At 38.6% G+C, this 115,757-nt stretch overlaps 1 protein-coding gene across 1 annotated transcript; it reads right to left on the bottom strand.

Moving 5' to 3' along the window:
• Positions 1 to 51,005: 51,005 nt before the first annotated feature.
• Positions 51,006 to 114,760, bottom strand: LOC131438552 (protein sprouty). The gene is made up of 2 exons (XM_058608652.1): positions 113,207 to 114,760; positions 51,006 to 64,693 (listed from the first exon to the last, which is right to left on the bottom strand). The coding sequence occupies exon 2, from the start codon at positions 64,612 to 64,614 to the stop codon at positions 62,806 to 62,808; it is 1,809 nt and encodes a 602-aa protein (XP_058464635.1). The 5' UTR covers positions 64,615 to 64,693; positions 113,207 to 114,760; the 3' UTR covers positions 51,006 to 62,805.
• Positions 114,761 to 115,757: the final 997 nt, after the last annotated feature.

Below are 115,757 nucleotides of genomic sequence, written 5' to 3'. Positions count from 1 at the left end.
GTATGTACTCTTTCTTGATTCTTCGCACAACATACCGCTAAGGTCAACTTCGAGCCAATTCATCCCTATGTACGGTGTAATGTATTATCAGTTATAGTAGAGGAACAACCGCCCGTAGCACTGGGCTCTTACATTACCACTTGTTACAGCAGTACCCAGTAAGAATAATTAACGTGTTAGTATTGAATTACATTACGATTTTCCGAAAGTCTGTACAATTTTTTGGTTTTACAGACGACTCTGATATTGTGTCTCGTAACTTGGAGATGATGGTGGAAACATACACCAGACTAGCTCAAAGTCAAAGCTAGCCGGATCGGCAATAGATATGCCTATATATCTACGTGGACAGAAAAAATTGAATGGATACGATTATCTAGACATGCCACCCCAGGACTATGGTTGTTAGGTACATGCCGAGAATAAAATTGTGAAAATTATCAAATTTGGGTTTCACCAAATATACTGCAAGGAATGAAAAGGCCCAATACCAAATTTCATGACAATTTATCCACTAGTGTTTGAATAACTGCTGATCATGTCAGACGAGTTCTAGTTTTCATTAAGCTATGGAAAAAGACATTCATGCATAAAAGCAACGGTTAAATTGAATGATTTGCGGTACGGATTTGTCCACCATCCCCCGTATTCTCCAGACCTGGCCCCCAGTGACTATTATCTATTTCCAAACCTGAAAACGTTTCTTCAGGGGAAAAGTGTTTTTCGTCGAATGCTCGTTGTGGAATGGTCATTGTGGAAACGGTCAGGTGTATCGCTGTAGATGGATATTATACTGAAGAATAAAAATGTTTTCACGGTAAAAAATCGACTTTTTCTTTGTTAGGCCCGGGACTACTCATTCCATGTAATATTATGTATCAATAAGGATCACTCTTGCGATTCACGAGGGCCTTCACAGTAACACTTCGGTGGCAAAAAAGGTTACTAATATAGTATAAATTTTGTTGTGCACATATGACAGCTTTTTCAATTAGTACATTGAATCAAACAACCCTAGCTATATAAAACCTTTCATAATCCACCTAGTGGTGTAATGATGCCTTTCTTATATTACTTATGTTTTCAAAAATATCACTAGAAGATTCTGCTGAGAACTTCATTTTTCAATCTAGAATAAAATAAGAAACTTTCTTTGGGTATAAACTAACATAACCTTTTCAATTTGTGAACAACTATGTCAAGTTAATAAGAATTTTTCTTTATTTCGCATCGTCGCACTAAATGATTAAACACACTTTATCCTATAGATCTGGAACCGGAAGACGAGCCAGGATGAAACTACATTGCAACCTATAAGACTATAGAAACTTTTATTTGTGCCTGTTTGTAGAAATCGATCAAATCATCTCTGAGAAAATTGAGTGAGTCTCGTTTTAAACTTTTTGACCACTACTTCTGGAACCGGGAACTTGGAACCAGTATAGCCGAAGTCAGTTCGTTTAGTAAGTAACTAATATAGCTTACAAATTGAATAAGTTTTAAACCAAATCTAAAAGAATTTTACCTTTTTTTGAATCGTCGCTCTAAATGACGGTGTAAAATTCAATAGCAACCTGTGGGACTACGACATTTTTTATTTTATGAGTGACATACTCACACACATACACACAGACACATACATTGCTTAGCTCTATGAACTGTGTCGAATGATATAGAACATATAGAACCCTCTGGGCCAATTTTCACTAGTCAATTTTTCAAGTGATTGCATGAGCTTTCTATATGAGAAAGGTAACAAGTGTACTTTTATAGAAAAGCATCGTTATCTTGATCTTGTAATAAAACTAACAAGTGGATACAAAGTGAATAAAAGGATTAGAAATTTACATTTTTTTCACTTGATAATATCAATTTTAATGTGGCAACCCTGCACGCTATACGAAATTGAACAAAGCACACTGCGACTGGAGCAAAGCAGCACGTACCGCCGTGTACTAGTTTTGCATCGTCATTTTGAATGACGATTTGAATGTTTTGACACTCATAGCCCAATAATTTCGAAACCGAAAATCGGATCAGGATGAAATTGCACAGTATACTTTAAAACAATGAGAACTTTAATTTGAGTCATGATTCGTGAAAATCGGCTGAGAAATCGAAGTGAGTTCCGTTTTTGGAGATTTTCTTCACTATTATCGGTGCTTTAGGGAGCGAAAATCAGGGACTAGCAGTCCCAACGTAGTTTTATATGTTCACTAACTAACAAGATCTGCCAACTAGATGAATTTAGCAGTAAGCTTTATAAAAATGTGCACCTCTTTTCGCCATCGATTGTGAAAAAATACTTATGACATTGAAAATTCACTAATCACACTGTAATACCGGAACTGTAAATCGAATCTGGATCAACTTTTCAGGGACTTTTTAAATAATTTTATGATCTTTTATTTGCTTCCTAGTTTGTGAAAGTCAGTTGAGAAATATCCGAGACCTCCGGGCCTCGGTTGTAACGTCGGTTTTCACAGAGATTGCATAGCATTTCTTTATGAGAGAAAGGCAAAAAGGCGGATGGCTAATGCCACATGCATAACTGGAGGTCATGAATACGAATAAAACTGCCACGATTTTGATACGGTTCATTTAAATAAGTTCAATTTTGTCTTTGAACCAATGGGGTCATTGATAAAATGAACTGAATGTATTTTCAAAATATTATTAAAGCAGATTTTAATCAACATATAAATTATCAATAACATCAATTAAAATTAATGGAAAAAATTAAAATTTATGGAAAAAATTAAAATTCAAGAGTCTCCTTCTTGTAACGATATCATAAAAGTCAAATATAGTGCAAGCCTTTGTAACGTAAGGTAATTCCAATATCCACGAAATACTAACAGAAGCAAGTTAGAGATTCTACTCTTCCCATACAAATCGGTTTAGTCATATACCCTGACTTTTTATGCAAAGCAATACATATTTTCTATGAAAATATCTGACATCTCTGTGCAAAAATGCAATTTATAATGCCGATGACACACACACACACACACACACACACACACACACACATACACACACTTAACAGCGTTATGTTGACATATAGCGGAATGAAACCAGTGAAAAAGATGAAAAAAAATTGTTCTGTAACATTATGAGAAAACTTGGTAACTTTGCGACACTAGATGTCACGAAAACATGGATTCGCCTGTATTTTTAAAACCGAGTTTGTGTGTTGGTTTTCGTTTTCTTTACCGGTGCTTCGTTCGTAAAAGCGGTGTTATGTTTTCTTTTTCCTTACAACCGCATGTACGTACCGATGCGCTTCATAAGACGGTTAGAAATTTTTCACACTCATCACTAGGTAATTCTGGAACCGGAAGTCAGGTCTGGATGAAATTTGGGAGTTTCGTATGAAATCATAAGTCCTTTCATTTAAACCTAGGTTTGTGAAATCTGGCAAGCCAACGTTGAGAAAAGCGAGTTCGTTTTATTTTAAAGTTTGTGATCACTATTTCTTGTATTTTCTGAATCGGAAGCCGATTACCTGACAGGACCTATCGATCACTGCACTGTATAACTACTTGAAATGTTCAACACTCCTAATCCTGTAATTCATTTTAACCAGACCCTGGCACCTCGAAAAGAAATCAATCTTCAGTGCAGCAACGCCATCTCGCGGCATCACATTCAACATATCATGTCAATTGTATGGGTGCGCAGTGCTGCTATTTTGGCGCGCACGAATTTGACATTTCTCTTCTCTATTTCTAAGTACGAGATTCGATGCATACTCGCCTGAGGGCGCCATGCTCGCAAAAAAGGATGTTGCCAATGATTTGTTCGGGAAATGTGAGAGCTGGATATCTTGTTAATATGATATCTTTGTTTTAATCTAATTTTGTAAAAATCGGTCACGCCATCTCTGAGAAAAGTCAATAAGCAGTTTGAAATTGAAATTTTAGTCAAATCAAGCTGAAATTCATAAACTTTTTATGAGATCTTAAGACCTTTCAATTGAATCAGATTTTGTGGAAATCAGTTCAGCCATTTTCGAGAAAAATCGATACACATATTGTCAATTTTTGCATATTTTACCGCATAATTCCGGAACCTAAAGTCAGTTTCATTAAAAATTCTGGAATTTTGTACCGGGCCACAAGACCTTTCATATGATTCTGATCAGTCAGCGATTTTTTTTGTCGTTTTTTTTAACGATATCAAACTAACTAGAGATTGTAAGAGGAGAAAGAATTTGAAAATTGTGGAGCCATAGTACTCAAGGAAGAGCAAAGATGCGAAAAATGCGGAAAGTGAGCCGTGACATTTAAGCAAGCCGAAGGCTTTCTCGTATCTAAATTTTTATATTCTACCAGAGGAGTCGAATTAGACATCAGCGATGCGAATCATCCGAGTCTCTTATATGTCAGAAAGTAAAGACTGTCCCAGAAAGTATGGACGCACTTTGATTTCGCTGTAAATAATTCACAAGTGTTAGATATTCAAATTTTATTCGATATACTGATAATATTAGACTGCAACAACAGAATATTATTCTCAACATTTGCTACTTATCCATTGTAGACTAGCTGGCGCACCTTCTTGCGAACGTTCCTCATTAAATTCCGTACAGACTTCTTGGCGACAAGTTTTGACACTTTTTTCCGATCTTTTTCGAATTGTTGAATGGTTTCGGCTGCCGAGACATGTTTCCTGAGATGTGCCTTCGTTAATGTCCAAAATTCCTCAATTAGTCGAAGTTGTGGGCAATTTGGTGGATTCGTGTCTTTTGGGACGAAAATGACATTTTTGGTAGTATGTCATTCTTCCGTTGATTTCGAGTAGTGGCAAGAAGCAAGATCTGGTCAGAAGACAACAGGATCCTTGTGGCTTCGAATCATGGGTAGAAGTCGTTTTTGTAAACATTCCTTGATGTATATTTCGCTGTTAATTGAAGCAGTGGTGATGAAGGGTTTCGAAATCTTACCGCAGCTACAAATTGCTTGCCAGACCATAGCTTTCTTACCAAATTTTTCGACTTCAATCGATGTTTCGGACTGCTTCAACACTTGCCCTTCTTGCACCGTATAATATTGTGGTCCCGGCAAGGATTTGTAATCGAGTTTCACGTAGGTTTCGTCGTCCATGATTATGCAGTTCAAATTTCCAGCAAGAATCGCATTGTACAGCTTTCGAAACCTCCGCCTGATCGATGCTTCTTGTTTCGGACTACGTTTTGTTTGTTTCTGCTTCTTATAGGTTCGAAGATTCAAACGTTCTTTAGCACGAAGAACATTTGACTTTGAAGTGCCCACTTTTTTGGCCACATCCCGAACTGAAACCTCCTTCTTTTGCTCGAACGCCTTCAGTATACGTTTATCTAACTGAGGGTTAGCAGGACCTTTTTTTCGACCCGTTTTCGGTTTATCCTCAAAGGTGTTATCCTCAAAGGTGTTGATTGCATTTCGCTTTTTCATTTACTCCTTCCATTTTTGCTATCTTTCTCAGTGACAGTCCGCGTTCTGTGCACCATTTGTACACAATTTTTCGACGTTGTTCTGCTGAAAGTCCACGCATTTCGAAACAAACTAATGAAAAAGAAAAAACAACTGCACAAGTGGTTAGAGAAGAGTGTAAACAACAGGACGCAGCCATCAAAATTGACAGATTCTGAACCATTGAGAAATGGCAGCGGTTTTTGGTTGCGTCCATACTTTCTGGGACAGTCTTTAAAGGTAAAGGTCGTTTACTACTTACTATCCTAACCGGCATAGTTTGCACTACACACTTGGAAAAATTCACAGAATTCGCTAATTTTTTCATCGAATTTTCAACAGCTGAACGTTCTAACGGATCTAACGAATGGCTTGGTAATTTTTTGTGTTTGTTTTCTTTTGGTTAAAACTCTGTATTTGAATGGATTTTCGGATTTCAAAAAAAAAAACACCAAGAATATTCAACTTACGATTTGGCTTTTCACAGAAACGAAGATAATTCTAATCAGTTGAAATAAAAAATGTCCCGGTTGACTGGAATTATGGGCGCCTTCCAGAACACAATCTGTCGAGTCCATTAGAAATTGTCCTCGAACTATATGTATTGGCAGCAAGTGGACAAGTGATATGAATGTCTACTGTCTCAAATGTTCTAAAAATTCGTGCACTTGTACCTCAGTTCAATCAACGTACGCAAGATTTTTTTTTTCGTTTGGTCAATTAAAAGACACTTAATGAACATTTTTGTAACTGTTTGACAGTTAGTTTTCACGATCATCAGTATTTACAGAAGTTCGGTTATTGGAAGATAATTTTGCCATATAGACAGTATGCTTTTTACCGTACTCGGTGCCTATTCAGATTTATCGTATGATAATTTCTGTAAAATGAAATTCATGTACCGAAGTATTGGTTATTTCTATTGATTATCGAAAGTTTTCTTCAAAATAATTATCGAACAAAGGAATCAAATCTTAGTGTGTAAGATGTTCAATTTGAACTGCTCTGCACTGACGAGTCTAAGACGAAACGTAAAGATAGTGAAATTGGTTCTGTGCTCTAGCACAAAATAAGGTTAATTCCTAAATATTCCGAGCATCGAATTTGGACATTTAGATTAAATTATAGTCGATTGTTTCAAATTCAACTTTGAGTTGTCGTAAGATCTTTTATCCAATTAAATTGAATAATGTTGGATTTCAGTAAGGGTTTTTTGCATTTATATTTGTAAAATCAGAGCAGCTGAATTAATCATACGTGGAGCTATGCGTGCAAATGATTACAAAGTACTATTTACAACATTTTTGTGACAAACTTCTACAAGGCAGTTTTCGTACGTTTCAGCTATCCACAACAGCGCAATGCTGTATTTATCCGTACGGCAAATCTCTGTGCTAACACAGATACAGTAAGTGCATCCCAAAATAGAAATTACTCTGTTTCATTAATATTTTCAACACACTCCCTTCAACGGATCCGTGAAAATATATGAAAAATGAATTCTTCTATGATTTATTTTGTTTGTGTTTTCTTCAATCACAACAGTTTATTGGTTGAGCTCTTACCAATTACATGTAACAAAAAAAAATCTATAAGAGAAAGTTCTGTAGCAAATCAAACCTATTTATATGGTGTAAGCAGTTTGTATGCCAAACACCTTTAATGGACTATTCACACTATTCCGGTCCGGTTCAGTGCCGGCACAATTCCGTGCATGGATGGTAATATTCTTTCACACGTTTCAATGCGTGTATTTACATTTGGCCAGCTCAGTACCGACACGACACGGTGCCGGACAAGTATGAATACACGCATTGAAACCTGTCAAAGAATATTACCACCCGTGCACGGAATTGTGCCGGCACTGAACCGGACCGGAAAGGTTTAGGTAAACCTTAATCCGTACTGTTGTTATTAATACATGAAACTGATGATCGTATCATTCCTTAGTCACTCAGTCAATTGTTAGATGTAAGATGCTAAATCTGCACTTTCTTTTTTTATATTGTGTACAACGGATTTAAAAGCGGTTCAAAATAGAATTATGAATAATTATATAGTTATTAATACATTTTTATTCATAATGAAGTATACTTATTTGGTAGTGAATATCAATTTCAAGATTGTCGATGTACCTAGCAACGATTAATCCGTTGTCGAGTTCAGAGTTGCAAATTGTCAGTCATGTCAAATGACCTTGACAGACTGACTAAAATCATCGTCAACTGTAATCGGTACGGTCAAAGTGTCTGTCAAATGAGATACTCAATAGTTCTATGACCAAGTAGAAGTATACTCAGTCAAAGACAGACGACTTTATTGTTTTCTCTCTCATTCTCCTATTCCCTGTTGAAGCGAAAAAATTCCATGAGAGTACTAACATAAACATAAATTGATAAAGTTCATTGTTCTTTGCAAAAAGTCATCGGACTTCGGAGTTTATTTGTGTAAATAAATTTAATTCAATGATTATGCTGCTTGATTAATATTTAGTCACATCGTAATCAAGCAGTGACAGGAGAAATGAAGATAATATCAATCGCATTGGCAATCAATGTAATATCAGGAGAATTTAAGTTATGACAGATCGGCTCTCAGACACTCAATATATGATGATTGGTAGAGTCTGGTTGGCAGCAGTCCAGTTCTGGTCGAATTGTGGACTACCGATGTGGATTTTTTTCCTAAAACCCAATCATTAAATTAATCGACACTAAGAAAATAGTATTCTAACACATTTAATTTGCATTAAAATGGTCGATTGTATGGCTAGCACTTATTTATCTTTGCTTCTAGATGGGAAAAATACTGTACAATCTCTGCAATGGCTTCGGAAGTGTTATCCGAACCCTGCCTCATCGAAAAGAACCATTTGCCATTGGTTTGTTGGATTTAATCCGATGATGCTGAACTCGTCCATTTAAGGTCAACAAAAAAGTCCATAAATTGGTTATGAAGGGTGATTTTTAGGAGCTTTCTGATTTTAAATTTAAATAAAACTCATGCCAAACTATGAAATGATCCTCATTTTTTTCTATTCGGTAGATAATTTCTTGGCTTTAAAATTTAAATATGATTTCGGGTATATGGCTGCCATGACTATTTTTACAAAGCTCATTCTGGAAGTTCAATTTTCGACCACTTTTTCAAACATTTGAGGGCGTATTGCAGCAATGACACATTGATTATTGGTTTCCAAAGCATCAATCGTTGTTGGTTTATCCACATAAACAAATGACTTCACGTATTCTCACGAAAAAAAATCGAGTGGCGTCCAATCACACGAACGCGAAGGCCAATTCACCAGTCCATTTCTCGAAACAATGTTGCCGTTGAAATGTTCTTTCAATAAGTCAATTGTTTGCACCATCCTATAGAAACCACATTTCGTCCACATCCATATCTCTATGATTTGACAAAACAAATCATTGAACAGGTTCTGTATCGATTTCCATTCACTGAACATTTATCGGGACGCATCGGTAATACTTGAACGGCGTGTGAATTATCTTTATTCCAAACACGGCAATTCGGCTTGTTGACCTATCCATTCAACCTAACAAGCGCCTCATTACTGAAGAGAAGTCTACGCTTTAAACAGTTTTAATTAAACACTGATTTTGAAAATTAATTTCCACGATTTGGAAGCGTTGTTCTGGAGTTAACCTATTCATGATGATTTGCCAAACAATACTGAGTAGAGACGTCACTTTACTTTGTCAAAACAACTTTCAGACAATAGAGTAATTCCTATTAAAAAAAACATCCCACAAAACCGCCGTAATCTAATCGTAAATTAAAATTGCGTGAGATAGCCGAAGTCGTGACGATATCAGAAGGCAGTGTGTTCACAATTATGCATGAATATTGGACCATGAGAAAGCTCTTTTCAAAGTTTACTTCCAGCCGATCAAAAACAAGAACGTGTTGATGATTCAGAGTAGTGTTTGGTCATGTTTACAAATAATAAATCAGAATGTTTGCATTGATATGTGTCAATGGATGAAACATGGATCCATCACTCTGCTCCGGAATCAAATAATCAACAACATAGGTAGCGTCCAAGGGCACAACAATCAGCTGGAAAGGTTATGGCTTCAGTATTTTGAGAAGCATGTGGTATAATCTTCATCGACTGCCTTGAGGAAAAGAAAAATCAATAGCGTATATTACATAGCGTTTGAATCGCTTCCCCATTCACCGTATAGTCAAGATTTGGCTTATTTGGAAAATGCTCGCCGGTAAGAAATTCAACTCAAACAAAGAAACAATTGCTGAGACAAAAGACAAATCCTTCTACAAGCACGGCATCGAGAAGATAGAGAAAGGTTGGAATGATTGCGTTGCTTTTGAAGGAGATTACATTGATAAAGAGAATTGATTTTTAACAAAAAAAAGTGTTTTTTGCCTTTCTCACACATAATCACTGTGAAAACCGACTTTTTAACCGAAGGGCCGAGTGTCATACACCATTCGTATCAGCTCTACAAACTGAGCAAATGTCTGTGTATGTGTGACCGTCCGTGTGTGTATGTGTGTATGTATGTAACAAAAATATACACTCACTTTTCTTGGAGATGGTTGAACCGATTTTCACAAACTCAGATTCAAATGAAAGGTCTCGTGATTCTAAAACTTTCTATTGAATTTCATCCCGATCCAACTTCCGGTTCTGGAGATACAGGGTGATATGCACAAATAAATGGAAAAAACATGCACTCACTTTTCTTTGAGATGGCTAAACCGATTTTCACAATCTTAGATTCAAATGAAAGGTCTTATGGTCCCATAGCCTGCTATTGAATTTCATTCGGATACGACTTCCAGTTCCGGAGTTACAGGGTAATATGTGAAAATTAGATAAAAACAAGACGGGTGGGTAATGTCAGAGACATAACTGGATGTCGTGAATACGAAAACAATGTTCCTTAACACTTCCGAATATCGATTAGTAGATCAATTGTATAAATTATGCAAGCATTCCCCTTTTTCACATTTTTCGCAAAAACATAGAAGGCTTCACTTGATCTCGATTACTGTGATTTTCACACAGCGGAACGTGCACAAATCTAATCAAATTGTTCTAGATTTGCACTAAACTGAGGATATTTACCTTCGATTTGAGAGCAAGAAATCCTAATAGTTCTTTAGAAAACTTTTATAGCCATTAGAACGGCTGATTTTGTGTGATACACTCCACCGTTGTCCTCTTTTCGTTGTTTTTTCACCAATGCAAACGACTAGCAGCTGTGACGTAATCGCTTTTCTCGGAAGCGAAACTAGCTTTGCAAACGACACACAATACATCTGCTTGCAGTGGCGATAGAATCCAAACTGATCCAATTTTTGTTAAGAGGTTTCTTTTTACGTGATTTCGTTTGTAGCTATTTCACTAATGGGCGGTCCTAACGGCTAAAAAATAGCCGCATACAGAATTTTAATGTCGATTATTTCATTTCGGATTTGCATTTCATTGAAAGAAACTATCAGGATGCTGTACGGGATTCATTCCTGCCTTTCAGAATGACCAAATTGTGGAACTCACTACGATATTAAGCACTGTTCGGAACATTTTTCTCGAGCGCTTTGTTTTTAATAGTTTACTATTGATATATGCCAATGTTGTTGATATACACGTTTAAGTTGAAAAATTCGATTCTATTGGTAGTTAGATTATATAAATCCTGTCACAGATCACTGAGCTATGAGCTTTCAAAATACGAGAAAGGCAAACGCGCCTTATGAATTCATAGGGCAAACGCGCCTTATGATTCATAGCGTACAGGATCAGTCATGCAATGATTCTGTACGCTGTGAATCGGCTGCGAAGTCGAATTTGAAAATTCCACGGAAGGAATGTAATGCCAGGATTTTGCTTCCAGTACGTTCGATTTGTTTTTATCGTGAAGTTTTGTCAAGAAATTGTTCCTCAGGTTACTGTCTAATTATTTTTAATTACTGTAGAAACACTAGATTTAAGTAAAATGTGTTGGTACAGAAACGAGGAGGTTTTAATTCCTGCTGGACTGCAAGTTTGACAGAAACTAGCTCCATTAGGCTCCAACTTTGAAAATAAATAAAATGAAAAAAAAAAAATGTTGGATAACATGGAAGATTTTAGATAAATTCAACGATTTTTGCAAATGACAATGCTTGATTTGTCCTTAGGGACTACACTGTGTCACAGCAAGAACTACAACGGCTAGTGCATTTTTTGTTTGTGGCCCATACTTTTAGAACTACACATTGCTTACTTGTCTATTTATAACTGTTCCAGGTAGGTTCCAAGTCGTCCAAGAACTTCAGTGAAAACCGGTCATAAGATCTATACGAGCATTCAGCAGACCGGGAATGATAAGTTCGTTTATACACTTTGTTACAGTTTTCGGATGGATAATCGGTTACGTTGGTAAACCTTAAGGCCTTTTCCGAGGAGGTTTTGGATGAGCAAGTACTTTTACAGATCTAATCGCAGTATGTCAACTTTCTGTAAATAGTACTACGAGTACATACCGCACTCAATAGTTATATAAAAGCGATTAGATACAATATTTGTTTTTCAGATAATTCTTGGATGCCCACGCTCTTATTTAGATTCTTTGAAACTAAGCAATTCATTAATGCACATTTCAAAATATTCAATTCCCTGAAGGATGTTAGATTGTTGTATAATGTATATACATATACAATATACATTTACAATATACATTGTAATTTCCATCATTATATAAAAATCTTTTTATGCGCGTAAATTAAATAAAAAATGGCGCTATTTCGAACAAAACGCGTAAAAAAAGTCACGTCGAGGCTTTCTCGACAAGACCAGGTAATGATTCCGTGAATGACCGAGCATCCGGAAAATCTATTTTCTAACCTGTACTAAAGCTATACAGTGCCGTAGATTATTGCAAGTTGGACATGTATCGCGAATGCCTAGCAATAGTGGTGCTAATTCTACAACCAAAGGGTAACTGAGCCGCTTATTCTGAGAACATAGGTTGAAGACAGTTTTGACATTCCGAAAATAGAATGTGTCGGTCTGAGTGGAACATTTTCAACTAAGCTTTGCAACATTTAGCCGGCTCTACAATATTTGATAGATAGCGTATCGGTTTTACGATTTGGTTTTGAATGACGCCACCCCTTCACAGGCAGATCCGAGACAAACAAGCATCGAGTTCGCTGTTGACATCATTCAGAAAAAAAATTGACTTTAAATTTCCTTCTACTCGAGACAGACAATAAATCAAAGATGAAATCAAAAACTATCTGGGCTCCATCTTTTGCCATATAACATTTCAGCTGCTACATAAACAGCATATATACATACCGGGGGAGCCGGACGTGTACAATCTGTTCGCAACATACACTGCAAGTTTGACCGATAGTGTCCTTCACAAGGTTATACATTCTTTTATTTTTTATTTAGCGTCATTTCATTCAACATGCGCCCCTCCGTCCCCGCCGCTCCCTTCTACTTCGGGTTGGACCGGTCGCGGACCTACCGGGCCTATTCGTCGATGGTTGTTTTGCCTTTCTCGGCCTTAATCATCATCACGATCTTCGACAGTGGCCGACCATCCCGTCCCATTCCAGTCCAGGCCAGCAAAACTGTGCAGGGCACCGGTGGAGCCGTTATTTTTCAGCCTTTTTTTATAGTCCGCTTCCTTCTGTGAACGCGAAGATGATCGTTTTTTTTGCTTTTCCTTCTCACTGATGCCATTATTATGCCTTTCTCCATCCGGGGCAGACGCTCGCACCCAGTAATACGACCTGAAGGCATCATCATGATCAACAACAACAACAACAACAACATCAGCAACATCTTTTGCAGCATCTTCTCTGTCATGAAGAAACTGCGGGAATACGCGCATTCCTAAACAGCAGCGGCGTAAGCGAAAGAAGGAAACGGATATGTGTGTCGATCGCGCGAAGCTCTGCTCTGCTCTGCTTGGGTCATTACATATACCTCTCCGAAAGTTTCATCCTGAATGTAGTTAGATGGCTCTGGAATGCGTACCGCAATCGTGGCTGGGCCGATTCCAGCCCATTTTTGAAGAATGAAACGACAATGGTTTGTTTTTTTTTGTTGAGGTTGTTGGAATATGTTGGTCGAGATAGAGGAAAGTGGAAAATTTTTATGAGTATGTTGAAAACTAGAAGTAACAAACACTTTTACCTTATTAGAACATCATTTTTGTATAACGTTTGGGAAACTCAACGCTCTCTGTTTCAATAATATCATCTGGCAAGAAATTGTATAATGATGCTTTTGCTACTGTTTTGCAAAATTTCCACTGACTTTCATCGAATCCGCAAACGAAATTTTTTCGGCAAAAATGATCAACCAGCGAAAACAAGCAAACTTTCGGAGAAAGAGGATATGCCGAAATATAGTTCATTCGTGCATTTGGAGCTCCGTTTTTTTCTTCCCCGTACGTATGTTTAGCAGCATAAGTGTGACGTGAATGTAATGTGCAGTTTGCACCGTTCGCTCCTAGCTGGTTCTGTCAGTAGTATGTGGTTTGCCTGTATGGATCAGTACGTGTGTGTTTTCAACGCCTAATTATAAATAGGTGCGATTGAGGGAATTGAGGTTAGGTGGATGTTGTGAGAAATTCTAGTCTATAATTAATTATAAATAGTGAGCAGTACAGAAGGTTTGTTGTTTTTATCCGTTCATATTTTTCTTGCTTTTTTGCAACTTATTTGCGCGAAAAGTGATGTTCGAAATCACGATGCTAATGACGTTGTTTTTTTTCTCTAAGCACAAGTGGAAGCACTCTTGGCACTTGTTTTGCACCCACATCAATGGATATAGTTGTGGCATTCTACAACGTGTACCCGGTAATCGTCAAAATATAAAAAAAACAACACCAGTAAATAATTGTTCAACATTGTTCAACACTTCTAGAACAGCGACATTATAAATGTTGTCGGTAGCTACGACCTTTTAATATTCGTTGATTTCTAAACGGTCGACCCGTTTTAATGTTTCTGTTATTGACAAGACCGCTACTACGACACAGAAGTTCTGTTCGTTCAGGAATTGTATACATGCATTGAAAAAAAACAACATTCGAACATTACTGGGGATTTTCCAACAAACGTCATGGCCGCAACAGAGTGAATTGCGGACCAGGTTGAGTACGACAGCCGAGAACGAATCCCTTCGCGTGTACACTTCTAAAAATATTTCCTCTGAATTTTCACAACGTGAATCTTGATATTTTCCGATGCACATCTCGGCCACCCAAACGCCGCATGAAATAAAAAAAAACAAGTGCAAATGAGCATTAGTTTGCTTGTTACATGCGTTATACTTATACCTGTTGAAAACTGATGTTTATCTTTGTGGATTATCATTAGGCGTCATCGAATTCACTACTACCGTGCGTTTCCCGCACGAATATAGGTGTGCAATATTTATTTTCGTGCACGAAATACCACCCTTTCGCTTGTACGGAAGCTTATTGAGGAACTCATTTACTGACTTGTGTCGATTCCGTGAAGAGATTCCAATCTTGGTCTCTGGATATTTCTTCGGTTGCAATAGTACATTTATGTTCGTATATTGAGTACACACTGACCTAGTCATTCATCGTTTGATCTTAGTCATCATAGTTTCAGAATAGATTTTATCCATAGATTCGTTCCATCTAAACTATTATTATTATTATTATTAATATCATTTATTTTACCCCGGCTTTAACCTTTTGGTCGTTCACCGGGGCCTCCATCTAAACTAGAGATGAGCAAAACAGTTCATTTCGAAGAACCGTTCAGTGATGCAGAGTTCTTTTAAAAGAACTAGTTCTCGAGAGCCGTTCGTTCGTTCTTTTCATAGTTAATTTGCCTGTTGAATGATGTCAATTAAAACTGAGGTTTCGTAGATTCAAAAAGGATTGCGCGAGCAAAAAAAAAAAGGTCCACGACTTTGAACTGAAGAACTACCGTTCTCAAAAAAAGAACTATTGATCATTCATTCTTTCAAAAGAACTAATTCTTCTGAACCGTTCGCGAACGAATCACCCATCTCTAATCTAAACTGCCCATACTCGTATATTGGTTCCATATGGGTTCCGGCCAATTTTGAGTTAGTCCGACGGATAACGTCTATTTTTACATTACTTCCATGAATTGCAAAAACAATTTAGGGGTAGTTCAGTAAAATTTGTCGGGTCTGTCCCATATGGAAAGTACTCGCATAACTGTCCTACGCATTAAAAATTATGTTTTAGTAACCAAAAAATGTACAGGTTACATAAATTTTTTCCTGGTAACTGTGCCAATATTTAGCGCTGGCAGTGTATGCAAAAATTCAGATAATATAAGATAAACTATCTTTGAACCGATCTTTGGATTGTAGCAGTGAAAATAAAATACGGACACGTGATTTTCGCACTGACTTTATTTATTTACGTGTGTACGTGATCGAGGTTAACTGTACAATGATTTCTCTGACTTCCTCGTAAACACCACTTCCGGGGTACAGTGTTGCTAGGAAGGCCAGCTTTTCATACACACTGATTGCAAACAGGTAACATAGCAGTATATCCTACACTCTAATCCTAACACCATAAGATTGGTATTAAATATGACATACTTTACATCGGAACTATACATTATACTACAACTCGGCCATTCCTGACTTATTAGCGTCTCGATCATTGACAATGTTAGTAATAGACGTTTACCCGCGTCTTACTCGGGTTTAGTAAACATGAGCACACCACTTCCCTGTAGCAAGTGTCACTCTCTTATGTCAGTAAATCCGTTATCAGTCCAAGACTTTATCCTGGTGGCCTCTACAATCCCATCGTTAGGAAGTTGAGATATCTGACAATTTTCTATGTCTCTAATCACATAGCGATCATTGGGGAGTGTCTTATGGATGCGATACGGACCCCGATATTTGGGAACAAATTTCTTATTCGTACCAACAGTGGTATCTACGTTTCGGATAACAACGTAATCCCCTACGGAGAAAGTGTTAGGGGTCCTATGATTTTTATCAAATAATAATGAGTTCTTACTCTGAGATTCTTCAATGTGACGCAAGGCAGAATCGCGTATCACATTTAAATCCCGAACACCAGCGGAATTGGTCCTGTCCTCCAGATATTCAGACAGATTATCAACCTCTCGTCCTCGTTGACTGACCCCGTACAGAAGAATCGATGGCATCTCCTTAGTACTTGAATGAACGGAGTTATTAATAGCAAATTCAACTTTGACTAGCAGTTGCGCCCTACCGGAATATTGCACCGGCTCGGAAAGCTATCCTAACATAGAGTTTACGACTCTGTTGACACGCTCAACCTATCCATTCGCCTGAGCAGACGCAGTCGCGACTTTGACATGTTCCACGTTGTTTGTCAATAGGTAACCATCAAACTCCAACGATGTAAAACATGACCCTCGGTCGCTTATTATCCTCCTAGGCCGACTGTAGCATCCAAAATATTTGTCAAGGCAAGCGATGACCTTCTTTGTGCTCGTAGAGTTCACTGCATACAGTTTAACATATTTCGTAAAAGCGTCAACAACGACGAATATTTGTTTTCTCTTTGAAACAATCGACGGAAGCGACCGAAAATGGTCAACGTGAATCGTGTCAAACGGAATTGGTCTCTTCGGAATATTATACAAACGTCGTCAACTGCCGGAATGAGGATCGGAACACATAATGCAACGGATACAATTCTTAACGTAGTTCTCGACCTTCTCCTTCATTTTCGGAAACCAGTAGTGCACACTAAGCTGATTCATCGTCTTTGTAACGCCCATATGACACAACTTCTCATGCGTGCCACGGATGATGCTATCTTCCATTTTACTAGGGATGTAAAACAGCGTAGTACCCCCTAGAGTGCAGCGGTATACCAACCCATCATCTAACGAGAATTTCTTCACTGGTCTCCTTTCCAACTCTTCTCGGAGTCTAACAATCGTCGCATCACGGCTCTGTGCAACTTGCAGTTGGAAGTCGATGTAATCGGGATTAATGGCAGAAATAGTTGGATCAACGAGGGAAGGGAGGCGACTGAGAGCATCGACATGATTCATGAACCTGCCATGGCGATGCTGTATACTGTAATGATAGTTCTCTAACTCTAAAGCCCATCGAGCGATCCTAGCATTAACGCTCTTCTTATCCAAAGTCATCGTTTTATTACAATCTGTCACAATGCGGAACGGAATACCTTTCAAGTAGATTCTGAACTTCTGAAGTGAGTATTTAATTGCTAAGGTTTCGAGCTCGAAGCTATGATAGCGAGATTCGGCGGTAGTTGCCCTCTTAGAGAAATATCCAATGGGGTGGAACTTAAGATCGTCCTGTCTTTGCATCAATATGCCCCTATTTTTTACCTGGAGCTTTTAGTGGAATGTATTCAACAGTTTCGCTTTTTCTGTACCATTTAATTCCACTATTTCACTGTCACGTTATTACACTTTCACAAAGTCACTATACTTTAATGAAGCATAACAAACGTTACAATACAGATACGCGTATTTCGGAATGTTACTTACATCCTTCTTCAGTGTATCGGTTTTATAAGTTTGTTTGAAAGAATGCTGTAATGCTGCTCCTTTTATACGAAATGTCTTATTGTCAACGGGTAAAAACGGGAAGAAACAGGTAGTAACAGACGGGTAAAACGGTAGTTTGATTGTCAGTGGAGGGCAACAAACTGGAGAAGTGGGATATTAAGGGATTAAGTATTACCTGAATCTATTTGTATCTTATGTGTCGGTAATAGCTTGATATTGCGTTTTTGAAAAAATGCAGTAGATTTGGATTAATTCCCACATGCTGTAAGGTAAAGGGTGGGAGATCTTTTTCTAGAAAAATTCTAATTAAAATTCAACACGAAATTTTGAAAGAGAAGGTTAAAAAATTGTATAGCATTCAGAGCATAAAAACTTTGGAATGCTATAACCTTCACTTGAAACTAGCGAAACAATATTCCCAAGGCTTCGAAACTTTTCTAATCAAAGTAAAAATTGCAGAACATTGTGAATCTGAACGCAAACGAATTCTTCTTCATAAGAAATTCGAAAATTTACGTTCCAAAAATCTTTCAGACCGTCCGCCAAAACCTCCAGTACAATTTTTGGAGGATTTTCTTGTAAATCGTTCATCTCAAAATTTTACCAATGAACAAACTAATCTTCTAAATCTTGGTTTAAATTATGCAATTTCTTCAAAAGTAAATCTTGAACAAGTTATTATAGATATAGAAACAGGTTTAAATAACTGTGATCTTTCGTTTCCTCAAATTAATGACGCCAGAACTATCGTAGCTGACGTCATTAAAAGTACTTCTTTGAATAATCAGCAAACCATTGATGAAAAAGAACTAGTGAAACAATTGCGAGAAAAGCCTGTTTTTTATGTAAAGGCTGATAAGATTATGACGACTTGATAACCCAAAAAATTAATGACGGTCCTTATATCTGTATTGTAACGTTTGTTATGCTTCATTAAAGTAGAGTGACTTTGTGAAAGTGTAATAACGTGACAGTGAAATAGTGGAATTAAATGGTACAGAAAAAGTGAAACTGTTGATCAATATGCCGCTAAAACCTTCACTACTCGCATCGCAGTGCAGCTCTGTGTCACGATTCGGATTGTACAGGGCCAGCACAGGAGAAGAGACCAGCTTATTACGTAGATTTTCGAATGATTCCTTGCACTTTCCATCAAAAGTAAAGTTGACTCCGGGGTTCGTAAGAGCGCGTAGCGGAATTGCAATGGTTATTCACTGTAAATCCTAAAAGCTCAATTTCAGTGAAGCAAAACTGGCACTTTTCCATTTTTATTTCTAAGCGGAATTCTGTTAATCTTCTGAGGACGCGTCCCAGAAGATCGAAATGTTTGGAAATGGTGTTGGTAGCTATCGTTACGTCATCCATATATACTACAGTGGAACCCTCTCTAACGAATTCATCAAGTACCATATTGAGAAATCTCTGAAAGACTGCTGGGGCATTTCGTAATCCAAAAGGCATCTTTACATATTAGTATTGCCCACCGAGAGTAACAAACGCTGTGTATGGAACTGACTCCGGACTCATATTCACTTGGTGAAAACCATTCTTCAGATCCAAAACCGAAAAGTATTGTTTCCCCTCAACCCGTTCTAAGCAATCGTCGATAAGCGGAATCGGATAGCTGTCACGCACAGTAATCTAATTCAAGGCTCGATAATCTACACACGTTCGTCGCTCTCCTGATTTCTTAGTTTGAAGTACAATCGGAAACGAGTACGGAGAATTACTTGGTTGTATAGTGGCGGCGGCCAACAGTTCATCAACTATTCGGTCTACTTCGACTCTGTCGCTGTATGATGACCGTCTGGGTCCAAAGCTGATCGGAATATCGGAAGTTAACTTCAGTCTCATTTCGTAAGCGTGTTTTGTTTCCGGAATGCATGTTGTGTCTAAGTAATTTTCCTTAATAGTAGTTAGAAGATGTTTCTTATGAGCACTTCTCAATTGATGATTAATAACTAATTCATCGCCTAGCTCGATATCGTAAATATCTGGCAGTGCATAAGCTGCTGGCTCAGTCAGCGCCTCCGGGGGGAAATTAGAACACATGGGGCAGTCGTCATTAATTCTTTCGGAATTCGGTTGCAATAAATCAAACATACAATGCAATAAACTGTCGGAAATTCGAATTTGATTTTTATTCTTCAATTGAACTGTTGGTTCGTTAACTCGTTTGTTAAATAAAGCAATTCCAAAGGCTTTCAAAAAGGTTCTCATAGTAGTAAGGGGTAGGTAATAAAATGATCAGGGACAATGAAAAAATCCAGTATTTCAGATTGGTCGACGTAGGTGACACGACCCGGAACGATGCCGTAAGCGCAGAGCGGAAAGTTCCCCAGACTTCGGAATCCACAATATTTCTCTTCCTTCAACGTAAAAATATGCGGAATAACCGAACGTTTAGCCAGATTGATCAGACTGCCAGTGTCGAAAAGCGACACGAGAATTAACGGATGTACTTTCTCCTCAGATAAGAAAGTGACACTTACCCGATTAATTTCGGCGATTTCGCCGCCCAGTTGTTCCCCGATAGCAGCAGGCTGACAGTTCTGGCGGAAGTCGTCAACGAGTGCCACTTTGTTTTTATTTTGTGGCCCGGGACGAGGGCAATTCCTAATGACGTGTTGCTGAGATCCACACCGGAAGCTCGTCGAGGTTCTGGACAGCGAGCGGGGATGTGTCCTTCACCCGAACAGTTGTAACACCGAAGTCCTAATTCGGAATCGTCTTTAGGCTTTGGTTTCTTCGATGAACCCGTTGAAGTAATACGAGCGGAGCTGGGTCGTAATTCTCGGAGCTGGGCGTATCGTCTTGCTAAATGCATAAGCTGCATCAAGTTAGTTGCTGGATACAAGACCGAAATATCAGCGGTACGATCCTGAAATCCATCGACTATCATTTGGACTGTAAGCGCTTCGTCAATATCGGCACATGAAGCGATCTCTTGCATTCTAAGAATGTAGCTCACTACAGTTGTTTTGCAGGTGCAGAAGGTTGTTCTCCGTAGCTTATCGATGACTTCTTACATAGAAAGTCGATGTCCAAAACATCCTAAGAAGTGTTCACGGAACTCTTCGTATGAGTGTGAACGGTCAACTCGCAGAAACCATTCTGCCTCTATTCCCGGTTCCATGAGTCTCCGAACACTTTTCAGACGAAATTCTCCATCTCCTTGAACGGCATCACAAGCCCTCTCAAAGTCCGAAATCCACTTTTCCGGAACACACAAATCACTGCCAGTGAACATCGGTATCACACATTTCACATCCTGGAATTCCGCCGGTCGAGCGAGTTGAGTTTCACATACTGCCAGCTCTCTTCTTAACTCTGCGAGCAGTTTTTTTCTTTTCCTCCATCTCTGCACGATGCATGTGGCTCTCATACAACGTACGTAGAAGCCGGACGGTCGCCGAAGCTGGAAATTCGACGTTCCGCTCTTGCAGCCATTCCATCAATTCGTCTTTTGTTAACCAGTTGGCCATTTTATCGATCCCACTTCTGAAGTTGTAGCAGTGAAAATAAAATACGGACACGTGGTTTCCGCACGGACTTTATTTATTTACGTGTGTACGCGATCGAGGTTAACTGTACAATGATTTTCTCTGACTTCCTCGTAAACATCACTCCCGGGTACAGTGTTGCTAGGAAGGCCAGCTTTTCATACACGCTGATTGCAAACAGGTAACATAGCAGTACATCTACACTCTAATCCTAACTGCATAAGGTTGATATTAGATATGATATACTTTACACCGGAACTATACATTATACTACAGGATATAGCCGGTACGATAATTCTTCTTGGATATTTTGCGTTTCGATCTCAGTTCCTCGCCAAAATGCCTAAAAATAACGGTGTGGTCCACCTGCACCGGTGGTATAAGTCCACCAAACAGGTAAGCCGTGTGGCATCCGGCGGAATTATTTTCTACCAAGAATTGATCCACTGGTTTCCTGTTCCATGTCGTAAAAGGCCACAAAAATAGAAACTCCTAAGTCAAGGTGTATTTTTGTGCCGATGACTGAATGGCTGCAGGAGGTTAAACAATGCAGTCGTGAACGGAATAACTTGGGGTTTGTCCTTACTGTGTTAAGCGAAGCTCTGGCACAGTGGACGATTTCATTCTTCACAACTCGTGGGATTTAAATGATAAAAATCTTTGAAAAAAATCCTTTCATGGTTCGCTATAGTCGATTATAAGCCAATATAATTGGTTTCTTCTAGTTGTTGTATGATAAGTGCTAAATATGAAGTGTTCATTACTTTAATTGATGATAGAGTAAAACAGATCAATCTCCAGCACTTTTGCAAGAAGGTAAAGCTTCTATAGCTTTAACTATATTTCCAAAAGAGAAATTTCTACGTTGGAAAGTTGTTAAACCAAGTCTTCGTTGCCTTTAACAAGAACGGTATGACTAATACACGTGAAATGCCTCGCGCATGCATACTTGCAAATAGTGCTCTCGATGTTTCTCTCATATCGGAGCTCCCAATTCGGGATATTTGTGCTGTCACAGTTGGTATGACTATTGATGGCATAGACAGGAAATATGTCTATTGTTCGGCATATTTGCCGCATAACCAACCTTCGCCAAGCGATGACTTCAAAAAGGTTGTATCATACTGCTGCAAAAGTGATTAACCGCTTATAATCGGCAGTGACATCAATGCTCACTACATTATTTGGGGCAGCACAGATATAAATTCGAGAGGCTCTGATATGATGGAATTTATGAGCAGTACAAACCTGCACATAGTCAATGCAGGAAATCGTTCAACTTTTTCGAGATCTGGAAGAGATGAGGTTTTGGACGTAGCTCTCTGCTTTGATAGAATTGCGCATGAGTTGGTAAAGTGGCTCGTCTCCGTACATTTTTTTTTGTTGTTCAAACGTTAAATTTGATATTGCCACATATTGTAATCCCAAATCTACAAACTGGGACCTCTATGAAGAGGGCTTGGCGACTAGATTTTACGGGTACCAACCAACAATTGAAACCTCAATTGACTTGGACTCACTCATAGTTGTAGCATATGAAGAGGCTTGTCGACTTCGGATTGTACGAGCTACTAGAGGAACTCCTTGGTGGAATGCTGAACTTGGTAGACTAAGTAAACTATGCAGAAGAACTTGGAACCACCGACGCAGAGATGCGTCGGAGGCATTCGTGTCGGCCCGAAGGGCTGCTCCTCGATTGTCTGAGCGAAGTGGTTGGAAAAGCCGTTGCACAAATGTCTCTAGTCTCAACGAGGCTAGCAGATTAAATAAGTTACATTCTCGATCTACCGGCTTTAATGTCGGTTTCTTAAGAACTTCAGATGGTGAGTACTTGTCTGATAAAGGTGATGTACCTCACTACCTTTTTAACACTCACTTTCCACGATGTATGGAGCCATCACCGACAGCTTTTTCTTGGGACTTTTTCGGGTAGTTACGATTTTTGGGCCCTTGCTCGAAGCGTTGTGACGATTAAATCGGTCAAATGGGCAGTTGAGAGTTTTGCTCCGTACAAGTCTCCTGGAAAGGATGGAGTTTTCCCAGTGTTACTGCAGAAAGGGTATGAATATTTCAAACACAAATTTCACAGTGGAACGCATAGTCGATCACTATATCAGGAATGTTAGTTTGGGCGTGCATCCGCTACATGGAATGCAACATGCTTACCAGTGTGGAAAGTCCACTACAACCCTGTTACATGATGTTGTGTACAACATTGAAAAAGCTCTCTCACAAAAGATTGAAGGTGCCTTTGATAACGTGTCTTTCAATTAAATTTTGGAAGCATCCCGTGGTCATGGCATAATGGGTTAAGGTTACAAAGGTTGGAACAATAACTCTGGGGACTATGCTACTAGCCACACTTGCTTGTGGTCTCAAATGGTTACTCTCACATGCAGTTTTCCTTTCAAAATATTCAACGTGAGCTATCCTCTTCGTGAGGAATGGTTGTTTGGTTATTTGGAACGACAACTTTCTGTTATGCGGGCGAATTTGAAAATTTGAATTACCACTTTTGAATTTGTCAAAATGTCTACTGCTTTTTTCCAAACATCATTGCCATATTCTAATCAGAGCTCTGACTGAACATTGCAAACTCAATTATAACATGGCTACTATTCAACGTGCTGAGTATTATTCGTGTGATTTGTGTGAATGCGATAACGGTACTTCAGATCATCTGATATGTAACTGTCCCGCATTGACGCAACTACGTATCCGGGTTTTTGGTTCTCCATACGTGGTTGAGTCTGTGTATGCGGAGCTAAAATTAAAGGATATTCTATCGTTTCTCACCCAATGTGATAAAAAGTTATAGTCAGAAGGGTTCATCGTTCTTCCTGGAGTGAATGAACCCTTCCTGTATCGACCTTAAAAGGCTTTAGCAGTGGATGCAGAACGATATATTTCTATTTTTTTGTGCCGTCCTCCCACCTCACCCACTACACAATTCTTTTCCACGTTCCTTTGATGAGAAGAAATTGCAAGGCACAAATCTCCAGATAATTAGGGGAACGTGTCACTTGAGCCCATTAGTTCTGATTCCTGATTAGTGATGTTTTATGATTTGGTTTCTAGGACTTTCTTACGTTTTCTGTCCGAAACGGCACATTTCAGGATTGTTGCGGATTCTTGCTCTTTTTTCTCTGTTCATGAACAGTGGCCTAAGGCTGCTTACTACGCTGAGACCCCAAGCACCCGATTATGCATTCTAAGATCTTAATTTATAAAACCTTTTTTGTAACATTCGAATTGAAATAAAATCTTAAAAATCTTTCTCTGATACTAAAATTTCAATATACTCTTAGATCTTATGGTCTCATAAGTTGCTATTGAATTCCTTCTTTCTCGGAAATTTCTTAACCGATTTTTACAAAAAGTCCCCGAAAAATTGACGAGATCCGACGTCCGGTTCCGGTATAACAGTGCGATAAATGAAAAATATTGAATATCATGAGCAGTTTTTCAAAAGTGATAACGAAACAAGGTGCACATTTTTCTAAAACCTGCTGGTAAATTCAACTTGTTAGCCGACCTTGTTAGTTGGTGGATATGTAAACCTACTTTGGGACTACTAGTACCCGGTTCCCGCTTCCGAAAGCACCGATAATAGTGAAGAAAAGTTCCAAAAATGAAACTCACTTTGATTACTCATTAACGGTTTAACCAATTTTCGAAAATCATGTTTCAAATTAAAGCTATCATCGTCTTGAAAGATACTGTGCAATTTCATCCAGATCAGATTTCTGGTTTCGAAACTATATGACGATAATTGTCAAAACTGTCTAACCGTCATACATAATGCCGATGCAAAACCGCTACGTGCTGGTGCGGAAGAAGAAAACACCACAGTCTTTAGAACAAAGCACACAATGTGCTTTGTTCAAATTCGTATAGCGTGCATGATTGCCACATTTAAATCTTTATTTTTCAGAAGAAAAATCTGTACACGTGTTTGGGAGGATCAAAATTCTGTATTGAAACTCTGTACATGAAAATGATAAACTAAAGTGCATGAAATGAAAATGTCATTCAAACCGTCATTTAGTGCGACGATGCAAAATTAATGAAAAAATTCTTATTATCTTGACATGTTAAACTATGTTAGTTTATACCCAAAGAATTTTAATCTAATTTCTAATGATCTAATGATGATGGGTTGGTGGATTAAAAGAGTTCTTATTTGTTTTTTAAAGTATGGAGGTCACAGAAATTACTTACTTTACTTACAATAAAAAAGTCAAATAAATTTATTCAATACTTTTCGATAAAACTCGAGTGGCCAAAGACTGCCGACTGTACTCTATTTTAAATGACAACAATTCCTTACAAATAACTAACAAACTACATCACTGCATAGATCATTCACGAATTGCACGAAAAGGAGTGGTCCGAGATGCCTTCCCGATATGACATTGAGGGACTCGGACAGTACATTTGTATTGGATTTGTTTGCGAAAGACTTGGTTACAGAGTTTTAAATTTCAATCACCCTCTCGGCACAGTCACCTGATGAAGGGATTGTTGGTGAATTTTTATTGATTCTAGAAGCCGATTTGGAGAGCATTTTTCTGATCGAATATTGAGCAGTAAGACTTGTGTTGTCACAATATGTATTCACCTAAATGAAGTTGTAAAAAAATAATCCACAAATATTACGATCGATCAGATTAAATGTTGAAAATTTCTTCGCAGTCACTTGCATTTTGAATCACCGAAAGCTAAACTGAGATCTCGAACAGCAAAACCGCCGCGAGATGATGCCTTGCATCCGAAGTGAATGACCCTGCGAGCTGCAGTTTCAAATTTCACCAGAAACAGCCTTCAACACGCCTTTTACGCTTGCACATACTGCACTTATTACGAATGGCCGCACCGCGGTTCTGTATATTTTGACTAGGCCGGAAGCATGTCCTAACATATAGTCGGACACTCCGCCGCCTGCACGTTGATGGTATTTTTCAGTTGTTGCTTTTCAATACGTTCGAATAATATAAATTAGAACCATTGGAACCACATCCAACAGTTTGCCATTTTGCCAACCGGGGCAGCGCGCTGGTTACCTTACCTTGTCGGTGTACGTTCTGGCACCGGGCCTGGTAAACTCCTGCTTCTGTGTATTACGCAGTAAGTAATAAAATAAACGTACAGAATATTTATTTATATTTTCTAAAAATACTCGGACTTATAATAAGCAACCGAAACGAGCAAACGATGTGGAACACGGGAAAGAGGAGCCAAATGAAAGCAAGGCAACCAAAATATATATACCTAAGTATGTATGTATGAAAATTGAGGAAAAATCTTCCTTGGCGTTCGTTTCTGTCGACGGGATCGTGTGGGGAGAGATTTGTGTTTTTCACAACAGTGGCAAAAAAACCCTGAAATGATGATTGCAACGAAGCGGCAATTTTCATTCTGTTTGGCCGATAATTTGAAGTAGTTTGCGCGCAAGGAGATCACTGTTTCCTGTTTGCCCGCATGCGTGCATTCAGTCGATGATGAATGGATGGGCCAGTAAACCGTTTCAAACAAGGCAAAAGTGCTCCCTATCCGTTGGGTCACTGTTAGTAAAGTATTGTGTCGAATAGACGAGGCGCTGTAATATTTATAAAGGGTGATTTTTTAAGAGCTTGAGAACTTTTTTAAACAATAAAACGCATAAAATTTGCAAAATCTCATCGGTTCTTTATTTTAAACGTTAGATTGGTACATGACATTTACTTTTTGAAGATAATTTCATTTAAATGTTGACCGCGGCTGCGTCTTAGGTGGTCCATTCGGAAAGTCCAATTTTGGGCAACTTTTTCGAGCATTTCGGCCGGAATAGCCCGAATTTCTTCGGAAATGTTGTCTTCCAAAGCTGGAATAGTTACTGGCTTATTTCTGTAGACTTTAGACTTGACGTAGCCCCACAAAAAATAGTCTAAAGGCGTCAAATCGCATGATCTTGGTGGCCAACTTACCGGTCCATTTCTTGAGATGAATTGTTCTCCGAAGTTTTCCCTCAAAATGGCCATAGAATCGCGAGCTGTGTGGCATGTAGCGCCATCTTGTTGAAACCACATGTCAACCAAGTTCAGTTCTTCCATTTTTGGCAACAAAAAGTTTGTTAGCATCGAACGATAGCGATCGCCATTCACTGTAACGTTGCGTCCAACAGCATCTTTGAAAAAATACGGTCCAATGATTCCACCAGCGTACAAACCACACCAAACAGTGCATTTTTCGGGATGCATGGGCAGTTCTTGAACGGCTTCTGGTTGCTCTTCACTCCAAATGCGGCAATTTTGCTTATTTACGTAGCCATTCAACCAGAAATGAGCCTCATCGCTGAACAAAATTTGTCGATAAAAAAGCGGATTTTCCGAATGGACCACCTAAGACGCAGCCGCGGTCAACATTTAAATGAAATTATCTTCAAAAAGTAAATGTCATGTACCAATCTAACGTTTAAAATAAAGAACCGATGAGATTTTGCAAATTTTATGCGTTTTATTGTTTAAAAAAGTTCTCAAGCTCTTAAAAAATCACCCTTTACAATAAACGTTGAATTTTTTGTGAATCATAGGACATTAATGTGTTAGCAAATTATTGCCTCGCGTATTATTTACAATCAAAATGTAATTTATTTGCATAAAATCATAAATATATTTCATAAAAATATTTTAATAGTCGTCGCTTTAAATGACTTTACCCTGTAACTCCGGGACTGCAAGTCGGATCGAAAAGAGAAATTTTTTGAAACCGTAGAATTACTCCCTTGAATCTAAACGTGTGAGCTGAGATGTGCTTAGCCTAAGGGAGACTGCCCGTAGTTGCATTTCGTGATTGATCGAATGAGTAAAAATGCACAATGAATAAAACAAAATGATGCGTTGGAACAGTAAATCATTTTCACTGTGCAAACCCACTCACTCAAAACTTTCCATTACACCGGCTACGACAAAAGGCTGTACTACTGAAGAAGGGAAGGAATATTAGTCCGATAGTCGTTGTTTCTAGAGACCGCGGGTACCAATTTCGTGATTTGCTAGTAAAATTTCGTGATTTGCTAGTAATAGTTTGAAGTCTGGCGCGTAACATAACTAAAGATCTACTATCGGTTATCAGTGAGCAAAGTTTATCTACATTAGTATTAATTTTAATAGATTTTCGCGGGGCTCGTTCGTTGAAATTGTAGTGTCAAAAGCTAGTATAAAAAAATCGAATAGGAAGTGAATTTAGTATGAAATCGAACTTCGCCAGGAAGAATTATTCTTAGAAGTTTGAAGAAACGGATAAGAAAGGGTTCTCGCGAAAATTTGAAATTTGCCAAATTTGAAAAAAAAGGCGGGAGGGTAATGTCAGAGATATAGCTGGATGACGTGAATACAAATAAAACTGACATGCTTTTTCCACAGTTTCGAATATTTATTGATTAGGTGAGTTTTGCGAACTTTCAATGCGTTACTTGCATAATTGTAACAGTACAATACAGTACAAGGCGAAAAACACACGAAAGCAAAAAAAATACGGGGTAATGTAGGGAACAAGACCGATTAAATCAAAAATTCGAATGCATTCATAAATTTAAAAACTCCACAACAAATTTGAGCTGTGAATATGACATAAATTTCAATATCTTACCTGTAAAATCTGCCCGGAAAATACAAATTATTTACCGATTTAAAAGAATATCCACAAACCGAATTTAAGATGTCTAAATTATAAATTATTGATATCCACTCGCCAACCGTGGCCAAAAAGTATTTATAATTCCTCTAAAAAAAATTCAAGAGAAACGGTAAAACATTATTCACTTATATACTGATTTGATATGCACTTCACAAACTAGATATTCTTAGTAAACATCGTACAAGTCAGTTTTAATTCCATATAAAATAGATTTTGTTAGACTTTTATTCAGTTCTTTCATAAAATAATACAATAATACAATAATACAATAATACAATAATCAGCTAGGTGATTTATTGTCATCATGCCAAAGATTATGATGTGCAACAAAGAATGAACAATTTCGCAATTGGCGATAAAATCTTCCCCATATTAATCAATTAAAAATACTCATAGTTTATAAACATACATAGTTAGTGTCTGTTTTACTAGCGAACAAAACATGTCGTAAGCCCACTGCATTCAACCACTGAAAATATTCCGTATTTCTATGTGTCGGTTTTGCACAATACGCTTTGTGCGGTGATTCGTTCAATTCATGCGGTTGAAATTTGACGCGCCCTATGTTGGCACTGATTTTCACCTTAATGCTTGTTCATGTCAAACATTTTAGAAAATTTCAATTTTGAGTCATCTGTGGTTATTTCATACTACTGAAAAATAAATAGCTGACCACATTTTCGATGATATGGAGAAAAAATTATGTTTCTGCGTTAAATACAACAAGTGACATTCGCGATTAAGTTCTTCCATAGTAAAGTAAGTTGTATTCACGACAAAAAAAAGGAAAATAAAAAATGGTAAATGATGTAAATAATTCACAAGTGTTAGATATTCAAATTTTATTCGATATACTGATAATATTAGACTACAACAACAAAATATTATTCTCAACATTTGCTACTTAGCCATTGTAGACTAGCTGGCGCACCTTCTTGCGAACGTTCCTCATTAAATTCCATACAGACTTCTTGGCGACAAGTTTTGACACTTTTTTCCAATCTTTTTCGAACTGTTGAATGGTTTCGGCTGCCGAGATATGTTTCCTAAGATGTGCCTTCGCCAATGCCAAAAATTCCTCAATTGGTCGAAGTTATGGGCAATTTGGTAGATGCATGTCTTTTGGGACGAAAGTGACATATTTGGTAGTATATCATTCTACCGTTGATTTCGAGTATTGGCAAGAAGCAAGATCTGGCCAGAAAACAACAGGATCCTTGTGGCTTCGAGTCATGGGTAGAAGTCGTTTTTGTTAACATTCCTTGATGTATATTTCGCTGTTCATTGAAGCAGTGGTGATGAAGGGTATCGAAATCTTACCGCAGCTACAAATTACTTGCCAGACCATAGCTTTCTTACCAAATTTTTCGACTTCAATCGATGTCTCGGACTGGTTTAACACTTGGCCTTCTCGCACCGTATAATATTGTGGTCCCGGCAAGGATTTGTAATCGAGTTTCACGTAGGTTTCGTCGCCCATGATTATGCAGTTCAAATTTCCAGCAAGAATCGTATTGTACAGCTTTCGCACCCTCGGCCTGATCGATGCTTTTTGTTTCGGACTACGTTTTGGTTGTTTCTGCTTCTTATAGGTTCGAAGATACAAACGTTCTTTAGCACGAAGAACATTTGACTTCAAAGTGCCAACTTTTTTGGCCACATCCCGAACTGAAACCTCCTTCTTTTGCTCGAATGCCTTCAGTATACGTTTATCCAACTGAGGGTTAGCAGGACCTTTTTTCGACACGTTTTCGGTTTATCCTCAAAGGAACCGAACTTCCTGATGGCATTTCGCACGGCTTTTTCACTTACTCCTTCCATTTTTGCTATCTTTCTCAGTGACAGTCCGCGTTCTGTGCACCATTTGTACATAATTTTTCAACGTTGTTCTGCTGAAAGTCCACGCATTTCGAAACAAACTAATGAAAACGAATAAACAACTGCACAAGTGGTTAGAGAAGAGTGTAAACAACAGGACGCAGCCATAAAAATTGAAAGATTCTGAACCATTGCGAAATGGCAGCGGTTTTTGGTTGCGTCCATACTTTCTGGGGAAGTCTTTACATACCATATAAAATATTCAGTTGATGATAAAACTACAATATATGAACTGAAAAAATGGCGGCAAGGGACGCGGGCAAAGTGAGCTCACCACCACCTCCCTTGAATCTAAACGTGTGACAATCGATTGAACATTTCATGAGATGTCGAAGTGATATCCACTTTAGAGTTTTTTTTGGCATTGTTTACGGTACCTTCAAAACCGGTACTTAGGGATCACCATAACCCCAAACGATTCGTATGGCTATCAATTAATATGGCAAATAAATTGAAATAGTTTGAAGTCTAACTTTGAAGGTTTTTTATTATCATCATCTTCTATGACGGTTTGAATTTCAAAAACTCATCACCCTGTAATTCCAGAATTGGGTGTTAGAATCGGATAAAATTTGCCAATTTTCAGCACCTCTATTCTCGATACTTTCGAAACTGGAACTCGGAAATCAATGTAAACGAAGTCAGTAAAATTCACCTAAGGGATTGTAAACAATTTCATTCGATTCGAAAGTTTTGAAAATCAGTGTAGTCATCTTTGAGAAATCGTAGTGCGTTCCAAATAAAATTTTGGGGTACCTTCTGGGATCGCAAGCCGAATACACTGAAGTCTTTTTTATGCGAGTTTACGTACCGCATAAAAAAACGCATAACTCTGAAAATTCGCATAAAAAACCGCATAACTCTGAAACTTCGCATAAAAAAATACCGCATAACTCTGAAACTTCGCATAAAAAAACCGCATAACTCTGAAAATTCGCATAAAAAAGTCGCATAAAAAAAACCGCATGAAAAAAGACTGCATAAAAAAAAGTCCTTAGTGTACTGGTAAAACTGAAATAAGTTTATTTGGTCATCAACTATCAAAGTCCGATAAACCCAATTAATTTGTTTGAAGTGGATATTTTTACACTTATCACCCTGTATCTCTTGAACAGGAAGTCGAATCTGATTGAAAAACAAGAAGATTTTAAGGGATCTTAAACCCTTTCATTTGAATCTTAGATAGAGAAAATCTGTTCAGCTGATCTATGAGAAAAATGAGTGACATTGTTTTAATTTCGTTACACATATCATCCTGTAGTTCCGGAACCAGAAGTCGAATCCAAATGAAATTCAGGATCCTTGTATGGAAATTTTTCATATGAATCTAAGCTTGTATAAATCGGTTTAGCTATCTTCGAGAAAATTGAGTGAATTTTTTTGTCATACACACTTGCTGATATCGACGAAGTGATTCCAATGGTATATGGGTGTTATGTTCTTCCAGTAATTATTACTGTAAGTAGTTTAAATCAATATAAATAAGAAATTTGATTTAATAAGAAATTAAGATTTTTTTTTGAATTCTTCGCATTTCGCCTTCGGCTCATCAGTCTTAAAGCAATTTAAATTGAACTGACATCTCTACCTAACAGTTCAATTTGAGCCGCTAATCAGACGCAATCAACTACTGTAAAAGCAAAAAAATCCTTAAATGATCAATCGATGGCTTGTTGGATAGCTATTACCGTGTGAAATCTAAGCCCTACAATGAATTCTGTTTACTGGGACAATTGGGACATATATTGTCAAAAAACTGAATATTTTAACATAAAACCTCGTATAACTCGAAAAGATAACATTCGATCTAAAAAAACATTCATTAGCGTTCAGTACACTGAGGAGATTTTTCGTTTGTGATAAGTTTGAGCAAGTATGGTAAAAAAACTGCAATTTTTTACATAGAAGTTTGTATAACTCGGAAAGTAATTATAAAATCTAAAAACAAAAACAGTAGTGTAAATACTTCTTGGAAGACTTTTTAACTGAATCGATTCGTATATGAACCGGACCACAGACATTTTTTCTAAAGTTTGAGCGAATTCTATACCTTTTTATATTTATAACAAATGTGAAACCGATCTTTTCAAAACAAACGAATTTGAACTTATATTTAAAATCTTCATAATTATATTATTGTGAATTCAAAAGTAAATAAGTTATATCTAGAATATCCTATGGACCTTTTTACAGTTTCAAGTTTCTGATTAATTTAAGACGTGTGCAAAGTCGTATGACTTACTACCAATTTCTAGAATTGCACTATTGTTTTAGTTTCGATGAAATTTTTAATTCGTGAAAACATCTTCAACTCATTTCTTCGCCTTTCTCATATAGAAAGGTTATGCAATCACTGTGAAAACCGAGTATTGAAATGAGTGTGTCATATACCATTTGACTCAGTTCGTTGAGTACGCAAAATGGCTTTATGTGTGTGTATGTATGTAACTTTTTTTGCATTCACTTTTCTTGGAGATGGCTGAACAGACAACTCATGTACTTCAGAAGTAATTGACTCACGTTTGCCTAGTTATTTGAAGATTTGTGCCTTTACAAAGTTCTTGAATTTTTTTTCGAATCCGACTTTTCCCGGAGATGGCTAAACCGATTTTCACGAACTAAAGTTCTAATGAAAGGTATAATTGTATCATACAAAGTTCTTGGATCTTATTTGGAACCAACTTCCGGTTCCGGAGTTACAGAGTGATTAGTATAAAACTTTCTGTTTCAAATTACTTCCTCTTTTTTTTCAGAGATGGCGTGACCGATTTTAACAAACTTAAGATCAAATGAAAGGTCTCGTGGTTTTAAAGAAAACTTCAGAATGTCATCCGGATCCGACTTTCGGTTCCGGAATTACGGGATTAAGAGTGTTGAAAATTTAAAACAGTTATAGAGAGCGGTGATGCACAACACGAAAATATATTTCAAAACTGGGCTCCAATCAATTCCAATCGATGTGCCTTGTCAGTTGACGGCCAAGAAAAGCGATTTCGGCTATACCCGGAAGCATCGGGAATATTGTTCACAAATTCTAAAATCGAACTCACTTTTCTCAGTGCAAAATTAGTTTTAAATGGAAAGTCTTATGATTCCATACGGAATTCCTGATCCGACTTCCGTTTTCGACTTCACAGGGTTATTAGTGTCAAAAATGTTAAACCTTCATATGAGCACACCGTTACATATATGCACTAGGACGATAGAAGGAGAAAACACAACACCGCCTCTACGAACGAAGCATATTGTCGTTATAATCAATATTCAGAATGGTATATTTCTACTTTTTTATATAAAAATAATATACAATGAATATACTTGAAAAATCGACTAGTAAAAGTTGGCCCGGAGGACCGAATGTCCTATACCATTCGACACGGTTTGTCGAGCTGAGTAAAACATCTTAACTTGCCTCAAAACTACTTCAATTCGTAGTCGAAACCTACCCAAAATCAGAAAAAAGTGCATCTCCCCGATTTCAGGTAACAAGTGATGGCCTCAAAATTTATGTAAATGTAAGTTTACCCAAAGTGTTATGCCACAACAAAGCACGCTACCCATTATTTACGATTAAGTCAAAGTTTAGTGAATAACGACCTAATTTGAGCTTATAGAAGAACTCGACAATGAGTGATTTCTCCTCAAAAAATAGGTAAAATTAATTTTCAGTGTATACTCCAAAATGGATCTTACTCACTTTTCTTGAACCGACTTTGATTGTACCGGTTCGCGTATTTCGGTTTCGAAAGTACTTTTTGGTTTTTCAAGAATCAAAGGAAATTGTAGTATTCTACACATTTATATATAAGAATATGAGAAAGGCATCATTACACCACGAGGTGGATTAAAATAGGTTTTCAGTACATACACTTAAGCTAAATTGATTTCCTTCCCTGATAGAAAAAGAACAACACGTTCAACTAAAGTGTTTCACATTTAATTTGACCGCAATTTTTAAACCACGAAAAATTTAAGAATATCAGCCTGGAGTCGAATTGGTCTCTCTGACTGTGCAAAACAATTGGTTTGCAATGCTGAAGACGTGTACTAAGTTTCATTCCAATCAAAATTTGTGAAGTTTGATGACATTTTTTTCGGAAATTGCTCTTCCACTTTCACAGTTTCACTTTTTTCTACAGGCAACTTCGGGGTATTTGACGTTTTCTGTGGCGTTTAGTTTTACTGCAATTTTTGATAAACTTCTCAGATTTGCATTTTTGTTTCAATTACAGATTTATTCAATAAACGTTCGGAAGAATGTGATGAAATCTGTCACATATTTTAAAAGGGTTGTTTGTAATTTTATTGCATGCACTGACTCTATCGAAATGAATTATATGTGTCAATTCTATTGCATCTTTCACGAAATCAGGTTCAGTAATGAAAAAGATGTGCACGCTTACAAAATTATCAAAAACTTCCAATCGATAGAAACGATACCGCTGTTCAAAACGTCGGAGCCAGAGTTCGTGATGCTTTCCTTATGTGGAAATCGACAAAACGCAGTGCATACACTGGTTATGCATTCAGCCAAGTTCGAAAACAAACACGTGCTGAAGTCATAAAAATCAAGCGACAAAAATATGCTTCTCCACAATTCATCGCCGTTTGACTGGAATACAAACCAACCAGAATTAGGAATAGGGTGTAATGAACGGTGGGCAGTGTTGCTATTTAGCGAAGACAAATATTTACTTGCACTGCTGATACATAACAATATTTTGATATATTTATAGTCAAATCTTGCATGGATGAGAACGTGTTAAATGCATGTTTTAAATTATTATAATTTGCATCATCACAACATTTTCTGGCAACACTATTCCCGTGCGATGGTCGCTCAGTTTAGCAATTCTTGATGGATCCACTACTTACTAAATTTATACGCCCAGCACGAAACGCATATGAAACCGTTCAGAAGCGGAAAAGAAGGTTATCAACTTATGCTAGATGTTTCACTTCACATGTTGCACACATCGACATCCTCTCGTCATAATTGTCATCGTCTAATGAGCGCACATATGTTTGGAATGAAACGATAGGCAGCCTCCGCCGCTCGTTCCACTGCACATTTCGGATGGGTTTTGCTTGGAAACGCGCTTCGTGCCGTGCTTGGATCATGGCAAACATGCCGCGAAAGTGCTGAGGTTTTGATGCGAAAAATTTCCGCTCCAGGCTCGCCAGTACGGTGCCGAGTGATTTGTTGCTCTGGGCATGAAAACCATCCGAATTGGCACGGAAATGAAAAGGGGATACTAATTACCAAATCGAAACGCGATGCCCGGTGGATTGCAAAAATTCACCCGCGGAGTATTGATAGTTTTTCGGTGGCAGAAATGCGATGCATCTTCCTTCACCCCAGAACGGATAATTCGGACATTTATCTTTGATCAGCTTCAACCAAACATTCCGCAGGCGCACCAGGTATATGGCCGTTTTCCTGAATATGAAAACCCAAATGGTCCGACTTTAAAGGGGGGAACACTGGGACTGGATGAAACGGGAGGTGAAGATGCAAAAGAAAAATAAATAAATCTGCATGAATACACTTTCGGATTTTCCCGGCTTCGTTTTCATCTGTGTTGCTTGTTACTATTTGTTCTGACGAATTAAAAAGTCGACCGTAAAAACATCAACCGAGTAAATAAACAAAGGGAATTCCGCCGACCGACCGACCAACCGAACGGCGTTGTATACATTTGTTGCTAGGAAAAGACAGGGACTATTGGTTGCTGTTAAGATGTTCCCGGTCTCTCAGGATGGTGATTGGATGTTACGATGAAAATGCCAGTACATATGCCAGTGAGTGGTTAGCGTCTTCTTTCTGGTAGATTTGAAAACACATTCAATCGCCACTACGATTCGGATGATTGGTTATATTAATAACCGAATATTGTATATTTGGTATTATTGTTTTTTTAACTAATATTCAATAAGAAATTCATACGAAAAAACATTCATCGCGCATTTTACGTTTCAGCTATAAGAAAATCAAAATAAAATGACATAAGGAGTGTATCGAAAAGTAGTTAGCAACATTGATTATTAAATAAAAAAGCTAAAAAAAACACATTTTGACATCAGATTTCGATATATTGTAGAAAAATTACATTTTTATGCATTTTATGATTATATTGAAGAAAATCCTAGTTTCTGTGAAACGCTCGCCCTTTGGACTTGACATTCTTCATTAAATTCTGCATAGTTACTTTTGTGACTTTCCTGGTGGCAGCTGTCCAGTTTTTTTTAACTCCTGCATGTTTTGGGACACTGTACCTTCCTTCCGAAAGTGCCGCTTGACAATTGCCCAATACCTTTCAATTGGCCGTAGATCCGGGCAGTTCGGAGTGTTGATGTCCTTTTCCACGAATTGTACATTATTTTTTTGACAACCACTGTAGAACGGAGTTGGCGTAGTGGGCTGAAGCCAAATCCGGCCAGAAGAGAGGAGGAGCCTTATGCTTTCTGTACAGTGGCAGCATTCTCTTCTTCAAACATTCTTCCTCGTACACCTTGGCGTTAATTGTGCCCTTCGTGAAGAAAATCGACGACCGCAAACCACAGGTACAAATTGCTTGCCAGACCAACACCTTCTGCCCAAACTTTTCCATCGCCACCGTGGTGTCAGCGTCGTCCAGGTCCTGGTACACCGATTTCGTATAATATTGCGGTCCGGGCAGCGCTCGAGCTCGACTCCTTGACGTAGGTTTCGTCGTCGATCAGGATGCATCCGTCTTTATTCTGTAGAATCCGTTTATACAGTTTTCGCGCTGTTGTTTTGGCCTGAACTTTCTGTACCAGGGACTTTTTCGGCACCTTCTGTTTCTTGTACGTTTTCAGGGAGTTCCGAACTTTGATCCGTTGAATCATCCCGATGCTAGTGTTGAACTGCTTGGCCAAATCCCGCGTCGACGCCGATGGGTTTTTCCTGATGTACTCAACCACTTTTAAGTCCCTACCGGATCGGGGCAAATCCTTCATGGAAAGGGTTTTACCGAACTTCTCGATAATATTTTTGACACTGGTGTGGTGCACTTTCACCCGTTTTGCGATTTCATTGTACGTGACACCACTTTCTGAGCACCAAGTGTGCAGAATTTTCTTTCGCGTTTCCGGATCAATTCGACTCATCATTGAAACGATAAACTGCACCGAAACCAATCGATTGCGCAGCTGTTATTGACATGTAAACAAACATGTCACCGCAAAACACGCTGCAAAAAATTAGGCCATTTCAGAGTAATAACTGTTTGAATGTTGCTAAATACTTATCGATACACTCCTTATAAGAAAATCAAAATAAAATGACATAGTGCCAAAAAAGCAAAGTCCTGGCATTACATTCCTTTTGTGGAATTTGGCCTTTCTGTTTCAACAGACTTCGCAGCCGATTCTTAGTGTACAGAATCATTGCATGGCTAGTACTATGGATCCTACTAACACAAAGAATCCTTCCAGGTCGGGGCTCGAACATACGACAACTGGCTTGTATGACCAGCGTCCTATGCATTGAACCGCCCACCCGGGACGATGACATAGTGCCATTGGTCGCAAATCATGAAAACCGGTTAAAAGTTATACAATTGACACAAAACTTCAACTTTACAATATGCGCATATTTTTCCTAAAAACTGTAGGCATTTATTGACAACATATCCAAAAATGAGCAGAATCGGCCAAGAGGTTCAAAATTTATGATTTAAAAAAGAATGTATTGCTTTAAGAAAATCGAAAGTAGTCGATTTTTTGGTCCACCCTAACAAGGTCCACTCTAAAAAATTCGAGTCTAATATTTTTCGATAGAGAACGATTCTTTCAAATATTACTAAATTCTGAGAGATCCTATATCAGTTTCTCATGGAATTGCTGAAATACTGTCTTAACTTTCAGGACCCATGTACAATCAAATTATTATATAGTACTAGTTGATCCGTCGAACTTCGTCTCGCCCAAAAATTATTTATTCGAATTTATGTTCGAAGAGCAAAATTGTCAAACGACAAAGTGATTAACGTTTTTCTACAATATTTTTTCTGATTACGTAACCTAGAAAAAACGGAATTCGGCACACATTCGCAACCCAAAAAACAGCATCACCCAAAATTAGTGTGAAAATTTGAAACACAACTTCGAAGCAGTTCCTTGTACAGATTTTAATCATGAGTTTTCTCAGAACCCTTTCTGCACGATCAAGTTGTCAAAATGTGACACGCGCCGCTTTTCATTGATTCACAATGACCAATATTATTCATCTGACTCCATTACACACAATCCATCAATTTTTTCTTCTGCCTACAGAGGTATTTCTAGAACACTCATGTGTATTCCGTTAGTCATTTAGTAAGCAATAATTTGGATACCCAATTAAGCACGTAGCATGAAGAATCACGTGGATCAAGTATGCATGTAGTACTCTGATCTCTCTTCAATTGTCGAATTGTCGAAGTATGCATGTGAAATTTCCACCCAAAACAACTCGTTGCGCGCCAAGCATTTTTTTCAACGATCTAGTATTCTTTCCTTCGACGGTCAAATCCTTATGCAACTCGTTACGGCCAAATACCTATCGATGATCTAGCAAGCATAGGCGACTTTTTGAACGGAAAATTCCATTTTCCATACAAAACAACTTAACAACGGTGATTATTCTTAATTTTTTTGATGTACGAACCCGGTGGGGATAGAAACAAAAAAAGAATAATATAAATCTGTTCTTACGTGATACGATTACAAAGAATAATCTCTGCATTTATATATATGTATATATATATATATATATATATATATATATATATATATATATATATATATATATATATATATATATATATATATATATATATATATATATATATATATATATATATATATATATATATATATATATATATATATATATATATATATATATATATGTAAGTAAATTTTCACTGCTGAGTAATTCAGAAATTAACAGCGTGGAAAAACCAGCATCGGCTGTTTCAACTTTGATCGAAACTTGGCACACGTTTTAAGAATGGTAAACCATTTATTTGGCATGAATGGAGAAACCGATGTATCTCAAAACGGGCATATGTATTTTTTCAAGCACTTTCTTCAAATCGTGATAGCTCGGAAACTGTAAATTGTACAAAAAATAGTATTCAAGAAGAAGTTGTAGGAAATCGATCGGAAAGTCTTGAAAAAATATACACCGTAAAAAACATTGAATACTTTTTCAATAATTAGAAATCCAACCGAAAAACTAAAAGTAACTCAAAGGGTTAAGGTGCTATTCAAATCAGCCCTACGCTTCGAAGCTCTCAGTTATTCGATTATATGTTTATTTTATTTTATTTTACTATGCGCCTGGTAGTGTCGAAATAGTTATTTTTTATTTTCTTTTAAAGTGACGTTCGACTTGCATAAACGGTGAAAATCAAAGAAAATCCGAGTCCAAATGTTTCGAGAACGGCTGCTTTTAGAAGAGAGGTAGTTATGAACAAATTTATTTCCTTTAATCTGTAGAATTATATATTCTGATGACTAAATGACTCTTTTAGCTTTTCTCATATAGAATAGTTAAAAGAATTATGAATTCTACAGGTGCCATAATTATTCAAACGATACAATTCATAACTACTTAACTTCTCAAATGACACAATATTCCATTCGTACAGAAATTTACTGGCTCCGAGTGTAATTTGCACTCGGCTAGCAAGTGAGACTGTATGAATTTATATGCACGCTTTACCAGCCAAGCAGATATGTGCTTCTTTGACTCAGTCGACTAACTGGTGTGCTTTGTGATCTAATGTTTTTCGGTTCAAGTCGCGTTGTTGATGTCGATCTTTTGATTTGTGTTAAATGTTTGTATAATGATGAGCATAAAGCGTGCTTCATATGATGGTAGAGGAAATGCTGTCCAGTTTAATTTACGAAGTGCATATAAAAGAATTTTTACCTTTCTCGTATAGAAGGATTATGCAATCACTGTGAAAACCGACTTTTTAACCGAGGCCCGGAGGGCCGAATGTCATATACCATTCGACTCGGTTCGAAGAACTGAGCAAATGTCTGTGTGTTTGTGTGTGTGTGTGTGTGTAACAAAAATGTGCACTCGATTTTCTCGGAGATGGCTCCACGGTGCCATACGAAATTCCTGAACTTCTTCCGGATGCGACTTCCGGTTCCGTGTGTGTTAAATTTTCTACACCATTACTTAAACAGGCGAAACTGCAAATATTTTTATAAACTGTACTCAAAACTCCATAAATCGATAGCCATTATCAGTAGGCAACTAAACAAACCGACTCCGGCTATCATGGTTCCCGGTCTCCGGTTCCGGAAGCACCGGAAATAGTGCACTTTTTCGTCATTTTGTCACTTTACTATGGGGTGCCTTTTCAAAATTAGCCATAAGGAAGAATGGGTAGAACTTAATCGTGAATACCTCGACTTGTATTAATGCTAGCAACATAATTCTTTCAACATTTCATCAAAAATATGATCAGGAATTTAGGATAATATTTTGAACAGTGTGAGATAACCACAAACAACTCAAAAATTAAGTTTTCTCAAAATTTCAAAATAATGCGGAAAACTCTTTACTTTCGCTTGGGTTTTTCGCGCAAGGACGACGATTTTGAGGTAGTCAGGCACATATCTTCAACTGAATGCGTATAAAAGGGGAACCGTGGTGAAAATCGATCATTTCTTTTCGTGCGTTCGATGGAAGCAGACGTCGTGGGAGTTAAACCTTCAACCAGCAGCGACGGAGAGAGCGCCTTCTGCGTGGTTAAAACCTCAAACGCTCAGGTAGCAACTTTCATTCGCTTGCTGGGCTTCAAGACGAGCAGACTGCCATCGCGAGAGTTAAACCATCAACCAGCAGCAACGGAGAGAGCGCCTTCTGCGTGGTTAAAACCTCAAACGCTCAGGTAGCAACTTTCATTCGCTTGCTGGCCTTCAAGGCGAGCAGACTGCCATCGCGAGAGTTAAACCATCAACGACGGAGAGAGCGCCTTCTGCGTGGTTAAAACCTCAAACGCTCAGGTCGCAACTCTCATTCGCTTGCTGGCCTTCAAGGCGAGCAGACTGCCATCGCGGGAGTTAAACCATCAGCGACGGAGAGAGCACCTGCCATCATTTGGTTTTCGGTAGTCGTAACGAGAAGTTCAATTTTCAGATTTTAGTTCCGCAATATAGGTTTAAGGACTATTCACACATATCCGGTTCGGTTCAGTGCCGGCACGACACCGTGCACGGATACTGATATTATTTCATTCGTTTTCTATGCGCGCATTTACACCTATCCGGCACCGTGCCGTTTCAGTGCAGCTCGCCGTCAGTGTAGCGTCCGTCCGGAAAACTCAAATTCGTCGTCACCGATATTTTTTATTTTCACTGAAGTCGGTATGTCATTCCATTGGCTGTGCCGGAACGGAAACAGCACGGAAACGGAACGGAAGGGTTCCGATAAAAAAGAACACTGACGGCGCACTGAAGGCACTTTCACTGAATCGACACGGAACTGAAATGTGTGAATAGTCCTTTAGAATTCAGAGCCTGCGTGCTGAAACTGGATTCTGGAACTGTATTCCGGAACTAATTTGAGTTTCGAAATTGCAATTCTAGAATTGAAACTGGATTCTGAGTCTGTTATTGGTTCTAAATTTAGTTCTTGAACTCAGGATCCAGTTCTTTATTCCAGACTTCTTCTATTCGGTTCTTTTTAGAACCATAATAATACTCCTAAAGAATTATGCGGAAATTTACTTTACTGTACTCTATAAAACCCATTCTGGTAGTCATGGCGAAAAATCGTCTTCATGTTTTAGAGCTTAGTTCTGGAATATGGGTTTAGAATTCAGAGTCTGCGTGCTGAACTAACTCAAATCGTCACCATTTTTTTATTATAAAGAACTATACTGCTTATTTCATAGTATTTAAGTGCGTTTCAGAATGTTTAATGTAACTAATCTGTAATTTAGTCTAGGCGCATCGTTTAAATTTCTAGTAATGAAAGAAGGGAAAGTTGCACAATTCAAACACTCGATGAACTACCAATTCGAATTCGGAAGCATAAATAAAGCGTGTCATATTCGTATTCACGACATCCAGTTATGTCTCTGACATTACACACCCGTACTTTTTTTTTGCACATTTTACCCCGTTACTCCCGAACCGAAATTCCGTTCCGGGTAAAATTCAATAGCACCCTATGGAACCTTTCATTTGAATCTAAGTTTGTGAAAATCGGTCCAGCCATCTCCGAGAAAATCGAGTGCACATTTTTGTTACACACACACACACACCCACACACACACACACACACACACACACACACACACACACACACACACACACACACACACACACACACACACACACACACACACAAACACACAGACATTTGCTCAGTTCTTCGAACCGAGTCGAATGGTATATGACATTCGGCCCTCCGGGCCTCGGTTAAAAAGTCGGTTTTCACAGTGATTGCATAATCCTTCTATACGAGAAAGGTAAAAATTCTTTTATATGCACTTCGTAAATTAAACTGGACAGCATTTCCTCTACCATCATATGAAGCACGCTTTATGGTCATCAATATACAAACATTTAACACAAATCAAAAGATCGACATCAAAAACGCGACTTGGACCGAAAAACATTAGATCACAAAGCACACCAGTTAGTCGACTGAGTCACAGAAGCACATATCTGCTTGGCTGGTAAAGCGTGCATATAAATTCATACAGTCTCACTTGCTAGCCGAGTGCAAATTACACTCGGAGCCAGTAAATTTCTGTACGAATGGAATATTGTGTCATTTGAGAAGTTAAGTAGTTATGAATTGTATCGTTTGAATAATTATGGCACCTGTAGAATTCATAATTCTTTTAACTATTCTATATGAGAAAAGCTAAAAGAGTCATTTAGTCATCAGAATATATAATTCTACAGATTAAAGGAAATAAATTTGTTCATAACTACCTCTCTTCTAGAAGTAGCCGTTCTCGAAACATTTGGACTCGGATTTTCTTTGATTTTCACCGTTTATGCAAGTCGAACGTCACTTTAAAAGAAAATAAAAAATAACTATTTCGACACTACCAGGCGCATAGTAAAATAAAATAAAATAAACATATAATCGGATAACTGAGAGCTTCGAAGCGTAGGGCTGATTTGAATAGCACCTTAACCCTTTTAGTTACTTTTAGTTTTTCGGTTGGATTTCTAATTATTGAAAAAGTATTAAATGTTTTTTACGGTGTATATTTTTTCAAGACTTTCCGATCGATTTCCTACAACTTCTTCTTGAATACTATTTTTTGTACAATTTACAGTTTCCGAGCTATCACGATTTGAAGAAAGTGCTTGAAAAAATACATATGCCCGTTTTGAGATACATCGGTTTCTCCATTCATGCCAAATAAATGGTTTACCATTCTTAAAACGTGTGCCAAGTTTCGATCAAAGTTGAAACAGCCGATGCTGGTTTTTCCACTTTTTCGGCTGTTAATTTCTGAATTACTCAGCAGTGAAAATTCACTAAAATTACCATTGTATGCAAACTCGAATGCAACAGTACATAAGCGATTGCTGATAGGCTAGGGTGTTTCTTCCATTTGTTTCAGTATTACTTTTACATATGGTTTTTTTTATGTCGCAATATTATGTGAAATTTTAGAATTTATAATTTGTAGCATTCATATAAATAAAATTTGCTTGGTTCAATGTTAATGAGAATTTTTGCCGTATCAAAATAAGTATTTATATTCAAATAACAATATTTTCAAATGGCAAAAACGAAAATAAATGCATTTGATTGAAATTTTAAGTTTATAATTTTGAGAACAATATATGAAAAAATTTGAAAATTATTCATTAGTTTTGCGTTTTGTCTTAGACTCGTCTGCGCCCAACAGTTTATGTTGAACTGTTGTTCCATCTAGCAGTTTAACATAAACCAGATTTGCAGATCAATTGACTTTCACTTCAGTTCCGGAGAACATATTGGAGTAAGTGTCGTAAACGACAAAACGGATCTCTCCGCTCAATGTTTTGGCTTAACCGAATTGTTTCAAATTTAGACTTCTTTGAAAGCTAATCCTGAGTTGTTAAGTAACCGACAAAATCCGCACTTTTTTTTTCAGAAAATGATCTACACTCAGGCAAATTGAATAGTGAAAATCGTAAGGCAAATCTTATGATCAGTGTTGGTGATTGCCGAAAATTTGACAGAAGCTGCTATATTGCTCTATATTGTATACAACATTTTCAATCCGGTAGAAGATGCTATAAAAACTCGAGTCTCTCAATGCATGAACCATCATACTCATACTCTGAGTATTTCACGCCCTTAAAAAAATTTACAGTTTGATAATGATCGTTGCTGTGTGGAATTTTCCAAGAGAGAATCGCAAGTTGACAATTATCGCAGAAAATCGAATCGATGATTCAACTTGATGATTCTCATACTAGGTTGCAATATTTCAAAACCCTTGTGTGGAGCATTCACAGACATCTTCATAGACACAACTTATACTAAGGTTATATGCACATAGTTAGAATAAGCGGCAATAGTAAAATGATTCTATCGCAATTATCAACTGCCTGTATATAATCGGATCGCGAAACGAGATTAAGCGACCGTTTGTTGCTTCAGAGAGGATCCCCACAGCAGCGTGCTAACCTTTGATTCTCAGAAATGTCATCGAGAGAAATTCGCTCTCGCACTGGTGTTTATTCTATGTTAAATGAGCCATGCCGGGTTTTTGTTGTTGCGATGATATCAGTCTCTCTTTGATGGCACTGATTCAGTCGTGTGAAGAGTTGCCACACGACTGAATCAGTGCAATCAAAGTTCTTTGATACGATAAAAGCCATCCTTGCTTATGATGCATCAAAAATCACCAAAATCATCATTTCATAAGATTAATATGAAAAATATACCTCTGCAATATAAATCTATCATTATTATAGTTTTAATGACAAACAACTTATGGATTCCACTATAAATGAGACAAGATATGTTCATCATGGAAATTTCGCACAATGTTCCTAAACATTTCGTATGAATTTCATAAGGTTTTTTTTATTGGAATTCCAATTTTCGTAACTTCATAAGGCGGTCTTATGATTCGCATACGATATTCTTGTGGCTAAAAACCATACGAAATTATTATGAAATTCCTTATATTTTTTGTCTGAGTGTATGATTAAGCTCTAATGTATCAATGCTGATACCTTTGCTTCCGAGAACGTTGTCTGAATGAAGTTGTGGCAGAAATTATCAGCCCAAATTCATAGTATTATAAACATGCAATTAAATATAAAGTACAAATCATTTGAATTCGTTAACAACAATAGTAACAATGGTCATCAAGTGGAATACGAGAACATTAAATACAACATTCGAGTATACATGAGGGATTGTTCTATATAAATGCGTGTGTATAATCTTCCTATGGAAGCTGCCTATGAAACCATTCGAAAAACCAAGGTCCAGTACGGAGGTGTTCTTTCCGTCGAACAAAAAGGGTGTAAATTTTTTTTTTCTGGTGTCCTGAGTGGCGTACGTCTGCTTCAGCTTACATCGCACTCAATGCCTGAAAATGTTCAACCTCATAACGAATTTTCCGTCAACAGCAGCGACGGCGAACCAATGGACGAGGGTGTTAATAGTTAACCACGGTCCCCTCTAAAAGAGATAATCACGTGATCCAGCAATAGAAAACCTCCGAGACTCCAGTTAAGACGTTACGCTTCGGTGTAATTGCGAAAAGTGTTTTGCAAGTAGCATTAACGTTACGTCTGCCTAGCGGTTTATGCAGTTCAACATAACATGAAACATTTGTAAGATTTTTTGCTCGGCCATTAATATTGTTAGCTTATCAAACACCTAAGCTTTCAAACGAGTTCTAAGTCTTTCGAAATCGATTCTTTTATCTCCGAGAAATTTTGTTGCATTGAAAAACACTGGGATTTGTCGATAATGTCACATATAACATTGCATCTCTCGAAACGGAAATGTTCGCCATTACCATTCCAAATTTGGTTGAGATTGTTAGCTTTCAAATAAGCCTAAATTTTTCGAAATTCGTTGAGTCATCTTAAAGAAAACTGAGCCGTTTAAAAATGTGCGGTTAGTGGTTTACGTCACCTATACCATTATATGTCCGGAACGAGAAGTGATAGCCATTTAATCTGCGATCTTGGTCGTTTCCTGAAAAAAATGAGAGGTAAAAAAACAACGCGTTTTGTCGCTTACGTCACTTATACCCAGGGCCGGTGAAACATATTAAGCCCAGGTGGGTAATTTTTCGTACCGATGGGGATTAACCCATTATTCCGAAGCATTCCTTAATTCTAATGGAAATGACATTTATCCCTTAAAAAAGCAAGTTTCGTTTTGATATAACTTTGTATGAAACGCGTAAATTCGAAGTTTGAAGCGTTTTTGGTATTTTGCCTTGAAACAAAATTGCGCATTTAAAGGTCGTATACGACAAAAAACTACTGTGGGGTTGTTCAAGCTGTTGACGTAGGACTATACAACTAGTTTCAAAAGCACTGCCAATATTTGTTTTGAATATTAAGGCAGCAGTCTTTTGTGTTCCGTATAAACTTATTTATGTCTGCAAATTTTAGAAATTATTTCCCTCAGAATTTATGCTACCGTTTAGTTCGTTGGGGTTGATGATGGAAGGAGCTGAACTATTCCAGTATTCCATGATTCCATGAGATGGATGTGCTTTTACGATCTTACGCAAAAATCTGTGCATGAAAAATGTCTTTTCCAAAAGAGTGCCGTGCCCGCTCACAATAGAACAAAAATCACAACGCATCAACGATCAAGAGAGCTGTTCGACACCGTTTAGTTGTATTTAAAAAGATTTCTCGCGCTGGTATGGAACAGTGTAGGAACAATGGATCCACCATTTCTCTGGAGTTTCAGTCCGAAAACGCAACAGGTAGCTGAGACAATAATCGGTATACACCCAAACCTCCATTTACGAACCTTATATATATATGTATGTATGCTTACACACTCACTCGTTTGCGTATATGTGTATATATTTATACATATAAATGATCGCTTTTACTTCACCAATATTTATATGTATTAGGAAATACAAATATTTGCACACATGCGTACGAATATGAATACATATATACATATATAAGTTACGTAAATGGAGGTTTGGGTGTATCGAAAATCAGTTGAAAAATTTGTTAAGATGTAGATGTTCAAAACCTAACCACTACTTGTGGGGTTTAATCGTTTATGTTTTGAATTCGAACCCGACAAGGTTCATTTGAGCAAGTGGAAATCATAACTGAAACAGAAACATAACTGAAAGTGACAACTTCTGGTAACATTTCTTTTTCCGGTTCGGAAAGTAAATGGTAAAAGACCTTTATCGGTACTTACATGCGAGATACTCGAGTGATTTATCTTAATGAGATGCTTAGGCTCGACTCTAATAATTCCATTGTTTTTCGCTTGAAACTTCAGGTGGGTAATTACCCACCTTTGGAATTTTCGGGTGGGTAGTACTACCCACCGTAGCCAGCTGTTTCACCGGCCCTGCTTATACCATTATAACTCCAGAACCGGAAGTACCAGCCATTTGATCTTCCAACTTGATCCACAATTCTATAGTAGCTTTCAAACGAGTCTAGTCGTGTAAAAATCGGTTCAGCCATCTCCGTGAAAATTGAACGATAAGAAAACAAGGCATTCAGTCCATTAGTGACAGCCATTTGATCTTCAAACTTAGCCAGAAAGCCAGTTCTCCGAGAAAATTAAGCTATAAAAAAATCCGAAAAGTGCACCACATTTTTCGATGTCGTAGAGCGAAGTCGAATGATAAGGAGTGTATCGAAAATAAGCTATCCACAAATTTTTCTTTCAAATTATGATAAAAAACGATTTATTCAATTTATTACAATTTATTCAATCTGAATATTGATCCTTTATTGTACGAGGTTAAACTTGAGCATAATGAAAACCGGAATAAATTTAAGTAATTCCTTCAAGAAATTCCGAACTTTTGATCGAAGGCTCTTCATCATGTTCCGGACAAGTGTTGCATGGCATTTTTGGACGCTTGAACCCATTTTTTTGAATTCCAGCATGTTCCCAGCTGCCTTACCAGTCTTACCAGTGAAGACCCTCTTCACTATTGCCCAGTAACGTTCGATGGGTCGAAGCTGAGGGCAATTTGGTGGATTGATATTTTGCTCAACGAAATGTATACCCTTTTCCGCAAGCCAATTGAGAGTGGTTTTGGTATAGTGAGCCGACGCTAAATTCGACCAAAACAGTGGAGGTGTACTATGTCTCTTATATAAAGGCAGCAATCTCTTCTGGAGACACTCAGATCGATAGATTTCTGCATTTATAGTTCCGGTAGTGTAAAAAATGGTTCACTTCAAACCACAGGAACATATTGCTTGCCATACCAGTACCTTTCGAAAGAATTTCTCCACTTGAATCGACCTCTCCGCATCGCTCACATCCTCCCCAACGACGACAGTAAGGTATTGTGGAAGGGTTTTTGAGTTCTCATTTACATAAGTCTGGACACTGCAAAATGCGCGAATACAATTTTCGGGCCCTTGTTGCTGCTCGCTTCTTCTGTTCTACACTTTGTTTCGAGATTTTCTGCTTCTCGTAGGTCTTCAGGTGATTTCGCCTTTTGATACGCTGGATCATTCCGACACTCGTTCCTGCTTTTTTGGCCAAATCACGTATTGACATTGATTTGTTCTTCATAATTAAAGATACTACTTTCTGGTCCAGTTTCGGGTTGGAAGAACTGGGTTTTCTACCACTTCCAAAGAACAGTGTTCCCCAAACTTATTAATGATGATTTTAACACTGGCATGATGAATTCCAAACCGCTTCGCCAATTTTCGCATAGTAATACCCTTCTCACTTAGCCATGTGTCCAGCACCTTAATTTTCACTTCCTTTTCAATACACGACATTTTGAAAACGCAAAATTTCAACCGCAAAAACAAGTAAACAAACGAGAGCTGACAGCCAAACGCACAGTATGCTGTGATCTGAGCATAAAAAACCATCACAAATTCATGCGTACAATACAAATGTATGTGGATAGCTTATTTTCGATACAGTCCTTATATTACACTACAGGTCTCCAAGACTCCGTTGGAAAATCGGATTATTCAGCAATTCTATATCCTTTCTATAGAGAAAGGCAATTAGACCCTTAATCAATCTATCTTTCGCAAACAGAAAATTCACACTTAAAAAAATCCTGTGATTTTACATCTTATTAGATGCATATAAAGGGAGCGTCGCAGTTCACGCAAATTTACGTCGAAGAACATTTAATATTGTGTCTAAGACTCTATGACATGAAATTCATTGAAATGAAAAAAAAATACTGATAGCAATCGCCGCGACTTGAACCGAAAATCATTGGATCGCAAGTACGTCTGTTAATCGACTGAGCCACAGGAGCACGCATCTACTTGGCTGGTAAAAGGTGCATTCAAATTTATACAGTCGCACCAGCTAGCAGAAGGCAAGTCACAGTCGAATCCAGTAAAATTCAAGCTCATCTAACATTAAGTAATTACAAATGAGATTTTCCGTCATTTGACAAATTAGGTCTTTATGAATTACATCGTATGAGGGATTAAGTCACCTGTAAATTTCAAATTTTTTTGAAGTGTTGCTATTCAAATACTTACCATCTACAACCAAAAAACAACTACGGAAACGACGACGCACAATTAAACCAGCGGATAAGCGGAACAATGGGACCAGGGACTGTGATAAGAGTTAAGGAATCAGAATAATGATTTTTTTTGAATTGGTCGTATTGTTATTATTTTTAACATTAGATAATAATTATAATTTTCAAATAAAAAAGAAATTATATAAGTATGTACAGAAATTTACAAAGCGTTGTAGTAGAATTTTCATACATTTCACCTTTATTTCCCTTCATCGCTATAGTTTTTCCCTTTCTCGGGGTAACTGATTTGCATCCATACCTATACTATCATGGGGGAAAACAGTTAGTTTTGTTTTAGATTTCAATCTTTTCTTCTCTTATCTTGAATAAACGTTTTCACTTAAATTTTCCTGTTCTGATAGAGCGGTTTGCATACATACTTTCCTGTTTCCCTTTTTTGTTCGCTTCCATTTTTTTTCGGTTTTAGTAGTAAGCCGTCTTACGTCAACTGATTATTCTATGTGTGCGGGGGCATAGGAGGGAGGGGCAATTTATGTTTTCGTACGTTTATGCTGCGTGTATGAGAATTTTTCTGTGTTTCCGCGGTTGTTGGGTTAAATAGAGACATGTGAATGGAGGAGTATTTCCTAGGACTCGTAACGTCAATGATTATACACACAGGTTCGGTTTTGTGTTTTGAGTGAGAAACAATTTAGAGGCTTGTTAGGAATTTGAATACACTTGACATCATCTATGTTTTTTTTTTGTTTTATTTCATCATTTATTAAAAAATAACAGCTTAGGTACAGTTGACAATGTAATGATTCCACTTTAGTTTATATATAGCGCATGTTTTGTTTCTTTAATTATCGTTATCTTTACTTTATAGTTTGTATTAATGCTGATAAGATTCTATATGTGCTTTCTTTTGCTGTCTGACATCGAGATTTTGGACATTTTCTTTCATATAGATTAGCGTTTTTTTTCGTTTCATGTTTGAACGGTTAAATTTAGAATTTTTTACTACTTTGCTTCATATGTTTTAGTTTCAACAGCAGTTTTTAATGTTTTCAAAATGTTCAAAAGCTCACAAAACAAAACATTTTAACAAATGGTTGGTATGCCGAAATATAGAGTTACTCTAGTTTATTTTTTTTTTTCATCGTTTCAGTTAAGTTTGTTCTCCTGCTCTAGTTATCTCTCTTGCAAATAACTCACTTATTGAATATTATTCATCCTCCTAATAGTGTATTTTTAATGTTTTCAGTTATATTTCTCTTTCTGCTACATTATAATGCACGACTAGATAATACTGGAAATTAAATCCGTCACGAAATCATTTCTCTCAGTTTTCTTCATTCTGTTGCCTACTCGCGTAGCAACCCTATACGGAGTTTTGATTTGTTTCCTAAATTAAAAAAAATACAATCTTGCTCATGATTTTCCGGTTTACTTGTAATAATAACAGAAGCATTCTCCAGAAACAAGAAAAAGAAGAGAAATTGCGAGGAAAATCTATGTGTCATATTTTCTACATACCAGCGCTCAAAAAGTCATAAGTTTCGGTATATCCTTCGTCTTGTAATTTTGTTTCGCTAAGGCAATTCAATTGTTTTCTTCGCCACAAGGTGCTTGCTTTACAGTCTAATAAAGTATAACATTTACCAATTTGCTCGAAAAAGTTTAATGTACTGCTAAAAATGTTTTCTGGTGTATCATTTTCTTTTCTAAGGATTTTATTACTTGTTTTGATTAGGTACGTCTTTTTGCTTGCAATTTTACATTTATACAAGGATAATTTGAGTTCACCTGAAGTGAAGCAAGTGTTTCGGTTGCATTTTCAAGCTTCTGTTTGATGATGATTCTGATGATGATCATGATGATGACGATGATGATGAAGAGTAAAAAGAAGAAATCTCGTTGCAGTCGTTTCGGATCTTGCGCTCGAGTGTTTACTGTGGCACAACAGCGGGGAACTAGTCAATTTTTTTTCTTCTCGTTCCTACACAGATTCTGACTGCGCTGCACCGAGCACAGCATGACACAAGCGCTTTTTTTTCATTTAAATTTAGCACGAAAAATTACAACATCCGTTTTATTCTCATCAAAGCCGAACACAGATTTTATGAATGAATTTTATTTATAAAAAGAAAGGAATTAAAAGCACGGAGCCCCAGACTGCGGCCAAGGGGAACACATCGAGACCGTCGTCGGTTCGGTGGAATGAATCGAAACGGAAAAAAACGAATGTGGGCAATCGATGGAATAGGTGGGTGGTGGGGAACAGGATCGAGTACACGGCGAAGCGTTTTGCGTTTTCGTGACTCGTCACCCACTAGTCGCGCGCGACAAGCGGTGGTTGAGCAGCAGCAGTAATTGTAGCGCGAGAATTCGAAGAACATGGATAGTAGTTTTCAGACATGCGGCCTCTTATTGGAAATTTCCTCTAGGCGGCTGCGATCTGTCGTACCTGCAACGCACATATCCAGCATCCCGAACATCTTACCCAGAAGTAAAATTTAATGAATGAAAATGGCAGTCGTTTCCTGTTTTTGGAAGCCGTTCTATCTGGATTTGCTCTCTTTCGAAAGAGGAAATCTTCAAAGATAAATGTTCTACTTGAGATGAGATTTCCTTCTCCCTCTTTCTACGTGCCTTGTTTCGCCGCCGCCTGCATTCGATGCCCCTAGCGGCTTACAGAAAAACGATCGCTGGGACACCCGCACCGGAGCGCACCGAACAAAACCCTACTTGGCATGAAAAAAGAGACGACTTTCATGCTTTGATAAATTAGACAGGAAATACATTAAAACCGTACGATCGTGCACGCCTGAGAGCCGCCGCGCATCCAAAACCCAAAGGAAGAAGAAAAAACAAAAACCTGCTCGGAATGGGTGCCGCTGACAACACCGGGTCGGGCTCGGATCGGATCGTTCTTATGTTTTCAGGCGACCTTTGGAAATATTTTGCTGCCTTACTTTGGATTGAAGCAGAGAATCGAAAATTTGTTACCAAGGAAATATCGACATTTGTTGGATGAAGATCATGGTGATGATAATCGACATCAGGTTTTCTATTTTTTGGTATTTCCGTCCGAACCGGTAGAAAAAGATTGCAGCGTTTATTGGTGCAGTGAACGCTGGGAACGGTTTTAGTTAATTGTCCTATGACGGCTGGTGCTAAGACGTAATCAGTAATCCACTGATTTTCACAAAAATAATCTCCCGATAGCAATTCCCAATCTAGGAAGGTTCGGGTTCAGCGATTTCTTCCCTAACTTCCTGAGCTCCTCAGGGAAGTCATCTGGGGCCGTGCATATTTTTATTATATTTGAACGATTTTAATTATTCGTCGAAGCTCAATTTCATCAAGTGAACCCTGAAGACCTCACTTTCGTGCAATCACAGTTAGATGTATTATCTAACGGGAGCAACGTTACCATAATGATGCTGAATACCTCAAAACATCCCGTCATCACCTTCTCTCGCAAATCAATCACGATCACGTATGACAACACTATTTCAAAAGTGATTATGCGTTGTGCGCTCTAGTCCACTCAACTCTTTGGAGTAGCTTGGGCCTGATGTCTGCTGGAGAAGAAGTATTAAAATTACAGCTCCACTAAGGCTTTTCCGTTGCTTCTAAAAAACAAACATTTTTTCTTGAAGAAAAAAAAGGTTTATAAAATTAAATTTGGACGGTCTATGTAGACTATGAATTGAAGTTTGAATAGAGAGTACTCAAAACTCTGTGGTTTATCTTTGTATCAAATGTTACCCGAAACCTTTGACTTTCGATTAGTACTTTAAAAACTATAGAAAAAAATCTGAAATCGTACACTCTTACCAGCCGCTACCTAATTTTGGGTCGAAACTAACCCAAAATCGCACTTTAGTTTTCTCCGCAATTTTTAGGTAACTAGCGTCTTACCTAAATCAGATTAACGAGGGATAACCTCAATGTTCAGGTGAATGTAAGATTGAGCAAAATGTTGTCACGGCAACTTTGGCAATGCTCGTTATCTATTTTTTTACGATCAAGTCAAAGTTTGAGTAGATAACGATTCAGTTACTAATCATTATGATCCCAGGAAGAGTAATCGGTTGTTTACCCAAAATTTGGATAATTTCGGGTAGCTCATAGAAGAGCAACGTTACCATAATGATGCTGAATACCTCAAAACATCCCGTCATCACCTTCTCTCGCAAATCAATCACGATCACGTATGACAACACTATTTCAAAAGTGATTATGCGTTGTGCGCTCTAGTCCACTCAACTCTTTGGAGTAGCTTGGGCCTGATGTCTGCTGGAGAAGAAGTATTAAAATTACAGCTCCACTAAGGCTTTTCCGTTGCTTCTAAAAAACAGATATACAAACATTTTTTCTTGAAGAAAAAAAAGGTTTATAAAATTAAATTTGGACGGTCTATGTAGACTATGAATTGAAGTTTGAATAGAGAGTACTCAAAACTCTGTGGTTTTATGGTTCCGTGCATACGTCAACACACCACAAAAAATTGAAATTTACAGGTGACACAAAGCGTAGTTTGAAAAATGACTGAATTTTACTAGAATTATTAAAGTATGTGTCAAACTTGTTTTAGCATTAAAAAATATGTCAGAATGCATAACACTGCGTGGTTTTAATACTCGTCGCGACTCTCAAATTGTGAAAATTACCTCCACTTGATGTCCCCAAAACACTATCTGCTGAATTTTAGGTAAACCGACAAGTTATTGTGAGATAATCGATCCAAAAATCTCTCATTTTCGTGCAATAAACAAGATGAACCATGAAACGATTGCATTACTGATTGTTTTTTTAAGTTGCAATCAGCTGATTTTGAAGTTCTGATTGAGATCTCATCAAGATGGCGTCGTGACAGGAGGTCGGGTTTACACCATCAATTACACGCATTTCAATCGGAATGAAACAACTGCTTGCTGTCAAACGACGTTCATATCCTGTTCATTTTGTGAGGTTATTTCATATTCGTGTGAAAACTAATAAGCAAGTGACAGTTGCACCTTGTTTACTTTTTATCCTATTAATTACGAAGCGTTTTCCACGTTTACCACTCAATTCTTTGTATCAAATGTTACCCGAAACCTTTGACTTTCGATTAGTACTTTAAAAACTATAGAAAAAAATCTGAAATCGTACACTCTTACCAGCCGCTACCTAATTTTGGGTCGAAACTAACACAAAATCGCACTTTAGTTTTCTCCGCAATTTTCAGGTAACTAGCGTCTTACCTAAATCAGATTAACGAGGGATAACCTCAATGTTCAGGTGAATGTAAGATTGAGCAAAATGTTGTCACGGCAACTTTGGCAATGCTCGTTATCTATTTTTTTACGATCAAGTCAAAGTTTGAGTAGATAACGATTCAGTTACTAATCATTATGATCCCAGGAAGAGTAATCGGTTGTTTACCCAAAATTTGGATAATTTCGGGTAGCTCATAGAAGAGCTCGACAGTGAGCGATTTCTTCTCAAAAAAAACTGAAAAACTCGTTTTTTAATCTATGAATCGAAAAAGAAAGTAAACTATCATTCGATAAATAAACCGTGAACTGCCAAACGGTAAACGAAGCGCAGTTATTCACATACACGGCTAAAATTGATTTGGAACTTTCGACTTTAATTTGAGCTGTCATAAAATGGGTACTTTTGGACGTGGCACAAGCCATGAAATTCTACCCACTACAGTATTGCTGATCAATTCTTGAATCATTTTAGGAAGCAAAAGAACGCTTTTTCAAACATTCTTAGGAGAAGTGTGTGAGTTTTAACGATAATTCAATTTAGGACTCAATTATGTTTCGTTTTAGTTTCAGCTAAGCGAAACCTTGGTGTTACATTGTTCTTATGGAGCGTGACTTCCTGTTTCAACAGGTTTTCGGAGCGAATTCATATTGTACAGAATCATTGAATGGCTGGTGCAATGAGCCTACCGACAAGTCAGGACCCGAACATACGACAACTGGCTTGTAAGACTAGTACCCTATGCATTGGACCGCCAACCTGGGCTCTAGTTTCAGAAGTTTTTTTTCCAACCATTATTAAAGATTTAATTACATTTAGTGACTCTGTGCCGTCAAGGCTTGTTGACATTCAACACTGAGCAGGATGTGAAAATGTCCACGAGTTTGGCAATTTCTAGGCAATCCGAAAAATGTGCTATGTTTTATTTTTGAATCTTTTCAAAAATAGTAGCTTTTCTACCCATTTTTGTTTCGTTCCCACACATGAAATTGGTTAGTAAGACGCACATTGTGACAGATTATGCAGAAAAAGATTCCCAATAAATGAGTTTTCCCAGTTTTGTTGGTAATCGTTATAGCAATATACATACATGAGTACTTTATTTTTCAATCGCAAAATTACAGTCATTGAACCGACAGGTAGGTAGAGTGATGACAATTGTTCGTTTGGAAGACAAATTGTTGTCAGTATCGTTTCAAACGAGCAAACGACTTGTCAAAAACAACATGAAGCTTACGAAGCTGGCAACATTGTTGATTAAATGTTTTGACTTGTTGCTAACATACACGCTTAAACATAGTTACTCAAAAATGAGTAAGATCCTACTCATCTACAGAAAAAGTAGAACAACTCTAATTTAGAGTAACTCCGTAGTTACTCAAATTTGAGTTCTTCCACTGGAAACGATGTTTGGGTAAAATCTACTCATTTGCTGAGCAATACTTTATTTGTACATGTGCTAAAAATAGAGTAACTAGCACTCAAATTGTGAGTGAAATTTTATTTCACATCTACCAAATTTGCATAAAAATTGCTCTTTTTCTGAGTGTATTGTATTGAAATATTAAGTAATTGACACTCAATACTTAAAATAACACTACTGTATTTATTTATTATTCCGTTTACAATTGAAACGGAAATAATGTTGGAAATCGGTATAGCAATGCACATAAAAGGGTACTTTATTTCAATCGTGTAGGCAAAATTCCGTCATTGAACCGACAGGTAGGTAGAGTGATGACAATTCTCGGATAATTTTTCAAAAGGGCGTATAAGCAAGTGACAGTTTCTCTTTAATCACTCTCTCTTTCGATTATTGTGATGTGATTAAAAAGATTTTCTTTGATATCTCTATTCTGTTTGAAAGTCGAAAGTTTCGGGTATCATTTCATGCAAAGAGTTGGGTGATAAACGTGGAAACCGCTTGGTAATTAATAGAAGAGAAAGTAAACAAAGAGAAACTGTCACTTGCTTATACGACCTTTTGAAAAATTAACCGAAAATTGTTCGTTTGGAAGACAAATTGGTGTCAGTATTGTTCCAAACAAGCGAACGATTTGTCAAAAACAACACGAAACTTACGAAGCTGGCAACATTGTTGATTAAATGTTTTGACTTGTTGCCAACATACACGCTTAAACATAGTTACCTAAAATGAGTGAGATCCCACTCATCTACAGAAAAAGTGGAACAACTCTAATTTAGAATAACTCAAAATTGAGTTCTTCCACTGGAAACGATGTTTGGGTAAAATTTACTCATTTACTGAGCAATATTTTATTTGTACATGTGCTAAAAATAGAGTAACTAGCACGCAAATGTTGAGTTAAATTTTATTTCACATCTACCAAATTTCCATAAAAATTGCTCTTTTACTGAGTGTACTGTATTAAAATATTAAGTAATTGACACTCAATACTTAAAATAACACTACTGTGTTTATTTATTATTTCGTTTACAATTGATTTCTAACTTCGAGACATCACATCAAGTGGCGGTCGCTTGGAGTAGTGTGTCAATCGCACATTAACATACATGTTAGTAATGCTCAGGCGCCAATCAGACACTTATTCCTCATAAATGGCATTTGAGCATGTTCGGTTCCATTCTGAAGCACATTACGGAGCACTCCTGGACACAATATCTGCGTCGATTGCACAACCAAGAGCACAGTTTATAAAGTAGAACCTGTTGTTACAAATGGTTTTTACAACTTTAAGACTGATCTTGCGAATAGTAACATAGTAAGGAGTTCTTGCATTAAACTCAAATTTAGAGTAGGAGTTACTCAATATCATTCAATTTTTGACGTTTCCATGTATCACACCCGAGTTGGCGGTTCAATGCATAGGAGGCTGGTCTTACAAGCCAGTTGTCGTATGTTCGAACCCCGACCTGGAAGGATTCTTAGCGTCAGTAGGATCCATAGTACTAGCCATGCAATGATTCTGTACGCTAAGAATCGGCTGCGAAGTCTGTTGAAACAGAATGGCCAAATTTCACAAAAAGGAATGTAATGCCAAGACTTTGCTTTTATGTATCATTTGAAAATGAGTAACTAGTACTCAAACTCTGAGTAACTTTTTCTAAGCGTGTAACGAAAAAAAAGTCGATAAAACACTTTACTTTCGTGTATTTCTTGGGAAAGAATTTTCTCTTGCTCTGAAGTGAATCGAAACTGTCGGTGAAACTCTCAACGGAAGAGTACGTCGTCTCGTAAGAAGCGTGGTACAGAGATGCCAGATCTGCAAATTTATCTGTAAATCTGATTTGTCAGTCAACCTGTAGATTTCTCAAATATGCAGGGGACGTTTCCGCAAACAATTTTAAAATTTCACCGACTTTCCAAATCGCATCATTCTTTATTGAAAACTTGAGGTCCGCAGATTTTTTTCGACTTGTTCAACCCTGCCTCGAAATTTCACCTAACATCTCTGGTGCAGTATTTCGTGAGAAAGACAGAATTTTCATCCATAACTCGGTGACTCGCTGGTGCGCCACAACGAGGTTATCGCACTGGTATTCCAGTGAAAAGAAAGTCCATTGAACTGTAAACGAAAATTATCTGGCAATATAGCTTAGGTTGCTTGTACCATCAATCGGTGTCATATCAAGTGAGGTGACGCCAAACAGAAGTAGGGTAACAGAGGTATTTTGGCCACTTCATATATTTTGGCCCACCTAACAAACTATATGGATTCAATCGATCTTAGGTAACCCATGTTGCATCAGTTTGAAGCTAATCACATTAAATTACCTATTGCGGAAGGATTTTTCAAAGATAATAAAACATTTGGTGGATATTTTTACAAAGTGGGCTAAAATAAAATCGATCCTAAAGCGGGCCAAAATACCTCTGTTACCCTAATCGGTTTTTTGCGATCTCTTTGTAAAGAGTGTGAAATAAAATATCCCGGTTGATTCAAATACTTTCGTAATTCCTGTGCACGCGGGAAAGCTGATGAATTTCATCTAATTAGCATTACCCGAAAAATCTAGAAGAGCATCCTTCGAAGTAGGAAGTAGTGAAAGACGTATGTACGTTTGATGTGTGCTACAAATATGCACAACCAGTCATCGTATTCGGTGCCAATTGACCGCAAATTGTTGTTTTTGTGCTCGAGTCTCATCCACGCACGCTGCCGGCCGGCAGCTAAAATATTATCTGCTATTTATATTCGCTTGTAACCATACAGGTTATCACTGTCAAATAAATATTTCAAGTCCACTCGCCATGTGCCCGCGCGCGCGCGTACACAGTTCGGTACTTCCAGCTTGGGCGAGCGAGCGTCTGTCGGTCAAGCCCCTCATAGGGATTCCGCTGGCAGTGGCCTGGGTCTGATTGTTTGTTTGTCAGAGTTTGGTTGAAGCAGGAAGACGAAAGGGCAACCGCAAGGAATTTCGCGCATCAGTGAGCCCCTCGTCGATCATATACACACAGTTCAATTGACGAGTCTGGTTTGGGGCGTTAGTTTTCCAACGCTGTGGCAAATGCGCCACTTTAATCAGCACTTTTATCAATTTAAACAACAATGAACTGATTTGTTCATCAGCCAGTCAGCCAGCCAGCAGTATGTTCGTACCCGGGCTGTCATGGCAGAAAGTACATTCACACTCGCTGCCGTCGTTCGTAGTCGCGGTGTTTACCTGATTGGAAACGTGATGATTTTTGCATATTTTGCTTGCATTTAAGCGTTTTACACCAGTTTGAATAATCATGATAACAAGAAGTGAGCAACTTGTGGCGCATACATTTCGGTTTTACGCTCGGTTGTAGCCGGCGATTATTGCGCTGAGAAACTGCTACAAATGTGGCGCTAGTTCAGGTCCATCGAACCAAACGCCAATATCGAGAGTTAGTGGAACTGACCAGCTACTTTCTAGCAGTAGATAACTCAGCTAGCATAACACAAAGAAGTACCCCGCCGAACACTTGGTGATGGGAAACTACTGCAACGAGAAACCCTTCTCCGGGTCTGGTTTGTTTCAAAACTGTACCGTGGTTTTCGTTTTGTTCTTCTGTTTTGTTCATCACTGTCTGAAATACAATTAGCTCATACCGGATAATGCTGATTTGTTTTCATTCTTGTTTCCTTTTTTTCTGTTGCTTCCTGCACTGTAAATATTTACACAGAAGAAAAACTATACAATTTCAGACATACATTCGCGCATGTACACTCTCAGCTCATACACACAGACACACTCATCACACAAATACACACACACAGCCACACATCGCATCGTGTTGATCGCACTGACTTTGAACGCCTCCAAAATATATTACATTCATTTTCAATGGTTCTTTCGCGTATATTTAAATATAAATATGCTTTATGATTTTCCTCATTTCTGCTTCTTCAGCTGATTGTTAATATATACATTTCGTACGACTGCATTCATTTCATACAATTTAAGAAAATAATTCCCTCTGGTTTTTGCTTCCTGAAAGTCTCTACATTAAATTAATTATTTGGATAAATATGTATAGATATCTACAAGATCTCTCTCTCTCTCTCTCTCTCTCTCTTTCTTTCTCTCTGATCCAGTTTGCGTTCGTTCGCCCCTGCCTAACTTCCGCGTAGGTCGCCTACGAGTGGTTTCTTCGTATCGTCCGAGAGCAACGAATTTCACTTGTACACAACTTCCTGTGCGCGGAATTTGGTTTTTCTTTTCGGTATTTTCGAAATACCGAGAAAACGGTTGTGTTGCCGTAAATCTCGCCGTACCTTCGCTCGCTCGCTGACAACAAAACCAAAGGTAGCAAATAAAATACTCTTGAACAAAACGTGATAATTCAAGTGTTTCTTGATTAACCATCTGGAAAATGTCGGTCCTATCTTATACCCTAGTTTTTGTAGACGACCCTACTGTTTCCGGTCACTCCGGAACCACCATTCGTAAACTGTCACCATTCGCTCGCTCCCTTTCTCGCGTGTTCTTGCTTATCGGGCAAACTTCCGCTTCCTGTAAGGAAAGCGTTCGCGTGCGCCTTCAAAATTTAAAAAAAAAATGAACCTCTCCAGAAAATTGAGAGGTTCCCACCTTAAACATTACACAGTTAGAATAAATTAGCTTTTGTTTCGACCGTTCTAATGCATCGTTTTTTTCTTCTTTTTCTTCTTCGCTCTTGCTCCTGCTTCTGTCTCTCTTTCTATCTCTTTAATAAACGTAGTTTTATGTAACGAAACTCCGGCAGTGGCATGCAAACAATTTTAGCTGAACATTGATTGATTATATGACCCTAGCTAATTGTTGTGTCCATCTGAATCTTCCGCATATTTTCATCCTGCCGGGGATGTCCTGTTGGCGATAATCGTTACGTTCAGGCGAGTGATTTGCCGACATTAAAGGGCATTTTTTTGCTTGCTTGATTGCATAACACGAAAATAATTATTATTTATATCAAAAAAACATAACTCAATAATAGTCTGCAGTCTTTGGTTAAATTATAATTAAAAAACATTTACGCGCCCTCTTCAAATTCTCGGTTTTCTGTTTCACTCTGTACTTTCCTTTTCTTTTCGTTTTCCTTTCTTTTCGTTTTTTTTTCAGAACGCGTGCGTGTTGTTGTCTGTTGCCCCGCGCCGGAGTTTATTATTACTTCTACACACTATTGTTTACCGTTGGACGCCGGATGCGATGGTGATCTCTGCCAGCGGGCGTAGTTTCTCGAACATAACAACAGAGTTCCACGGGAGACGCTGATCGGTAGTGCTACCGGCCAGCGTCGTCTCCGGGACCGCCCGCTTACAGATACAGCATATATCAGTATTCTGGACTGGAGTCGAGCAGGCGTTTTTCGGGTGTAAGATCGCTATGATGATGATGATGGTGACTGTTGTTGTGGTGGTGGTGGTGGTGGTGATGATGGTGTCCCTTTCCGAACGGGCTGGTACTGTTGACGGCGGAAAACTTGCTGCTGATCGTGTTGCCGTGCGAATGGTGATCCACGTTTCCGTTGCCACCTTGGCCACCTCCGATGAGACCGTTGCCACCGCCACCGCGGCTACCGCCGGTAAGTATGCTACCGGTGATACTGCTACCGTTCTGTGTTTGACAGCGGCAACCGTGTCGGGAATGTTTAGCGTAGCATTTTGCACACAGGGCAACGCAACCTCGCATCGGCCAGTAGCACCAGAGACAGGGCAGTGCCAAGGACAGTGCTCCCAGGCAACCCCAGCGTGCGGTTCGTTTGTGTGGTAAGCAGGAACAGGGATCGGATATTGTGTCGTTTTCCCGTTCCAGCTCGGGATCCTTTGCACAGTGATAGTAGAGGGCTTTGACACAGCACAAGCAAGACGCGTAATCGATGATGGTCTCCGCACTGCAAAGACAGGTATTATCGCATAGCCATCGCGAGGGAAGCTGCCGGGGCCGTTGGCATCCCTCACAGCGACATTTTTTACACTGCGGACAGGTGACGGAGTTAAGTAGATCACCGTGCGATGGGTGCAGATCGATGTCAAGCTCGTGTAGGCCTGCTGTCGGTGGGTCTTTGCTGAATGCATTCGATACTGGTTGTTTGGTAATTGGCAATGCTGACTGTATCGTTGGTGACCCACCGGCCGACAGTGGTGTACCCGTGGCCGAAGTCGTTGTTGTCCTCGTCGTCGTCGTCGTCGTCGACGTTGCAGTCGTTTGTCCCAGTGGTAATTGATTTGGCCTAGTGTTGATAGAATTATTGTTAAAATTCCTACTGCTGCCATGCAGCGTCGTGGTCGTCGCCGTGGACCCGATTGGCTTACCAAGTGTCGACACCGTTGTACTATTGCTACTACTGTTAGCGCTAGGTGAATGTAACCGATTATTCGTATGCGATACTGATAGTTGTCGATGCTGTTCTGGGATGTTGGCGGGGTGAAGCACCACCGGGGACGTCGCCGTCCCGGGGGTCGTCGCGGGTCCAACGGCATTTGGCTGATGTCGCTGATGGTTCGATGCAGGCGAGAGTCTACTAAACGGTGTATCGACATACTCGTTAGTGAGCCTTTCGTTCTCTGGTCTAGGTGCAGCCAGGGTGACCGGGGATGTAGCAGACGTTGTCGTGGTATTCGACGCAGTCGTATCTATGCTAGGACCTAAAATGCTCGGTATCGAGATTGATGGTAAAGCTGCCGGTGGACGTCGTCGCGAGAAGGTACTTGCTGGCTGTGCTACACTATTACTATTGGTATTACTGCTAGGAAGATGATGGTGGGTCGTAGGCTGATGATGATGATTATGACTGTTGCTTCGGCTGAGGGGCGTCAGCGGTACAATCTGTGGGGCTGGTGGCAACGGCGGTGGAATTGATGAACTAATATTGCTACTAATGTTACGTGCAGGGGAACTGGACGAGCTTAGATTCCTAGGTTTTGGTGACAGTTGCGGTACGTTGTTGAGACTTCGATTCGTAGTCGTACTGATCGTCGTAGTATTAGCGTTGTTACTAGCTGTAGACTGATTGTTGTTGTTGTTGGCAGCGACTGTGGCGCTCATTATGGTCGGCTCGGGAGCCCGGGGACGATGAACACGGGGCAGAGATTTAGGGGGCCGAGGAGGCGCCAAAGGATCGCCGCCATTTCTGCGATCCATGTAGCTCGATACACTAACGGCTTCGAAGCGTCTTCTTCAGCCGTGGTCCACCAAGATCCGTCATCGTTTTAATCGCCTTCTGCAAAAGAACGAGAAAAGAAAGCGGTCGTTAGTCGTCGTTTGTTGAAACATCGCGCTCCGATAACGGTACGGGCGCGCAACATTTTTTTTCTTCTGTCGAATATTTATAGAATCAGAGACAAATAAACAGAGACAAAATCGATTACTGATATCACCACAGCCCGGTGGTCAGCGTGATTTGTGCACTTCGCTATTGGCTTTCATTCACCATCGGTTGACCCCCCGCGGATTGGCGATCACCGAATAGAAATCTTTAACTAGTATACATACATACATACATACATACTCTACAATCGACTACGTCGTTTGATTTTCCTTGTACCTTTTGGAACGGCATGTCGATCACCGACACGGACGGCAGCTGGAATCGAACTGAACCGATGAGGTAATCCTCAGCGTAAACCGTTCATTTCATGTTTCTCGTTTGTTTTGTTAGAAATTTTGTTTACATACACTCCCAATCGGAATGAATCGTCGATGTGTCAATGGACGGAGCCGGGGTGAAACTCGGGGTCTAGCGTGAAGGTGAAGGCAAGCCAGTGAGAAAGAGGGAAAACAAATAATTCTACGAATGTTCAGAATTTTATTCGGGGCTGCTAATTCTTTGGATTGCTCTTTTTTTATTTGGTTCGACCGTTCGTACCGGAATGGAATGTTGACTGTCCGGTCAACGCGGCGCGTTGTGTGTAAATTATGAGTGTCTGTGTGTTTGTGTGCGCAACAGTGTCAGACTCAGCCCCGACGAGTTTGGTTGATTATTATACACGCTGGCGTCAGGGACATTATCGACTCGCGGTGAGTGCCGGTTCAGGTTTTTCGGCAATTTCAACAATTGGTCAACAGGTTTGACTGACTTTCAGTCATACACCATTACGTCCCCACAATTCATTCTCGCGATTCCGCAGTCACACTGAAGGCGATCGACTGCCGGCAATCCATCCGGTGGACAATGAATAGGTGAATAGGACGACTGATCCACTTTCGCTCGATGTGACACACATTGCCGGTTCAAACATGTGCCCCATGTGTTTACGAGCGATCTCAACTCTTCCGGATAGGTTGGAAATTGCAAAGAACACAAAAACAATCGCGCTAGTGCTGAAAATGCTAGTGGGAATTTGCTCTCGCTCGTGGCCCTGCCATCCATCCTGTCACAATAATATCCTGACAGTCTGCTGATTGGCAACCGTCAGCAAGCGACGCGTTTCAGATTTTTCGGGTGATATCTGCATGTCTGTGTTCCACGCAAACTGAACAGCGATGAGCCGCAGCCGTGCGTGTTCGGATTGTCCACGCGCGCTCGCGGGTTGGATAAAAATTGTCCATCAGTAAATAAAACCGCGGCGTCGCCATAGTGTTCCGCAGCCACGCTATATGGTATGCGTTTCAGTGTCTGGGTTGTTCATAAATATTATATTTGAGCCGGCCTAGCCGGTCTCATGGATGGTTCCAGCCGCCGGTCGAGAGAGAATACCTACACGCTCAAGGAAGCTCTAAAAATACTTCACGGGGAAGAAAATCGCTTTATCGCACCATTTTTCGGTAGAATTTGCCGCTCAACGCGCGCTTGGGGATATATATGCTGGATGTCGGGCAGGTTTAGTCAGTTGTAGTTGCCTTCATAACTTGGTGTTCAATCTTCAAAATTTCTTGGATCGAGTAATTTAAATTTCTTCTACTACAGACTTTTAAATGATGATTCACTATATGACGGAAACGGAAAATAAATAAATTACAAATGTAAATACCGTAATCGTTAGTGCTCTTTAAAATAAAACAACAACCAAGTTTCGACGCAACACAAAAAAAGTCCTGCACTCCGGTATAATAATTCAAAGCATCAACAACAATCGGAATTCGTATCTTTTTCGCTTGATGCCAAAGCTAGCCCAGTTCCCACGCCAACTGCTGTTGAACTGTCTGTTTGAAGCCCGTTTCGAACCGCTGTTGGGCAGAAATTCGAGTCAGTTTCGAAGCTGGAGCCATATTATGAAACTTGAAACGAACGGTTTTTTTTCTGTATGACCGCTTGTACGAAAATGTCGATTCGACTTGCTTTACATGATGCCACTTTTCTTATTCTTATATCGGGCTAAGTGCCGGACCCAACTCAGGCTGTTTGTTTGATGACACTACCCTTAGTCCTGCTTCCAGGTTTATCCAGTGAAAACGACATTAAAGAAATCTGAAAGCACTTTCTTTAGTCTTCATCATTTTATATAATCGAATCAAATTAAAATGTTCGGAAGATCGCTAAACACTGATGTCACATTGGATCGTAGTCACTCTTGGAAACTTGCAGTAAATTAACTTTATTTACGATCGCATTCGAATTTGTTTACAAAGTCAAATTACCGGAAAGGATCCATTTTTCTACGAAGCATATTGAAAAAGTAAGGGAGAATTATAATTATATTAAAAAAGTGCAAAATGTTTTGCAAATAGCAATAATTGGAAGGGCGCTGGTTACAAAACAGTTGTTGCATGTTCGAGTCCCGACCTTGGAAGGACGCTTAGTGTCAATAGGATTGCAGTACTAGAGCCATGCAATGTTTTCGTACACTATGAATCGACTGCGACGTCTGTTGAAAAAGATGGTAAAATTCCACAAAAGGAATGTAATACCAAGACTTTGCTCTCTTAAGTAGAACTGCTAAGTCGCGCTAGCAGTTAAACATGAAGTGCTAATGCACTGACGAGTCGAAAATGGGAAATGTAAACACATTTCCGGATTCACGGTGCAAAAAAAAAACGACAAAATCGAGCACTCAATTTTCTTGAAGATGGATAGAAAAATGTTCGCAAACTTAGCTTCAAATGAAACTTTTTTTAAGCCCATAAATTGCTTAAATTAAATTAAATTTCATTTTGATTCAATTTTGATGAATGAGTATAAAGTAATTTATACAGTGTGTTTATGAAACTAGATCTTTTAGCGCATCCATCACATAGTTGCCATTAATTTCAAAGCATTCTCCGTTACTCTCGACTAGCTTCTTTACTCCTTTTTGCATAGAAGCTATGTGCCAGCGAAAGGAACCGTTATAAAGTTCTCTGCCATTCTCTATTTTTTTTTCAATAGAAACTATATTTAAATAAATGGAATAAAAGTCGTTATTGGGGTTCCGAAGGTAGGGACTCTACGCGGACACCATCAGTGAATCTTCCCTTCGCTCAGTAGGTCAATAAACCCTGAGCATAATTCTCGATAAATTGGCTGAAGCAGCTGACGATCCTTCTGTACGCCAAAATATTATTACATCGCAAATTTTGCCAGTTTGCAGGAGTAACTATAATCGCAGATATTGTTTATTGCACGCACAGATAGGCAAATGACTACTGAATCAAAATAATACCTGACAAAGCTGCCCGAGTGGTGCATAAGTTTGAATGATTTTTTCTCGATTTTGAAATTAAAGTGAACCACCCTTACTTTTCGAATATCCTCTGGTAGATTGGGAACAGCCAGAAATACTAAAAAAAAGCAACTTTTGGTACTTGACTTTCATCCTCTTTTACTTAAACAAAACACCGCAAATATATCGATTAAATCAATTGAGTTTTAGGATTATTTAAAACAAAACTTCGTTCAAGATGATTTTTGACTGTATTAATCGAAAACAGAATTTGGTTATCAAAAATCTAAGCCTGTTTACTATTCACTATATCGAAATTTCAACTTAGCGATACTATCTTTCATCATATCTCATACCCACATAGTTCGAAAAACCCTGTGATTTTACATCATATAAGATGCACATTTAATATATTGTTAAAAATATCATGACATGAAATTCATTGAAATAAGAAAAAGAAAAGGTACTGACCACCGCGACTTGAACCGAGAATCATTGGGCCACCAAGTACGTCCGTTAATCGACTGAGCCACAGAAGCACACATCTGCTTAGCTGGTAAATGTTGCAAATATATTCATGCAGGCACACTTGATAGCCAAATGCAAATTACAGACGAAGCCAATAAAATTCATGCTAATCCAACATTAAGTCATTACAAATGTTTTTTTTTTTCAATTGCTTCGTATCAGGGATTAGGTCACCAGAAAAATTCTATTTTTTTTTGTGCCATGCTAAGTCGCACTAGCAGTTTAACTATAACTGCTTACATACGGAATAGCTGAAGATAAAACCTAACATTTGAGTAAAATTGGACATGAGCACCTACAACCAATTTTGGTGTTTATTTTTAACCCTTAAATTACCACAATCCATAAGCCGAAATTCGATTCGTCCGAGAACGTCAGTACCAACTTTGCACTTGGGAACAATATTTTTTTAACATTTTGATTTATAGCAGCGGTGCGAAAAAAAGGGAAAACTCTTCTTAAATTGTTAACAAATTGAAAACGTTGTGTTACTTTATACCCAAAAAAACATTCTAATTTTTATTCAAATTTGAAAAAAAATTTGAGACAGAATACTATAGTGATACATATCATAATATAAGTCATATGAAAAATGAAAAATCCACATCCATTTAAACAGGTTTTATGATTTTATTTGCTTTTTTTTAAATTTTTTAATGGATTTGTTTTTCGATTCTTTACTTTTGTCCTTCTCTTAAAGAGAGGGCATGGAATTGAACTGAACCCGACTTTATATCCGCGGCCCGGATGGTCGAGTGTCATATACCATTCTACTCAGTTCTTCGAGAGTACAAAATGTTTGTCAGTGTGTGTGTGTGTGTGTGTGTGTGTGTGTGTGTGTGTGTGTGTGTGTGTGTGTGTGTGTGTGTGTGTGTGTGTGTGTGTGTGTGTGTGTGTGTGTGTGTGTGTGTGTGTGTGTGTGTGTGTGTGTGTGTGTGTGTGTGTGTGTGTGTGTGTGTGTGTGTGTGTGTGTGTGTGTGTGTGTGTGTGTGTGTGTGTGTGTGTGTGTGTGGGTGGGTGCGTGTAAGACAACACGATTTCGGATTCAGTTTGTTAGAACTGAATCCTGAAATTAAATTCCGAACCTGAATTAAAGAACTGAATTCAGTTTCAAAATCTAGTTGCAGAATCGAAATTCCGAATTCAAATCCAGCATGCAGGCTCTGAATTCAGGTAGTAAATTCTGAAATTGACTTTAGGAATTAAGGTAGCGCTTCGCTGTGGTCACGGGAGTTCACTGCCTATCCCGGGGTTTCATGCACTTTACCCAAAATTGTGAGAAAACGGGAAAAAAAACGGAAATTCCAAGAACATACGATTCAAGATAAATAATTTTTCTATCGATTCGTATATAAATTGTGCCTGATAAACGTTTTTATCGAAAGATTTCGTGCGAGTTATAAAAATAAATGAGTTTTTCCTTATTTTTTCGCACGCACACAATGTCCACGCATGCATTGGGGTGTGCAAAATGTCACATGCGGTAGACGCCAACAACATTTCTTTTGTTTTCGTTGTTTGTTCTCTCTGCGTAAACGTTGAATATAGATGAGTAGAAAATGTGAGTAACTGTTCCTACTTTGTAAAATAATGTCTATTCATGTTTCAGGTGAACCAGAAATCAGTAATGATTTTCATCGCTACTAGCTTTGACGCTTTGTTGAAAACGTAGCACATCCCTACATATGCGAGTCGTTTATAGCGAGAAAAGGAAAAAAGAAAACAAAATGTTTAACAAAACTCGCACGAAATCTCGCGAAAGAAAAGCTTTCTAACTAATATTTTTCGCCAAATGCATAGTAAAATCATTTACCTACAATCGTATGTTTTTGATTTTTCGTGAATCGGCTCAGTATTGAAGAAATTTGCAATTTAGGGTGAAATTTCGGTGCAAAGCAAGAGGAAGCAGTGAGTTGTCTCGCTTCGACCTGACCACGGCGAAGCGCTACCTTAAATTCTTAAACTGAATTCAGGCAAATTAATTCTGAAATTCAATTTTGGATTAAATTCTAAAACTGAATTCAGGAAGTAAATTCAGAAATTGAATTCACGAATTGCATCATGGCTCAGAAGTCAGTCCCAAAATGTTGGTTCGGTTTTCAGATCTGAAATTTTGTGTCAGACTCCAGGTCTAGAATATATGTTTTGAATTTTGTTCCAGAATTAAGAAGTTTGATTCCTGAATTTTTCGAACTTAAATTAAGCCACTAAATTCAGTTCCAAAATGTAGCTTAGAAACAAGTTCCATAAATCTAGTTCCAGGATCTAGAATTAGGATTTAGTTCCAGAGTCTTGGTTTTGACTTTTGAACCTGTATCCTGCAAATTGAATTCTGAAACTAAATTCCATTTAAGTTCAGAGTTTAGGTTCTGAATTCAGTTCCACTTATTCAGTTTTAGAATACAGTTCTAGAATCCAATCCAAATGAGATTTTACACCACGCATTTGCTTTTATCTTCAGTATGAATATGGCAATTAACTATGGCATGAATTAGTTATGAATTTTTTTGAGCACAGTAATTGTCTATTGATTTTCTACAATTCTGACTTTTTAAGAAACTAGGCACTATGCTAGAATACAACCTATCCTTTATAGTAAATCGAAGGAGCTGCAAGAAATACCCAAATTGTCTTGATGTTCTTGTTTTTTTTTGTTTCGATTATAGAGGTTTTAACCATTATGTCATTCGCCTCTTCGAGCCAGAAAAAGTTTCTGACTCATTTGGAGGGTTGGGAATCGAACCTAGGCAGGTTGCGTGAAAGGCACCGACTTACCCATCACGCTATACCCGTCCCCCATCTTGATATTCTATTTTCAATGAGAAGTGTGACCGCATCCGCCATACTGTCCAGATACAGCACCTTCGGATTTCGACCGGTTCCGACAACTGACACATGACTTTGTGGGACAACGGTTACTTTCACACGAAGCATTGAAACATCGATTCGTGGATTGACTCTAATTTTTTTTTACCTTTCTTATGAAGAAAGGCTATTCAAACACCGAAACCGGCATAGTGTCCGAATTAGTTAGTTGAGTTTTTTGTTTTGAAAATGGTATCACACAACTACTCGATTAAATGAGCTTAAAACTTACTTGTTGACTCAGTATTAGTACTAACTTTTGAAACTGTTACAGGTTTATTGCAACAAATTTATTACCATAAATCATTACTCAAAAACAACGCATATTTTATATCCAACAACATTTCCGGAATTTTATATTTTGTGATATCTTTTGGACTTTTTTACAGATGTTCTAGGTTTCGGATTACGAGGTGGCATGAAAATTCTCGATGTCGTCCAACGTGATGTTCCAAACTTTGGGAGAAGTAATTGAAGCACTTTGAGTTCACCCAGCAAAATGTTTATTGTTCTAATTTGTCCATTCTAGATTTGTGATCGATGCGTTCCATTGGCGGCGAACGATCCCTAGGTGCTTTCACGCTTCCATCCGCCCCACTTTCTTAACAATTAAAATTTTGTCAGCTAGTGGCTAGTTATCCACTCGAACAAGAAAGTAAGCTCTCCCTTTTGATTTGTATTATTACCTCCATTAGCACTTTCTCGTGTCACGCGCTATACGAGAGAGAGACAGAGAGTGAGAGAAGAACACTGGAAGCTGGAGCCGAAGAAGTCGGAGCACGTGCGCGACCGTTCAATTGCGATTCCATCCAGGCAGCAACCGCGTGGAGCATGGCATGGCTTTGTGGTGTGGGCGTTGAAGTGTATTCGTCAAATGCTGACTTGGGTTGCTATTGAGCCCACGCAGTTGAGTTTATTTGTCGCCACTCACCGACATAACCGAGTGACAGTGAGAGAGAGAGAGACAGAGAGACAGAACCAGAGTAGGATGTAAAACCAGGCAGTAGAATCATTGCGCTGGGACGCGTCACAGTCAAAAGAAAAGCCAAAATGGACGCGCGTGGGCAGATAAATAGAGTCAGCGTGTTTTTGTCCTCCTTCGAGGGACCGGCAGCCGGCTGGTGAGACCGAGCCGGCTAAGGTCACCATCAGGCGGCGGTGGAAAGAATGGATGTACTTGGCAATCGCCTTCGCATCTCGACGTCAGTTCGGTTGCCCAGGTGCGTATGAACGTGTGGTTTGGGCGGCACATGTCTCTCTCTCTCGTAACAAATGCGCTGTCCGTCTGTTACGAGTGACTTTTGTTTGTATCGGGCCAATTTTTGGATATCGAAATCGGTTTGATCTGGGAGGCATGGATGCTGCGGAAAAAGGGGGAAAGGTGGTGGTCTCAAGAGAGAAGATTGCAGCAAGCAACAACGTTCGCACCGTTTCTGTTTTATTTTTGGTGCTAACGAAGTGTAAATGGTTTCTTTTGATGGAGGCAGAATTAGCTTTTTCGGGTTTGTGTCAAAATGAACGAAGAAAAAACAAAATAGCTCATTGACGTAGGTTGGGGTAATTCACCGGCTCCCGTTGACCATTCCAACCACCACAACATGGCTGGCCGGCAGACAAACCCGGCACAGGTGTGGTGTTCTCTGGGTGCTATTTTTAGCGGCACTTATTTGCAAAAATAGCTTTAACACGAACAAAGTGCACCGTTGGAGAGTTTTTTTTATAATGAATGTTCATTCTAAAATAGATTCGACTGTCGGGAATTCGGAAAATCATTCCGCATGTTGACGTCTATCGGTTTACATAGCACTGTCCAGCCATGCAAGCGTCACAGCGTGTGCTCTTCGCGGTATGTTTAACAAATGGTGTCTTATTTTCAGCGCTTTCCTCAATATCCTCAAGTCCCACCCCTCGGTTGAAAACCGTGGTCAACCCGAACAAATGTTCGTCGTATCAAGATAAATGAAAACAAAAAAAAAAACAAAACAAGCTATTCTCGATCACGTCGCCATCAACCAAGAGACAGGCACAGCGCAGGAAGCAGAAAATATTCATTCATTCATTCATGCAAAAAAGATCCTCTCCCGCACGCGCCCAAATCCGTGATCCGAGGTGCGCCTGCGTTCAACCATCGGCAATATCACAGACGACGGGGAAGAGGCAAAAAAAACAACTTCAACAACAACAACAAGCAATAGTCTGTGCGCTGAGGTGAAACTATGTAAATTAATATTATAGTTTTATTTTACTTCATTAAAGCGACACACCAACGAATGGAAAATGTTGGCTCCGTGATGCCCGCGGACACCACACTGACTGCCCGGGACGGACTGATGGGACAGGTTTCCAATCCACTAACGAGAACTGGTTTCCAATCATAATTTCGTCTTCGACGACGTTCATAATTTCAAACCACAACCGCAACGGTCGAGATGATAACGATGACGACGACGACGACGACGGCGGCGGCAGTGGCGACTACAACTTCGAACCCGGACAAGACCTGGCCACAGTCCGTCAACGGGCCGACGATCGGTTCTCGGCATGTGTGCGCGCGTTTGAATGTCTGCATTGTAGACGTCGTCGTCGTCGTCGTCGTCGTCGTCGTCGTCTTCGTTGTCACCTCCGTCACTGCCTACTCGCTGCTGGAATGGCACCCAACCCAATGAAGAGCAGTCATTTAGCTCGTAATTTTCTTATTGAGGTGGCGTCAGTAATATTTCATGTATATTTAATTTGCTCGCCAGTTTGCGACTGACTCGGATGTTGCTGTTTGATTGGATCTTCAGGTTTTGCTGAGTGATTATCTACGACCTAGGATCAACTAGATTACAGAAACTGCTAATCAGCGCGAGGTGCTTGGCGGTACCAAATTCATTAAATTAAAGGTTTCTGTACGGTACAGACAGGGAGGCTCGTAATACGGTATGCAAATTTCATAATTATGTTGGATTATTGAAATCTGTTGATTTGAAAGATGAGGAAGTTTTATGCCTACCGGAGAGAGAGAGAGAATGCTGGTAGCTTTTTTCGCTCAAATAAATAAATTAAAGAATGTAAGCATTCCCTGGGAAAGTTTAAATTATACAGTCTTAAAATTTATTTTCGAACCAAATTCGTGATTCTCTAAAATATTTTTTTAGGCAAAACTGACTCATATCTTTAGTCAAAAACATCAACAGAACGAGAAGTCATTGACAAAAGTCCGGAAGTGGAGTCTGTCACATGTAAAGAGTTGCGCAACCTGTAGTGTATTAGCAATCTTCGAGCGTGGAGGTATCAACGGATGAATCCAATTCATGATTTAGATCCGTATCATTTGATCTATTTATTTTCCAGGAGTACATAGAGATTGTCGAACTACTCAAGACCTGGTTGCCTAGAAGTTAACAACTGTCAACACCCAAGGTAAGTGAAATTTTCCGAAGATCAATCTTATAGAAAAAAAACTACCTTATGTGAGCTTAGCGCAAAATAGTTTCATAATCAAATATTCATTTAGTCATATGAAAAAGGGGATTCAAATATTCTTTTTAGTACATGTTTAATTATTTTTTAATCATGGTACCGGCAACGGATTTTTATTCGTGTATGTTTAGGAATGGAATTTGTCACACAATAAATCTGCGTATGTTGCTAGATCTTTTTGACGTTCATCGAATCGTCCAGTGTATAATCGTTAGAGAAAAGATAACTAGATCTTTAAAAAATGGTTCTGCAGAAGACATTTTTTTGTAGGGCGATTTTATAAGTATACTTGATCCACGTGCTTGAACTAACTCGTCAAACTAAAGTCCCCGGTCAGTCAAAGAAAATGCTTTCTTTTCAAATTTCGATTTTATTCATAAATGTATTCTTGTTGAAGAGCAATACAATCGTTCCAACATTGCAATACATCTTTTATACCTCGATCTCTCCTCAGCCTAAAAAAAACTTAAACTTCAGTCTCAGCGATGACCACATCATTCGATGCAAATCTCTTTTCAACAAGCTACTTTGTCGAATCTGAGGATGAAAGGTAATAGCTGGGGACTTATTCTGGCGAATGTGGTGGGTGCGGCATTTAAACATCATTGCGGTAAATTTCGAATATTTTTTTCATATTCAAGTGCAAATGCAAATTTGTGAATACACATTCTTTTGATATCTGTTCGACGTCTTGGAAACAGTGTATAAAGGATTGTAAAAGTCAAGCGACGACATGAGCAATCGAAGCACATGATTTGTGTCAATTTAAAGTTAAGTTAAACACACGCATCGGTAATTCATGCAGCAAAAAATTCAGGCTAAATTGAATTAAGAAAATATATGATAAAGACCGCAGTGCAAAAGCAATCTTGTATCATCTGGTTCAATCAGACGCCAATCTTGGGATGAGAAAAAGTTCGACAGAAATCAAATTACTTTGTTACCGACCGGATCCATGGATCCTAATTTCACCGTTGCAATCCAAAATAGAAATTTACAATGTCGATACAATGATGTTCTGTCATAGAGAAAAGACATCTATGTAGAGATTTCCGATTGTGTGTAAGAAATTTAACGTTTGTTTGGCAAAATTGTCACCAAGTAGCAATTCGCCTACAGAGGGCGCTTTGAGCAGCCCAGCAATCGCTTGTGGGTTCTTTCGCTCGAGCTGGCATACAATCGTAATTCGTAAAGTGTGCTAAATCGCTCGCAACGGCGATCTTCAACTAATTTTTCACTGCTTTACGCAGTTTTATCTAGGTTTCTACTAGCTTGAATGTCTGATCTCTGTGGTTCAATGTAGCAATTCAGCAAGAACTGTAATTCAATGTAGCAGTACAGCAATAATTTACGATAAATTATAACAATAAACTCAAATATTTTACATTGTGCATAAAGTAAAAGACAAGAAGCATTGTTTTTTTTTCACCTGTGTTATTCTTAAGGTTATGCAAGCAAAGCCTTGGTATTACATTCCTGTAGTGGAATTTGACCTTCTGTTTCAACAGACTTCGCAGCCGATTCAGAGTGTACAGAACCATTGCATGGCTGGTGCTACGATTCTACTGACACTCGCTCGAACATACGACAACTGGTTTGTAAGACCAGTGCCCTATGCATTGAACCGCTAACCCGGGATTAAAGGTTATGCAAACTAATGCTGAATTAGTAAATTGTTCCGAAATACAACGCACAACGAAAATAATATGAAACGTCAAAATAAAAAAAAAATCAAAAGCAGTCGCTGTGCACTTAGAACAAACCAGTTGCAAGTAAAACCAAAATTCTAGATGACTCTCAAATAGAGAAAACTTTGTGTCAGCTGAGTGGCGTGGTAGTTCAACATGAACTGATATGGCACTGATGAGTCGAAGATGAAACGTAAAAGCAAACAAAAATTTAAATTTTGACTTCCCAAGCAATCGAAAGTTCACGGAATCCGGAAAACCCCAGTTTCTTGCTGCTTAAAAGTATACACAAGATTTTTCACAACTTGAAAGTAAAGAACAAGTTCCGAGTGAACTTTCTCGTTGCTTAAAAGTACACTCGGAATTATTTGATAATTTGAAATTAAAGAACAAGTCCTGAGGTGACTTTATCGTTACTTAAAAAAGAAACTTTAGCAGCTTGAAAGTGTAGAACAAGTTCCGTGCGAGTTTTCTCGTTACTTAAAAAACACGTGGAACTTTTGGCCAGTTGAAAGTTCCGAGCAAACTTTATTGTTGCTTAAAGCTCACATGGAATTTTCGGCAAAACAAGCTTTTTTGTTCCTTAAAAAACACGTGAAATTAACTTCCTTAAAAAACACGTGAAATTATCGGCACTTAAAAACACAGAACAAGCTCCGAGCCAATTCTTTCGTTCGTTAAAAGTAAACGTGAAATTTTTGATAACTTGACAGTACAGAAAAAGTTCCGGACGAACTTTCTCGCTGTTTAAAAATCTTCATGTGTAATTTTCGGCAACTTGAAAGGGGGCTGTCCATAAAAGACGTCACACTTTTTTGACGATTTTTTACTCCCCCTCCCCCCTTCGTCACAAATTGTCACATAAGCAAAGAACCCCCCTCCCCCCTATGTCACATGTCACGAATTCAAAATAAACAAAATTCATCTCAATACATTCTCAATATGTATGACAAACCATACAAATATGAGGGAAAATCGATTTATTACATGCTGTCATTAGATTAAAAAATATCCCTAAAACTACAAAATCATCGGAATTATTTTATTAATATCAATTATATAAATTAACAAAAGTATTTGGTTGGAATTGATGAAACATTTAAATCATATTTTTTATTCCTCCTAAGGGTACACAGATATATTATTGTTTTAGGTAAAGAATAATATTTCCTTAGTGTAGCGTACAGGGCTGAGAAAATAAAGACCAAAACCTCATCAAAACGAGATCACTGACGGAGAATCTTTTCATTATCAGTTGATCAGTGAATTTTAAATCACATCGATCAATATCGGTACTGATCTTCCGTCACACAATGGGTAGTGATTTTGAGCTAAAATGATTCTTGATTTATGTAAGTTCAATCATTGGATGATTCGATAAGCTTTGATGTTGGTGGAGGAAAATCACATATGATCAAGATAAGACATGACATGATCTACGTCTGAAATCGTTGATCTCCCGCCCTTTTTCAAATGGAGTACAATTGAATAAACTGCATCAGAATCAGATAAGAGAAATTCTTATGATATACTATTATCAATCCTAGAAAATCAAATTACTGAAAAAATTGTCAGTGCATAACTTAAGTTAAACCGTTTGAAGGCATCTTTTTCTTGTTTACTCGCTCCTCCGTGCACTTTTGCTGATCACAACAGAAATGATTTCCTGCATCACTCATTTCCGAATTTACAAGACATCAACAAATACACGTTTTCCTATAGAATGTAAACGTTTATTGTGGAGATTTTTTCAGGAAATAGGGCAAAGCAGTAACATAATTAGGTATTTCAAAAATGCGCTCATTAAAAATATTGGACGTCACATTCCAAAAACCTGCCCCCCTCCCCCCTGTCACAAAAAGTCACGTTTTATGAAACACCCCCCTCCCCCTTGCGGCGTGACGTCTTTTATGGACAGCTCCGTACAGAACAAGTTCCGAAAAATTCTCTCATTGTTTAAAAAACACTTGGAGTTTTCGGAAACTTTAAAGTACAGACCAAACTCCGAGCAATTCTTTTCGTTTCCTAAAAGTTCACGTGGAATTTTTGATTACTTGACAGTATACAAAAAGTTGCGGACGAACTTTATCGTTGCTGAACAAAATTCATGTGGAATTTTCGGCAACTTGAAAGTACAGGACAAGCTCCGGCAAGCACACTTTCTCATTGCTTAAAAACACGTGCAATTTTCGGTACCTAAAAGTTCAGAACAAGTTCGGAGCAAACTTCTCATTGCTTAAAAAACACGTGGAATTTTCGGAAACTGAAAGTTACAAAACATGCACCGATCAAATTTTTTCGTTGTCTAAACCACGTGGGATTTTCGGTACCTAAAAGTACAGAACAAGCTCCCAGCAAACTTTATTGTTGATTAAAAAACACGTGAAATTTTCGGCAATTCAAAAGTACAGAACAAGTTCGGAGCAAACTTTTTCATTGCTTAAAAAAACAGGTGGAATTTTCGGCAACCAAAAAGTACATAACAAGCACCTAGCCAATTTTTTCGTTGCTTAAAAATATGTGGAATTTTTGAAAATTTAAAAGTACAGAACAAGTTCCCAGCCAACTTTACAGTTGCTTAAAAAACACGTGGAATTTTCGGCAACTTAAAAGTACAGAACAAACTTCGAGCAATTTTTTTCGTTGCTTAAAAGTACACGTGGAATTTTCGGCAACATAAAAGCACAAAACATTCTCCGAGCAAATTTTTTCGTAGCTACAGAACAAGTTAAGAGCAAACTTTATTGTTGCTTAAAAACACGTGGAGTTTTCGACAACTTGAAAGTACAGAACAAGCTCCGAGCAAGTTTTCTTCGTTGCTTAAAAGTACACGTTGAATTTTCGGCAACTTGAAACTACAGGACAAGTTTCGAGCAAACTTTCTCGTTCCCTATAAAAAAACACGTCGGATTTTCGGCAACTTAAAAGTACAAAAGAAATTATTGGCTATCTCAATTCCCAATTTCTCATTGCTGTTTTTTGAGTACTGAGGAACTTATGGCAACTACAGAACAAGCTCAAAGCAAGCTTCATCATTGCTCAAAAAAACACCTGTTACATTTGGCCACTTAAATGTTCAGAGCACGTTCCGATTGAACTTTCTCGTTGCTTGAAAGCCGAACAACTCCGAAGTATGCTGCTTAGAAGTTCGTCTGCTTTCTTGTGGATTTTTACCTGAAAAAAACAGGCTGTTTTGAATGCTATTCATGAACTCGAGAAGCTGCATAAGCCCAATCATTCCCTTGAATCCGAACATTGGATTGCATGGGCTCATCCGATATGAAGAAAACTTTAGAACGCTAACTAACATCAATTTAGAAACTAAACAGGATCATTTTAATAAATTTTTGCACATACTTGTTGTTGCTGATGTTGATTTGCGGTGAAACAGTCTGCTATTCCGAACGATTTTTGTCTAAGTACTTTAATTTCACTAGATTATGTTTAGAAAGTTTCAAATTCATAACAGTTAAGTTGATAGTTTTGAGCTGGACGAAGATCGACGTTGATAAGTTTTGAGCTGGACGAAGATCGATGGTTCAGCTGGTAGTTAGTTAGGTAGTTTCCGTTTGGAATGTCAATGAATATATTGTTTCAATAATCAAGTTCCTATGAACTTTTGAATGATTCAGAACGCAATGCATTACCAGTTCGACGCGTTCAATCTGTAAATCGAGCTCTCCAATTTAATTTAGAAGCATTTGGAATTTGTTTACAAACTTTCTTCGTACGAATTGTGTAATGTTATACACTCTGTTGAGAACGTAACGTAATGGTAATGAAGCTTGCTAACCGGTGGATTTGCTTGGCAAATTGAGCCACCCTGGAGATGTAGAAAATCCACATCTCATAGGTAATCCGATCGAACAAAGCTGTGAACTCCCATGGAATTTGCACTTTAAACTTTCCCGTAGTTGCCACATTTATTCACACTATAATGATATCGAATTATGAAAAAAAAAACTATTGAATAATTTTCCGTGCGATTAGTACTCCAATCGTCTGATGACTTCATCACCGGACTAGACTAGAATATTTGAAAAAAAGTGTTGCAGACATTCAAACAATTTAACAACGTCAAAATATTGCCGGAACTGAATAGTTCGCATTTCAGCAAACCTGGCTGACAGTCACTGTGGCATTCTTCGTCCCTTTGTGTTAGATCTTCCACGAAGTACCCGCTCCGCTCCTCTGGGGTTCCGCGCAATCGCAACCGAGTGATTGACTGCAGTGAACCTGAAGTCGTGATCAACGCAGAAACTGCACATTCATACAACGCCCGTCGCCCCGCCATCCCCGCACAACGGCTTGGATTATCTCCTCGGTGGTTGGAAGTTGCTTGTTTTTTTTTGCCGTTCTACCGTCAAGTGAAGACACAAAAAGGCAACACCCGAAAGTGACTAGAGAATCTTTTGTGCACTCGGATGAATGCTTCATTCTTGATTTCTTGGGTTTTCCTCTTCTCTCCTATTGACCCACACCCACCCGCACAGGCTCTTCTAGTGATCGTAAAAAAATATCCCTACTGCTTCAATGGAATTTCATTGATCCTGGTACGGTAAGGTAAGCCAGCACAAATTCTTCACCTTTATCGAAGAAACTGAGATAAATAAAAGCAGCAAACACTAAAGCAGACGATACACTGAATGAGGGTGACCAATAAGAAGAAGAATATTAGCCAGCATCGCTATGAGCTGCATACGGCCAGACGGACGGTTCTGGTTCTGGTACCTGTGCGGCTCAAGTATCAATTTTCAAACTGGACTTGCCTGTGCTGGCATGGCTGAATTAAACGAGAACGAAACAAGATGATACTTATCCAACTCTACACAGGTAACTGTTGGCACCTTGGCATTATAAGTCCTCATTCTCCTCCTACTTCGCCACTTCCTCTTCGGCTTGTCCGACTGCCAGAGCCACTGCCAACTGTCATTCTCGAGAGTGATTCGAATCCTCACCCCCGGTGCTATTGATCCTTTTGTCTTTTCTCAAGTACCCTGTCGATTGTTTTCCACTTTTGATCCCCAGCTGGTAGGACCGCTCACAGCCTACAATTGTTTTATTGCTTCTTTTCTCCAAGGGTCCTATCGGGCAGGCAACCGACCGAAAGGAAGACCGACTGGAGAGGTGTAATTATGATTATTAAGCAAATAAAACTCTCGACTCTCGAAACACGGTGGGCAAACGATGAAATTTACATTTTCGTGAGCGAAACAATGTGTCATAAATCGGAGGTACTTGAAATTCATCACCGCCCCACCCCCCGTTGGCTTTTTGCTTTTCTGTCCCTGGTTCGATTCCCTAACGGTTGCGGGATCAGCAGAGATGGATTAATTTTTTACGACTTGACACATAGTGGGTCTTCTCTTTGGAAGCCAGTTTTTGAATTTCCTGAAAAACGACCTCGGCCGAACCATCTCAGGTCGCCGTGCCATCTGATATCCAATGGAATGAACTGAGTACACCTGATTCAACATGCCCCGCATGGTTGCTGCTCTGCGGTGAAATCAAATCCTATTACCTACCTCCCGGATGGGTGATGGGCGCGCGGTGCGCAGGGGAACGCCGTACGGGGAAGATACCAAAACGAAGCTTGATCGTCTGTCCTGAACTCTCTCTCTCTCTCTCTCTCTCTCTCTCTCTCTCTCTCTCTCTCTCTCTCTCTCTCTCTCTCTCTCTCTCTCTCTCTCTCTCTCTCTCTCTCTCTCGACAAGCGTCAACCGGTGCTCAGGAAAAGATATCGGTTACAATCTGATCTTCGGGCGCGTCCCAAAAATTAAAATACACTAGAGCAACTGCCTTGGTGAGTGTAGGGTTACAGCAAAGGCTAGTAGTTTGTAGCCTACCTTAACCAAGGGCCAGTTGCTATCTATAGCTATCTTGAATCCTTTGCTCCGCACTGCTATCTGGTCTCCAAAGGAGGTCACACGAGGGACCTCAAATTTAAGCTTTTCAGTTCGGATAAAATCTGTCGATCATCAAATTAAATTAGATTTACGCACCCGTAACTGGTCAGGGGCGAGGTGAGTGACAGGAGACGAAGGACGTAGTTACGTTTTGCTGTCATCCATAACAACTCGCGCGTCGCACCCATACACTTGCACTCTCTGTTCAGCGTTAGATAGAGCAAAGAAAGAAATCTCATCTCGATCATCATCATCATCATCATCATCATCCGTAATTATGTCCGCACGCTACAGCTGGTACGCAGCTGGTGAAGAACATGTAGGTCGAGGAACCGAGCACATCGGAGGAGGTCGCGAGGGAGGTGCCCGTTTCGATCCAATGTCCCGCCAAAACCTTCGCCTACTCCTTCACGTCAGATCGCGAAGATCATCCACCGACCGACGAGACGCGAACGTAACAACAGAAGCTGATCTCTTCTCGGACTCGGCTCTGCGATACACATGAAGTGACCCCGGACCGACCGGACAAACGACGACCAGGCGACGGGCAAACCGAACCGAACTGAACGCGTCGGGAAAAAAGGGGCGGCGGGGGGTGGTAGAGGAGCTTGGAAACGAACAACGGTCGGAGTAAAGGTTGTTATTACACTCTCCACTTCCATGACGGGTGCCAGGGTTTTCGTGAAACAGGTCGACAGCAAACCCCGCTCCTTGTCCACCGGGAGAGGCTGGAGGCCGTGAAAGAAAGCACCTTCAGTGTGCGGTTTGGAAGTAGCCGGGTTTGCGTTTGGCTGACGACGGAACGGGGCACGAAGAAAAGAAAGAAAACAACATAACGAACTATAGCGAGTGGAGAAATAACATGCAACACCAGCAACAACAAAAACATCAACAACAATAATAACAACAGCATCAACAATAATAACAACAGCAGCAACAATAAAAATCGGTGGGCACGTACGACGGACAATAACAGCGGACTAGTGGACAACGGATGGAACGGCCGAGGAGCTTCTCCGCGCGCCAAGGTTGTCGACCTCTGACTCTCGCAGGGTTTTGCGCGGCACTTCGAATTCGGCTCTGGTCTCTGGTCGATAGTTCTGTGCCGTCGGTTTTCCGGTTGATTTTGATTTTTAATTTTTACATAAAAGTTTTTTAACTCCGGCTAGATTTCTTCTTAATTTTCAGTTTTAGGTTCGATCAAACCTGTTTCCAATTTTTTTTTCAGCAAACCATGTTTTTTTTGCTAAAGTATTTTGTTCATTTCTATAATTCTAATCGACTGTTGAAGATAACAGTAAATGAGTTTTTTAAACAATTCATTTCTAATGAAAACATGTCTCTAAATATCCAAACGACGTACAAAGAAGCGGAAACTTGCGCAACTGTATCATCCCCAACTTGCAAACCTTCTTAAGTCCGGTGGAGCAGCTTTGCCAATTGAGCCACCCTGGAGGCGTGAAGGGCCTGTTCATTTTCAAAACAATCGAATTTCGACAAAAGAACGGCTTCTAGTTATTTCGTTTGAATTGTAATAAATTGTCGGTATAACGGTCGAACAATTGTAACAATTGCTTTAAATGCTTCTTTTTCAAGGTTGTGAGCCATTTCGTGAATTTTTTACATTTCGATAATTATTTTCTGCCGAGCTGTTAAATTTAACTAAAAATACGGCCCAATATAAAATTTGACGGATGGAAAGTTGTTTGGATTAATTTCGCACTCAAAATAAAAGGACAACAAGTAATATAATAATTGTAATACAGAAAACGTAAGAAAAACTTGCTGAAAAACTTACTTTGTTTAACAATATATAAAAACTTTTTAATTTAGTGTTTTCTTTGACTTATTTTTTATATCGTTTATTTTACCCCGGTTTTAGCGTTTCCGGTCGTTCGCCGGGGGTTCTGGACTTAAAATTGCAAAAAGAAATTACACAAAAGAAATTTTTACTAGATATAAAAAACTTTTTGCATATGTTTTTTTAAGTGTAGGAAAACAACTTTCGAACTGTTAAAAATAATCATTCTTTCGAGCAGGGTCAGCTGTCTCCTGTCAAATAGGTAATTTATTAAACCCGAACCCGACCCGAATCCAAGAATAATTTTTTTTTCAAAACTCGAACCCGACCCGTACCCGATACAAAATAAAATTCTACCCATACCCGACCCGCTTTGGAAAAAATATTGTTTGTACCCGAATGTTACTACAGCCTGTCAGATTCATTTTTCAGGTCGGGTATCGGGTTTTCGAATACCCGATCAAATTTTTGTACCCGAACCCGACCTGTACTCATTTGAAATGAAGAAAACCGTCTCGCGTACCGTATCGTAGAAGATAGGAAACACGTCGATCAAACGTCTCCAGTCTGGCAAAAAAAAACGACACTTCCCCCAAATTTAGATTTGATTCATTAATGTATCCTGCTTGAAGAGGATGACGTACCAACATTTCTGCACGACTTTTATACCCCGAATGTACTCGATGCACGACCACAATGAGATTAAAACTGGGGTAAAATTAACGATATAAATGTATAAATGTATAATATTTATATCACGATTTCTCTTCAGTCTCAAAAAAACGTCTAAGCGATTTGATGCAAATTGCTTTCCGGCAAATGTTTTTTTTTTCTTCAAATCTGAAAACCGAAAATAGTCGCTGGGAGCTAAATGTGGCGAATATGGAGGATGCGGTAGTAATTCGAATTGCAATTCATGGAATTTAGCCATCGCTACGATCGACTTGTTTCTGTGACCAGCTGTGAGGCATTTGTTTACTTTTAAAGCCTTATAATTTCACAAACAAAACTGTTTTTTATCAACACACGAAATTCCTTGTTTTGCATTGTTACTAATTTTACGGTAAGCATGCCATAATTGATCTTTGGTGATGACACAATGTTACATCTATTAACATGTAAAAATAATGTTTGAGTCTGTATTGATGTAAGTTTCAGTTAAATTAACTATGAAGGTAAAATATTGCTTATCTTCACATGTTTTGAATTGTAATATTAAGTGAATTACGACGCTATTTTTATGTGCATCCATAAAGACGTAAATTTACATGATTTTTGCTTAGTGTGTAGTGCAACAGATAGTTCAATAATTGATAACTAACGAATGATAGATAATACCTAAAGAATGAATACTAGGGGTATTACTCATTAGTGAAGCCATCTGTATGTCAGATCGGGGACTTATTAACCGACGTGGTTAGTAGGGGAGTCTGGGTCTGAAAGGTAATTTTTCAATATTTAGCATTTATTTTTTTCGATTGTTTTACAGCCACGCACATACATATAATTGTATTCATTTTGTAGGGTAATCTTCTCTCTATAATTGTTTATAATACTTTGTTTTTACAATCATGTTTGGTCCTTTTGTTCGAAGTGTAATTTTGTTTTAATTTGGCCCTGCCCTGGAGGGTAGGTGGAGTAAAATCGAAAACCAAGTCGGCAGCTCTCTAAAACAATTTTTTGAGCAATTGTCTATTGGGTCATTTTATGTATATATTTACGGATCATTTTTATAAAAGATATGTAAAACATTTACTATTTTTACGTTTCGTCTTTGACTCATCAGTGCAGAGCAGTTCAAATTGAACTACTTAGTGCTAAACTCGGCAGTTCAATTTGAATCGCTAAGCAGACGTAAAGTTTCTGCTATATACAGAACCATTTTGTGTTTTGCAACGGAGTGCAATGTCTTTTCTGACGTGCCGAACGAAAACGTATTTTCGACTATTTCTGGCCGATGCAGGTTTGGTCATTTAGGGGGTTAGCCAAATTTTGTGCTAGTACACAAAACCGTGCAAAACAAAAAGTGTTCTGTAAATAGTAGAAATTTTACGTCTGCTTAGCGGTTCAAATTGAACTGCCGAGTTTAGCACTAAGCAGTTCAATTTGAACTGCTCTGCACTGATGAGTCAAAGACGAAACGTAAAAATAATAAAAACGGTTATGTGCCCTAGCACATTTGGCTAATCCCTAAATGATGTAAAACATATTTTTGACAAATTCAGGATTTTGCTATAAGTTGAATTACGAAATTTTTTTATTTCTTCCTTTTTGCCTTTCTCATATAGAAAGGTTATGCAATCACTGTGAAAACCGAAAGTGTGTTAAAAATTTTATACCATCACTGCAAAGGGCGGAAAACCGTAAAAAAAATCAAAATCAACCTCAAATCTTCTCCAATGGATAGTTTTTATCAGTAGGCGGTCAAACAAACCGATCGAAGAAAATTATTTTGAAGAATACCACAGTATTATATATGATAGTATGATTGATATGAGAAAAGCATCATTACACCACTAGGTGGATTAAAACAGGTTTTTTTTATTATTCTTCCTTTTTTACCTTTTTTTATATATATAAAAAATAGGTATAGAATTCGCTCAAACTTTCGAAAAATTTTCCGAGGCCCGGAGGGCCGAATGTCATATACCAATCGATTCAGCTCGACGAACTGAGCAAATGTCTGTGTGTGTGTGTGTGTGTGTGTGTATGTGTGTGTGTCTGTATGTGTGTTGTCAACTAAGAGGTCGAGCTCTCAGAGATGGCTGGACCGATTTTGATCAAACTAGTCGCAAATGAAAGGTCTCCCCGTCACCCAGAACGCTATTGAATGGTTTTGAGAACGGATGTTTACTTTTTGAGTTATACGAAGTTTTATGTCAAAATTTTCAGTTTTTTGACAGTATCTGTCACATTTGACCTTGAAAACAGAATATGTTTCCAGACTTAGATTTCGCTCGATAATACCTATCCAACAAGCCATAGATTGTTAAAATCCGTCCATTTTTAACGGAGATATCGATATTTTTGTGTAAGCCTTATTCCAGTAGAAAAAATTTTGAGCGCTGTATGAAAAAGCAATGCTTGGGAGCAACATGAAACACGATTTTTTATACTGTTACATATAATTGTTTCTAAGTACCAAAAAGACTGTGTACAGCATCCTTTTTTATGACAATTTGCCCCGGACCAATTTTAGCACGGTTCATTTTTGGCAACATAATCTTTCGAATATGGCATATGTAAACCAGATGATACCAGCATTATCGAGTTGGAAGTAATTCCATAATTATATTGATTTAAACTATTTACAGCAATAAATGCTGGAAGAACATGACTTCCATATACCATACGACTCAGTTCGTCGAGATCAGCAAATGCGTGTGTGATAAATAATTTCACTCAATTTTCTCGGAGATGGTTAAACCGTTTTCTACAAACTCAGATTCATATGAAAAGTCGTATACTCCCAAACGAGGTTTCTGAATTACGTTTGGATCCGATTTCTGATTGCGGAACCACAGGATGATATGTGAAACGATATTAAAATAATGCAGTTCATTTTTCTCGTAGATGGCTGAACCGATCTAAGATTCAAATGAAATCTAAGAATCATCTATGATTCAAATGAGAGATCTTAAAATCCTATAAATCTCTTACTTTTTAATCAGATCCGACTTCTGGTTTAGAAAATGCAAGGTGATTAGTATAAAAATGTCCAATTCACATAAATTAATCAGGTTTATCGGGTTTGCAGATTTGGATAGTCGATTACCAAATAAATTTATTTCAGTTTGAGCGGTATTCGTTTTTGGATTCGGAATGTACCCCCAAATTTTAATTCGCACTACAATTTCTCAAAGATGTCTACACACTCCTCAGGTGAATTTAACTGATTTCGGCTACACCGATTTTTGAATTCCGGTTCCAGTATCGAATCGATTCTCAAAGCTCAATCATTTTCTCAAAAAAGACCAAATCGAACTTCAAAAACAAATATTACAGGACTTAAGGTCCCATACAAAATTGGTGAATTTTATCCGATTCTGAAATTACAGATGATGAGTTTATAAATTTCATGTAAATTGTTTGGCGTAATAATTTATGGCCATTCGAATCATTTTGGGCTATGCTAATTCCTGAATACCGGCTCTGGAAGTACCATAAATAATGACGAAAAACTCTAAAGTGGAACTTACTTCAACATCTCATGGAATGTTCAATCGATTATCACACTTCTAGATTTAAATTCGATTGTATTTGCAGTTTCGACATTACAGAGTAATGAGTGATTACAATCTCAAATTGTCGCTTAAAACGACGGTCATTAAAATAATGTAATGAAAACTTAAACACCGAAGAATATTCATGCAAAAAACACATGCGGATTGATAAAAAAGGTATCATCTCACTGCTAGGTGGATTAATCACGTTTTTTATTATAGGTTCAATAAGATTGACAAAAAGTCTATGACACGGGAAAACAAATCTTAGAATACCAATTCACTCCACAAATTTTCCCCACGGCAGTTTTTTTGGCAACTATAGCAGATACATGCAATATGCGTACAAATACATAAATAACTCCCTTATATTACTGCCTAATGATAGTGAAATCCATTTGCAAAATGTCTACTGGTCTACTGGTGAAACAATCAGCAGCGAAAAATTGTTCTCCTCCAGTGTCAAGTGAATTCACAACTTCCACGTCAATCACATTATTGATAGCAAAAGTCATCTACAATACACCGATACAAATCCATTTCCGGTACCATGATTAAGAAATCATGAAAATCATGAAACATTACTACTCATAAGACCATGTTTATTCCTGATGATTTTGCGAGGAAATGTCATACAAATTTGCATGATTTAAATCATTTTGCTCATAATATCATTAATAATAGGTATGATCAGATATGATAAGACACGGTTTACGATTTCCATAGTTTCTTACTCATGGTACCGGCAATGGATTTTTTCCGTGTAGACAATTTACGACGGTAATTGTTATCGATCGAAAAATAAAGCAGACTTTTAATTTCGACAATTTACTATTTTGCCTTAGTCTCTCCTATAGCTTCAAAAAAATCAAAATTCTTCAGTTTTGAAACTGTACAGTGATTTTACTTCTCAATATTCGATAATTAATGTGCATTCACTATTATTAGAATTTTAGAGTTAAATCTATTGTAAAACAGATCAAAAGATTCAGTTCAGTAGATTCGTGTATGATTCTTTTGCAATAATCAACAAACATGTAAGGATGTTGTACAGACATGTTGATCACATTCGAACAACAAAACATACTTTAACAAAAATCCTGCATACACCCATTTAACAGAACACCTGCCACAGAAGCTATTCCCTCATTTGCCTCATACCAACAGCAGCCATACATAACAGAATAGAGCACAAAAACATGTAAAATGCGATCCCGGCACGATCAGGAAATGCACGCATTCCCACGGTACTCAAGGACTCGGTTAGCCCTAGCCGGGTACGGCACACAGCTGCAGCAACAATCCCGACAACGCCGTAGACAGATGATATCCTGCCTGCACTAGGCTCGGTGCCTGCTACGACTCCTGCCTGCACCGGGATCCTACCGGCAGGAAACTCCCACGCTCGATCGATAAAAGACCGGAAGTCAGGTTCCTATTCAGCACCGGAATTCGAATCTTTCGATCGACGACGACAGCAGGCAAAACGAAACGAAAACACACTTCTCGAAAATTGACACCCACACACATCCTGGGAGCCCCGGATGATGGTGGTATGTACGTACATACTCTCACACACACACAGAGTGGTTCGTCTGCATCGTGCGGTTGTGCATGATACAATTTGCTTCCAGAACCTCCTTTTTCCTGGAAACGGGTGTTTCGGGTTCTTCGGGTTTTCTTGCCGCAACGCAACGTGTTCTCGCTTTTTCGCTCGGCTGCAGCAGCACCAGTGCATAGAAATACATTTTTCTCTATTGCTCTATTATGCATAGCATGTGGCAAACGGAGCGATTGTCTCGTGCTGTGCCATGCAGTGCACAATGCCTGTAAATGCACTACACACTTCCGTTCCAGAGAATTCACATTCCATTTGCTGTTTCCTGCATCTGCGCAAAAATTTCCACGATACTGCAAATGATGCAAATCGTTCGAACAAATTAAGTAAAACAACAACAACAAAAAGAACACCAGCTCTCAGCGATCAGCATGAGCTCTGGCAGAACGATCCGTAGGCGAATTTCCTACGGATGGAATAAAATTGTTCACTTAATCAAATGCTGCCCAAGTGGAAATCAACACGAACTGCAGTATGGCCTCACATATGTTGCTTTTCACTGCCCTCACGGTGCTGCTGCGGTTAGTAGAGTCTTTTACTCCCCTCACGCAACTACACACATAGAAGAGAAGAAAGAGACGGTCGACGGTGTGGCGTTGTATGCAACACACGGCCGACCGACGATGGACCCCGTGCGGATCGGATCGGTGATTTCGAGGGGAATGAAACTCCGCAACGACTAGCAGCAGATCGCGGACGTGACGGGGGGGTAACACTTTGTACGAGTGGGCGCTATGCGGTTTATGCCGATGTAGTCGTAGCAGATCTCTTGGTTTGAGCGGAAACATTAATTCATTCAGGAGAATGTGAACCGCTTTGGTCACCAACACAGTGACGCTCGGGGGATATGGTGGGTTGTTGGTTGAGATTTTTGTTCATACTCTCTCAACTTGCTACCGGATAGTGTTGGGATTATGGTTCATTTGACGATCCGCTGGCTAGGCGAGGGCTCGGGCGGATGGAGCTAATGTGGGATGACAAAATTTGATTAAATTCCTGCGGGGTGAAGGATCAACCTACAGTGAAAATCATTCACCGTTTTTCTCTGCTAAAGAAGGAAACACACACACACAAACACAAACATTTGCAGTTGAGTTTTAATGAATCGTACCACTACATGCTGACTGCTCAGGCAGACAGTCGGTACTGAATGGAATCAGCCAACATTGGTTTGGCTTGGTGGTGTGTGCGGGCTGACCCAGTCCTTTCGTCTCACGATCACCTGCTACCTTCGCTTCGTTTCATCCTCCTCTCCCCTCTGGACGGATCCTAAATTTCACAAACTCACGATCCGCCCGCACTTCGTCGTCGTTTTTCCGCTTCACGTTGTCCTCGTCGTCGTCATCATCATCATCATCATCATAGAGTTGCAAGATTTTCAAATATCTCCCAGGAGTGTGCCGTGGATTTAATTCGATGATCCTCCCTTTCGCCGCACAGTTCGGTTATCTGCCGTTCCGTTTCATCCGCACCCCCCCTATTCGGGGTGTGCGGCTGCACTCTGGTTTTATTTTGATGGTGAAGCAAAAGTACGCGCCCGTCGCCTTCACCTTCGCCGTCGTCGTCGTCATCGTCGTCGTTTGCTTAGCGGAGACGCAACACCATGGGATGGCTGGCTGGCTGGCTGGCTGGCTAGGCAGTAGAGTGAAAGATCTCGTGCGCGATGAAGCGATTTATTTTTAACTCACTTTCGAAGTTACTACACGGCAATACCAGTATAATACGGATACAGGAGCAGCACGGCACTGTGGAATTGGGATTTCATCCAGTCAGTCAGTCAGTCAGTCAGCAAGCAAACCAGCCAGCAAAGCTCAAACAGCCATCATCGGAGGAGATGATGATCGGTGGAAAAGAGAAATAAACATAATAACACTCGAACGCACTCATTGAGGTGGGGTGGAATCTCTACCGGTGCACTATGTTTTACCGGAAAGGACTAGTGGACTGACTGCGTTAACTGGGGCCGTCGACGAAGGAGTAGTAAATGGATTTGGTTATATATTTCCTCTTCACTCGTGTGGCTGGAGATGCGGCTAGATTAAATCATACACGCCGTCTAGGTTTCTAATGTTTCGAGTTACATTTGAGAACTCGCAAATGGATAGAAATACTGGCGATTGCTACAATCCTGGATGAAACTCTCAAAACGAGCGTCTTCGAAGGTTACGCTAAAAACTCGAACGTAATCTTATGATGGTGAAGAGAATATGCGAAAAATACCAGGGGAAGGGAAGCAAAGTGAGAAAATTTTGGGTTTAATGGTTATTTTTATTATTTTAATGAAATATTTATTGCGTATAAAAATTCACATTGCCTTTAGTAACTAATAACCCGACTAAAAATTTTTTTTAACAAATATTTACGAATACTTGAAAACCCCAATATTCCGTCAACAATTGATGGTTAGAAAATTTTTTATATCATTTTTACAAAAGAAAAAAACTTAAAAAATTACATCGAGTAGAATATTAACTTTTGCATACCATTCTGTCGAAAAGTAAATAATTAAAGAAACGATTACAATGAATTAAAAAAATAAAGTAAATTAAATTCATTTTCGCGCATCGAAATTGTATCAGTATGATTTATCAGAATTTGCACCCACTCGGGCAAAGTAATGTTACATATCGCTGAGCTAAGCTTTGCCCCAAGAAATGTTCGGAAACGAAAGACATAATATGTTATTGAACCACAAAAGAGAGCACTATGAAATATGGAGTGTATCGATAAGTAACTAGCAACATTTAAACAGTTATTACTATGAAATGGCTTAATTTTTTGCAGCGTGTTTTGCGGTGACATGTTTGTTTACATGTCAATAACAGCTGCGCAATCGATTGGTTTCGGTACGGTTTATCGTTTCAATGATGAGTCGAATTGATCCGGAATCGCGAAAGAAAATTCTGCACACTTGGTGCTCAGAAAGTGGTGTCACGTACAACGAAATTGCAAAACGGGTGAAAGTGCACCACACCAGTGTCAAAAATATTATCGAGAAGTTCGGTAAGACCCTTTCCATGAAGGATTTGCCCCGATCCGGTAGGAAAACGGGTCGCAGCCCGGCCGGGACTTAAAAGTGGTTGAGTACATCAGGAAAAACCCATCGGCGTCGACGCGGGATTTGGCCAAGCAGTTCAACACCAGCATCGGGATGATTCAACGGATCAAAGTTCGGAACTCCCTGAAAACGTACAAAAAACAGAAGGTGCCGAAAAAGTCCCTGGTACAGCAAGTTCAGGCCAAAACAAGAGCGCGAAAACTGTATAACCGCATTCTACAGAATAAAGACGGATGCATCCTGATCGACGATGAAACACACGCCAAGGAAGACTCTCGAGCGCTGCCCGGACCGCAATATTATACGAAATCGTTGTACCAGGACCTGGACGACGCTAACACCACGGTGGCAATGGAAAAGTTTGGGCAGAAGGTGTTGGTCTCGCAAGCAATTTGTACCTGTGGTTGGCGGTCGTCAATTTTCTTCACGAAGTGCACAATTAACGGTGTACGAGGAAGAATGTTTGAAGAAGAGAATGCTGTCACTGTACAGAGAGCATTAGGCTCCTCCTCTCTTCTGGCCGAAATTGGCTTCAGCCCACTACGCCAACTCCGTTCTACAGTGGTTGTCAAAAAATAATGTACAATTCGTGGAAAAGAACATCAACCCACCGAACTGCCCGGATCTTCGGCCAATTGAAAGATATTGGGCAATTGTCAAGCGGCACTTTCGGAAGGAAGGTACAGTGTCCCAAAACACGCAGGAGTTAAAAAAAACTGGACAGCTGCCACCAGGAAAGTAACAAAAGTAACTGTGCAGAATTTAATGAAGAATGTCAAGTCCAAAGGTCGAGCGATTCACAGAAACTAGGATTTTCATCAATATTATCAGTGAAATGCATAAAAATGTAATTTTCCTACAATATATCGAAAACTGATGTCAAAATATGTTTATTTTTTGCTTTTTTATTCAATAATCAATGTTGCTAACTACTTTTCGATACACTCCTTAGTACCATCAAGGGAAATATTGTATTTATACAATTACTTTGAACTTGAATCATCGGTTGGGTTTCAATAACATTAAAAGCAGAAATTTAAAAGGTTTTTCACTGGAAAGTTTCAAATTCTCTCGCAACTATCTGACTTTAAGTGCTCGGAAAATGATAAGAAACTGAGTAATTCTTTGAAACTTAGCTTATACCCTTATAATTATCTGCAGATTCCAGTGTTACTATCAAATTAAACACCGAACATCATTTGTATTGATTTGCATTTGTTTTATGACCGACGAAATTACACCATTATCCCAAATATATGCAATTATATCTTTGTACATACTTGCGATTTCGATAATTAAGCTTCTCTTCGCCAAGCTTGTGTTCAAGTTTTTTATGCAAGCAGTTTTTTAGCGTTAAGTTTCTCTACCATTCTGCGATTTCGGTTGAAGCGATAAACTATTTCTCATTATCAATCGAGTTCATCTAATATAAATTAGAAATTAATCTTAAGCACTCAAAATTTATCCAGAGATAGTTGTCAATTTCTCATGGGGAAACGACATAACATGGAATTCCGAGCTTGCATGACACAAGATCAGAGCATACCAATTAAGGGCTGAGGCCAGTGTGTTTAAGGGCGTTGTAAAGGACTATTTTCACGCTTCAAATCTGATTTTCTCAGAAACGGTGACGAATATCAAAAAACCCAACTGAGAATCTCTTCGAAAATTAGTTTAGATTACTCTGTGAAAATTTCAGAATGATTCATTGACTTTAGTGGTCGGGAAAGTCTTTTTTCTGAAGGAAAAATTGCATAGCTGAAAACGGCAACATTCAACTTGTTTATTGAATATCTCGCCTTCGAAAGCATGAATCAAAAATCTATCCTGATAATGTCTAGATAATTTAGTTTAGATGCGATTAGTGCATAAAAACATATATGTTGTTGCGATAAAAATTAAGTGAATGTTATTTTTGTAATGGTAAGTCCATTTCTATGGCGGCACCATTTTTTCTGCTCTTGAATCCTGGTAACGTAACGAAACATGAGAGAAAAATAAAATCGGCTCAGCAAAGCTGCCAAACAAGCGGTAGCTTTATTGGATTTTATGTGATGTAGTTAAACTTGTAACCGAAAATATCAAAACTTTTTACACATTTACGAGAGAGCATGTAGAAAAATGCAATACGCACAGCGAGCCACACGGTTTTACGCTAACAACTGGCCTCAGCCCTTAAAGCTTCAAATCGTTTTATGGCACGTTTTTGTTTTGCTGTCTAGCAGCAACCTACCTCTAGCATGCTACGAGTAGGACTGAAACGCTAGCTTTAATTTCGCTTTTGCATCGATGGACCAGTCAGAACGATGCTCTCTCTTTGATTCATCGCTTACTCCTTCAAAACCGTCGTCTATGGCAGGGAAATCCGCTATGCCGGAGATTTTTAGCAGACAAAATGAACACTGCTCGCTACTAATCAAAATTTCAATCATATATCAATTCAAATCGAAACGTAGAAATTTTTTCTATCAAATTATGAAATAATATTAATAATTGATACAAAATAGACTGAGCTGTAAGTGTTCAAAACCTGACCACATTTCTACGTGTAGTGTTTCTTGAGTTTCTGATTTGCACCACTATATAGAAAATAAAGATGTGTTCCACATCAAAAAACAAAAGATCGATAGCAGCAGCGCGACTTGAACCTAGAAACATTAGATCATAAGCACATCGCTTACCTGACTGAACCACAGTGCTCATATCTGTTCAAACAATAATTGATACATATAAATCCATACAGCGGCACTGGCTAATCGAGTGCAAATTACACTCGGAGTGTGTAAAATTCTGTGCGAGTGGAATAATAACGTCATTTGAAAAATTAAGTAGTTGTGAATTGTATCGTTTATAGAATTCTGTCTCTAGTAAAATTCATAATTTTTTTCTGTGAACAAACGATCCCATTTACAGGAGAATTTCCTCGCGCTGTCCCCATCCATACTGGTGAGAAATGGATCCAATGAATAATTCCGATGGAGACGCAAGCTGAATCAAAAATATTGCTGCACCGCACTATTATATGCAATGAAGGTGCATAGTGACTTGCAATTGCATGAGTTTGGTCTACTTAAGGCTACAGATTAGAGAAATATACCTACGTTATTTATATCGTACTTTATCGGAATGAGAATTTCAACGAAGAGCTTCCTTTACAATTTATTAGTGTTTCTTGTTAATGAAAGTCTATATCATTTATAATAGTCGAATACAGAGAGCAGAGCTACAATCCAACAGCCTCACCTTCGTATTTTACTGTCTTATTCGCAGATAATCGCATTCAAAATTAATGAAGAGAGGGAAAGTATTTTCTTCATTCGCTTCAACAAAAGAGAGTATCAACGGCAACATTTTTGGTTTCCCTACGACAACACGTCAATATATTGAAAATCTGTTAATTATCGACCATCGAAGCTTCGGTTGAATATCGATACTGTACAGTATGCGATTTCCACTGAAAACCGAAAATGACTGAAGGGGCAAATGAAAGATAGAACACATTTTTGAAACTGCTGTTCCGCTTATGTCGTTGACTGGACATAGATCTTGTTCTCAAAATTTGCCAGCGGAGCTGAGAGTGACATTTATTTTTCGTTATTTTCGTCTATTTTGAGTCAATGACAATGACTTTCGTTAGTTCTGATAGAGAGTAAGCGGCGAAACAGTTGATGTATTGCACCTGTGCCCACTAAATAGCATATTTTGATCCCTAAAAGTAAAGTGAATAGGTCCTTAGGTTGCATCATTTGCATCTATTGAATCATGTTCACTTTATTTATTGTATTTTTGATTGAATACTACCCAGGTAACCGGCAAGCACTAATAATGGCATTAAAACAGCCTTTTATTAGCACCAAAAATGCATAAAGCTCTATATCTGAAATCTGAAAGCTCATCTGTTGTAAATCAATCATAATTCAGCTTTCGGTAAGCACACCAGCCATAAATAAGCATTATATATGAATACCCGTATATTTTGCCAAAGTCAATCTCAATTTAGTCTCAAGTGCGACTGAAATGCCAATTAGCGATTATTTGCTGTCATAATGCGGCATTAGTATGTGCTTATTGGTTACCGGGGTAGTACCATCAAGGGAAATATTGTATTCATAAAATTACTTTGAACTTGAATCATCGGTTGGGTTTCGATAACATTCAAAGCAGAAATTTAAAAGGTTTTTTACTGGAAAGTTTTAAATTCTCTCGCAACTATCTGACTTCAAGTGCTCGAAAAATCATAAGAAACTGAGTAATTCTTTGAAATTTAGCTTATAACCTTATAATTATCTGCAGATTCCAATGTTAAAACTATAAAATTACGATCCATATGGTATTTCTGTATGTTTGATTCGATAGTTACCATTTTGACCAAAAATGATCTAATAATTGGGTTTGCGCGCTGGAAACTCAACTCAAACTCAATGATTTAAATTTGCCTTGCGTAAATTGGATATGGAGTCGAACACCGCTCGTATTTCGTGCTTTAGTTCAAACTAAGATTTACACCAACCCCTATACGGTTTGAGTGCTACTAATTGCTAGTGCTTAAACTTCATGGAAGCCGTAACCTACATCGAGTAGAATTGTCTCCTGGAAGTAATATCCCTCTCTGCTTGTTCGAGAGAATTGCAGCGGGTACCGACGGATGGCACTCTCTACTACAGAAAAAAAGGATTGATGCACGATTCGCAGAATTTTGATTGGATCGAGAAATTAAGACTGTTTGTATATTCTCCCGTTTATTTTTAACCGAATCGTTGACCTTCGGCGCACTGTTTACGTAGCTGGTTCAAGGTTTTAGCTTATTAGTTCGTTGCCGGAAGCAGTGAATTACCCCCCGCTGTGAATCAATTACTTTTTACGTTGAGCTAGAAATTACCGAACAACTCCATCGAAACAAAAAACAAACAACAAACATTCAGGTGTTGTTGGTTAACATTTTATTTCAACTGTTCAGTCACCAATAACCATACGATGATAATGATGATAATGATGATGATGATGATGATGATGGTGATAATAGTGATGACTATGATGCAATGTAAAAAAATTACATAATTCCCTTGAAAGCGGATTCAAAGCTCTAATTGTACGAACGAGCTTGTTTTTCAACGCAACAATCCGATCCAAGCTTGCCTTACCGCCTTCCAAACCGAACACCATCAGCTTCGACTGATAACGCTAACCAACATGACACACATTCCATTTCCTCTCCAGGCAAATGAAGAGCAAAGTGATTGCGCCCGAAAAAAAAAAAGTTTCAACTCATAAATAGTACTATCAAGAAAACGGAAGCAACCACTTCCGGTCATCGCCGTTGTCGTCGTCGTCGTCGCGATCGTCTTGGTCGTGAAGGTTTATGACATCTTACGTTCTCGACCCGACGGCTGCTGCTATCAGTTATACGCGCTTGCTTAGCCGCAGCGTGCCGAGGTTCTTATCACCGATTAAGACGAACATTTGCTTTCTATCGTACAATAATAACGTGTATTTTCTCTCGTTCTGTTTTCTACTACCGTTTTTTTTTCTCTCCACAAGCCGATGATGATAGACAATTTTCTTTCGGGTCGTTGTTTTCGCTCGCCTGCTTGAGTCAATAAGACAGTAGCGACTCGAGGAACATTGTTTGTTTCCTGCTTGAGGCTATACTAGTCAGCTGATAAGTAATTGAGTGGCCACTTCGGGCAGGACGGACTGAAGCCAATGTCAGGATTATTGAGGAAAGTTACATCGATTCATATTTCGATTGATGTTAGAGCGACTCAAACAAGAAATGTCTACCCGGTTTTGGCGATGTTTTCAGGGTGATGAGTTTGAAGCAGTTTGATTGATTCAAACTGGGTAACAAAAGTCCTCATAGAAACAAATATTACAAAGGGTACATTCAAGAATTATGGAACATATTAACTCATTATAATTTTGCGAAATTTCCTTCATCTCCAGCTCTGATTCAATAGTTGGACACAAAAGTGACTCCTTTGGTACGATACCAGTTCAACACGGACGCTCGATCAGGCCAAAACAGAGTTTATTCTTTATGAATGGCAAGATCCGTTTCTTAAGACATTCTTCCGTGTAAATCACATCGTCAATTGTGTCGGACGTGATTTCTTCACATCCGCAAATCGCTTGCCAGATAGGGAATTTTTCTTTAAAATTCGATAATTTATTTCATTACACCGAATTTAGACTTGGCAATGAAATGCACTTGCCAAGGAAGTTGACGGAAATCGCTCTTGTTTTTCATATTGATGTTTTATGTAGTCACATTTCGAAATGAGATGCTAGGACGATTCTTGAACGGTTGTATCACTTTACTGGTCATTTTACCGGCGATTGCATCACTTTTACGATCACACCCTTCTCTCTTAGGGGCTGTCAGACGCTCCTGAAAGATTCTTATCACGCGAGACACAGTTGTATTTACAACTCTGGTGATCATGCTCTATCAGAAGCAACAATGTTTAAACGGTTCAGAGGTAATGATGTTGATGTGGGAAATGAACAACGTAGAAAAGTTTGAAAATGCCGAATTGCAAATAATATTGGATGAAGATGATACTTCTTGTCAAAAGAGAATGGCAGTAATGGCAACAATTTCTAACAGATGGAAAATCGTTTAAAAAAAACACTTGTGAAATTTTGATTCAAAGACACGAGATAAATTGTTACTGGCGATGAAAAATTGACTTTTTTTAGAATCTAAAACGAAAAAAAGTTACGGGGTTAAACCGGGTGTTTGGTGGTATAAGAAAGGTGTGGCGTCGTATCATGAGCTTGACCAGAATGGGTCAAAAACGTCGGAAAAGTAATTTTGCTACACGACAATGCATCTGCACACTAATCAAAGCCGGTTCAAAATGCAATCAAATCCCTTGGCTGGGAGCTGTTACTGCACTCACTATACCCACCAGAATTGGACCCTTCCGACTACAATTTGTTTTCATCGATGGGCAACGCAATGAGCAATGTTTTTGAATCAATATTGGTTGAGCAGCACTTCTGTTCCTACGAATTGTAAAATTGGGCGTCTGATTGGTTGGTTGATACATTTACAAGACAAAAAAGGTGTTAACTTGTTGCTTTTATCAGAAATGAAAAACAAACCAAACATAGTTCTACAAATATTAGTAGTTTTGCGCACGTCTCTATTCAGTATCTCATAAATTAAAGAAACACCAATTCGTGTCAATTGATTCATTAGTTTTCTTCGAATCGAAAAAATGCGCTTCAAAGTTTAGCCACTTCAAAAAAATGAGATGACGTGAGAAAGCTCAAATAACTATATCTTCGAAAGCGTTCGAAGTGCAATATTTAAACTTGTCTAATCATATATTCATCATTAGACGAATGTTAATAATATATTCATCAATGAAAGCAAAAAAAAACAACTATATTTTATAAACCCTTAACTCACACGAAACAACGCCATCTGCAAGACTCATGCAACACTCAATTCATCGACCTCTGCCGATCGCCTGATGAGCGCTGGATTTACAAGAACCCAAGATGACATAGTCTAATGATACTATTCTAGTTTTAAGTTAGTCGTTAATTAAGATTAGAAAATACCCTTGGCATCTTAGAGCTTAAGCAGTGTGCCTAAAATTATATTACATTATTGAATAAAAAAAAACCCTTAACTCACATATCCAGGATTGAGAACTAGCGCTTGTGGACCACTCCATCGAAGTGCTTCAAAGAAGGAGAATAGAAATGCTAGCTCATTGACTCACAACAATAATGAGTTCGGATTTATATTCCTCCTATCTGGAGCACGTCAAAGTGGCTTGCCTTTTCTGTTAGAACAATATTTATGTGGCTAGCGCGAGCTCAATTACGTAATAGAAGTATGAAAAAAAACTCTTCATTTAGAAGATTGGAAATACCTACTCGTTACTATCAACAAATAATTACAATTCTGTTATTGCTTAAAACTGACGTTTTTCGAATCTTTCAGTTATTTGACGGTAAATTGATTGTAATTTTCAATATATTGGTTCGAGCTTTTTAGGACACAAAAATGAAACACATCTCATATACATCAAAAATAAAATTTCAAATATCTCTTGTCGCAGTGTTAGCGTCTTCTCCGAGCACATGAGTTACTGCACAGATTCAAGAAGAGAAGGAATTACTCAGCTCAGCTCTGAGATTTGTTGTTCTCTCTGTCACGTTTGACTCTGTTAGAACTTGCATGCACACCTTCAGGAGTGGCTTCAGTGGCTTATGCTTATGGCAGTTGAAAACAAAATGCTGTCTCCAGAAATGGCACATTCAAAGATTAATCTGTGTTTCACTGATTCTTAATATGGCGTACAGATTTTGTAAATGCCACAGATTTCTGAAATCAATCACAGACCGACAATAAGCCTCTAGAAGTCTTCAAATAATGAGCATGAACTTAGCGAGGCACCCCTCACCGATGATAACGCAAATAGGTGAATAATTTGTTGCTAATTTATTACGGTAATTTTGAATTTGTTGCTCAATTTTTTTTAAATGTTTTTGAGTACACAAAATTTGATGCACGCACTTTCATCCATTATAAAAATCGCCACACGAAAATTTTTCAACTTCTTTGTATAGACGCCAAACAAAAACTAATCGTACGATATGCGTCAAAATTTGACAGAATGTGTATAAAAGTCGTTGAGAGAATAAAAGTTTACCGATTGGACAAGCTCGGGAATTTTAAAATGAAAATTCCGGTTCTTTTTTGAGGTATAATTTATATTTTTATTTAACCTGTCAACAACTTGGTGTGAATGTTTTTTTTTTATAAAATCTTCTTCGTTGACTATAATGATTCATTTACGTGCCATGACCATCCCAAAAAAAAAAACCGACACCACGACCTTTTCGACTCATTGAGCCTCCCTACACGGTAAACTGAATGCACCTAGAAATAAATACTAATGTGATACTGCGAATCTTAGTACAAAAACAATCTACAGTTTGATTAAAATTTACTAGAAATACGAGAAAATCATCATCTTGTTAAACTTATTTACTTATAACTGGTTAAAACTGGTCAATTATTTACTTAGATTCTGAGTTTGTGTACTTTTATTTGATTTGATTCCAACAAAAGTGCACAAGCGCAAGAGTCTAGATAAATTATTGAGATACTTTTTAATTTGGGTAGAAAGATTAAACAAGAAAGTTATTTGCTCTAATATTCCTGTATTTATCAACAAATTCTGGATAATATCTCTACTAATTTTCTGAGTACTACAGAAGAATTTAGTTCTAGGTGCATGCAGTTTACCGTGTAGGTCGCTTTAAAACACTTCGTAGGTCGACTTCTGTCCTCTACCGGGCACTCATTCTGTTCTCTGGTGTGTAATAGTGAATTTAGGTGTCATCACCAGTCAGTTACCAATCGGTGCCAAAAATCCACACGATTCCACATCACTATGACCAAACACGCTTCCGTAGTGCACTCGCGTTCTTATTTTCAACCCAACATTTCAACAATAATTTTTTATCTTGGGCATTTTTTAGGTTAATGCTTCCGATGAAGAAATGATTTCCCTTATTTCGTTGCCAGAAGGTTTGTTAACCTTTTGTGGTCCATTTATGTTGGGTAATTAAGGGTTGGAAGTTATGAGACGATTAAGAATCATATCGAAGTTTATCAAATTTTTTGAAAATGTGTGAAACGAAGTTGGCTTTTTGCTGCTCATAAGGACTCAACAAGAGATCTTAGGAAGAAAATTATGATAATCTTGTCAATCTTCACATAAATAACTGGCTTTTCTCTGATTCCTTTCCCCCAAAATTTGTATGCTTGTATTCAACAATGAATATTCATTACAGTTTTAATTAAGCTTTAATAGTTCTGTGTCATTAATTTTCAGAAAAAGGAAGATTGCCGCTATTCATACCTTCTCCTATATCTATAATAACTAGTTCGAAATTCATTTGAGAAAGAATCGCATGATGTAACCCATGATTTAGTAGTTTTGGTTGTTTTGGGATCAACGGTTTACCGGGAAGTCCTCCGAAATTTGTACAGAAGCCGCTTTTGAAAAAAAAAACGGTTTACTATCATTCCACTAACCTCTCAAACCCCAAACATCTGTACAGAAGGTTTTGAGATAGGCCTAGGGATAGAATTTTTCGTTTTGGAACGTAAATTTTCAAATTTCCTGATCAGCCGGAATTTTTTTCGTTCGAATTCACATTTTTCTACAGACTTTACTTTGTGTAGAAAAGTTTCGAAAGCTTGAAGGAAAAGTGCCGTTTATTCCATGTGAAGATTATAACATTCTGAAGTTTTTACGTGTTGAACTGCTAGGTGGCGCCAGCAGCTCAATATAAACTACTAACGCACTGATCAGTCAAAGATGAAACATAAATAAATTAATAATTTTCTTAGTTCATTTTTTTCTCTTATGAATGCCTTCAAGTCGCTGTGTTGCAAAAATCGTGTTACTCAAGTTGAGACTAGGTTCAAAATTTTCGCCCAACAATTTCGGCTTGTCATTTCCCCCGGTGTCTTGATAGAGCAATAGTCAACCTGTATGAAAACTATATCACCTTACCCAAAATATGACCCTGTTTGGATACACACCTACTAGACTAACCAGCCATTTTACCCGCCCATCAATCAGCTCAAGTGCGTAGGCGATTGGTGCTTGTGCTCTCGTCCAGAGGAAGTGGCACTGGTGGCAACGGGTATGTGGGAAGCTTTTGGGCAGTGTGTTTTAATTGTCCAATCAAGTGTCAGTCGATGCCAACACGAAGCAACAGCAAGCCCTATGTTGCCACGCTGTTCAAACGCCGATGGTTTGAAGTTTTGATGAGTTGAAATAATCAGTGGTCGAGTGGTTCGGAGCGGCCGATTGGGGATCGATTGGTGGTTGGGCCCGACGTAACAAACATCCGTGGGTGCACATGAATGAAGCCTGCCAGTCGGAATCCGATAGCAGTGGGTGTTCAAGCGAGTGCTAATCTCACTGCCAGCATCTTTTTTCCCCCTATGCTTGTGGGGGCGTCTGTGATCTAAAACAGACAGCTTCAGGCAACCGAAACCGATTCCCGATAGGGATGTTGAACGAACGGACGGACGGACGGACTGACGAACTAATTTTCAATACATATTCTGTCCAACGGTTTCGTCGTGAATTGCGTCGTAGAATTGCAAACAAACTGACGCAGACAAAATCGACAATCCTATTGCAAACGTCGACGTCTTTGTTCTGAAACCGATCAAGTCATATTACACTCCTGGTTGAGTTTTAAAACTGCATAGCACAGCACACGAACGAAAGAACGGGTGAGCGAATGGAGTCACACTGCTGTTGGTGGTGCTGCTGCTGCTGCTGTTGCTAAAATATGTAAAACACAAACAATCTAACGCAACTCATTTTTATGAACCCAAGTTGTGGCTTTTGTCGATTCCGTTCACGGACGACATGGATTGCGCTAACGTCATCGATTCACACTTCACCGCTTGAATGCAGGAGGCGTTTGGTTCTCGGTTTTTGCGCGAGGAACACTCCTTAGCTCACTACTGTGGAGACGATGACAACGACAACGACGACGACGAAAATGACGACGCCGCCAGTGGCTTGGCGCAGGTGCCACAGCTCACTTTTATTGATCACAGCTAATTTATTTTTCTTTCATTACCATCGGGCGCCGGACTGGGAGAGGCAGCTTGATTGTAGAATTATTATTGTTTGTCACCCGCACGTTGTGCCTTCGGCGGCGCGAACCCAAGTCCCAAACCGCTCTGCCGGGGCTCTAGGATGGCCCCGGTTTGTGGTTGGCCCGATCGCTACATTGTGCTGCCGGCAGGTGTGTGTTTTGCAAGGATCCCCTCACAGCTCAGGTCTCAATTATGCGCAAAGCAAACGAGATGTGATTGGGATTGGGAAACAGCCGTTTAATTGAAGTTGATATTTACGGCTTGCTGGCAATGTGCGGTTCGAAGTCCTTCGGATTTGAATTCCTCTCCGCCTCGCCGAGGGGAAGAGGATGTGTTTTCTTGGTGCCATAAATGTTAATGTAATGTCATTTCGCAGTTAGACGATGATCGTGTTCGGATTGTTTCGTGGTTTTGTGAGTTCTAGGTAGAGGAATGCAAAACAAGTCCCTATCGAGTGTTTTTGATTGTATGTTCGACGAATATTTGTTTGCTGATTGAATCCAAGATACATGTTTTAGCTACTGAATTTAATAATGATTACTATTTCAAGCGATATTGTGGAACCTGTTTATTTCAATTCTGTATTATGAATGATATGTATATTATACACTCTCATGTCGTTTTTGCTTGATGTCAAATCTAACCCACCTTTTACCTTAACTTTTGTCAAGCCGCTTGTTTGAAGTCAGTTTCGAACCTAGTTTCAACGTTATTGAACTGAAATTCGAGACAGTTTCGAACCTTATTCTTATAACGAGTTCGCTCAAAGCCCCGTTCCCAAGTGCGAACTCAACACAGTTTCATGAACAGTGTTTGTTTGAGGAAACTACCCAGGGTCAGTTACAGTTTTCTCAATCGAAACTACTCATGACGTAAATCCAAGCATACCATAATTGCTTAGGCGTTGACAGATCATTACATCTGTTAACCTATCAAACTAAGTTTTGCATCAGTTTCGATGTCAATTGCAGATAAATCAGCTGTAAAGTCAAAGACATGATTCGTTTTTACACGCTTGTGGTTGTAAATTTAAGTGAATTGTTACGCTCCATTTATGTGCATTTATCGGGACGTAAATTTAGATGATTTTTTCCTTAGTGTGTACTCTTTGGTTGCCAGTCTCGTTTTATTACTTCTTTCTTTTCTACTCAGTATTTCGTCCAGACACGTAAAATTGCATGTTTCGACTTAAAAAAAACCCTGTGATTTTACATCTTATTTGATGCACATAAATGGAGCGTCGCAGCTCACGCAAATTTACGTGGAAGAACATTTAATATTGTGTCTAAAACTCCATATATGAAATTCATTGAAATAAAAAAAAGAATACTTTATAGCAACCGTCGCGACTTGAACCGAGAATCATTGGATAGCAAGTACGTCTGTTAATCGACCGAGCCACAGAAGCATGAATCTGCTTGGCTGGTAAAAGGTGCATTTGAATTCATACAGTCGCACATGCTAGCAGAACGCAAGTTACAGTCGAAACCAGTAAAATTCAAGCTCATCTAACATTAAGTGATTACAAATGAGATTTTCCGTCATTTGACAAATTAGGTCTTTATGAATTATGTTACATCGTATGAGGGATTAGGTCACCTGTAAAATTCATTTTTTTTGGTGTGTAGAACTCATTAAAATACATGAATTTTGTTTTAAATCAACTGAAACCATGTGGCATTTTTTATCTTCGTGTGTCGGCCACAGATTTTTTGTGTGTATTCACGAAGGTGCGATGAAAATTATGCTCTAATAATAAGCTGAAATGCGGCTCAGTGCTGATAGAATTCCTATTGTAAATGCAATTCAAGTTATTATTATTAAAAAAGCTCTATTTGCATTCGGTTTTAATTTTTATCGTCAATCGCCACTGAGTACATTTACAGTTTAATAAGTAGTAAAATCCAAAGCAATGTAAAGTTTTCACGAATTTGACAGTTTCAATTGAACATTGATTTTGAAAATAAATTTCCACGATTTGGAAGCGTTGTTATGGAGTTATCCTATACATGATGATTTGCCAAACAATACTGAGTAGAGACGTCAGCTTACACTTTATTTCCAAATTAAGATTAGCAAAAACAAAAATCATCCCGGGTTAGTGGTTCAACTGGTCTTACAAACCAGTTGTCGTATGTTCGAGCCCCGACCTGGAAGGATTCGTAGTGCCAAAAGAATAGTGGCACCAGCCATGCAATGGTTCTGTCAAATTCCACTACAGGAATGCAATAACAAAGGCATTTAAAAACAAAAATCACTAAGAAATAGTGAAATGTTTCTTCAGGATACTTTTCACATTTTTATGTTCATCACTGCCCTCGAGAAGCAAACTGGGAGGAATGATAAAAGACACTCAATCCATTCGTCCTACCTGAACGTGAAACAGAGCAATGGATAAATGGAGATACTAGAATAATGTTTCAACACCATTTAATTTTACTATATTGAATATAGTAGAATTAAATGGTGTTAAAACATTATTCTAGAGAAAGTATTCTACTTAACAAATTAGTGTAATTGGAGATAGTTGGTTGAAACAGTGATACAATATGAGCAACAACCGGCGCTTACAAAGTATCATGTACGTGTTTCGTGCTCCCTAATCAGGTTGCCTGGTTCTGAAACGTATTTCCACATTCGTCAGAGTAGCTTAGTTGGTAGAGCATTTCTCTGGTAAGGTTGCGGATTCTGTCTTTTACAATTCTTTTCCGCAATTTTACTTTTTTCTGTTGCATTTTCCTTACGGTTATCCATCTTAACCTTATGGTCATGACAATTTCCGTGATGATGGGAACCGAGCCCAGCGTAACGTCATGCCCATAACGAACCGTACGTTTTCACCGTACCAATCATTTTAAATGTTACGCCGTTACTTGACGAAAAATACTTGTAGCTGTTGTGAGTAGATTTTTTAAAATCAATGTATCTTGTAAAACATTTTGAGACTCACTAATGCATAAATTTATAATAATGAATGAATAATATGCGAAACGTCGGCTGTTAGCGTGAAGTAAATGTTTCGACGAGAAATCAATCCACCAAGAAGGTATTCTTGAATTTAGATTTTTATTTAAAATAACCTAGAACCGGATAGCAGAATTGTGAGTTATCATTGAATTTACTGTTCGATTCCAAACTATCGATCGACTATCGATTCAGTAGCAGAACAAGGTAATTTTTATTCGCCTGAATGTCTTATATAAATGGAAAATGTTGCATTGGCTAGTGTGCATCTTCATAATTCCTCTTGTGGCTCAATTGTAATAACCCAAAATTTGTCGCATAGACGAAAATTGATGTCTTTTTTTTTAGCATTTTCACATTAAAAGTATCACTGCCGGCTTATTAAGCTGGATCCGCATGTCTGTTCGTTCGTGTTGTCATCGACGGTTTTATATAGTTGTCATTGGTTTCTTCTTTTCCATATATTTTTTACAAATTCATAGTATGTGTGGTATATTTAATAATTGTTCTCTGTGCTTTGATTTTCATTTTCACTATAATTATAATATCAAAGGTTTAGTTTGTAATTATGTTACAAGATATTTGCATAATGTAAGTCTGTTGATATAAAAGATGAGGAGGTTCTATGCCTTTTGGATAAAGAGATTATAAAATTTCCTCAATCTAAATAAATCGATATTTTGACTAATTAAAATAGTAAATCAGAAATCTGAGAAATCATTCCATTTAATTCTACTATTTTTCTCCTACTTACTGTAGGTTTATTCAATGTCGGAATAAGAATGAAGAAGGCTACATGTAGTATAAGATATACATATCTGTACAGACTACGAGGAAACTTGGACTTTGACTTTCATAAAACGATTAGTCCGTGATTCTTCATTCTTTTAGTTACAGAATTAATTTTATATCACGAATTAAGCTTGTTATTGTGTTACAAGCATTAATATACCATTTGGGTATCGGATATGTAACTCAGTTGATGCAAAAGAAGTGAAGGTTCTATGACTTTTGTACAATGAGATTGGAAAATTTCCCTACTCCAAATGAACGAACAATTACCACAATAAAGCAAAAATCTGAAGAATCATCATTTCATTTAACTCTACTATTTTTCTACTACTACTTGTGAACTTCTTCAGTTTCTGAATCAAAATGAAGAAATCTACAAGAATTATTATTATTGATGTTATTTATTTATACCCGACTTTAAAATACAAGTAGTAGACGATATACGTATCTGTAGAGACTACTGCAATTTTGCTCGAGAATAAGAATAGTTACACACCTTTCTTAAGTACACTATAACACTCATTTGTGCATTCGGTTCATTATAGTATCGTGAATGCAACAAATTAACAACGAATCTTTCTTGTTCGTTTGGTAGCTGGATAGAATGCAAACCACAGTAGGTCACATTCACTGAATTATTTTAGGGTTGTTTTTAGACTTCTTTTCATAATCACAATTGCGCTTCCAATAGGAATAAAATATCACCAATTTTTAAATTTACCGTGTCATAGAATAGAAAAATTCGCTTTAAAAGAAAATATATTCCATTTAATTCCACTATTTCAAACGTCTTCACGTTGTGCTATTTGCCACCTTCATCAGTAAATCAGTTTTAAGTCTGTTAATTTGTTTATCGTGAAAACTTTTTTATTCTTCAGTATAATCTCCGATAGAGAGATTATACGATACACTTGACCCAGAGCGATACACTTGATCCATCGCTCCTCCAACATTTTAATCCAGTTTGAAAAAAAAAGATTTGCCAAAGCCTTCAAAATAGGACTCCGTTTCTGCAATAACCAATAATAAGGTTTGGAAATAGATAATAGTCGCTAGGGGCCAGGTCTGGAGAATACGGGAGACGGTGAACCAATCCGTATCTCAAATCATTCAATTTCACCGTTGCTTTTATGCATGAATAGTGCGTCTTTTTTCATAGCTTGATGAAAACTAGAACTGGGACTTTTCATTCCATGTAGTACTAATTCACTACACTTTCAATAAGTATAGCAAACGTTACAACAAAGATCCATATTTCCATTGTTGTTCATAATCATTATCAGTGTATCAATGTTGTAAGTTTGTTACTTAGACTTAGAAAGTGTAGTTCTATCTATTTATCCTAACTATATGAGTCTTTCGTTGTCAGACTCTGAAACGCTATACTTTGAAAAACCCACTCAGATTTTTTCAATTGTCCATCCGCCACCCCGAATGCATCTTTGAAGAGGGAGTAATGGTTTATCTTTAAGATATTTAATGTTATTTTTTTCATGGTTGATTCTATTCATCCTTGGATTTGATTATGTACGTCTTGTTGCATCACACACCCATGTATGTTCATTATTGTACTTTGCCATTATGTCAATAATTCTCTTTCACATATTCAATGACCCTTCGTTCGAACTGGGGAAAACTGGTGGACTGTTTTGTATTCTAGTGGGAAACTGTTGAATATTTGAAGACCTTTGTAAAATATTGATCTTTTCCATGCATTTCTCCTATATCGGAATAATTTTCCTCGCGTGTTTTATTGGTGTATGTGGTTTCCGTATCTAATATCATCAACTAGATGATTGGACAACAATCCTGTCTGTATTTTGATTATTAACAACGAGCAATTTAGACAGTAATATTCTAATCTTTCTAGACCCTAACAAAAGGGGGACGGGTATAGCGTGATGAGTAAGTCGATGCCTTCCACGTAGTTCGTTTGGGTTCGATTCCCAACCGACACACATAGGGTCAGAAAGTTTTTCTGGTCCGAAGAGGCGAATGACCTTAAGATTAAAGCTTCTATAATCGAAAAAAACAACTGGAGTACATCCAACATAGTTCTACTTGGAGTAAAACGATCACATCTTTCAGAACCTTGTCTCGCAAACGTTGCATTTTCTGCAACTTTGTAGAAGTATTGTCGAGCAAGTGTGGAAATATTACCGCCTTCACATATGTCAATTTGGGCCGAGACGTCATGGCACAGCACACCATATTGTAATCTTTGTGTTGTCAATTCATTAATTTTTATCGATGTAAACTCCTGAATTTTTCATTAAATTTACTTGTTCTAGTTTTTGGGTGATTTTTCGCAGCATTGGTGTTTGCATTATTTTTCGATTTCCAATAATCATTCCTTTAAGTTTTGGCCTAATTAAGACACAGCTTCTTCGCATCCGAATATCTTGTTAAAAAATTCAATTCATTCGATAATCTCATTATTATTACCTCAGTATAAGGCAGAATCGTCGGCGAAAAGCTTTAATTTTAAGACACTTCCTTGAGGCACAGTCAAATCGTTGTGTCGAAAATTTTGAGAAGGAATTACCAAATTTGGACAAACAACTCTCAAAGCACTGTGACACAATTCTACGTCGCCTGATTCAGATATACATTCTACTTTTTATTCGTTTAATGTACTGTTCACATGTTATACTTGTAAAGTACGGACCTTACTGACTTGCAATTGTACGTATCTGGACGTAAACTATTCGTGCCGCTATTTTAGATGTGATTTTGTGTCGATCATTTGGCCATCAGTGCGTACAGTAAACAATGGCCGCGTTGCTTACACCAACTGTGAAGTTTTTACCGGAATTAGATTTTCGTGAGCAGCTCTTTAGTTGCTGATATTAATAGAAGATTTTCTCGAACTTATGAACCTATAGTATCGAGCGGAGGAAAGTTTCGACGCCTTTTAAATTGACAAATGGGCGAACAAATGTTGGACCCAGCACACCAGTTATACAAAAAAAACTGTTACCTGATCATCGGTTAGCGATTAGTGCCTTGGTTGTTATCCATGCTAACAGCATTCATGCGAGGTTTCGATAAAAGTTCGGAAAGATTGCACAAAATTACTCAATCTAACCTCATTTAACAACATTGGAAAACAACCGATCGTTAACGATAAAGAAAGAGATAATATTTTGGTGCTATAACCGGAACGCTCGGTGGTTCTTATCGCCTGTTGGCTATCATTAGACCTGAACTCCAATTATCAGGCATCATCAGAAACGCGTCACGTGCACCAATTGTGATAGCCCGCAAAATAAAACAACAGCAAAAAAAAAACAAGTATACGCCGCTGATTGTCCTGGTAATAAAAACCCTGCACCCCTACTTCGATTGGCAGCGGAAATGGCCCCAATTTTTTTTTGCTGTCAAGCGACCGAAATCTAGCCAATCAATCTCGAAGCGCCGAAGAGAGAGAAAAAAAATTGAATGAAAACAAGTTTCCGACTTTAAGTGGCGACGTAGTTCGAAGATTGATCCAGTGGCCAGTTGAAACACCGAAACTATTTTTGCCTCCACCTCACTCCGTTACTCAAGGATTGCGGTTGGGTGTGAATAGAATCGGCGAGGAAGTAAGGCTAGGAAGACGAAGCCAAAAAGCAAGTTAAACAGGCTATATTGAAACAATTGGAAAACTACTTTTAACTACTAGAAGAGTTCAGGTCGCGACTTTCTGCTGTGGCCGTTCGCCGTGGTAATGCGATTCCTTCGCCCATTCACCAAGAGATGACTATCAGATGTACCGAGCAGCCGCCACAAAGTGCCACCCCCCGTCCGAAGGTGCACCGTATGTTCAAGAGACAATTGTATATACACTTTGGCAGGCAACCATTGCTGATCATTTGCGGCTGTAGTTGTAGATCTCGCGGTGCAAAACGCTATACACGATGGGCTGATTCGACGGGAGGGTTGAATTCTTCTCGCAGGAAGGGCCGGACCGGACCGGATCAGGAGGGGAGAAATGATTTGAGGGAGGTCAGCCGGTCCCCGTCGTTGGTTGCTTGGAGCAGCTCGTGCAGTCGGAAAGCATTTTCGAATTCTTTTATGAATGAAAAATGTCAATTACGATTCTATAATTATAGATTGTAGAACAGCAGTGCGCTTCGGGCAGCTGCACAGCTTTGCTTTGGCTGTGGCCGTTGTTCGTGTGAAGTGGTTGTTTGTTCAGAGAGTTTGCAGGAACCCCCCCTTCGCTAAAGCTGATATTCAAAGAAACCCCGGCATCGCGTTCTTTGTAAACAGCACCACATTTTCTTGCCCGCTGCTGCCTCATGGGACTTGTCGTGCCACTGCCCTGTGTTCAGTTTCCACGAATGGAACGAGCCGAGCAACATGTTCGGAATGTTGGAATCATACTGGCATCGATTCATAATTATTGGCACGATTCGCGTGAGCACACTAACTTTTGCTTCACATGACACAAAGCGCAGTTGTGTTTCTTTCATGAAAAAAATAACAACCCTCTAGGAGACGGCGAAAGATCCCTCAGCGGGATTGCGCACACCCACTTTAGGTCAATCAGAGAAATAATTTTATGTTCTATATTTATTCCAAGCCGAAAATCGTGTTCACTTACATAATCAATAAGCAATTAAATCGGGTTCCGATTCTCGTTTGTAATCCAAATCCGGTGTCCTGGTGTCTCTGCCACTGATAATGTATCGCTGGAAAACGTTGCTTCTGTTGCCGTGCATCCAATATTAATCCAAGTTTTGCTCGAAAACAACACAAGATACATGATTTGCCGGAAATGGGCAAAAACTCACATTGCTTCTTTCACTGTTACACTCTGGAAGGATTTCGCTCAGATTTTTGCTGGTGCTGCCTTGGATAACTCGATATCTGTTGTTTCACTCGTTTTTCGCTTGTAAACTTATTATTATTATTTTTTTTTTACTTCGACTCACTCACTGCACTTTACTATTTCGCATACCTTTTTTTCGTATTTTATTACTGTTGAACTTCGAATCCCATTCTCATTTGTGTATCCACTTTGAAAATAATATAACTTTTCTTTTTCCCTCTCGCTTTGTGCGGCTGTTGTTTTCATTCATGAAATCATTGGATCACTTTGAAGGAAAAAAAATCTTTTCTCTTAGCATTTCATATTTTATCTTTCCCCTTGATACCTTTTTATTTATTTATTTCTTTTTTTTTGTTGTATCTTTCAATACAAATATATTTTCGTATATTTCTTTTTACTTTTCCTTTCACGATCTTTTTCGGTCGCCAGAAAAAAATATGAACAAAAATAAATCACTTTTCAAAACATTTTCTTCGCTCGCTCCATGCTGTGGCCGTTGGCGTATTTTCGGAGCACTTTTCATGCTTTCGCTGGTAAACTGCTGTTGATGTTCCGACCGTTGCGGCTGCTGACGGCGACGGCGACAACGACGATGGTCGTATCGACGGTTTTGTTTTTCTGCCGCTGCTGCTGATCTGACGGCGATGACGATGACGACCAACAAGAAGACGGCCGCGACGATGTTCGCTGTGGTACATCTGCCGTGTAGCTGTGGCTGTGTGGTGTAGCTCTGCAGTGGTGTGCGTACCGCGGCGCGTACTGTTCTGCATGAAAATGTTGCCGCGTCGCAGCCGCCAAGATTGAGCCGTGTGTCGTTCTTCTTGCGGCTCCTTCGACACCAGCCAGGCTGAACTTTTCTTCACTCTTCAATATATGACTGTCACATCACACGATTGAATTTGAAAGGAACGGGCACCGACCAAGAGCTTCTATCTCTCTCTTCCGTCTTAATACGTTGTGGCTATCACGATCGGCTATAGACCTAAAATTCAGTTCGTATCAAATTGGAACTTATCACTTCCTGCTGCCTTATTCACTTTTACATCCCGTTCTACAGTCGGCGAAGGCAAATCTTTTCTCCACTTGCTTCTTCTGAAATTCGTTCACTATGCTTCACATTTTCTCGCATCTCGCACTCTTTCTCGCTTCCTTCGACCGTGTGTTCCTTTTTCTTGTGCTTTCCGTGTGTGTGGTATATGTATACACAATGGTAATTATAGTAATTTTTCCTCAATGCACAAAAAAATTCTACAAAGCAACGTTATGAATGCAGTCCGTCTACGATCAAAGCTCTAAAACGACTGATAAATAATTTCGTTTCAATTCGTATATTTAGAAAACGTCATGCGCAGTCAGAGGGGAGGGCGTTTCTGACTTCGTATGTTCGGCTCTTGTTCGGCTGCATCCGTTTCACTCGGTGTGTGTGACAGGAAAACTCTATCCGTACACGCTTTATCATACAGTAGCTGCGCTGTGTTAGTAGCGAAACTTTGTGTGTATGCGTGATTTCATTCAATTATAGCTTAGTGTATGTTCGTTCGGATCCACTCGGCATTCGCACATACACCCTCACAAAACGGACCCGAAGTTCACTTCGGTTGCCATACTCGACACAACAATGCCACGCAGCGGACAAATTCGTTACTACTGAAAAGGTTTTTATGAATGAAAACCTCGGCCATAATGAATGGAGTAACGAAACGAAAACCAAATGTGACCGTCAACTCTCTCGCTCGCTCTCAGGCGAACCTTTGGTGATATTGCTGTTATTGCTGCCGTCGCCACGTCGTCGCGCACTCGGCTCTCTCCCGCTCGCTGTTTCTCCTCGATTAACCGCTGTCGCTGTCGTGACCATTTCTAGAGCTACACAGCCATATTTTTATTTTAATTCATTCGGCCTACCATTCAGTGTTCCGTTTCATTCACGCGGCTGCTGGCTGGCGGTTGAGCACTTTTGCGCGCGCACATTCTCTCTTTCTCTGTCCCACTCTCTACACGGTGTCGCTCGTTGCCATTCTCTATGCTCCGGTCCGGAGATGGTTGTCTGGCTTACTGCTTGGCTCTGTGTTCCGTGCTGTAGTACAGCTAACCGCTTACGACATCAACGGGAACCGAGGGATCGTCCAGCAGCGGAAAAGTGCTCTGCCGAGGGATAGACCAGGGACCGGTTGGTGTTCTTTGCGTTTGCTTTTTTTCCTGTGTGTGCAAGGCTGCTACTGCTACGGCATTACATTCGATCGTGCTCAAGCTGGGTGAATGATTACTATTGCTGTAGAGAAACGCTCGGGAATCGGAATGCTATCACACTGATATTCTTTTCGGT

This window comes from Malaya genurostris, chromosome 3, assembly GCF_030247185.1.
Source record: "Malaya genurostris strain Urasoe2022 chromosome 3, Malgen_1.1, whole genome shotgun sequence".
NCBI lineage: Eukaryota > Metazoa > Arthropoda > Insecta > Diptera > Culicidae > Malaya > Malaya genurostris.
This window is presented reverse-complemented; position numbering and strand designations above follow the sequence as displayed.

Bases quoted from the DNA above. Each gene is read 5' to 3' on its own strand.
- LOC131438552 (XM_058608652.1), bottom strand. From the start codon at position 64,614: ATGGATCGCAGAAATGGCGGCGATCCTTTGGCGCCTCCTCGGCCCCCT.